Source organism: Tamandua tetradactyla, chromosome 15, assembly GCF_023851605.1.
Source record: "Tamandua tetradactyla isolate mTamTet1 chromosome 15, mTamTet1.pri, whole genome shotgun sequence".
In the NCBI taxonomy this organism is placed as follows: domain Eukaryota; kingdom Metazoa; phylum Chordata; class Mammalia; order Pilosa; family Myrmecophagidae; genus Tamandua; species Tamandua tetradactyla.
In genome coordinates this window covers 63,392,061-63,536,239 of record NC_135341.1, presented here as the reverse complement: position 1 = coordinate 63,536,239, position 144,179 = coordinate 63,392,061, and the positions used below count along the sequence as shown (strand labels likewise).

Genomic DNA, 144,179 nt, shown 5'->3' with positions numbered 1-144,179 from the left:
TGTTTAATTCTGTGCTGTATTGGTTTGGAGCTGAGTTATGTACCCCAGAAAAGACCAAGTTCTTTCAATCCATTCCTGTGTGTATAGACCTATTGTAGATGGGAACTTCTGATTAGGTTTTTTTCAATTGAGATGTGAACCACCCCATTCAAGGTTGGTCTTAATCTCCTTACTGAAGTCCTTTATAAGAGGATAAAACACATATAGAAGCCCAGAGATGAAATTCAGAGAAAAGCCCCAGAGAAGCTTAAAGAGGGCCCATAGAGCAGCTGAGAAGAAGCCACTGAAGCTAGAAGCTGAAAACAATGAAACCCAGGAGAGAAGTACCAGCAGATGCTGGCCATATGCCTTTCCATGTAGCAGAGGTGTCCCAGATGCTGGCAGCCTTTCTTCAGAGAAGGTATCATCCTGTTGATGCCTTAATTTGGATGTTTTCATGGCCTTAAAACTGTAAATTTGTAAGCTAATAAATCCTCATTGTAAAAGCCAACTCATTTCTGGTATATTGTATCTCAGCAGCTTTAGTAAACCAAAGCATATGCTTTCCCCATCAACTCATATTTCTTAAGATTTCCAGTGAGACTGGGTTAGTTTTATGAAAAAATGCTCATTCCTATTGTGAGAAAGAGGGAAAAAGAAAATTCAATTTTAGTGGTTAAACTAAAAAGAGATTTAAGCTTTTGAAAAAGAAAAAAAAGCTTTACTTTTGCTCAAAGCTACTTCTCTGGCATTCTACCAGTTTGCAGTGTCACAAAGCTTAATCTGTCTCATTTGAATAAAGCAAAATTTTTAAACCGTTTCTTTTTGACATTCAATTTCTTCCATAAAAATGGACAGTCATAACTGTTATGTGTCTACCATTACAACTATACTAGATATTTTATTTGAATCCCTCTGTTCCTTATCTCTATTTGGAGACTAAGAGGAGGAGGATGAATAGGCAAAAATATTATCATGGGCATCCTATGCCCTTGTACCCTCAAAACACAATTACCCAAACATAAAAGTCTAAATCTGAGCTTTAGGTAGGTCAGTTTTATCTCAGATCACCTCCTGCTCCTCCCATTTTCATGTGCTCTCCTTGGCAGAGGCTCCTGTAGCAGATGTAGTAAGAATGTGGAGGGCTGCCCAGACACTTATTCAAGTCCTTATGATTGTTGTGTCTGCCACCTCGAATTTCAGATTCAGAAACACAACTTCTTCAACTCATCCACAAACGATCAGGTTCTTGGGGAATAGAACAATTTGTATTGACAAAACTCATAAGCATTTAATTCATAAATCATTATGCCAATTTGTTGAATTACAATGGCTAAGAGTCTTGGCTCAGGAAACAGTTTGCTCAGTGGGGTCCTTGTTCTTTTTGTTGTCTGTTTATTCTTTCAGTAGCAATTTATTGAATGTCTGGGTCTTATAAGTTACGCTTCACAGGGTTATGGCTGGGAAACCAGAAATGTTTTGGTTGTTTGTTTGTTGTAAAGAACAGAAATCCACTCAGGATAGTTTGAACTGAAAGGAGGTATATGGAAGGATAATGGACATATTCAGAAATAGATTATAAGGCAGTATAGTCAGGCTTTGAGGTAACGAGGAAGGTATTAGGGATTTCTCTTTTCTCTCTCTCTTGCTCTTACTCTCTCAGACCTAATGGTCTCTGTGTCTACAGCTCTCTGTACCCCTTCTCTGCTCAGGCTTCCTTCCCTTGCAATCCAACATGGCTGCCAATTTGTAATGTACAAGAGCTTACAACCAGGCCTCAGTGCCCATCCCCACTCAATCTGCTCAGTCCTTAACCCCCTTAATGCAGATTCTCTTCAAAGGACTTTGGCTCAACCAAGACTATGATTATTTCTTCAGGACTAGTGCCTATGCCTGGCCCAATCACAGTGCACCTACCTGTCTTAGTTTTCCAGGGCTGCTATGACAAATCCTACACAATGCATCAGCTTAAAGAACAGGAATTTGTCGTCTTGCAGATTTAGAGGTTATTAGTTGAAAATCAAGGCCATGCTTTCTCCTGGAGCCTGCAGTATTCTGGTGCTGGCTTGCTGCAATCCTTGGGTTTCCTTGGCTTGCATCTCCACCATAGTCACATGGCTTCTCCCGCCTTCTACTTCCTCTGCCTCCTAAGGACTCCAGTCACAAGGATTGTCTCACCCTGACTGGTCTCGTCTAAATAAGATCTTTGAAGATTCTATTCACAAATAAGTCCACACTTTAATAATAGTATCTTTAAAGGCCTATTTACAAATGGGTTGGATTTGAACATGTTTTTTGAATGGTATATAATTCAAATTCTCAACAATACCTGTGTACATTTGCCTACCCCTTCTCTTGGGGATGGAAATTCAATTTCAAGGGAGAGTCTATGGGTGAGAAACAATGGGAGTCACCTAGTATATTAGTGAATATGAGGCATTCTCCTGTAGGAACGTGCTGGGTGAGGACTCCAGGACTGTGAACAAGCTAATGGGCAATGGAAAGCTAACGGGCATATCTTCTATATGCCATTGCACCAATGCAAAAGGATAAGAACAGAGTGGCAGGGCAAGGAGAAACAGACAGTACCCAGAGTTTTCTATATGCCAGGATTTACAGTTAACTGTGAAACACTGTCATTCAGAAAATTCTTTTGTTTGGTTCCTCTTTCCCTGCCCTAGGCAGAATGCTTGATAGGACCCCTGCAATGTGTACATGGTTTTGGAGAACAGGCAGGGCAATAACAGGAGTGAAAGAGGCTGAAACCCTCAGGATGGGATGCTGAGACATTCTGGAAAGGATCCTGGATACTTTGTGTAGAAGTTTGAGTAGTGAACCCAGAAAGATATGTCCAAATCTGAACCTCTAGTACCTGTGGATGCATCTTTATTTGGAAATAGGGTCTGTGCAGATGTGATTAAGGTAAGAATTCTGAGATCAGATCATCCTGGGTCTTAAATCCAATGATACTATCCTTTTATGAGATCAGAAAGGAGAAGACATAGGGATACAAGGAAGGTCATGTGAAGATGGAGGCAGAGATTGGAGCAAGGAACACCAGAGCCCATCAGAAGCCATAAGAGGCAAGGAAACATTCTTTCCTAGAGTCTTCAGAGGGAGCATGGCCCTGCTGACACCTTGCTTTTGGACAGCTGGCCTCCAGAGCTGTGAAAATATATATTTCTGTTGTTTTGAGCCACCCAGTTTGTGGTAATTTGTTATGGTAGCCTTAGCAAATGAATACTCTGTGCTTATGACAAGCATGGCTGTTTGGGGAAACTGAGTTTGAACCTGGGGGGATGAGTCAGGCACCTCAGAGAATACCTCATCTCTTTTCAGTAGCAGCTCCCAGACAATTAACATAGGGTGTGAGGCCCTGAGCACTGGGGATAAACTGGGGGTGAGGTCCCAGTCTCACTGGGGCTATAGACTCTGAGCCACACCAGAGAGGTGGGCCTTTGCCTGCCCTGTCTTGAGGTGGAAATGCTGCATCCTTGAGCTTGTGATAAGATACCTTACATTCTAATCTTGTTTTATCAAGATTTCCCCACTGTTTCCCTGTGTGCCCTTGAGCAAATTCCTCACATCCAAGGGTCTCAGTAACACCAATTATTTATGAAAAGATTGTACAAGATGGTGTCTAAAAATTCTTGTAGTTGGGACTTTCTGGTCCATAGCCCTACATGACTAGGTAAGAGAGAGTACTGAGATGGTAAGTCTGATTGTGGACTGGCTCCCTCAGTGGGATATACCAGCTTGATAGAGATCATGCCTCTTCCCACCACCTTCCTGGGATGGCTTCCTGGATCTGATCCCTCCCATCTCTTCTACTGCCTGTGACCAACTGGTTTTTTGTTGGGATGTGGCCTTTGTGTTCCCACTCACAGTCAATGACCTGTTTGTCTTAAACTTTTGGGGAGCCCCATAGAGACCTTGTTGGGTGTTCCAAACACATAACCACTTCAGGGTTCAGGCCAATTTGGGAGGCTCCAAGTGATTTATAACTTGTGGAATCAAGCTACAACAGTCCTACCTGGGATCCTTTTCTGAGAGCACAGTCTAGAGCTGCTCGCTTGAATATGATAGCCATTTGTTGCATGTGGCTATTTAAACTTTAATTTAAATTAAAGTACAAATTCAATGTCTCAGTTGTACTAGCTGCATTTCAAGTGCTCAATATTCACATGTGACTAGAACTACCATACTGGTAGAGAGATAACATGTTGGCAGTACAGAAATTTCTACTGAACAGCCCTTCTTTGGATCAGTGCTTCAGATCTTCTGGGGGATCTTATCAAAATACAGATTCTAATTCAACTGGTTCGGGTTGGAGCTTGAGATTCTGCAGTTCTAGTTAGCTTCCAGGTGAGAATGTTGTTGATTCATGTACCAAACATTGAGAGGTAAGAATCTAGGAAGTATTAATTTGGGCTACTGTGCTAGTTGTATGTTGAGGGAAATTTGGCAAAAGTGATTGTGTTCATTAAATATTTCATCTGCAGGAAGTAGAAAAGGGACTGGTCTAGTGTGGTTGGAGGAGAAGCTTCATGGAAGAGAGAAGTGAAAAACTTGGCTAAGCAGGACAGGCCCTAAACATCAGCTGAAGAAATACAGCCTTTCTCTTTCCAACTAAGGTGAGAGATGTGTTAGTGCAGGGATTGGCAACCTTTTACTGTAAAGGGATAGGTAGTAAATATTTCAGGCTTTGCGGCCCATATGGTCTGTTGCAATTATTTAACTCGGCCCTATTAGTGTGAAAGCAGCCACAGACAATAAGTAAATAAATGAATGTGGCTGTGTTCCAATAAAACCTTATATACGCAAACAGGTGGCATGTTGGATTTAGCTTCTGAGGCATAGTTTAACGATCCCTGCAATAGTTGATCACAATGAGTAAGGAGGTTTACTTAAGATATTAATTAATTTGCTTGTTAAAATATAAAATTATTAATAAATTTAATTAATATAATAAATGTAAACTATTTATGTTCAGATTCAACGTAAGGATCCCCTTACACATAAAACATCTGATTACATTTCAGTGATTCTGCAATGGAACTATGAAATGTAGAGACTGCAAGCTACCCCCAGAATATGGCCTGATTCAAAGTATAGACAATTAACTGAAAAACAAAAATCTTCTAGCTATCTCCTTCTACCATCATATTAAAGGAGAAAATAGTATCTAAATACATGTTGTAGAATTCCCTCACATTGCATGGGGGAAACAAAGGCTTATGGAGAATCACTTATCCAGTGTTCATGGCTTATGACTGGCCAATTTAGGATAAAACCAGGACTCTTATTTCCTAAATAGCACTTAAGCCCTCTCTGATATTGCATCTACAGATAGAAAATACACTATTTCAATATTGCTAGCATAGGGTGCCCATAGTCCAGGAAATGTTTATTGAACTCAGAGAAGTGATACTGAATTGTGCCTCTAAACACAACCATTCTTTTGTGTGTGTGTGTGTGTGTGATTTGTTTTTAATAAAAACCAAGCCCTAAGCAGTCTTAAATGGCACAGTGAAATATGGTTATCCATGGGTGGATCCTTTCTCCTTAGATATAAAATAGGAAATGTGTCACATGATGGCATTTTCAGTATTCTACCTTCTTACGGGTTCAAATACATCATGACTCAAGCCTTCATATTTCTCACAAAGAATTATGCTCCTTTTGACTAGAGATGTGTGGAAGAAAAAAGATGTTCAATAAATGTTTGTTTAAAGTTTAATTGTCCAACTTCCCAGAGATATGATAGGAGTGAATGTATATGAAAGTCAAAGAAAGGTGCTGAGACTCTTTCATGAAAGCATTTGCTTTTGATACTCTTCTATATCATCTCCTCCTCCTCTCTCTCTTTTAAAAAAATATTCCTGAGTTGGCTTTCCAGTGTAAATCTAGGAGAGATCAGTGGCTGGAGGTGTTTATAGGTTCATAATAACCAGGGGCTATGTCTCCTTATGCTTTCTCACAAGTAAAGTAAAGCCCAAGTGGGGTTAGTTTCTAATATGACTCTTTAGATGACAAGTCATGATCTATCACAGAAGATTTTCTTGCAGTGATGACACTTAATGACTGCAGTATGAATTCTCAGATGGCAAATAAGATTTTTCATTTGGCTACAGACTGTCTTTAGTAGTTATATTCAGAAATTTCCTCAGTGTGAATTCACTATGTTCATGGAAATTGGCCCACTGGTAAAGAGCCTCTCTACATTTCTCTCCAGTATAAATCTTTAGAAGTTCCTTGGCAGCTGAGCTGAGGCTGAAGGTTCTCTTATATTCACTGCAATGTGACTCCTCACACAAGTTAGTTAAGAAAGAGCTGTGACAAAAGTCTCTGCATTCAAAAGGGTTGACACCAGTATGAATCCTGGAATGAAAGACAAAAACAGAGTGGCAGATGAGGGTCTTGCCATGTTACTGTACTCACAGGGCTTTTCTCAAGTGTGAACCTCATTGTGCTATATGAGGTGTGACCTGCATCTGAAAGCCTTCCCACATTCAATACACTTGTAAGGTATCTTCCCAGTATGAATGAGAGAGTGTTGAATGAGGTCTGCACTCTGGTGAAAAGCTTTCCCACACTGGATGTGTTCATGGGGCTTCTCTCCAGTGTGAATCTGCTGGTGCTGCATGAGTTCTGAGCTGCATCTGAAGGCCTTCCCACACTCCTTGCAATCATAAGACTTTTCTCCAGTGTTGATGATGTAGTGCTGAATTGGGTACTCCTTATTGTTGAAGCCTTTCTCATATTCTTTGCATTCAAAGGGTTTTTCTCCAGTGTGGGTCCTATTATGCTGAATAAAAGTAGAGTGGTGGGCAAAGACCATTTTGCATTCACTGCACTCATAGGGCTTCTCACCAGTGTGAACTGGAAGGTTCTGCATGAGGTATGACCTGCGTTTGAAGGTCTTCCCACACTTGGTGCACTTGAATGGCTTCTCTATAGGATGAATAACATAGTGCCAAATGAGGGTTGAGCTTTGGCTAAAGGCCATCCCACACTCATTGTGTTCATAGGGCTTCATTCAAGTGTGAATCTGCTGATGCTGAACAAGGTTCCACTTCCATTTAAAATCTTTCCTGCATTCCTTGCATTCATAGGGGTTTTTCCCTTCATTGGTCATGGAGATTTTATCTGGTCCATGTGAGTTACAGTCAGGAAAAATATCTCCTGGAAGGACTTGCTTCTGTAATACCCTTGAGGGCAGAATATCATCTCTTCTCAAACCATCATCAAGGCTTATCTTTCCAGGATGAGTATCTTTGGGCGAGTCTGCTTCTGCCTTCAAGTGCCTTTTCCAAGAGCTCTTCCTGACCCTTGGCTCGCACCAACCTGGAGTCCCTTGAAGATTCCTGAGTTAAGCTTTCTTGGAACATGGCTCCCTTTGAGAAGACCAACTGAGAAGGCGTTGGTTCTCTGGTGTGATATTTTTCTCTATCACCTAGACCAGTGCTTGGGGAGAGGTGTCTTGTCACCATCCATAGTTCCTGGCCATGCTGCAGGAGATGGATCAAGTCTGGTTTGGGAACCAGATTCCCTGATGTAGACACAGGGAGACCAGGCAGGAGATGGATCCAGAAAACTGCAGGGCCTGTGGGGAGGAGGGCACCCGTGGCCCTCCCCACCAGCCAGGAATCAAGAAGGAGGCTGCGGCTGCCTCAGGTGGGAGAGAAGTGCAGCCTTACCCAGTAAAGTCAGAGCCTGTAGGTCTCCAGCATCACCTCCTGGTACACGGCCCGCACTCCTCCTGGGTTAAGGTGGCAGCCACATTCTTGAAGGCCACCAGCATCAGAGTCAGACCCAGCAGCGCTCCTGCGGCCAAGGCCCAGGCGGGGAAGCGGGGACAGCTGCGGGTTGAGTTGATCGCTCCACAGGGTCCTAAGCGGGGGCGTGCCCTATGCCCCGGGCTGCATGCCCCCTGCACCCTCCATGCTGCAGCAACACAACCGTTCTTACTAGAAACATTCACTGAGCATTTCATAATCACCTCGTTTTCTTAGACTTTCAAGAGAAAGATTTGGATGATAAACATTTCTCTAAAACACTGTTCAAGAGATTTCAAATTGAAGTCTTTAGTCTCTCTGGAAGAATTTGTATCATTTCTACGTGACAAATAAAGTAATTGAGATCATTTTATTTACGATGCTTATTTTTTAGAAATTAGTCATTCCGTGCAAAGTTTTGTTGCGGGAAGCACTGGCTTAAATGTTAAGAGATCTTAGGTCCAAGGAGGTTCTGTTGAGACTTCTAATGACTTAACTCTTTGAGACCTGAATTCTAGAAAACTCATTTTTCCCATCTTCCATCTCTGTCTGAAATTTTAAAGCCACTTCATTTCAAATACATTATCTTCCCAGAGACTTGCCTTTCTTCACACAGGCAGGTTGGCAGTCACTCAGCTAAGTCCTAGATAACCCTGAGCTTCAAAGCTGGTCATTTCACCAGGATCATGAAGACACTGGAGTTTGAATTAAAGGAGATGGTGGAGCCTATGACAAAATACTCAATCCCATTTGATTATCTCTTTGAAGGAAGGCCCAGTCTTGCTGGACCTTTTGATTTTTCAAGAGAAGTCAAAATCCAATTTTTACAACATGAAATCTACTGAGTTTTGGTAATTGGCAACATATAACAATAAATAAATGAAACAGAATTGTGTGGGACAAACAAAATATATCTTTGGGCCAAATTCTGTCCACAGAACAATGGTTAAATAGTGTCCCAGATGTGAAGCTGAAAGTAAGAGAAGGCCGGGGTAGGGGTAGGGTGTGGCAGTAGGGTGTACCCAGGATGGTGGGATCTTAGCCCCAGGATTCCCAGCCTTGGCATGAATCTTAGACTCCATTCAGTGCTCAAAGCAGAGATGTACAGGACATCAAGGAACTTCAGCAGCCTTGAGCAGCCTTGAGCAGTCAGGGTGTCAGTAATGCCAGATGAGAGAGAAGAGAGTTCTCCATCCGGGTACCACTAACCTGGTGTCCGCTGGATCAAGGAGGGACCCCGTCATGATGGAGGAGATAGAATGTCCCAGTGGTGATGGAAAAAAACTCAGTATCCAAATTGTTTTGACCTCATAAATAAAGTAATATTTCTTGAACCTGAGTTTGTGGGCTGATATTTGCCCTCTGTGTAAATACACAATAATTTATTATGTGAAAATTTGTGTCTACTGTCAATGGAAATGCCTTTATCTCAGTGAATGGCTTGACCTTGTGAACTAATTACCTAAAACAGAGTCTGGAGGTGATTCTTGACTCGTTATTTGTCCTAATTCATCACAATAATCAAGCACCTATTTAATTTTAAAACAGTGCTTTACTTGTTGGATTTTTTAAATTGCAAAAGTAATAAATCCTTATTGCAACAAGTCAAGTGAACCTACTAAGATATATGAAGAGAAAATTAAATTTCTTTTTTTTCTTTTTTTGGCCCTGCATGCCCCCTCCTGTACCTGAGGTAATTAATTTGACATTTTGGTATGCATACTGAAAAACATATATAGGGTCAGTTGGCTGGCTGGCCAGCTGGCAGCCTCCCTTCCTTCCTGCTTTCCTGCTTTTCTTCCTTCTTTCCTTCTCTCTCTTTCTTTCTTGAAAATAAGTTCATACTCTAAACAGTAAAAAAAAACACAAGCTGTTTCTTTATCTTTTTAAATTTATCTAGTATGTCATGGACATATTTCCAGGTGATAACATGCATATATTAGCTCCTTTTTTTTTTTAACAACTGCATAATTATCCTTAGTTTAGGATGTGCTCTAATTTATTCAACCATTCCCTTATTGATGGTAGTCTCCAGTGTTTTGCTACTAAAACAAAAATATTATCTTCTGGACATCTTTCTGTATGATGGCTTTTTATGCAAAAGTATCCAAAAAGTATACAAGTTTAAGATTTAAGTAAAGTCTCCCAAATTATTTTCAAAAATTTATAGTGATATATAGTCCTGCAAGCAATGTACAGTCTGGCCTGTTTTTCCACATTGTAACTAATGGCATATGTTATTTACCTTCTAAAATGTGTCACTCTAATGATTTAAAAATGATATCTCATCATTGTTTTTATTTCCCAAACTGGGAGAAGTGTGCGCATATTTTCATACGTTTAGTCTTTATTCGTATTTCATATCCTTTGCTCATTTTTATATTATTCTTATCATTATGTTGAAGCTTCTTAATGTATTAGGGATAATGACCATATGAGGGTCAAATAATTTTCCCAGGGTATCATTTGTTTTTAATTTTGTTTATGGCATCTTTGCTGTATGTTTTCATTTTGATGGGAGTTGGTCAACTTTTTCCTTTTGTGGTGTGTGGTTTTTTTGTGTTACTTAGGAAGACATGCCTCATCTACCTTAAATTATGTACATAATCTCCTATATTTTCTTCTTGTATTTTTATATTTAACATATTAGATTTTAAAATCCATCTGGTATTTTTATTTGCATATAGTGTGAATAAGAGGTTGATTTTTATTTCTTCCAGAAGGATAGGCTGTTGAGCCAACTGATGAACTAAAACAACCATTCTTTCCCAGTGAATTGGAACAGTGGTATTAGCATACATTAAAATTCATATAAGTTCTATTTTTTGACTCATTTTATGTTCCACTCATCATTTTATTGACCCATTTGGTAGCTTACTCCTCTTAAAAGTCTCTGGAGCAGAAACTTGTACAGACTCCCAGCTTCTAGTCTGTGGGTGAACTTTTTGATAAACACATTCTCTCTCATTTTTGTCTGGATCCTAAAGGACTCCATGTAATTTCCTGGAATAGGGGAACTCCAATGTCTTAATCACAACCCTTTACTTCCTTGTGAATTCCAATAAACATTAACATTTGATCCCAATGTTCGGAAAAGTCATCGGGACATTATTTCCCAGGAAAATGAGTAGCTGGATACCATATATTCTCTCAAAAATGATAATACCATCAGCCATTTCCTAATCTCATAAATTTCAGGTGCCATCTATGCCACAAACCCTCCGTGCTGGTTTGAAGCTGTTGTGGACCCCAGAAAAGCCATGTCCTTTAATCCTCATTTAGTATTGCTGGGTGGAATCTTTTTGATTGTTTCCATGGAGATATGATCCACCCAGTTGTGGGTGGTAACTTTTGATTGGATGGCTTCCATGGAGATATGTCTCCACCCATTCAAGGTGGGGTTGCTTACTGGAGCCCTTTAAGAGGGGACCACTTTGGAAGAAGCTACACAGCCACCAGAGCCAACAGAGCCCATGCAGCCAGAGACCTCTGGAGCAGAAGGAAAATACCCCCCAGGGAAGCCATATGAAATGAGGAGTAAAAGCTAACAGCTGTTGCCAGGTACCCTCCCAGCTGAGAGGGAAAACTGAATTTCATCAACCCTTTCTTTGAAGTTGAGGCATCTCTCCTCAATGCCTTAATTTGGACATTTTCATGGCCTTAGAACTGTAAACTTGCAACTTTAATGTTATTAACATTAGTGATGATAATATATTATCCCATAAAATGGGGGAAAAGCTTTAAATTGTTTTAGGTAAAAATAAATCTCAGCAGATTTCCTTCCCTTCTCCCTGTTACCCGTCTCTACACACTTCCTCCCTTACCCCTACCAGGTATCTAAAGTTCCTATGCAAAATTAGATTTTAAATGGGCAAATATAATATGCTCTAAAGGTCTCAATGTAGGAAGCAAGTGTTTCAAATTGCTGACCAGAATAGAAAAAAAAGTAGCCTGCCTTTCACAATCTTAAATCCCTTACCAGAGAGACCCAATTTTTTTTTTCAAGATTGTTTCAAAATGTAACAGCTTGTGAGGGAGCTGCATGGCTGCTAGCCACAATGAGTTCGCAGAGTTGGCGCATAATCCAGCCTGTGACCATTCTCAACTACTTGTCACCTAGAGACATCAGGATTTCAGAGTCATCTGTTAATGTGAATTTTCACCACCTCAGGGCTGTGTACCAACCACTTCTTCTGAAATGGTAGAACCTGAAATTTCTGGTTACCGGTACCCTTCTAAGTGATATGAAAAGTGGGTTTTAAATATACACACAGATCTTAGAAAAGACCCCACTTCAGTCACCTGTGAATCAGTGGGACTTTGTGAAATTTATTGACCACAAGGGACAAAAGAGCAAAACAGATGGTGCAATTTCATGCTTTTTCTGGAGAGTTAAAAATACCATCAATCAAGTACTTAGAAATTGGCAGTAATTGAATGTTTGTTATTCTGTAAGTTATATTAGACAGAAAGTTTTTCTACGTATAAGAGCATAGATGAACCACTTGAAATAGACATTGCTCATGATTTCTGACTGCCCAGTGCGTTGGTCAAACCCATAAAATTCATTCTCAGCTTCCCTTTTAGCTAGTATACAGTATGACCATAGTTCCACCAGACAGAGTCACCTAATATGGGACCGTGGTTTGGGAGTGAGCAACTTGAGAAAGAGTGCTACATGGACACCACTAGTGTGGCAGCAAGGCCTCCAGCCTTTGGGATGGCCACAATTACAAGGCCAAGTTTCTGTCCCAGAAGGGGCATTTATTGGGATTTGGAGGGCAACAGCAGTAGATACTCTTTTCCTCATCAGGTCAGTTTGGGTGCAGGGTTTTGGACATTGTTCCTGCTTGGATATGTTTCCATTCTTTCCAGCTATTCTGTGAGATATCCAATATTGTTTTTATAATTTTTTTTTCTACTTTATCAACCAGAGTCAGCTTCTGTTGCTTACAATTGAGAACCCCAACTAAGATAATATCTATGGCAATTAAACATGTACTTTGAAAGAAAAAAATTACTTTGGCTTTTCCTGTATGGTTAAAGCCATGGAGAAATTAAAGCTGACAGAAGAGGTCTAAGATGCCCAGATTGCCTCTGGGGGAGGCAAGTCTTTTAACTGCCAGAGTTCTTCCCTGGACCTTTGAAAGAATCCAGAGAAGCTTCAGGGTGGTGTGTCTAATGGAACTGGTCTAGAGCCCTCAAAACCTTTTCACTGGGAAGGAACAATAATACCCAAAACATCTTGTGTGCCTCATATCTGGAGTATTTATTGGCTGAAGAGAGAATTTCTTTGCAGAATGAATCCATTTCCCATTGTCTTTTATTCCAGTTTGAAACTGTTGCATACCCCAGAAAAGCCATGTTCTTTCAATCCTGATCCATGCTTGTGAGAGCAGTCATGTTCTATAATCCTGATTTAATATTGTAGGATGGAACCTTTTGATTTGGTTGTTTCCTTGGAGATGTGACACACCCAATTGTGGGTGTGATCTTTTGATTAGATGGAAATGTGACCCCACCCATTCAAGGTGGGTCTTGATTAGTTTACTGGAGTCCCCTTTAAAGTGGGACTCAGAGTCAACAGAAACACAGATGTTTGGAGATGCAGAAGCCCCAGGAAATGCCAGGAGCTGAAAGAGTTGACAGAAGCTATACAGGAACCACAGCCCAGCAGATGTCACCATGTACCTTTCCATGAGAGACTAAGGAAGCCAGAACCTGGAGAGAGCCAAGAGAAGCTAAGAGAAGAAATCCAGAGTTGCTCCAGAGAAGCTCAGAACCAGGACCAGCAGATGTGACCACATGTTCCTCATGTGGCAGAGAAAACCCAGACAGACATCAGCCTTTCTTTGGACTTAGTCTGACCACTTTTAAGGTCTTAGAACTGTAAACTTGTAACTTAATAAATCCCTTTTATAAAAGCCAATCCATTTAAGGTATTTTGCATTCCAGCAGCTTTAGCAAACTAAACACCTTTCTTTAAGCAATGCTTTCACTACCCAAAATGATTATACATTAATTATTTTTAGCATTGTTTCTTCCACATTGGATTAAAAACCCTGACTCTATATGTGAAGAAGAAGGTGTGTGGAACAGATACCTCTCATCTGATGAGATGCTTGGGGAACACTGTGGTGGGTTGGAAATTTCTTTCATGTTCTCTGTAAAAATTGTGAACTATAACACAAATAAAGAAAAGTGCATAAAACATAAGTGACCTTTTAGAGAATCACAATAAAGTGAACATAATATTACCACCACTGATAATGACAATAGAGAATATTCTTGCCAGCAATCTGAAAGCCCACGTCGATCTCTAATTTGCATTCTTTCTTCCCTCCTGGAAGAAACCATTAACATAACGTTCATTCCTTTGCTTTTTATTTATGGTTTTATCACCTCCATATGTATCTCTAAACAACATACTATTTAGTTTTCCCCGTTTTAAAACTTGATGTATATTCACTGTATGTTTACTTTTGTGTCTTTTCTTTGTCACAAGAAATTTGTCCATGCTGTTGTGTGTCATTGTAGTTCATTCATTTTCATTGTTGTATAGTATTCTATTATATGATGATATTATAGTGTATCACAGAGTGGCTTTAAGTTTAATTTCCCTTTTAATACAAGTAACATTTAGTATATTTTTTTGCTTATTGATTGATCAATAATTGACTTATTGGTAATTTGAATTTTCTCGACCACAAAGTGTGCTTTCAAGTTCTTTACCCATTTCCCTATTGGATTTTTATTGTTTTAGCCTGGGTTTCCCAAAGGCAGAGCTTGAGGCAAATGAATATGTACTAGTACTTTGTTATTGACAGTACTTAGAGGTGCAAAAACAATGTAAGAGGAAAGTGAGGTCCGGAACAAGGAGCCTTGGCAGACCAAGGCACTTGGCAACTGCACTTCACTTTTTTTGGTTAAACAACAGATGTATTATGAAGTTAAAATGACTTATTGCTAACCATTTATAGTATTTAAAGAGAAGCATACCATATTCTTGTTTAAGAGAAGTCAGTACTCTAAAGATATAAATTTCCTGGGAAAATTATCAAAATTTGAAATTTTGAGAAAACCCAATGAGGTACTTCTATTTTATTTTTTTGCTGGGTGGGGCATAATGAAGAGTTATTGGGAAAAACTAAATATGTGAAATCATGAAAAAGAATAACAATGAAGAGAGAATTGCCTTATATGATAACATGCAGCTGATGTACTAGTAGATATATTAGCGGAAGAGAAAGGGCCATTTAAAACCAATGAGGAAATAATAAACTATTCCATAAATGAGAGGAAACTGATAACCATAAAAGAAAAGGAAAAACCAAACTGATTGCAAACAAACCAATCACAAATTTAAAACCATACTTTAGTTGTTATACCAGTACCCCCAAAAAACCCAGAGGTGGAAATAAGGGATAGGCGCACTCTACTCAATACATAAACATTAGAAACTATAAAAGAAAAGATGGGGAGAGCTGGCTACAAAGATTTTCAACCCCTATACAGAAAAAACATGATAAAACAAAGTTTAAAAAGTAATTGAGGGAAATTTTAGAAAAGGCCAGAAAGTCTTACAATCAAAAAATAAAACATGATCACCGATTAAGAAAAAATAATTCACAAAAGAAGTACAAATACTGTATAGATCCACACTCTTCTAGTTTGCTAGCTGCCAGGATGCAATATACCAGAAATGGAATGGCTTTTTAAAAAGGGGAATTTAATAAGTTGCTAGTTTATAGTTCTAAGGCCGAGAAAATGTCCCAATTACAACAAGTCTATAGAAATGTCCAATCAAAGGCATCCATCCAGGGGAAGATACCTCGGTTCAAGAAGGCCAATGAAGTTCACAGTTTCTCTCTCATCTGGAAGGGCACATGGCGAACATGGCGTCATCTGCTAGCTTCTTCTCCTGCTTCCTGTTTCATGAAGCTCCCTGGGAGGCATTTTCCTTCTTCATCTCCAAAGGTCACTGGCTGGTGGATTCTGCTTCTCGTGGCTATGTCATTCTGCTCTGCTCTCACTGGATCATTCTTTTTCCAAAATGTTTCCTCTTTTATAGGAGACCCACCCAAATGGGTGGAGACATGTCATCACCTAATCCAGTTTAACAACTACTCTTGATTGGGTTACATCTCCAGGGAGATGATCTAATTACAGATTCAAACATACAGTATTGAATAGGGATTATTCTACCTTTACAAAATGGGATTTTGATTAAAACACGGCTTTTCTAGGGGACATATATTCTTTCAAACTGGCACACATACCAACAACCAAATATTTATTTTTGCATAATAGAATTGCAAAGATTTAAAACAGTGATGAAACCCAGAGAAAGAAAGGATGTGGGAAAGCTGGGATTTTCACATGATTTTGGTGTGACTGTATATTTTTAGAAGTAGACTGTAAATTATTGCATCTAAACTTTAAAAAGTACGTCTTTCAAACAGGTAATTTCACCCTAGAAATTTATCCTAAAGATATAATCATACATTAGTAAAGATGTATGGACATGGATGCTTATCAGAATGTTTTTTTTATAAAAGTGAAAAGCTAGAATACCCATTAGAGTTTGTATAATTTATAATTCATTTGTATAATAGAATTCTATTTCATCATTAAAATTGATGAGAGGATGCAGGGTTAGTTCAGTGGTAGAATTCTCGCCGGCCATGCAGGAGACCCGAGTTCGATTTCCAGCCCATGTCCTTCCCCCCACACCCCCTCAAAAAATTAACAAATGTGCTACGATAATGGACTAGTCACATGGAAAAGAATGAAATGTGACCCCCATCATACAGCATACAAAAACAATTTGATGAGAAATAGAATGAAATAAATACTGGGGCCTCTGAACTTTCAGAAATAAATGTACTCAAATAAAAAAAGTCTTACATTTCACAAAAAAGAGCTAGATCAATTTACCTCTAACTAATATATATGAGCTACAATGGAAAGTAAATTTACAGTTTTTTTACGAAGTTTGTGTCCCAGATGAGCAATATGTTTGCCACATATTTGCAAGAAAACCACCTATTTTGGTAGTCATCGATGAGGAAGGATGGCAAAGTATCAAGTGAAGTAAGTGGGTATCATAGAACCCCAAATTTTATGATCATGCTGTGGTCTTATAATGAGATGAATCTTCATACTAATTTGGGCTCAGAAACAGATGGAATGGATGGGCAGTATAGACACTGAAGACTGGGTGGGATCCTGAGAGGAGTCAAAAAAAGGAAACGATAAAAGCGATTTTAAATGTTAGCTATGTTTGTCAATGCAAGCATTCATGTTTGAGATGCCTTAGATGCTGCAGATGTGTTGATCTTCCCATGAATCTAACATTAATCAGAGTAAGTAAACATAAGTAGGAGTTTTGGGGAGACTTGCCACCTATCATTTTCTCTACAAAACCTGATTCTTAGGTTGGGAGAGGAGGATATTCTCGCCAGTGCCCTCACTGTGGGTCCCTGGCCCCAGAGGATGGATTTGCATTTTTTGGAATACTCACAGTTCACTGCCACAATGGAAACATTCCAGTTCCTTATGTTTTAGGAAGAAGGGGAAGATCTTATAGAATAGGGCAGAATTTCTCAATTTCAACACTATTGACATTTTTAGATGGATCATTGTTTTGTGTTATTGAATGCTGCCCTGTGCATTCAAGGATATTTAGCCAGCATCCTTGGCCTCTACTTTCTGTTCTACATGCCAGTAATACCCTCTTGTCCCCAGCTGTGACCACCAAAAATGTCTCCAAATATTGCCAAATGTCCCATGGGAAAATTGCCTGTGGTTGAAAACCACTGGAATAGAGAATAGATGATATCTTGTAACATGACATGACATCTCTAAGTGAAAAAAAAGCAAGTTACAAAGCAGAACATGCAGACTTTAGACCTGGCACAGGATGGAATTGAACTTTAAAACAGCAGAAATCTATGACTCTAGTGAATGCTTTGGTAACTAGTCTTATATCTTATGATCTTACTTTTATTTGAGAAAATGAATATCTACATGTATTAAGCATTTGATTATGAGAGCTTTATATTTTATTCTATGTATTTCAGTATTTTCTAATTTTTTGACATTGGATATGTCATCATTTACATTGAAAGAAAAACATTATAAGTCAATAATTGCATGCATGCATAGAAAAATATGAAAGGATATACATTATAATGTTAAAAGTTATTTCTTAATATTAAAATTTTTCTCTTTTGTTGCTTTTATTTGTATATTCTAAATTTCTTACAGTAAGCACATACTAATTTTGTAATCAGAAACAAAGTAAACAGCAGTTGTTTCAAGCATAGATCCTGATTACAGCAAACCACTAGGTGCCCATAGATACCTGGGCTCATTAAAATGTTTGCTTCTAACTTGGGTTGTTCAATCCATTATAATTCTTAGACAATGATTTAATGACCTCTTGTTAATACCCGGTTAAATAATGATAGCTTGTCTTCCAAATATTCTTTAGTCATCTTATCACATCTCTCCAATCCAGCTGAAGGACCACTTCTTACTTTGATATGAAAATGAATGCTATCCAGTGTGTCCTCAATTTTTTCTTCTGTCCTCAAATATTTCTTTGCAAGTTAACTTTTCTCTTTTCTAGCTTCCGTCATCTGTCAAGAACGATTTATGTAATTTTTGAAATTTTTTGAAAATGAATTCAAGAATTTCAGTTTTTACCTGGTGCTCTTCCTACCAAAATCAAGGAAATAATCCAGGAAATAAATAAGGAGTTGGGTACATTAAATTATGTTTAGGCATGTTCTTAATCTTAGCCCACATTCCTGTGTGGTTTTACTGTGTGTGTGTGTTTTTTTTTGCATGGGCAGGCACCAGGAATCAAACCTTGGTCTCCGGCATGGCAGGCAAGAACTCTGCCACTGAGTCACCGTTGCCCTCCCTTTCCTATGGTTTTCAACTCATTGTAAATAGGGCCTCCTAAAGATATATTTTTCATCAAGATATGGCCTACCTGAATGAAGTTTGATCTTAATCCTGAGTAGAGGAGTCTTTATAAGCAGAAGAAATTCAAACACAGAGACAGAAAGCCAAGGGAAGGAACTAGAAATAGGACTGTAAACTCACCTGACAAGTGAGACCAAGCTGCTGGGACATCCTGCAGCCAGCCTGAGCCTTTGGTGTCTGTCTCTCTTCCATTCACCCTGGATGTTACTTTTTGTTTCCCACTGGAATCAAATATAGAGAACAAGAAGAATAGTTACCAAAGCATTCACTAGAGTCATAGATTTCTGCTGTTTTAAAATTCAATTCCATCCTGTGCCAGGTCTAAAGTCTGCTAATCTAAGGGAAAAATAAAACTAGCTAATTGGACTTTTTGTAAAGCAGAAGAGAGCTTTTGAACACAAAGGTTAGGATCACGTTACTCAGCAGTCAAATATACTTGTAGAGTCACCAGTTGTCCTAGGATGTGGGACTTTCTGTGCTAGCAGACCAGGATGTCTGTTCACCCGAGTCATGATGTATTTTGTGAGGAATATTTAAATTAAATGAAGGCAGGAAATCTGCTTTAAAAATTATAACTGGTGGAAAACTGAAGGTAAAACAGGTTGAGACCTTTCATTTTACGGATGAAAAAACTGAAGCTTTGACAACTTAAGCTGTGCAGGGCTAAACCATTTCATAGTATCATAGATAGAATTAGATTCTGCCCAGAGGTCCTAACTGCCAGTCCAGATGATTCTCTTCCATACTGCATTTCCCTCTTTTCTAATGCTACAATATTAATTAAATCATGGTGTGCCTAAAGGGCTGTCTTCCCCAAATTTAATGGTACTTTTGTGGAAGGCTTGGGAGAGTTGTACATAATCCCTTATTGTCTACACATGTATGCTTTTGGTATATACATCCTGAAACTTTGGGAGGTGGAAGAGAATAGCCAGGGAAGCTCATTGTGTTACAGTTTCTGGAACTGCTGAATTCCCATTCCAATAGACTTGCCTTTCAGCCCTTATTAGTCACAGATGTGATGGCAATGAGTTGAAAAATAATGAGTGGTACTCTACCCAAGTGGTTCTCAAACTTTAGAGCATCAGTATTGCCTGGAGTGCTTGTTAAAAACTAGACAACTGGGCTCCCCATGCAAAGTTTCTGATTCAGTAGTTTTGGGGTGTGGCCCAAGTATTTACATTTCTAACAAATTCCTAGGTGATGATGATGTTGCTGGTTTGGGTACTATGTTTTGAGGACCACTGCTCTATACCAGTGCCTTATGTGTAGGTGTACGCACGCACGCACAAGCACGCGCACTCACAAATAGAGCAAAATTTTCACGTTAATGGAGAGGACAAGTTAGGCACCTATTTTAACAAATACAGCAATACTTAATAAGAAAAATTGTTAAGATTTATAAAGTAGAGAAGGAATTTTTTTCACACTTTCCCCCAGCATCTTACATCTCATCTTTGTGGGAGAAAAGGTTTTAGAATCTTTTTTTAAGATAAAAAAAAATTCTTTCAGTAGGAAGAGAACTATAGGATGGTTCTTTTAATGACATATTTGCAAATTGTCCTTTTATAGCCTTTGAGTACAGTACACCTTTAGAAAAAGCTTAGTAAGCTTACTTGTGAATCATTTACAACAGTTACAGCTTTTAACCCATCATTAATTTTCACAATAGCTGTTGTTTTATGACTGGAGTAATTAACTACACAATGTTTCACAAGCATTTTAAATAACTACTTACATCAAGAGCCTTAATATGTATAACAATAAAGCAAATTAACAGGTTTATTGGCAGTAGGAAAATTCCTTGGGTGTCAGGAGCTTAAGAACAGCAAGTTTAGTCTAATCAGACATTTAGTGCTTTGAGACTATCCTTTAGTCTTCAAAATTTAGGTACCAAGCTATGTTCTATTCAGAAACTGACCTCTATTCTTAATTGAAAACATATCTATGGTGTTATATTTTTTTTAAGAGAAGCATTGATGCTCTTCTTCTACATATCCTCAGTTCTGAGGCTTAGTTTAAAACATCTTTCTTCAAAATTGAATCTCCTATATTGCTTTTAAATCTTTGCCCAGGTACTCTTAGTTATTCTACAGGGTTTAGTTAAAATGACACCTCCTCAGGGAAGCCTTCAGTGATTACTCCATTATAGCACCATGAGTTCTTTCTTCCAGACAGGTTCTTTAGCGTTAGAAACAAAACTATTTGTTTGACATCAGTTTTGCTTTTAGAATGGAAGCTCCATGAAGAAGGGATCATGTCTGTTTGCCCCTTGGTGCCTAGAATATTGAAGATGCCTGTGGTAGGCAGCCTTCAAGATGGTCCCCACTGATCCCCACTTTCAGGCATACTCACCTTTGCTAAGCCCCTCTTTTGTTGTGCCAGGGCTGATCTGAGTGCAGTAGAATACAGGAGTGATTGTACGTCACTTCTGAGATTAGGTTATAAAAAGCTGAGGCTTCCACTTGGGCAATCCCTAGCTTTCTCTTCTCTGGGGAAGCCAGCTGTCATGTGGTGGGCAGTCCTATGGAGAGGCCCACCTGGTGAGGAATTGGATCCTCTGGCCAATGCCAATAAGAAACTGAAGTCTGCCCACAACCATGGAAGGAGCTTAGATGGGGATTTTCCAGCCCATATTGAGTTTGAAGATGATTGCTGATGAGGCTGGTAGCTTAACTGCAACCTCTTTAGAGATCCTGAATCACCACCACCACCCAGCTAAGGTTCTCCTTCATTCCTGACCCTCAGAAACTCTGTGTAGTAATAAATGTTTTTGTCTTGAGTTGCTATGGTTGGGAAAATTTATTACACAGCAATTGACACCAATACAGTGCTGAATAAATATGTGTTGATTAAATGAATGAAGGGTCTAGATGTATGGTAATTCATATGATAATAATCCATAGCAAATTATTTTAATCCTAAAGACATTATCTTGCTTGGGTTAAGCAATCTGATAACAGACATAAAACTGAAGGCTTGGAGTTGTAATGACTCACGCTGATTATTTCTTTATCTGTTAGGATGTGAACAATTTAAATAGTATTTCAGTATAGAATTTCTTGTTGGTCACTAGTCTACAGGGACCTATTAGAAAAGAGACACCACTTCTTCAAATTAAAAAAAAAGTTGCTATATTAACTTTCCCAATAATAATGACTAAAATATAAGGTATCTTGTATAAATTATAATGATCATATTATTAAACATAAGCTTCATTCTAATATACAAAACCTTAATCACAATAACCAGGCATTTAAAAGCCTTAGGATGTAATAATTATCAAGTCACTACATTACCTTTTTATCATAGAAATAAAATTTTCATGATAGTTTCAAAGTTTACTTGTTAAACAGCTGAAGAGAGAGTCACTAGATTTAGCAGCCTTACTTGTGATGTTATAGTAGAATTTATATTTATGGTTTCTAATACATTTTAAATTTGAGAATACATCCTCCATTGATATAGTTAAATATATCCATGAGAGCTATAAAGTACTTCAAAATATGCCTAGTAACTTGCTCTAAATACAGTCTATCATTATGGTGGGTTGAATTATGGACCCCAATTTAGACATATTCTTAATCTTAATCCACATTCCTGTGGATGTGACCCCATTGTAAATAGGATTTCTTGAAGATGAAATTCTAAATTAATGTGTAGCCCAACTGACTGAGATTGGGTCTTAGTCAAGATTACTGGAGGATTTATAAAGGAAAAGAAACCAGGAGCTACAGTAAGAAGAAGCCATAGGCAGGAGCCAGAGGCCAGAAGCCAGAAATCAGCTGGAACATAGAAGAGAAAGGAGAGGATATAGTTATGCGGTGGGAAAACCCAGGCACCCCAAGGATTGTGGACAAGCTGGCCAGAATGCTACTGATTCCAGGAGGAAGCAAGCTTTTTTGGCTTCTGAAGCCATGAGATAATAAATTCCTGTTGTTTAAGTCAACCCATTGTGTGGGATTTGTCATTGCAGCAGCCTGGAAAACTGAGGCAGTAATCATTATTTGCAGGTTCTGTATTTGCAAATTTACCTATGAGTTAAAAATTATCTGCAACCTCCAAATCAATACTCACTACAATTTCAAGGTCATCTACAGGCATATGCAGAGCAGGGAAAAATGTGAGTCACAAGTTCCCAACTGAAGTTGAACAACGATTCTCTGGCTCTTTGTTTCAGCCCTCGTACTGTAAACAAGTGTCCTTTTTGTGGTACACTGAGTGCCACAGTTTTTGCATTTTTGCACTTTTTCTTGGTGATTTTGTTGTTTAAAATGGCTCTCAAACATAGTGCTTATGTGCTGTCTAGGGTTCCTAATTGCAAAGAGGACGTGCTATGCCTGATGGAGAAAATACATGAGTTAGATAAGCTTTGCTCAGGTATGAATTCTGGTGCTGTTGGCTGTGAGTTCAATGTTGATGAATAAACAATACATATTAAATAAGCTGTCTCTAAGCAGAAACACATGTAAAACAAGGTCATGTCTTGATTGTTTGATGAAAATGTTGTGATCAGAGGCTCCCAGGAATCTAACCCTGTTCTTCCAGTGGTTCCAGTATTTACTAATTCAGTGTTTACAGTGACTTTATGGAAGAACTATACTGAGTAATGAGAATCAAGTTTGCATTATACTGTTCCCACTGGAATTGTATTAGATTTTAGAAAACAACTTTAAGGTTGTTTGTCTCTTATACATTCAACACCTAACTATAGAATACTAACATCTATTCTTCGTATGTTAATTAAACAATTTAAATTGCACATTGTTAAATAGTTGCAGTAGTTCACATTTGCCCTAATTTATCAAATGTCATATGTCATCTGGTACAAGGAAAAGGGCATGGCATTTTTCAGTTCGTAACTTTTCTTTGAAAGACAATATAGTCATAAAATAGACAGATTGCTAATCAGCTGTGGGGGAGAATTGATGTCTTTTCCTCCTTTATTTTTGGTAATTCTACTTGGGAGAAGTGGTCAATGTCAGGAAGTAACAATTTGTTTAGCGTATGTTATAGGTTGGGTTCCCAGGAAAGCAGACTTGGAGATACCCATTAGCATGCAAGAAATTTATTGGTGATCACTCTTGGAATCAACTCCCATGGAAGGGAAGGGAGGGAAGGGAAGGAAAGGATAGGTAGAGGATTGGGCAGAGGAAAACGTTGGGCTCAAGAAGGTCTTAGTCACAAGTATGGCAGGATCTGGAAATGGGGTGACCCTTCATAGTCGTTTGAAGTTGGGGTAAGAGGGACTGATCATTACACCCCACGTTGATCAGACATTGGGACCTCAGCTGTCCCAGGAAGGAGGTATATCCTTGGGTGTCATGGCTCTCTTCAGCAAAGACAATTCAGAAAGAAGACTGACAGCTGAGGATGGTCATCTGGAAACCCTTCAGGTAGACAGGGGAATGTCAGCGGCACATACCAGAACCCACTACATCATCAGCACTACCTTTTTTTTTTTTCTTAATAACAGTAGTTCTATTTTTCTTCAAATGATTTCATTAAGAAAATCAGTGTCAAACTGATGTATTCCAGGTGAGTAGGCCAAATTAGCCCTAAGTAAATAAATTTAAAAGGGAATATCTTCTAAAACACATTTGTCTTGCTTTCTACAATCTGTACTTCCTAAATAACATGAGTGATTTGCAAAAGAATACTTTTTTTTTTGAAATTTTAGTGATAGGATAACATAATCTTGATTTTCCCATTCTATATTTGATGGCAATTTCTAATTTATATTTTGTAAATATGTTTCAGATCAATATTTTCACTCACTGTACTCCAGGAACTCACTGAAAAGAAAACTTAGTTGCATAGTTGTTGGAAGCTATAAAAAAAAATTGAGCAACATTGAAAATAAAACTTTTGCTTTATTGTTCTCTATAAAGTTTTAAAAATGTGCAGAAAAGGAATAGACGGTGCTCTATAAACTTTATTTTTTTAGGATCTTTTGTTACAAGCTGCTGTTTTCCAGACAGATTTGTTACATTGTTGTGTCCCTGGAATCATAAATTATTCTTGTCTAAATTTGGTTCTTGAAATTAGCTAGTAACGTGTGTGTGTGTGTGTGTGTGTGCCCCCCTGTACACACATACTTGTATATGTATATACAATTATGCCATTCTTCCAGGAAAAACAAATCTTCCAAAATTTTCTCCAAAAGAAATATATGTTGGAGAAGCCATAAATCTACCAGTAGCTGTTATTATCTGTCTCACATTGCTTATGTCAAGAGTTAGGAATGATAGAAAAATAATTATTTACTTTATTTTAAAAGTTGTTATTCATGGTATATGCTATAATTTTTTATGGTTTCTCCCAACTGAAGGAAATTATCATTATCGTGTTCTTAAAGTTTTGTGGATGATCCTCCCTAGAAATTGAGTCTGTAAAAATTGAGTCAGGTTCAACAGTGACATACAAGTGTAATTTTTACTTTCCTTGTTCTTCAAGAACAGATTTAAAATCTCACTTTTGAATATTAACTATTACTGAGGGCCATTTGGATTTCTTTAACTTACTAAAACTATCTGATAAATGCTGTTGCCAATACTCGAGGCTTTTCTCATTTGTTTTTTTTTTTCTATCCCCAAAATATTCACCACATAGAATTCTTACAGGTAGATTTATTTTCCTAATTTGAAGGAATTTGTGTTTAAAAAGTTTCTGAAACCTTTTTACCTATTCTATTCCTTTAAAAAAGGAAATTTCATGCTCTAGGTGGATAACATTCAACAAGAAGGGCTGTTGCTTCATATTTGAATTACACTGCCAAGTAGCTCAGTAGAAAGAACATTGATTCCAGTGGAATCTTTGGCTTTATTTCTTGTCATTTTTGTTGAATTTGCTATTATGATTGAGATGGAGGTTAGAAAATAAACTCATATTCTCCTCTATTGGTGATGTAATAATAAATTATTAGCTCCAAAAATAGAAATTGTTAGAAATTAGCTAATATAAAATATTAGCTGTAAAATATTTTTCTTTGCTCTAAGCTATTTTATTAAAAAATCATTTAATAATAAATAATATTACTTTTCAATTTTCCTCTTTAGTACCTGATTGTGCTGATTTGAAAGGAAGTATGGCCCCTGGAAAAGCCATGTTTTTTTTTGTTTTTTTTTTCACATAGGCAGGCACCGGGAATCGAACCCAGGTCCCCTGGCATGGCAGGCAAGCATTCTTGCATGCTGAGCCACCATGGCCCACCCAAAAAGCCATGTTTTAATCACAATCCCATTTCATAAAGGTAGAATAATCTATTCAATACTGTATGTTTGAAACTGTAATCAATCATCTCCCTGGATAATGAGATTTAGTCAAGAGTGGTTGTTAAACTGGATTAGGTGATGACATGTCTCCACCCATTTGGGTGGGTCTTGATTGGTTTATTGGAGTCCTATAAAAGAGAAAACGTTTTGGAGAAAGGGAGATACAGAGAGAGCAGAGACTGCTATAGCACCATGAAGCAGAGTCCACCAGCCAGCGACCTTCGGAGATGAAGAAGGAAAATGCCTCCCATGGAGCTTCATGAAACCGGAAGCCAGGAGAGGAAGCTAGCAGATGACCCCGTGTTTGTCATGTGCCCTTCCAGCTGAGACAGAAGCCCTGACTGTGTTCGCCATGTGCCTTCTCACTTGAGAGAGAAACCCTGAACTTCATCGGCCTTCTTGAACCAAGGTATTTTCCCTGGATGGATGCCTTTGATTGGACATTTCTAAAGACTTGTAATTGGGACATTTTCTCGGCCTTAGAACTATAAACTAGCAACTTATTAAATTCCCCTTTTTAAAAGCCATTCTGTTTCTGGTATATTGCATCCTGGCAGCTAGCAAACTAGAACACTGATTATTTTTCTAATTTTTGTATCCTAATGCTTTATACAAAATTTTCTATCTTACATCAGATAAAATATTTTATCTTAGAATTTATAGTGCTTTAAGCTGCTTAATTTTAACAGTGATTAATTTTTTTACTAATGAAATTTCCATTAAAAACAGAATTACTAGAATGTAATTAGAATGATTATGCTTGTACAATGTTTATTATAGATTATTAATGCTAAATTAATTGTTATTATGCAATTTTTAATGACATAATAACATAATAAAAGTAGATTTTATTTCATTGCTCAACAACTGAATTCACTTATATGTATAAATGGCACAATATTTAATAACAATTTGAAATGTCAAATTTAGCCATTGTAGTAATAACAACACTGAAGGAAAGCAACTCTATATTTATAAAGAGCTTAAAGTGGTATATGTTATTTCAGATTGTTACATCAAAAAGTCTATTTAATTCTTAAAACTAGTTCCCTACTTTGTAAGTTTGTATGGAAAATACATTTTAACATTGTTTAAGTGTTTTATTTCAAGCAACCAGAAAGTTGAAAAATATATACTTATTTGGTTAGAAGAAAGCAGTTTACTGTCATCCATTGGGAAGTTTTCAAAATTATTATACAATAATAGCGATATTATATATTATAATAAAAACTTTTCAAAAATTATAAAGATCTATGCTATAAATGGTGCCATATTAGGTGAAGCACCTGTGCTCAGTGCACAAACTGAGCAACCAAAAGTTGCAAAGAAGATGGACTGCAAATGCATTCTTGTAAAGAATGCCCATGAAGAGATGCTTGTAGATAAACTGGATTTGTAGGATAAAATTGAAAATCCTTTGTTCTTTCTTTACATAAACTGAAATTCACCAGATTCAGGACTTAAAATGAAGTTTGACTCTGCAATAAACAGTTTAAAATGTGAATAATATTATTTCTTATACTTTTTGGATAAAATCATTTATCCTTAAGGCTTTGCAAAAACTGTCAAGCACATGGTATGCATTAATAAAAATTTATTGAGTGAATAAAGGAATCAGTGATATTTTAAATATTCCAGAATGGAGTCCCAATTACATAAGAAATTTATCTTTATGTGAAATTAGTTCACAGATCAGACATTGTATGTCTTAAATACTACAGAAGGTATGCATTAATATGATTCACATATGAATTGAACTCATATAGTTTCTCAAAATCCTCTATTTTCTTTCAAGCAATATGTATGTAACCTTGCTCAATAAAGCAAATATAAGAAAATTTTAATGCACTATTCCAAACAAGGTTGGCACTCAGTATTTCTGCTTTGGCTTGATGAATGTCTTGATGGATGATTTTCACAATTATGTTTTACATCTTTCGATACTTTAAGCATGTTATAATTTTTAAAGTATGATTTATTGTACATATAAAGCATATATGCCTATATTTGTTAGTATTAATATTACTAAAATGCCATCCAGTATAAGAAACAACTCAATATATACCAAACAGAAGTTATTAACAAACACCATGGCATCTACAGAGAAATTAGCGTTGACCTTAAAGAGATAGATTTATAAAAGAAAATAGTGAAATAATAAATTATAAAAATATTTTAACTCAGGATACTTAAAACTATCAGCTCAATAAATAATTCTAAGAATCCTTTTAATTTTTTATTACATCATAAAGTCTTTACAAACTCCAATGTGAAAGTTGACAGATAATTATATCCCTCAAACTTGGCACATAAGAGGTGTCCATTTTTATTAAATGTAATCTAAATGGCAGGTGCAAAAATACATACCGTATTTCTTCTCTTCAGAATTCACACCTTTAGTTTTGAGAGAAAGGCATTTTTAGTCACTTCTCTCCATATCCCCTCAACTTTTTTTGCCATGGGCTGCCTCGAACTTATAAAAGAGTTTAGAAATTTAAAATACCATACTAAGCATCTACCATTTTGTATCCATTTCCAAAAAATTGCCTTCAACTTTCCCTTACCAAAATCATCACTGTGGGAGCCATCGTGATACAGTCTCTGATTACCCCCTTAGGTTTCCTTGATTATGCATATCCTATCCATTGTCCTGTTTTCACCTGGAGTCCCTGTCTTTTGTTGTTGTTGATTTGTGGGGAGTTCTTTGTATTCTTTAGATTGGTCCCTTGATGTTTTTTCCAATCTTTCATTGGCTATTAACTTTATCCATAACACACTTCCTTGAACAGAAGTTGTACATTTTGATTTAATCAAATCAGTTTTTTTCTGTCCTCATGATTAATATTTTTTGTATTTTAATTCCCTTTTTTTTTTTGACCTGGGTAGGCGCTGGGAAGTGAACCTAGGTCTCTGGCATGGCAGGCGAGTACTCTGTATTTTTGTGTATTTTAATTATGAAGTTCCTCCCCCAACTCCATTTCAGGTTACAAAAATATTCCCGTACATTGTCTTCTTTTAACTTTATAGTTTTAACTTTCACGTTTAGGTTTTTAATCTATTATGACTCTATAAGATGCTGGACAGGACCCGATTTTTTCTTTATAGATGAGGCAGTTTTTTCTGCACTGTTAATGGGTTCTTTCAGCATTGGTTTGGAATTTCATCTTAGTAATAAAGTTATCTTATAGATGTAAGTTTTTCTCTGAAGTCTTTATTTTGTTCTTGAATTCATATTATGCTGTTTTTATTCTTATAATTTTGGCCTTATGAGCTTAATACCTGGTAGGGCACGTTCACTTCACTTTCTGTTTCAAAGTAAACCTGTTTGCGTGCCTTTATTCTTCTATTTACATTTTTGTTTATTAAATTCCTTGAAAAACCCAACAGAAAGTTTGATTTTGAATGCATTGGATTCATATCATTTTAAACTGATATTGTTATAATATGAAGTCATTTAATCCAATAGCAAAGGCTATGTCCCCATTTATTCAGACCACCTTCAAGTCACTTATTAGGATTTTAATATTTTCTCCTTGGAGTATTTGTATATTCTTTACTATTTCTGGATGCTGTTTAGTTTTTTTTCTCTATTGGATTGGTATCCTGTTTTTGCTTTTATTTGCTATTTATTTATGGTGTGGAGAGATTTGCCTAAAATGATCTTGTATCCATCAATCTTGACAAAATCTATCATTATTTATAATAGTTTAAAAAATTCTATTGGATGTTCTATTTATATAATCAATATTTTGTCCACACAATGATATTGTTATCTTTACCCCTTGAATTTGTAAACCATTTGATTCTTTTCATTTCCTCCCAGCATTGGTCAGGACTGAAGCAGTTCTAGTGAAAATGGGCATCCCTGTTTTGTTCTTCCGTGTAAAGAAAGTATACCATTAACTATTATATTTGCTTTGCTTTTTTTTTGTTTCTAAACTTTAACAAAGAGCTAAAAGTTTTTGGTTCTTTAATAATAAATAGGTGTTGAACTTTATCAAGTGTTGTTCCTTAATTTATAGAGATCATTTTAGTTTTCTCCTTTAATCTATTAATGTGGTAAATGACATTGATAGATATTCTATAGTTGAACCACTCTTTTATTCCTGGGATAAATCCTTCTTGATCATGATTATTTTTCAATACATTTGAATTTATTTAGCTTACATTTTATTTAGAGCTTATCTACCCACACATGCATTTCATAAGTGAAATGGACTTATATTTTTCCTGTTCCAATTTTGAGTTTTAAAATAATTTAAGATGACTTTTTAAATCATTAATCTATTCTGTCTAGGTTTTCATAGTTTTTGACATGTTAGTTTTCATAAATACCCTTTTACTGTTCAAACATTTCTATTGCATCTGTAGTTATTTCTCCTTGTTTCAATTTCTATTTTGTTATTTTCATATGTTAATTTCATATTGTTTAGTTTTGCCACACTCTTCTTAATTTTTTAAAAGAACCATCTTTTGCATTTAAAAAATCTTTTCTCTCAATTAAAAAAAAATTTACTCTCATTCCACTGATCTCTGTCTTTATCTTTATTATTCTTTCCCATCAGTTTCTTTGGATTTTCTTTGTTGCTGTTTTTCTAGTTTATTGAGTTGAATTTTTAGCTTGCGTTTTTTAACTTCTCTTGTTTCCTGGTAAATGTATTTAAAGCTATAAATAACTCTCTAAGTTTTGTTTTAGTTGTGTCAAGGAAATTTGAACATGGAGCATTTTATTGCCATTCAGTTTTAGGCATTTCATTATTCCCTTTTTACTCCAAGAGTTATTTAGCAACATATCATTTTATTTCTACATACACTGGAGTCTTTAAAAGTTGGCCTCTTATTATTAATTTCTAATTTTATTGCACCATGACCAGAGAATATAGTCAACATGATAGTGAATCTGTGGAATTTATTGAAGTTACTCGTGTAGACTAATCTACTATGAGCTTTTGTAAATATTCCACCTGTGCAAGGAGAATGTTTTCTCCTGGTTATTTTGGATTCAGAGCTCCAAATATCAAACACTGTGTATTTATTTATTGAATTATTTGTATTCTTCCTAAGTATTTTTACATTTTTTTTCTTTGATCTCCAGGTGACTGAGACTTGTAGGTGAAAATCATCAACTACAATTTTTGATAAATTATATTTTTCATTAAAATTCTGTAAATATTCTGAAACTATATTGTCAGGATGGTATATGTTGATAGTGGTTGAAATTCTTGTACCTCCTTGTACCTTACATTACTTTTTTTTGCCTTGACTTAAATATTGCCAGATATTTAGATTTCCATTCTATTTTTCTCTTAGTTCATGTTCTTCTGTTGTACCCTTTTGCATCCTTTTATTTTTATTCTTTCTGATCTTTTCTTTTCAATGTGTCTCTTGTAAATAGCATGTTGTTCGAGCTGACATCCTGGCTGACTTGGTTTGCCTCCGGTGCCTTCAAATAGCTGTGGTACGTATTCCCCCTTAGTTGTTTGTATTTTACATGGGTTTTTACAGATGTTCTCAGTGGGAGCCTGGTTGGATACTAGCCACTCTATCATCTGGAAACAGGAGAAAGACATTTTTAAGTAAAATATATCTCATCTATTTGTTTCAGCTGGATGAAATTAAGGCCATTTTTGAAGGAAATAATGTACTTTTCAAATTAGGGTCTTGGCGGCAACTAGACAGAGGGTAGATAATCTATTATTTAATAAAGAATTTCTCAAATGTAAATGAATGCAATTCACCAGTCATTCTTATGTTACATTAGGTTTTTAGCCTCAAAATCTTTTTTATTTTAAAATTTTAAAAATATTTTTATTGTACACAACAAACAAATATACAAACATTCCTGACATGCACTCTATTCAAATCTTCTTTGCTGAATAGAAATAAAAGAAACTCTTTCTGAAAATCTGTCTTTAGAAGACAACAGTAAATTAAAATTTATTGCATCCCCCACTAGGATTCACTGCACACATAAATATCAGCCCAGGGCATTAAGTACATGGCTTAAATGGTCTCCATAAAAGCAAAAATGAACTAGAGGCCTTTAAGTACATGTATTTTAGAAAGCCCCTCCTCCTTTGTTCTCAGTTGATAAATCTATACATTTAATGGTAGTTGTTCCTACACTGGTAGGTGCACCAAACTGGTAATTGGCACCCTGGTGATCCAATCATACCCAACATTCTTCGTAAATTCAATTAGGTGCTGTCAGTACTGACTGTGAAGATGGCTAAAGCCATTCTAATGGTCTATTTAGAAATCACTTTTGATGATCCTGAAACCTGGCTCTTGCTAGAGGGAGGAACCATATTTGCACTGAAGGCCACTCTGTTCTCAGCATCTGGTGCAATCCTTGGCACATTGAAGGTACCATGTATTTGTTTATTGATTGAAGGCTCTACAATGCATTGCTATTTAATAGCAATCTTCATAACCAGGATTTTTTTTTTAGTGTTAAACCAGGAATTTCAAGACTCCTTTTTACAAATCTACTATGTCACTACCATTATGACCAAGACTGATGGATTAATTCCCCTGGAAAATATATAAAGCAGAACTTCTCTGGTGAAAGTGGCTTTTCAAACTTTATCTGTAACCTAATGTGAATTGGCCTAGGGAAATCAGTGTATAATAAATGTATGAAATTGACTTAAAATATCTTCTCATAAGTTTTTTCCCTTAAAAATGTACTTAGCCCATTTAAAATAATCTTTCATAATACACAGAATTACTAGAAAAGGAATACTGAGGAAGTAAGGTAAAAATAGATAGTTTCCTCATATCTACTCCCACACTCTCTTGGGCAGACTTAATTCTCCTCTAAGATGGTGAGAGGGCAAAGAGAGGCCAATATAAGATGCAGGCTAAGTATAATCCTAGCCAATTTTCACAGAAACTAAGAATAAGACCTTGAGTTTCTCAAGATGTTGGTCTCTTCCTAGTAGTGATAATATGAGAAAAAACAGGTGCAACAAGCCTATATTTGAGATTAAATGATTTATCTGCATTAGCTACAGCAAAGATGGGGAAAAACAAAAAGTATGGCTAGTCTCTAAAAGTTTATCTGCACACAGGTCCAGTTTCACCAGTGTTATGCAAAAATCCAACCCAGCCCCTTTTAATCATGCCCTTTGTCTCCAACACAAACATCTCCCAATCTCTTTTCAAGTGTTGCCCCAACCACCTGTTGTCTGTGATTGGTTACAATTGTCTTTATTTATGTAAGGTCTTTCTCATTTTAGTATCATGATATGCACAAGGAGCTTTTATAACTGAGGTAATCGGAATTGAGGCAATTTACTGGGATAATTGGTGCATTAAAATTCAGTCTTTGCTGGGATCTCTGCTCTATTTGTTTAAATGCCATTTGTGATCTTGACTCATCTTACATTTAAAGTCATAAGTGTTAAAAAAAATCACAGAGTTCATCTGTGTTGGTTTGAAGCTGTTATGTACCCCAGAAAAGACATGTTCTTTTTTCCTGATTCAATATTGTGGGGTAGACATTTTGATTGGATTGTTTCCACAGAGATGTGACACACCCAGTTGTGGGTGTGTCCTTATGATTAGATGGAGATGTGCCTCTGTCCATTCAAGGTGAGTTTTGATTAATTTGTTGGAGTCCTTTCAAGTGGGAGACATTTTGGAGATCAATTGTTTCAGGGCCAACAGAGACACAGACATTTGGAGATGCTTAGTGTGCCAACAGAGAGAGAGAGAGATGCCAAGTCACAGACGTTGGGAGATGCAGAGGCCAGCAGACATTGTCATGTGCCTTTCTATGGGATGCTAGAACCTAGAGTTGTGTCCCAGGGGAACTAAGTGAAGACCCACAGATGCCTAGAGAGGAAACTACTGGCATCAGAAGCTGGAAGCTATGGAACTGGGAACAAGGACCAGCAGATGCCAGCCATGTGCCTTCCCGTGAGACAGATATCAGTCTTTCTTAAGTTAAGGTATTATTTCCTGGATGCCTTAGTTTGGACATTTTTATGGCCTTAGAACTGTGAACTTATAACTTAATAAATTCGCTTTATAAAAGCCAACCCATTTTTGGTATGTTGCATTCTAGCAGCATTTAACACACTGATATGTCATCTCTTTGCTATGTAACTCATTGAATAGGAAAGCATTTTTCAATAGTAGATTCTATTTTCATTAACTAAAAATGTTCACAGCCATAATGATCTTTTATAACATATTTTATCAAATCACACACACACACATATATATCACACACTAATACCAACATTGTGTAATATTGTAATATATTTCCTGAAATGATATTATTCTTTTTCTAGAATAAAATTATATAATGAAATTCTCTTCTTCTTTATATTATCTCCCATCATGATAAAAGATTCATTTTTTCCCTTTAGATTAAAATAGAAAAGGTACAGAATAAAGGCCAGTTACTAAGGTTAAAAGAATGAGTTAATATGCATATATAACTTCAGCCAGGCTTTATAAAAAATAAAATCATTTCAGTTATGTAGTTTGCACATTAGAAAGTTGTTTATTTTTTCTTTATACCTCAGATAGAAATCAACTCTGGTCCTAAGCACTTTTGATAAACGATAATATTTTAGATACTTATTTATTATAATATGAATATGACCATGTTATAGATGCTGTTTGAACAAAAAGCTTTAGTCACAATGAGATTATCATATCCAAATCTAAAGACAATGCAGAATGTTTTACTCCTTAAGTTCAAAAAATATACATTCTTGAAATTATTAGTGCCTAAAAATAATGATAATTACAGTTTACCAATTTCATTCACATGTATTATACCTCTTAGAAAAACAAGAATCAGAGAAGAGGTTATAGGAACTAAGGCTGGCTACAAGCTTGGAAGTCGGAGCACAGTTTTCAAATTAAGCAGAGAATTTCCAAAGCAATTCACCATAAAATGACGAGAGAAAAATTGATATGAGACTCTATGTAATTTAAATTCACTTTATGTTTTTTTTAAAGAATATAACTTACTAGAATGTGTGCCTAGGCAAATGAAACAACCATTATTAAGAAATTTTATTTTGCAAAGACTGTTTGAATGAGGAATTAAATCAAGAAAGCGTAGCCTGAGGTCCACATTTTGAGGGACTTGACAAATACGCTTCAGGGTTCTTGAACCTCCAGAAATTTTATGCGAAGAGGAAAACTTTCTGGGGAGAGGGTGCATAGCCTGCATGAGATTCTCAAAAGGGCCCACATAGGACCCTTTCTTCTGTTACAAAGTTACAAACTAGGGGAGAAATGATTTCATAGAGTTTCGTGTTAACAGCACTTAGAATGAAAGATGTGTGTATATTTTATCCATTAACACCTTATCCAATGATTAGAAACAATTTAAATAAGTTGATATGAGAGCAAAAGAATAAGTTGCAAACAAAAAATGGCCCTACCCTTTAAACATTTTTACCTAAATAAATTGCTGCTGTTAGATAATTCTTACTGGGCAAGTTTCTGAGATAAGATTGGTATATACAGTCAGGAAAATGATCAAACTTTTACTCAGACAGAGGTGACACAGCCTTATTTTCTTGAAGATTAATTCAATTTTAAGTCACCAAGCAAGAGAAAATCTCATTTTTGATCATGTGAATGTGAAGATTGGACTTGCAAATAAAGGTGAACTTAAAGACATTTAAAATTAAATTTTATTTATCTTGTCAAAGCACTCTCATGAGCTCTGTTGATATCATTGTACTTCAATAGCATAATTAAAAGATCTTATAAGACTCATAGTTAGGTTTCATTATTAGAAAAACTAAAGCTATCGTGCTGGTTTGCTAGGCCACCAAAAGCAGATACCACAAAATGGGTTGGCTTTTGGTAATGGGAATTTATTAGCTCACAAGCTTACAATTCTGAGGCTGTGAAAATGTCCAAATCAAGACATCATCAAGACAAAAACTTCTTCCTGAAGACTGGTTGCCAGCCATCCTGGATCCTGGACTTGTCTGTCCCGTGGCAAGGCACATGGCGCCATCTCTGGTCTCTCCCTTCTCTTCTGGTTTTGTTGCTTCTGGCTTCTTGCTTCCATGGCATCCTCTCTCTCTCTGTATTTCATTCTCTTGTAAAGGACTCCGGTAAGAGGATTGAGACCCACCCTGAATGAGGTGGGTCACATCTGAAGATCATACGAAAAGGTCCTGCGTACAATGGGGTCCACACCCACAGGAATGGATTAACTTTAAGAACATACTCTTCTGGGGGTGCTTACAACTTCAAACCAACAGCTATTGTTACTGCTGTTTAGTTTTCATTTTACTGTTTTCCTTACAGATAGTAGGCCATACGTGAAATAGATGAGTCACTTCTTGAAGTCTGTTTATAACTCCTTTCATATCCAGAAAATATGTTGCCCATCAAACCATTTTTTGCAGGAATCCTCAATCAAATTGATTTATGCCTCTTGAATAATCCTTGGCAGGGTGCAGACCAGTAAATCACATTTTATGACTTCAGGCTGGCAGAAGCTACAGAGTATTCTGAAACTTTTTATCACTTGTCCCTATTATGTTCCACTGCAAATCTATGTTAAAACAATTCCAGACTTAGGCCTTTGTGGCTAATCATTTAAAAAATGGCAAGTTCTCCTCTCCTACCACCCTATTCACCTTTCTCTGCCCACATTCACATTCAAAACTTTGCTTTTAGCCTTTACTCTGGCGGGACAGTTTGGCTGGATGTAAAATGCCTGACTTGCACATTCTTTCCATGGGTGTTTTTTATGCTGAGCCACTGCTCTTTGGCATAAATGTTGCTATAGAAAGGTTTGATGCCAGCTTAGCTTTCTTTTACTTATAAATCCATCAATTTCATTTTCTTTATTTTTAAAGTTAATAATTTTACCAGTGTGTGTCTTAGCACTGACTATTCTGGGTTCATTTATACCTGTATTGTGATATTCCTTTTCAATATATACATTTAGGTGCTTTTTTTTTTAATTTCAGTAAAGTGTCACTGAATTGCATATTTGTTCTATTACATTGTTTTTGATTTTCTTCTTCAGAGATTCTACATATGGATGCATTTTATGTCCTTTGTCTGACTTCTATAGTTATATTTTCTTCTGTTTTTTTCCCTTGTTCTGTCTTGCCCAAACATTTTTGCAGCAAGAGACAGATCTGTGGGACCACCTGGTGTGCTGTGGAAGGCCATGGCCAGCTGTTTCATGTATATATTTTGGAGGTACATGGTCCGGGAATCGAACCCAGGTCCCTCACATAGAAGGCGAGCATTCTGAACCACTGAACCACCCATGCACCCGTTTCATATATTTTTAATAGATTTAGATTGTTTTGTCACATTCTGCATTTCACCCTGAGATCTTTCAACCTCCTAAATGAGTTTTTTTTAATGTGCATACATTACAGTTCACCATGCTGTAAAGTTCTATGGGTTTTGTCAGATGCAGAGTGTCATGGCACCCACCATTAACAGTGCCATGCAGAATAATCTCACTGCCCTAAAGATCCCCACTGCTTCACGTATTTAACCCTCTCCCCTTCCTTGTGAACCCCTGGAGAACCCTGATCTTCTTATCATAACTGTAATTTTGCCTTTTTCAAAATGGCATATAATTGGAATCATATAGTATGTAGCCTTTCCAGGCTGGCTTCTTATCTAGCAATCTGAACTTAAGAAGCATCTGTATCTTTTTGTGGCCTGGACGTGCATTTCATTTTATTACTGAATTGTATTCCTTTGTGTGGATGTACTACAGTTTGTTTATTCATTGCTGTTTATGGTTACTTCCTGTTTTTGATACTAATGAGTAAAGCAGCTACAAACTTTTGTGTTAAGGCTTTGTATGGACGTCAGTTTTCAAATCAGTTGGGTAAATACCTAGGAGGACGATTTCTGGATCACATGGTAAAATTGTGTTTAACTTTATAAGAAACTGCCAAATAGTCTTCCAAAGTGGGTTTACCATTTTCCTTTTGCAAAAGCAAAGAATGAAAGATTCTGCTGCTCTCCATCCTCACTGGCAACTGATATTAACAAGTATTTTTAGACTTCAGTCATTTTAATGGGTGTGTAGTGATATCATTGTTTTAATTTAAGTTCCCTCATGGTAAATGGTGTTGAGCATCTTTTCATGTGCATATTTCTCATCTGTATTTCTTCTTTAGTGAGATGTCTATTTGAGTCATTTGTTCATTTTAAGTTGGGTTGATTGTTTTGTTCTTGTTGAGTTTTAAGAGCATTTTATGTATTTTAGACACAAGTTCTTCATATGTTTTGCAAATATTTTATGCCGGTCTGTGGCTTATCTTTTCATTCTCTTAACAGTGTCTTTCACAGAGTAGAATAAGGTCTCACCTATCTTTCCTGTGTTGGATCATGCTATTTTGTTATTATCTAAAACTCACTGCTAAACTCAAGTCACTTGGATTTTTACCCATGTTTTCTTTTAGATGTTTATAAAACATTTATAGGTCTATAACTATTTTGAATGGATTTCTGTGAAAGGTATAAAGCCTTTCACAGAAAAAAAGGTTCACTTTTTTTTTTCTCTTATAGACATCTGTATTAGTTTCCAAGGTTGCTGGAACAAGCTCCCTAAAACTGGGTAGCTTAAAACAAATAGAAATTTATTCTCTTATCATTCTGAAGCTGGAAGTCTGAAATGAAGCTGTCAGCTGTGCCATGTTCCTCCTGCAGGCTCTAGAGAAGAATCTTTCCTTGTCTCTTCTAGCTTCTGGAGATTGCCAGCGATCCTTGGTGTTTCTTGGCTTGTGGCCCCATAATTCTAATCTGTTTTCACATGACTTCTTCTTTAAGTGTCTCTTGGTGTCTCCAAGTCTTCTTATAAGGACACCAGTCATTGGATTTACTGCTCATCCTAATTCAGTATTGCCTCATCCTAACTTGATTACGTCTGCAAGAACCTTATTTCCAAGATCACATTCATAGGAATTAGGGCTAAGGACCTCAACAGATTTTTTGGAGGACACCATTCAGCTCACAACAATATCCAATTGTTGCAGCATTACTGATTTTAGCATATCCTGCTTGTTGTTTCTTGAGCTTCATGATGAGCTCTGTCATTAATTTTGGAAAATTCTCAGTCATTATTACTTCATATATTTCTTTTGCTCATTTCTGTATTTCTTCTTCTGGTATTTCAATTATACATATGTTACATCTTTTAAACTTGCCCCATAGTTCTTGACTGTTCTGTCTTGTTTTTATTTTTTAATATTTTTTTCTTTCTGCTTTTTCAGTTAGAAAGTTTCTATTGACCTCTCTTCATGCTCACTTATTTTCTCATGTGTTGAATGGACTGAAGGTACTCTTCATTTCTGTTATGTTTTTGAACTCTAGCATTTCCTTTCAACTCTTTCTTAGAGTTTCCATCTCTCTGTTTACATTATCCATCTGTTCTTGCATGTTGTCTACTCTTTCCATTAGACTTTTTAAAAATTTGTGATTTGGTTGATTTATTTAAAATTATGTTTCACATCATAGTCAGAAAACTGACCATGAACTTAGATTTTACTGAGAAAACTTTCAGTTTGTTAAGTGCATACTATATAAAAGGCTTGGTGTACAACTAGTCTAACTACCTTAAAGGTAAGAAATTCATGGAGATAATCCCCATTTAAAGTAAACAGTACAGAGTTTCCAAGTTAGAGAATTCATGACACATTGCTTTAGACTTTTAATGTGAGGTTTTATGTTAATCTGGCTAGAATTTGGCTGTGTTTTGTTTGTTTTAGCCATAAGTGCCAAAGGCTTCAAACTCCTTTAGAGTTATTTTTGTCTTTCTTGTTGTCCTTGTGTGTTCCTAAGAGCGCTTCCTCAGAATCTGCATTTTGTAGTGCTTTTAACTTAATCCACTTCTATTATACTGGTGGGCCTGTGTTCCTAAACTGGGACCGTCACAAGTGTTTCTTAGCTATTTATCTTTCTTTAGGTGAGACGATTAAGCTAGAAAGAATGGAATCTGAGTGTGCCCTTCCTCCAGGTGGAATGGAGCTTTGGGTAAGTCTTTTCTCCTGGAGAGCAGGCCTCTGTTACGGAGAATGTGCAAAGCATATTTCACAATAGCTACTCTTTGCCTTATCTTGTCAGAGTCATAAGGGGCTCTTTCTTGGCTCCTCACTTGAGAACATGGTGGGTTCATGAGGTAACTCCTTCACAGACCTAAGACGGAAGCCCCTAAGACTTGCTCACTCTCAAGGTGGTCCACCCTAGCCTCTGATAGTTCATCAAAATTACTATTTTAAGTTTTCCCATCATTCCTGGCTCTACTAGCTTCTGCTCCATGTGAACAAATTGTGGCTCTCCTCTCTAGATTCATCTGCTTCTCCTGATTTGGGGATCATGGCTTGTTCGGCAACTTCCGTTCTAATGGGTCCAAGATAAGTCATTGATTTTTAGTTTATCCAGCTTTTCTTGTCTTAAGGTTGGAGTGATAACTTGAGTTCTCTACATGTCGGAACTAAACTGGATGTCTGTTTATTTAATTTTTGTTACCAAATTTGAATTAATTGTATTATTCTGGACCAGCTATTTGCAAGAGGTCTCTGTGTATGTGGTGGGTGGGGGCAGGAAGTGGGACAGGTGAGCTTCCAAGGTCTGTCTGCTTTCTCCTTTGTTGCTGCCATGACGGACTGTTTCTTGGAAGTAGAGCTCTCCGTGTAGCCTCTTCACCTAGTTCTCAGAACCTAACTGGGTTCAGCCCTGAACTCCCCAGGCCCCTTCACTGGCTGCTGCTTCCAGGAGATACACCCCCTATCTTCTAAGGGATTCCTTTTCTATTTCAAAAGGTGAAACTTTTTTATATTTGCCTTCTCTGGACTCCACTCAGAATTTTCATTCCTTTCTCCATGGTCTCCAGCAATTGTTCCCTGTTATATTTCACTTCAGTTCAAATAGGTCTTAGAGTAGAATTCTCTCCTTCTGGGAGTGAATATTTGTTGATTTCTGTCATCTGATACCAAAAGGCCTCCTCTATACTTCCTATTTTTCTCCACTACCCTGTGGCAGCTTCCTGCACAGGATTTGCTGGTCTCAGTTTCTTTTGGCCACGCTTACACATAATTTGGAGTTTGTGGATTTCTCTCTGTCTTCTGGTTTCACCAAAGATATATTTCATGGCTTTATTTTTGTTCTCCAGTAGCTCTATCTGGTTTCTTGGAGGAGAAATAGGAAGATTCAAAACTAAGCAGCTGCCGTGTTCCCAACCTCAGCTCCAAACTTGGACATAATAAGAAATATTAAAATACAACTGAAAAGGTAACACCAGGGTCACAGTGTGGCCTGCTGCAGAGTGCAACGTAAACGATGTCCTTGGAGGAGTGGAAGTTAACAGCCTTTTTAACCCAGCACTTTCTGCTAGTCTAACATTCTTGTTGTCTAAAAGCTGTGTGTGCTTTTCTTCTGAATGTTTTATCTTCCCGATTTTAATTTTAATAATGAAACAGTGATGTAAATGCAAAGTAATTTGCACTTACTTGGAAGATGCGGCTTTGAGAACTTGATGACATAAGAAAGGAGAGAAAGGCATTAGACTGGTTTTTACTTTGTCAGGGTTTTTTCTTTTTTCCTTCATATGTGAAGGATGACTACATAAACAAAAGGTTTTAAATACTTTTCAGGGTCCCTCCATCCACCTAAACACACATCCATTCACACAGGAGAACTGTCTTATTTATGTTTATAGATGCTCCTTGGATAAAGTTTTTAGGAGAGAGATGTTTCCTATGTAGTTTATGGCTGTTACCTTCGGAGGGCATGAAAACCTTAAAAAAGGAAGAAAAGCCTTCAGTCTACATAATCACACATGGTTTTTGCATTGCCTCTAGGTAATTGCTTAGTTACTTAGTAATAACAAAATATTTTAAATACATTTGCATTTAAGCATATAATTAATTATGTCCATGTAATTGATTTAAGTTTTTAAGAAATCTGGCCACTTATTTATGAAGCTAAAAGAAATACCAAATTTTGTTCTTCTCATTAAAAACTATTTATTGAGCTTTAATAAGAATGTGTGTTGGAGAAAAAATGGAATTTATTTGATTGTCAGACATTTTATTCCAAATTTAGTGATAAAACAGTTTTCAGTACATCTCATAGAACCAGCTTCCTTTGACTAACACAGTTCTATTTTACTATTAGGCAGTAGCCCTGGGAGCAAGGTTGCCTAAGTGTGTACTGAGTCTCCTCATCCCAGGAGGACTTAGTATTCCCTTTCCAGGCCTAAGAAGTATAGCCTGGGTGGTGACATTGCAACTGGAAACAAAATGGTCAGGTCTCCAGAAGAAAGCCAGGCTAGGCTCATTGTCCTGTACCAGCCACTTGTTGAGGAAGCAGATATGACCTTCAGCGCGGCAGGGAAAGTGAGGATCTAGAAAACACTGGAAAGTTCCAGAAAGCTCTGTAGAGGCTCTTTAGGAAAGAATAAGGTGTGGGGGCAGAGACAACGGCCTAAAAAACCTGTGTGCTTTCTGGAGCCAAGCAAAAGGCCTAATGAAGCCCTTAGGAGAATGGGGGAGATTCTGAGCATAGACACAATGTTGAGGAGAAAGTAAAGTGGAAAAGATTCCCGCCCTTCCTTCAAACTAGAAAAAGATTCTCCTGGACCTGGAAAAGTGGAGACAGGAAGTAATGAAATAGAGAGTCCTTGAGCCCAACTTCCTGAACAAAAAGATTAGGGAGGAAGTGAGAGTCCAGAGAGGAAGCAGCCTCTCAGAAGCTCACTTGATTTAATGCGCTGCTGCCTTCTTAAACTCTTCAATGCTTTTATCTTTGAACTTGTGTTTCATAAGTGAAGTCTGACAGGACAATGGAGCATGTGTATGAGCAGAGGACCCATTTCGCACGTAGAGTTTGAAGTGCCCTGTTTTGAGCTCAGGATTCCAGTGAACTCAAAGTGAGTGCACGTGCTATGTCAGTGATGAAGAGGCGCACCGAGTCCATTTTTCCACTAGGAATAGAACTTGCTTCAAATGCAGAAAGAAGGCAATGAGCTCTAAGAAATGGAAAGAAGGCAACTGTAGCTCCTTTTCTTTTCAGTCCTTCTTTACTCAACAGTAAGCTGAAGGTACAGTGTGTTGGCAGAGCATATCAAGAAGTGAAATAAAAACAGTTAAGTTAGTTTTGTGTAACATTTCCACCATACTGGTAAGAATAAAATAGATACGTATTGTACAGGCTACAAAATACAAATTGTGTAACTCTGATGCTTGTGCATATGCATTTATTGCTCATATTTTTGCATTTAAAATGGGCATTGCATGATATAAAGATAAACAGTAAACTTTATGCTAATTATGAATAATTTTAATTTTTTCTCATTTAGAATGACATTAAATAGCAAATCGAAAGCACCATGACAAGTCAAGAGAGACATGGTAGAAACAAAGGACAAACTTTATATCTAGTACCTTCAGTGACACTTTTTTCTTGCTTTCCCTATAAATTATGCAGCCATCCACGAAAGTTTCAGAGTAGTTGTCATATAGATCCACCCAGATAGCAGTGGCAGTTTCTCAGCAGCCACTGCATGGGTTGATTGAAGACCAAATGGTCTCCTCTCCCAGCATCTCAGCATGTTAGGATGTTGACAAATATCTATGAATGGTGAGGGTCCTCAGTAAGACTGGATTTAAACTACTGTATTAGTTTCCTAATTGCTGCTGTAACATATTGCCACCCACTCAGTGGCTTCAAACCACACAAATTCATTATCTTACTATTCTGAAGGTCAGAAAAGTTTCTATTTGGGGTGATAGAAAAGTGGTGGTAATGGGTGGTAGTGATGTTTGTGCAACATTGTGAATGTAATTACAACTACTTAAGTGTATACTTTAAAGTGGTTAAAACTGGGAAATTTTTAGGTTGCATATATGTCACCAGAAGTTTTAAAAAATTTTTTTTAAAAATTATGTACAATACAGAGCGTAAACCCTAATGTGAAGTATGGATGATTCTTTAATAATTATAATAATGTTGATTCATTAATTGTAAGAAAGGAACTATACTAATGCAAAAAATGTTGCTAACAGGGTAAACTGTAGGAGTGAGAGGGTGATATATCGGAATTCTGTACTTTTTGCTTGATTTTTCTATAAACCTACAACTGCATTAATTAAAAAAAAAACCAAACATCTATTATCATACAATTCAGAAGTCTGAAATACACCTGCAGGACTGGATTCCTTCTGAAGCTCTAGGGAAGAATATGTTTTCTTGCCTTGTCCAGCTTCTAGAGACAACCTACATTCTTTGGCGCATGGCCCCTCTGTCCATCTTCTGCTTCCATCTTCATGCCACATCTCTAAGGACCCTTTCCATCAGGCCCATCTGGATAATCCAGCATTATCTGACTGTGTCAAGATCTTTAATCATGCCGGCAAAGGCCCTTTCACCATGTAAGGTGACATATTCGCAAGGTTCCAAGTGGGAGGTGGACATCTTTGGGGGAACATTATTCAGCCTCCAACACTCACCATTAAATACAGTGAGTCTTCAACTCAAAAATTAAGCTTAGTTATAAGAAAACGAAACTGTTATATAAATTTGTGACCTGAGACGCATAACCTCTACATGAAAATTCAAACAAGGCAAAGGAAGAAAAAAAAATCATCATTAAACTCTCTATCAATGCCAGTAGCAAAAAGAACGCTTGCATTTAACAACAAGGGATTTCCCACTCCCCCCAAACCCCTCCCTTCAGGAGTTTACTGTTGCGAAAAGCGCTGGATGTCAGTTTGGATTAGAGATGGGTGTGTGACCCAGTTTCACCCAACTTGGTGCAAGAAGGATCCTGCTGGCTGGGCTTTGAGAGGGATTTGCTTTTAATAAATAAGCAGTGAAAAGACATTGTATTTTTCCTCTTCAACTTGCTGGGTCAGGTTGAGTCCTGGGACTTCCATTTGGGGACTATAAGGTGATCCAGCCTAGATGTAAAGCTGCTCCACCAAGGATGGCACAGGGAAGGCATAGGAAGGGTCAATTAGATGCCGTTGCTGACCATGGAGAAGTCATAGAATCCCACGGAGAGTGTGTTTCATTATAGTTTAGGCCACTTGTTTTGGGGTTTCTGTTACTAGCAGCCACCACACCCTTAGTCAGGAGGAAAACCTCAAACAGGACCTTTCTGCTAACAATTTGTGGAAACCTATGTATGAACAGTTAAAAACTTTCAGTGAAGTAAATTATGACCATAGAAGTTATTTACAATAAAATCCATACCTTTCTCTTAAAGAGATTGACAGTTTGCTGACAAATAAGTTGATACCCCTGTGTGTCCAATTGCCAAATTTAGCATCTTGCGACAACAACTTGCAAGGTATTTTGTAATTATCTCTTTTAGGATTCTTTCCTTCTAAGTCATGCTCAAAAATATACTATATATTTAAAATATGTGGTTTGAAAACACCCAGACTAGAGAACAAAATTTCTAAAAGTAACCCATGATGTCAAAACTCTAAAAAAATTCGAATGCAGGAAGACAAGGTGAGAAGTGTGTGGATGAATCTTATAAAATGGAATGAAATCCCAATAGGTAAAGGGTAGATAGAGCTATAAACTTAAGGAATTGTGTCTGGTGAGATAGGAGAGAGGGCCATAGATTTCTTTGCTCACCATACTAATAAGACATCACTAGATTCTAACACTATTAGTATTTGTGGTTGTTTAAAATATTATGTTAGTTTTCAAGTAATTGTCATTAGCTTTGCACTTCACTGGGGGCCCACCCAGGAGTTGCTGGTAGAAAATCAGTTCAGATAGTTGTCAACCTCTTTCTGAACTTGAACTGCCCAAGTTGGACCCTCTCTGATCTCTTGACCTCCCTCTTTTCTATGTCTGGCAGTGTTCTTTCTTTTGGTGCAGAGTTTTTCAACCCAGGCTACACATTGCAATCACCTGGAAGCTAGCAAAGTATTGATGCCAATGCCCCAACCTCAGAATTCTTGTTAAATGGTTTTCTGTGGGGCCCCAGGCATGAGTCTTGTTTATTTGTTTCCTATAATATTTTGATATAATTTTAGACTTAGAGCAAAGTTGCAATCTACAAAAAATTCCCAGATACTCTTCTCCCAGTTCTCTCTCTCTTTCTCTCTCTTTATTTTTCTGAACCTAAGTAGTAACAAGATGACTCTTCACCCCTAAATACTTTTAATGTCTATTTCCTAAATTCAAGTACATAACCATAGAACAATTATTAAAAACCATGAAGTCAGCAATATTATTAGCTAATCTATAGCCCTTTTAGAGATTTCATCAATTGTTCCAATAATGTCCTGTATAGGAAAAGAAAATCCACAATTAGGGTGGTTGTACCTTAAAGGCTGCCTCGGTTATGCTCAGCTGAAGCTGGTCGGAGGTAGGAAAAGGGCCCAAAGGTTACAAATCCTCCTGGAAGATTCCTGGGGCCCCCGGAGGAGGCATTTGCAGGGCAGGGAGGGGCAGGCGCTGCGGGGGGTAGCCCAATCGCCACAGGGCTCGGGTGGGACTAGGGCAAGGCCTGGGCCAGTCCTGACCCTCACCGACTCCTCCCTCCCAAAGGCTAGAAAGAGGCTTAAAAAACTTGGGTTTCTTTCCCCGTTTCCCTGGGTGGAAGCAAGAGGCTTCAGACAACTGAAGCTGCTTTTCTCGCGAGTTGGCTGGAAAGAAGGCGGTTCCGCGGGTGAGCCGGGTGGTGACGGGTCCCTGCCCAGGTCCCTCACCTCATGGGGAGACGTGAGGGCAGCAGGGGCAGCGCCATGCCTGGACCAGCTAGGAGGGCGGAGGGTGCTTCCAGGGCACCCCAACCAGGAGTGTCCGTCTCCAACTCTCCCAGCAGGAGCCTCCACTATCTGTGAATAAAATCTTCTCAGTGGTGGCCCAGGAAAGCAAAGAGCTGCTGACCAGAATTGGGGTTGGGAAGTGGGGGACTGGCATCACCCAGGTGTGATTAGGGAGGGTCTACCCCACCCAAGAACTGTCTCCCCTTCCTTCCTCTCCTCCCCAGCACTCACCCACCTGGTGCTCTGCTCACAGCCCCACTGCAACTTTGTGTTTCACTCATCTTGGTCATGGAGGAGTGACAGTTAAAGAAAAAATTTGACTCCAGGAAGCAGTACTGTGTCCATAGCCATAAATCCCAGGTTTAGTATGTCTCCTTGTGGTTTGCAGATGGCCCTGGGTGCCAGGAGCAGCTGCAGGTCTCCAGCCCACTGTTACCTCCAGTCCATTCAAATGTCTGAGCATCCCAGATCTTGGCCCTGTCCTAAATAAATTTCTATGAAGCAAATGAAAACCAACGAAAGCTGGCTGAGAAAGGAGTCCCTTTCCCCATTCATCTCCCATAGTAGAAAGGGAAGAAAAAAAGGGTTTGGTGTCACGATGTCCACTACAATAAAGAACCCTGATGTGGTTCAAAGCTGCACCATGTTTGAGAATTTTAGAGCCTCTGTGAACTGGACTGGTTTATGAAAGGGTGAGGAAGGTAAAAACCCCCATATGGTAAAGGTGGTATGGGGTTCTGGCCAACCTGGGTGCTTATGTTGTGTATATGGGGCTAAGAAGGTCCTTAGCTTGCATAAAACTGCTGAATAACGTAAAAGCCCTTCAGAAAGATCTTCTGGATAATGGCTGACATATGCTTGATGTTTTGACAGTTCACTGTTTAAAAAGTTCCTGGAAGGCCAAGAGTGGGTTTCTAAAGATCACCTATCAAAGCTACACTTTAACTTGCATAGCAAAAGAGGGACTCTTGAAACTTGTTATTATTCCTTTGTTCTCCTTCAAAGCAGAGTTTGCTAGTCTCCTTGTTCTTGGCCAATGTCTGTAATCTCTGTTTTATTCCACTGAGGAGACTCCAATCCAAGTTTGCATTTAAGTTACCTCCCCAGTGACCTCTTTTCCCTTCAAAACTCATTAGGTGAACATTTCTTCTGAGTTCCTTAATGTACCATTCTCTTCATCTGTGCTTCACTATCTCACTAAAAATATTGTCATCTCTATTGGCTGGAACAGCAAGACCAAAAATCACTCATTTTGGGGGGCAAATATTCACAGATGAGTCCGAAATTGAGGTGGATTCATAATATATTGCAGAGCCTCTTGGGCCAACACAGGCTGGTTCTCATGTCAGGACTTGTCATAACCCTGTCATTGCTTCTCTGATGTCCACTTGATCTCCTTTCACCTGTTTCTGATAGAGCCAGAAATGGAAATACAGCAGGGAAAACATATCATGCTTGTATACTTTTACTGACTTCAGTAGTATTTGGTAGACAATAGAGTTATAGAAAGTTGAGGTTGGTGAGAAATGGATAAATTAATACTTAATGGGTAATTAAGTATTTCAAAAGTATTTAGTATAAGAGGACAAATATCTTTTCTTTATTTTGATTATTTATTGCTGTATAAAAAACAACTCAAAAGTTAGGGCTTTAAATTTTATTTTATCATTGTTCATCCTGAGGGTTGACTGGGGCTTAGATGGATGGAGTTTTTTGTTGGTCTTGGTTGAGGTGTCTTGGTCAACTACAGTAAGATGGTTGGGACAAGAACTTCTAAGATGACTCTACTTACTGGTCCTGGTAGGAGTAGCTGGAAGGCCAGGAAGCTAGAATGGTGGGCCTCTGTGTGCCTCTACATCTGTGGTCTTGGGGACTCTCCCTCCCATGCCTCCTCTCTACTTGATCCATCCAAACGGTAATCTGGACTTTTTGCATGGTGGTTCAGGGCTCCCCAAACTGCAAAAGTAGAAGCTACAACCCTTTGGAATCGTGTCCAGAATTGATACAGCATCACTTCTACATCATCATTTTGTTGCTGAAAATGAGTCACAAGTCAGTCCCATTCACTGTCAAAAAGGACTTTCCAGGAGGCCTGGTTAATACAGGGCCATCTTTGGAGACTGGTTGCCACTTTATTCTGGGGCCACTGATAATGTCCAAGCCAGATACCATGAACATGAGAGCTTTTGGCAACAAGTTTGAGGGAATGCTGTCTCAGAGCTTACCCTAGTGTGTGGCCAGATCTCAGCAGGTAACTATCTTGGGTTACATCTAGGGAGTCCAGATCCTACCTTGGAGTCTCATTATCTGCAAATATTTCTGTGCCCCAAAGATACTGACAGGATAGGAGGGATTATGTGAACCAGAGCAGCATGTCTAGGAGGAAAACCTATGCAAACTAACCACTGATGATGGTGTAAGGACCTTTCCTAAAACTTGGTGCACTGTAATATACCTCTGAAGCTTGACCCAACCTCTGGAGTTGGGTAGAGATGAGGGAAGGAAGCTTACAATGCCTGAGGTTGAATATTCTTACCAGAATCCTTATTTAAACAAAACAAAATTAAGGTATCTTTTGCATACTTGCTTTGTTTTTTGGCTTGAGGCTGGCTATTTTCTTTTTCTATTTTTATAAAAGGGAAACTTTAAAAAATCTTAGATTACTTGAACCTCTCACCTGGCACTCCTGTACTCCACATTTAGCAAGTTTTTCTGCATATGCTTTACTCCTACCTAATAGGTCTAATTTTAACTTAATGTATTAATTAAATAGTTCTATGAAGAAAAAAGATGAAGTATAACTAAATGTGATCTGAACAATTTACTAATAATTTCTAGATATTTATTAAGGATAGAGAACTACTGTTGATCTCAGCCACTTCAAGACAAATAAAAATTTTAAATTGATACAATCAACTAAGTTTGTATAAGACCTTTATGTTTGACACCACTTATTATTCTTTCTCTATCAATGAACATTAATTTTAAAATGAAACAGCATTTTAACTCGAATTTTAGGATCTTAATTATTTTCATTAAAAAATATCTAGTAATATTCATTATTTGGGATCTACCAAGCCACTCTGACTTTGAGGATGATTTTTTTTTGCCAGCATTAAACATTTCATCGTGTTCCTGAGTATGATTTAAGCAGCTGTAATTATTTAAACTGGTGTGTGTTGTGAAGTCACATTGTAAAAAATTAAAAAGGCCAAAGCTCTCTAATTGCAAATTCTGACTATTGGTCATCTGTTTTCAGGGCGAGATACATGGAGCCAAGCCAGGGAAGGGGAGAGGCTGCAGAAGCGCGTCTGCACGTTCCAGTTCCTCTGTCATCGCCAGTCCACACTGATGCCATTTCCGGGCAATCTGGTGCGTTTGCTTTTATTGGTAAATTAGCCTCCCGAAATAACATCTTCTGGCTTCTCAATTAGAGCTCTTAAACAATGACTGACTGCATTGTACTGGCATCTCTATGGGCAATGAAGGGGGCTCTCTTTTTTTCCCCTGGGAAAGTAAATTGTACTGGCCTGATCTCAGCAATAAACAGTATTATGAGTCTTTAAACATAGGAAGTACATAAAACATGCTTTGGATAATGGATTTTATATCTCTGAAGAGGGTTAAACAGTATATTTAAAGCTCTTAACATGCTGCTTGAATTCTGTGTCGCATTTTAGAATTTAAAAAATGACAGTAAAAAAAGAAAAATAGAAGATGATTTCTAAGGGTCGAGAGAGGCATACACAAATCAGAGAGAGAAGGAAAATTGCATTTAAATGTAAAATGTCTAAGAATTTTTACCTTTATGAAAGTGGTTAAATTACAATTCTCCTGTGCATTTATACATGATTTAATTTGTTATGTAAAAGGTATAACTAACTTAGATTTAGGAAAAACACAATTTGTAAAATAAGGACTATGGTTTAGGACTTTTAAAGTGATAATTACCTTGCAATATGAATAAAATATGTGGTTTTCTTTTAGAAAGAAAGGACTTAATTTAGTTTGCAGATTACTCCTGTAATGAGTCCATTTACAATGAATATGAATTGTTAGTCTATTTTCGTAATGAATGAATGAGGTTTTAATGAATCACATTTACTTTAACATCCGGCAGCAATATGGGACAACACGGAATTGAATTGGAATATTACTGATAGAATTACACTGAAATATTCTTTATGCAAACTTTTATGGTTTGGCAGGCAGAATTTTAAAATATCTATTATTTTTGTGTTATTCTTTAACAGTACAAAGCTCTTGTTAAGTTTGAAGCTATACACATCACAGAAAACGAATTCTTAAATATAATCCGTTCCTGTGGGTGTGAACCCATTCTAAGTAGGGTCTTTGATGCGGTTACTTCTGTTAAGGTGTGCCACAGCCCAATCAGGATGGATCTTAATCCCGTTATTGGAGTCCTTTCTAAAGGGAATGAAATTCAGGCAAAGAGAAAGCCAAAGCAGGCAATTAGAAGGTGAAATTCAGTGGAAGCTGGAAGAGAATGGAGAGGCCAGGAGAGGCTGTCGTGTGCATTGCCATGTAACAGAGGAATTAGACCAGAGACACCCAGCAGTTTCTCCCCAAAAACCAAATGCTTTCTCCCAAAAAACTAAAAGCCATAGTTTTGGGGGGAAGAGCATCACTTTGATGATGACTTAATTTTCTTGGCCTCAAAACCATTACCAAATACATTTTCATCATTTAAGTCAAAACTTTGCATGGTATTTGTTTGAGAAGCCTGGGAAACTAAAATCGTATCCTTCATCAAATTGTTCGGAAGATTGGCTAATCATCACATAAAAATGATTTAATGTCCAATGAAAAAAGCAAACACATTTGGTAGTATCACAAATGAAAAGAAAAAGATACATATCTTTGATCACAGAGTGGGATCAACAATGTATCTGTGGGGAATAGCAATAATTTGGGATCACACTGCTTTTATATGTTACAAAGCATGATTCATCCATCCATTCAACAAGTATTTATTGTCTTTGCTATGCACCAACTCCTATACTAGGTGCTTCGCCTACTGGAAGTGCTTATGAATTGCATTTGAGGTAGTAGCACCTAGTTTTGTAAGGTAATCCTTAGGTCATTGCCCTATTTAGGGAGGTTAGGTATGTTAGCAAGATGCCTAGGGAAGATTAAATTTGCGCATGTTCTATTCATCTCTACAGAGAGGTGTCAGAAAGTTTTCTTTATCAGAGGAGAGCGCATTTCACATTTGAGGGATTAAGGATAATTTTTTATTTCATTCTCCTAGCCTCTCCAACCCCAGTTGTACCTCTCCCCCAGACGTATAGGACATTTGGAAAAGGCAGGGATGAGAGATTTATTGTCTTTAAATGTAGCATAAAGGTGCAGTTCTCCATTTATGAATCTAAGAGGTAACTTTATGGACAAAAGAGAGAGAAAGAGAGAGAGAGAGAGAGAGGGAAGGGAGGGTTGTTTGGTCTTCAGAGACTTTAAGTTTCAGTAGCCTTAGACCTCATCCTATGGAGATAGTGTATTTGCTCAAGGGAGCAGGGCTGCACCAGGCCTCGGGCAAGGGCAGCCTCATCATAACCCCCCAATTCTTAACCATCGGTCATTTTGCCCTCTAGGGGACACTTGGCAATGTCTGGAGACATTTTGATTGTCATGACTTATTTGGGGTGTTACTGGCTTCTAGAGCTTAGAAGTTGGGGGTGCTGCGTTTTCAGCATATACACAGGGCTCTGTTGGAATCCTGTCTCCTTTGCTCACAACCCCCAGGACACGGTTCAGTAACTGACACATAGGAGGTCCTAAATAAATACTTGTTGAATGAAGGACCAAATGAATGGATGAAAGCTTCTAGATCAATGGTATGCAAAAGGGATTATTTATAAAATTAATTAACAAACCTGAAAAGGCAGCATGATGACCTGCTGTCATTAGTATTTATGGGACATTTTATTCATCTTCACCTCCTATTAAGACATGAATAGATAGAACAATGTGAGAAAATTTTGGAAAATATTTCATTCAATTACTATAATAGAAACAAAAATATGAAAGGCTTATTTCATTACTTGGGAAAATACTGGTTCTCAAATACAAAAATAAATTTTTATTTCCTGGCTATTACCTTGGGTATAGCGTATGAATTTACCAAGTTCTTTAAGTATGGCACTAATTTAGATTGGACAGTATTATGGTGAAATGATCTGATATTTTTTGAGTCACACGAAAAATATTATCAAAAGAACATTTTGAGTGGACATCAGTGCCTTAGTTTTGATATTAATTCATAGGTGGTATTTGAATTCCTATCTGAAGCATTTCATAGGTTTAGTATTGAACTATATATGCATTTTGTTAGTTGTTCTACATAGATGGGCACTGTTCGTTTTTAATTAGATTGGTAAGAACACAGTGTGAAAAGAGTGTGGCTTTGAACTACAATGAGGGCTGCCATACTGCAACATTTTCCAATCTACACATGAAGATAATGCATCTAATACTTTGTTGTTTCCAGGGATAATTTAATCAAATTATTTAGCACAGTTTCTGGAGGTAAGTATCCGTATTGGACCATTTTATTCATTTAAGAAAAAAAAAGAGCATTTGGTAACTTATCTCTTTAATGTGATAATTTGTTCTTTTTAATTATCATTAAAATTATACATTTAAATAGGTTATGAAATTAAACTATATTACAAAGTTTACTGCTAAGTGGTGTCTTTTTAAAATTTTACATTCTGGTCTTTTCTGGAATATAGAAATATTATTGATTTTTATATATTGACATGATATCCAGCAGCTTTGTGTAAGTCTCTTACTAATGTTAATAATTTCCTGTAAGTACTTTTGGATCTGTGTACACATTCACAATATCAGCAAATAATGTCAGTTTTATTTCTTCTTCAGTCTTTTATATTTTATTGCTTCATGGCTTTGGTTAGGACCTGCAGTGCAATGTTGAATAGAAATAGTAAGTGTCATGTTTCCCATTTCAAAGAGAAAGTACTCTATGTTTCAACATTAAGTATGATGTTAGCTACAGAATTTTGGGAGGAAGGAGGGAGAGGAGGAATAGCTTTCCTTTATCATATTAAAGGATCCATATATTCTTAGATTGTCAAACATATTTTCCATGAATGGATGTTCAATTTTTGTCAAAAGTCTTTTCAGCATCTATTGAAATAAATATATTTCTCTTTTCGTCTGTTAATGTAGTAAATTACGTGGTTAATTTTCTGTTGTTAAATTAATCTCATATTCCTGTATTAAACTCAATTTGGTTATGATATTTTATCTTTTTTTACATACATTGCCGAACTGTTTGTTAATATTGAGTCTGGAGTTTTGCGTTTATGGTCGTGGATGAAATTGGCCTGCAATTTTCCTTTCCTATTCCGTCTGTATTGTTTTTTCGTATCAGGGTTTTACTAACATCATAAAATAGTTTGGTGAACATTATTCCCTTTTTTTTCTCTTCTCTGAGAGGGTTTTGTGAGATGGATATTATTCCTTCAAGGTTTGGTAACATTTTTTGGTATAGATAGGGTCCTGATGTGTTTTTAAATTTTTGTTGTTTTTTAATTTTTGTCTTGGGGTGGGTGGGTGGGAGGGATTTATTTTGAATAGATCCCTTTTATATGGTTATAGAATCAGTCAAGATTTCTCTTTCCTCTAAGTTTTTTTTTTTTTTTTTTTTTTTTTTTTTTTTTAAAGGAAAGACAGAGAGAAGGAAGGAAGGATAGAAGGAAGGAAGGAAGGAAGAAAGGGAAACATCTTTAAACATTTTCTTGTTTTATTGTATTCTGTTTCTCCGTTTTTGTTACATGGGCTGGGGCCGGGAATCGAACCGAGGTCCTCCGGCATAGCAGGCAAGCACTTTGCCCGCTGAGCCACCGCAGCCCGCCCCCTCTAAGTTTTTGAGAACATTTAATACTTTTAGGGATTTGTCCATTTCATCCAATTGTTCAATTTTTTCAGCATAGAAGTTGTTCTTAGTATCACTTTATCTTTTGACTTCTTTTTCTATTTCTGAAAAGTAAGTTTTTGGGATTTTAATTGGTATTGCATTGAATCTATAGATCAATTTAGGTAGAATTGACATCTTAACTATATTTAGTGTTCTAATCCATGAACATGGTATGCCCCTCCATTTTATTTAGGTCTTCTGTGATTTCTTTTAGCAATTTCTTCGTATAGCTCTTTTGTATTGTTAGTTAAATTTATTCCTAAATATTTTATTCTTTTGATTGCAATTATAAATGGAATTCGTTTCTTGATTTCCCCCTCAGATTGTTCATTACTAGTGTATAGAAACACTACAGATTTTTGAGTGTTGATCTTGTAACCCGCCACTTTGCTCTACTCATTTATTAGCTCTAGTAGTTTTGCTGTGGATTTTTCAGTGTTTTCAACATACAGTCTCATATCATCTGCAAACAGTGAGAGTTTTGTTGAGGTATTTTCATCTATATTCATTAGAGAGATTGGTTTGTAATTTTCTTTTCTTGTAGTATCTTTGTCTGGCTTTGGTATGAGGGTGATGTTGGCTTCATAGAATGAGTTAGGAAGCTGTCCCTCCTCTTCAATTTTTTTGAAGAGTTTGAGCAGGATTGATACTAATTCTTTCTTAAATGTTTGGTAGAATTCATATGTGAAGCCATCTGATCTTGGACTTTTCTTTTTTGGTAGCTTCTTAATGACTACATCAATTTCTTTACTTGTGATTTGTTTGTTGAGGTCATCTATTTCTTCTCAAGTCAATGTTGGTTGTTAATGCCTTTCTAGGAAGTTGTCCATTTCATCTACATTGTTTGGTTTATCAGCATAAAGCTGTTCATAGTATCTTCTCATTACCTTCTTTATTCCTGCGGGATCAATTGTTATTTCTCCTCTTCCATTTCTGATTTTATTTATTTGCATCCTCTCTCTTCTTCTTTTTGTCAACCTCACTAAGTGTCCATCAATCTTATAGATTTTCTCAAAGAACCAACTTCTGGTTTTGTTGATTTTCTTGATTGGTTTCATGTTCTCAATTTCATTTATTTCTGCTCTAATCTTGTTATTTCTTTCCTTTTGCTTACTTTGGAGTTAGTTTGCTGTTCTTTCTCTAGTTCTTCCAAGTGAACAGATTCCTCGATTTTTGCTCTTTCTTCTTTTTTGATATAGACATTTAGGGCAATAAATTTCCCTCTTAGCCTTGTCTTTGCTGCATCCCATACATTTTGATATGTTGTGTTTTCATTTTCATTTGCCTTGAGATATTTACTGATTTCTCTTGTAACTTCTTCATTGACCCATTGGTTGTTTAAGAGTGTGTTGTTGAGCCTCCATGTATTTGTGGATTTTCTGGCCCTCTGCTTATTATTGATTTCCAACTTCATTCCTTTATGATATGAGAAAGTGTTTTGTATGATTTCAAACTTTTAAATTTATTGAGACTTGCTTTGTGGCCCAGCATATGGTCTATCCTTGAGAATGACCCATGAGAACTTGAGGAAAAAGAGTATCCTGCTGTTGTGGGGTATAATGTTCTATAAATGTCTGTTAAGTCTAGTTCGTTTATTGTATTATTCAAATTCTCTGTTTCTTTATTGATCCTCTGTCTAGATGTTCTGTCCATTGATGAGAGAGGGGAATTGAAGTCTTCTATTATGGTAGATGTGTCTATATCTCTTTTCAGTGTTTTCAGTGTTTGTCTCATGTACTTTGGAGCACACTGGCTCGGTGCATACATATTTATGATTGTTATTTCTTCTTGTTGAATTGTTCCTTTTATTAATACATAGTGTCCTTTTTTGTCTCTTTTGTTTTGCATTTGAAGTCTAACTGTTGGATATTAGTATAGCTACTCCTGCTCTTTTTATGATTGTTGTTTGCATGAAATATCTTTTCCCAACCTTTCCCTTTCAACTTATGTTTATCCTTGGATCTAAAATGTGTCTCTTGTAGACAGCATATAGATGGGTCCTGTTTTTAATCCTTTCTACCAGTCTATGTATTTTTTTTTTATGTCTTTTGATTGGGGAGTTTGATCCATTAACATTTAGTGTTATTACTGTAAGGGCAGTATTTCCATCATTTTGCATTTTGGATTTTATATGTCATATCTAATTTTTCTTCTTTTTACCTTTACTGATAGTCTTCATTTCTCCACTCTTCTCCACACCTCTCTCTCCTGTCTTTTCCTATCTGTCTCTCGTATTTCTTACAGAGCTTGTCTCTTGGTCACAAATTTTCTCAGTGATTTTTTGTCTGAAAATGTTTTAATTTTCCCCTCAATTTTTGAAGGACAGTTTTGCTGGATATAGAATTCTTGGTTGGCAATTTTTCTCTTTGAGTATCTTAAATCTATCACACCACTGCTCACTTCCATGGTTTCTGCTGAGAAATTTATGCATAGTCTTATTGGGCTTCCCTTGTATGTGATGGATTGCTTTTCTTTCTTGCTTCCAAAATTCTCTTTCTCTCTGACATCTGACATTCTGATTAGTAAGTGTCTTGGGCTATGTCTATTTGGATCTATTCTGTTTGGGGTTTGCTGCACTTCTTGGTTCTGTAATTTTAAGTCTTTCATAAGAGTTGGGAAATTTTCAGTGATAATTTCCTCCATTAGTTTTTCTTCTCCTTTTTGCTTCTCTTCTTCTGGGACACCCACAACACATATATTCGTGCACTTCATGTTGTCATTCAATTCCGTGAGTCCCTGCTAATATTTTTCCATTCTTTTCCCTATATTTTCTTTTGCTTGTTGGATTGCAAATATTCCATCCTCTAGTATGCTAATCCTATTGTCTGCCTCTTGAAATCTATGTAGGTTTCCATTGTTTTTTTTCATCTCTTCTACTGTGCCTTTCATTCCCATAAATTCTGTGATTTGTTTTTTCAGACCTTCAATTTCTTCTTTTTGTTCATCCCTTGCCTTCTTTATATTGTCCCTCAATTCATTGATTTGATTTTTGAGGAGGTTTTCCATTTCTGTTCGAACATTCTGAATTAATTGTTTAAACTCCTGTATCTCATTTGAATTGTTGGTTTGTTCCTTTGATTGGGGCATATCTTCAGTTTTCCTAGTATGATTTGCTATTTTTTGTTGGCATCTAGGCATTTAATTTCCTTAATTAGTTTATTCTAGAGATTGTTTTTGCTTTTTTTACCTAGGATTTTCTTGCTGGATGACTTTGTTGTCTATCTGTTCTTTGACATTCAGTTCAGCTTATTCTAGACCTCTAGCTTAGGTTTTTTTTTAACAGATCAGAAATTTTCAATTCTTGTTTTCTTGTTTCTTGCCCTACCTGTATGGTGCCTTTGTTTTTGTTTTTTTACCCTTAGGAGGGTCTACTTAGGTATTATAGACCCCAGTCAGATTTTCCCAGACCAAACTGGCCTCTCTCAGGAAGAAAGAGTCACCTGCATCAGTTTTGCCTGAGAGTGAGCAGGAGGTTGAAAGACTTTCCTATGACGCCTCTAGACTGTGTTTTTACTATCCTGCCCAGTATTTGGTGATTGTCTGCCTGAAGGTCCCACCAGTATAAGGTAATGCGGTACCTTTAACTTCAGCAGGCTCTCCCTGCTGGGGGTGTGGTGGAGACAGAGAAGAATTTGTAGGTCAGTTTTCCAGACCTTGGGGTCTGAATTCCTTGAGGGAGGGATTCTACCTGAATTGGGTCCCACCCCTCTCCTAGGGAAGGCACAGCCTCCAGATAAGCTCTCAGACAAGCTTAATGCCACCCTTGCCTGGGGCAGTTGGAGCCTGAGAAGCCTTGCAGTTATATCCAAAGAGCTGTCAAGCCATAGAAACTCAGCCACAAAAAAAGAAAAGAAAAAACCCTCCTTTTCAGAGCAGGACCCTTGTTCCTCAGATTTGCCAATCAAGAGCTTAAGTTGGTGCATTGCTCTGTGTATCTCCAGGTCCTATGTGCCCCCTTGTTTCCTTCAGGGCCGAGACCTTTCAAGTATTTTGTACTGTCTGATCCAAAAAAACCTCTAATTTTTTTTTTTGTTTGTTTTTTGTTTTTCTTTTTCCGTCAGCCCTGCCCCCTCCGCACCAGGGCAAAACCAGCAATCTCAGCTTTTATTCGAGGTTCAGCTGAGCTGGGGGCCTATTTTTAGTAATTAGAATTTGTTAATTAATTCCACAGCTTGGTTACTCAGTCCCTTGCTGTGGTAAAATCTCTTTCCTTTCCCCTCTGGGAACCAGTCTGTGGGGGAGGGGCACCAGCCTCCATGGCTTGGGGGACTCATGGTTCTGGGTGGGCTCGCAGCTGGTCCAGCTTGTACAGGCTGATGTGCGCTTTGTGTCTGGTCACTGACGTGGCCCCAGCAGTTGTTCTGTACTGTTCCTGGCTATTTACTAGCTGCTCTAGAGGACAAACCAAGTCCCAAACCTCTCTAAGGCACCATCTTGGCTCCGGTTTTCCTCTCTTTTGAGTTCTTTAAGGATCTGTAATTATGCCCTTTTCCTTAATTATATTGATCATTACTAATATTGGTCATTACTGATATTGGTTTTCTCCTATTTTTGATTAATCATGACCTAAGTGTATGAATTTCAGTACTCTTTCAAAGAGCAAACATTTGGATTTGTTGATTTTCTTTGTTCTATGTTTGTTTTCTATTTTGTTACTTACTGCTTTTATTATTTATTGTTTTATTTTCCCTCCATTCTTTTCCAAACTTTTTGAAATGACTATATGCCCAGTTAATGAATGTTCAGCCTATTTTCTTTTCCTCTGGACCTCAGCTTAGAGCAGTGGTTCTCAACTGGGGACAGTTTTGTCACCCTCTATCCCCAAAGGATATTTGGCCATCTGTCGACATTGTTGGTTTTCACAACTGGGTTAGTGTACTACGGGAATTTATGGCATAGAATCCAGGGATGCTGCCAAACATCCAACAGTGCATAAGACACATCCATCCCAAGTGAAGAATTATGCAGCCCCAAGTTTCAAGTGCCAAGGTTGAGAAACCCCGCTTTGGAATATTCTCTACTTTTTGAATTGTAATATTTTGTTAAATTTCAGTTAAAATACTTTCTAATTTCCATTTACACTACTTCTTTGACCATGTATGAGGTATAAAATTTAAGCTTTATTTTATAGCCATATGGAAATTTTGTTCTTCTCTTGTTTGATTAATTCAAGCTTTTAATTTCATGCTTAAATACATTATGATCAGAGAACATTCTGTGTGCTTTTAGCCCTTTGAAATTTCTTGAAACTATTTTTGTGACCCAGTAAATTATTAATTTGTTTGTAAATGTTCCTGTTTGAAAATAAATTGTTCCTGCAGCTGTTGGGTGAAATTTTATGTATAAATTAAATCAATTTGTATTTGTGATTATATCACCAATATTTTTGGTGGGTGTTCAAAAATTATCGAGAAAAGTGTTTTAAAATCTCCCACTATGACTGTAGAGTTGTTTAATTTCTCATTGTAGTTCTCTTAATTTTTGCGTTACATATTTTGAAGTTGAGTTCACGTGAATAAAAAAATGAAGAATTCTTATACCTTCCTGGTGAATAACCATTATGAAGAACTCTTTTGATCTTGGATAGTGTTCTTTTTTTTTGCATGAAAGTTTTCTTGGTCTGATATTATTGAAGCTACACAATCTTTCTTTTGTTTAGTGTTTATGTGATCTATCTTTTGCCATTCTTTTACCTTTAACCTTTGTGAATCCTTAGTTTTAGGATGGGCACATATACACACACTTAACATTTAAATCCAGTTTGATAGCTTTATCTGTCTTCCATTTACATTTAATGTAATTATTGATGTATTTGGATTTACTTCTACCATCTTACTATCTGCTTTCTATTGTCTCCCCTATTCTATGTTCTTTTATTTTCTTCTAATACTTACCCTGGGAAATACAACCTGCATCCTTTCCTAATATTTGATATTAATTTTTCCTTTTAGCTTCTCCAAAAAGTGAAAAAACCTTGTAATACTTTAATTCCGTTTTCCCTTCACCTGACTTATATGCTATTATATTTATTTTGATTTTTCCCATATTTTATATACAATAAGCTTTTTTATTATTTTTATACAGTAAAATGAATTTAACTTCTGCCAATGTATTTACCATTTGATTTGTTTTTCATTCTTTCCTGTGTTTCCCATCTTTAATTTGCAATCAGTTTTCATTCTGCCTGTTTTTCATTTTTTGCATTTTTGTCTACATTCTATTTCTATTTTTCCTTTCCCTTCTATTTCATTTTTTATTCGTCTGCTGACAGTAAATTCTCTTCCTTTTGTATTTGTCTGAATTAAAAAAACAATCTCTTGAAGTTGAAGGATATTTTTGCCATGTTTAAAATTTTTGGTTGTCATTTTTTTATTGTGGGTGCCACATTACAGATATCACCTTCCTGTTTTCTGGTTTTTGTTGTTGCTGTCAATCAAACCCAGGATGGGTTTGCCTCAGGATGATTTTTAAGATTTTCTCTTTGTATTTGAGTTTTATGGAGTTTTGATATGGTATGTCTTCGTGCAGATATTTTTCTCTCAGTTTGTTCTGCTTGTGATTTATTGGTAATCTTGAATTAGTCTATTGGTGTATTATATCAGTTTGGAAAGTTATCAGCCATTATCTCTTCCAGTATTTCTTCTTCCCCATTTGTCTCCTTCTTGGGCCCTAATTAAATGTTATACCTTTTCATTTTTAGTTCTTTGTTTCTCACCTTCTCTTCTATACTTCTCATAACCTGGGCTTCCTGAAAGTCATTCAGAATCATTTTCTTTTTGCCTACCCTCTTGTTCACTAAATTTCTCTTCATCTGTATCTAATCTCTTTACATATATCCATTTAGTTAGCTTCTTACTTAATTGCATTATGGTCAGAGACAAGGTATATTTGAATCTAATATTTTGAAATGTGTTAAAGCTTTTTTTAAGGATCACTGTCAGTTGTTGCAAGTATTTCATGCATGCTTGAAAAAATGTGTATTCTCTAATTATTGAGTGCTTTTTACAACCACAAACACTTTTCCTCTAACATTACAAAAGTTCTGATTGCATGATTCAGATTTATATCCTCAATAATTGCTTTTCTTATTGATCTATCAATTATAGAGAGCTTTGTGCTATGAATATCCCAGTATGACGGTGCATTTGTCAATTTCTTCTAATTTTGTCAATTAAAATAACTATTTGAGACAAGCATAAGTTTATTGGGTGAATAAAAATTTAGAATAATTTTCTAGCTCCCAAGAGATTTGAACTTTTATAATTTGTCCTGAACCATTTTTTTTGGTGAGTAATTGTGTATTATTATTTGCCTCATAGTTTTCCTACCCTTTTTACTTTGAACCTTTCATGACCTTATATGCTACATATGTCTATCAAAATCAAAGAGCTGAATTTTAATTTTAATCCAGTCTGATGATCTTTGTTATTTATTTGGCTTTTTTCTCATTATTCTGCTTTAATTACTCACTAATGAAGCTATTTCAATTAATAGCCACCCCCCCCACTTGTGCTGAGGGCTTTTGGGGGCATTTAATTGGCTTTTAAATCAACTTACATTGATTGGGAATACACATATATTTGTATATTTTTCTACCATCCAATTTTGTATTTTTGATTAGTTTTGATTTTTGTTTTATTTTCTCCATTTCTTCATTTTTCGGAGGGAAACTTTTTTCCTGTTTTTTAATTCTACTTTTGACCTCTTACTATTTTGGAAATAATACTCTTTTTAGCTATTCCTCAGAGTTTACCCTTTATGTTAATGTGCATGCTTAAGTAAATCTTTGACTAATCAATATATTTTCTTCCTGTTGAAGAATACAAGGAAAGAACTCTATTGTTTATTTTTGAGCTGGAAGGTTTCAGGGCATTTTACAGTTTCGAATTCATGGATCAGTCTTAAACAGAATTTAAATTGCTGATATTCATGAGGTAGTTTTTCATCAGTGTCTTAATTATACTGACATATTGAGTTTGATGTTTTCATCTTCAATGTAATATATCATGTCATAACATGGAGCGTAAATCTTTCTTCAGTATATTTATATCTTATTCCTTTTCATCAATTGGATTATAAAACAGTTTAAGATTCTATTTACTATTTCTATTCAAACTTAATTTCTCTCTCTTAATGAAATTTTACTTTTGGTATGATGTAAATAAAAAGTCACAATTTACTTCTTGATATCAATAAAATCTCTTGATTTGCTGAACATCTTCATTGCTTTTGTTTCAAATTCCTTTTTTTTTTTATCTAAATTCTCTTTGGTTCTTTAAGATATTACAGATGGCAAAATATGTCAAAGTGGAAGCCTATAATTAATGTCCTGTTTTATTAAAGTATTCCAAAGTGCCCTTCCAAAGTACACTAAAAATGTTACATTCTCAACTCATCTCTTACGCAGATCCCAAAAGAGGCTGAGGCTACTCAAATACCACCTAATTCCAAGGGTGACATAGACACGTTGGAATGAAAAGAGACAGTGGTCTGAAATAACTGCAGTTTAAATATCATACTTTTACAATATTGATAAAAACATATTACCCTGGTGAGCATAATGTGAGGAACCTTTAGGGCCTTGGAAGAGACCCTTCTCAGTGAGGAGCCTTTAGGGAACTATAACTAAGGCTTCATTAGTTTCCCAGGAAATCTACTTTTCCAGCCAAGTCCTCATCAATTGTAAGTTAGAATTCCTGCTGCATGTGTAATACCCAAAACCTCAAGTGCAAAATGTAATTTAAGTGGTAATGCTTCCAGACATTACACCCCTAGAGGTGGGGGTGAACTTTTGCCACACTTGACAACAATCTTAAAATTTTCCATGTTATCAATAATAACAAGTTGTGAAGCAGAAAGAAATTTTTCTTAAGTATTGATAAAAAAGTATTTTTTGATCAAGTATGCTGGAAGAAAGACTAAATTATCTATCTTCTCAAGAGAAACTGATATGTGAAAGAAAACTTTTGTCATATCAAGAGGTGATCAAAGAATATGCAGCCAAAAATATGGGAAAATATTAAGTGGTGTTTTAGGCAATTACTTAATAAAACATATGTCTTTTTTCTGGATTTTATAATGTTAGTGATATTGGTGAACTTCTAGAAGTTTATATTCCTTTTGTTAAAGGAGTCTCCCTAAAAAATTGCTGAGAGGCTTAAGATCAGGGCAGAATTATTTTTCTGTCCACCCAGGGCCAAGGTGAGACAAGCAATCTTCCTTGTTGTTTTACTCCCATCAAAGTGAGCCCTTTGGGGGACTTGGCATGTGCTCCTGTCTCCTGTATCAGCTTCACAAGCAGAGTCCCAACATCACCAGGATCCTACAGAACCCCAAAATGGAGCAAGGTACCTATTTATACCCTAGGCTTGCCAATTTCATTTTTATCTTTAGTTTTTGTTGATTCTTTCTTGAAGCAACCCAATACATTTAAAAAGAATTATATTAATACTTTTTCCAGCATTTTAGTGTCTTTTTAGTTTATTTATTTTATGTTTTTTAGTTTCTTTTTATAAAGGGACCTTTAAGTATTTAAGCTAACATCCTTCCAAATGCCTACAAGTCTAATGTTCAAAATTATATATTTACCTAAATTGTCAGGAATGTTTTCTCTTGATACATCAAAAACTCTTTCTTCATAAGGTTATTATAACTATAGCATACACTTTACATTTTCCTTCCTTTTAAGACAATATTGAGTATCACTTAAAATTTATTTAATGACTTTTACATATTAGTGAGCACTAACCATTGTAATGTACCCAAATTATGGCCTCCTATTGGTTCTCTGCTAGAGGCACCCACTACAGGTAAATGGGTCAGGCCCTTGATCTAATTTCAGATATGAGTCAGTAAAAAATATTAAAGATGACAAATAATAATGCTACTCATGTGCACATTGAAAAAGTCTTTAGCAAGCTTTTTACCTCTGGCCAGCTCTTTTGGAAGCAGACCCAGGCCTGGGAAGCTGCCCAACCAGCTCCCCTCCCCAACCCCACTCCAGGGCTGTGGTTGAGGCTGCTGCAGAGATTGTGGCATTTGGGATCACACATACACACAGAAACACACACAGAATAAGAGGGTGGATGACAAAGGTGACCCAATCCAAGTGAGAAGGATTGAAATGCCATCTTTCCCTCTTAGAGACAAGGTGCAGAAGCAGTAGACTCTTCTTACTGGTTTATAGGTTGGGATAGTCATTTACATTGTGGTTAATACTCTAATCAAGAATGAAATATTTTCTTTCCAGAGGGTTTCTTCAGAAAAATCTGGCTAGAAAAATCACTGTTCCTACATACTCCTTTCATTTTAATAGCATCTGTATCATTCAAAACATCAGCTCTGCTTTTACTTCATCCTTGACCCAATGGACTACAGGCACCTGCTAGCCAGTTTGCATCCACTCGTTTACTTACTCACCTTTTTGTCCACGAATTGTGAAGAGTGTGAAGAGTTAGTGATGCTGATAATTGATGATGATGATGAATATGCCCGGCAGTGGGGATACAGAAAAACAGACAAATTTAAAAGACCTGTGGGAGGCACATATAGGGATTGTGTTAGTAATTAAATCATATTTATATTTTGAGCTTTTATGAATAGGGATTGCATTTTATTTTGTAAATGATAATAGCAAGATTATAAGATAAACAATAAACTGTAACAATTTAAGTTTATATAATGAATAATAATATTTATGAAGAGAATTTGCAACTAGGAGCAGAGGGTCTGAGGCTTCTTTCTTTATGAAATTTGAAAAACTGGTAGTAACAGGCAGTTTTTAAGGTTAATCTACATAGGGTACAAATAATTATCAGTACAAAAAAAGAACAAATTAAGAGTGTAAACCTTCACTGAGAGCACACCATTGCTAAAATGATATTCATATAAAATGCAGTTTTCCCAACAATTTTACATGTATCTAAATCATGTTTGTTGTATTTTTGATGTGCCCCAAATGGCAGATTGAGTTAGGCTGCCCAGCAGAATTTAAAATCTATAAACGGCCTTCTCTTTAGCAATGCTTGTGGCTAATCTCTCAGAGTTGATTTAATGACAGGCAGGAAACATATTAATTTTGCTGAAAGCCTATTTAGTCGGATGCCCTTGGAAAAAGCAAATAGATGAATTGAGAAATTAGTTTCATTAGCCAATATTAAAATTCTGCTTTATCGTTGAAATATTTCCTCAGCTGTTCAAGTTGATTTCACTAATGGAGAGACTGGCTAGAAAAACATGTAGGAAAACACAGTGTACTCATATAATTCAGTAATTTCCCCTAAAGCTCCTTGGAGAAATGCGTATCTGGAAAGATGGGATTTTTATTTAACATTCTCAGAAAAGCATCATATAACTTAGAAAATGGGTTAATCAGTGAATTCTTTGCCTAATGTGCATTTCCTAAAACTGGGCAGCATTGGCATTCTAAAAAAAATATTTCTTTTAGAAACCAGTAAAATTTGTTTCACAAAGAAATTTAGGTTCCAGAAGGATTAGAACAATGTTCAGGTAATAGGAAGAAATTCATGTTGTCTACCAAAAAGACACGCAGTATTGAATGACACCAGATGTTTCACTGGTAAACGTAGAATTACACGTAAACATAGAATTAAATTCTCCAGCTTTGATGTCATTTCTGGGGCAAAAAGCATTAACGAAATCTTTCTGACATTATCAGCTTCAGTTAACCTTCCTTGCAAATGGGAGGTCACACGTCTTCGGTATGTGATTTAATCAGGCTTACAGTTGTGCAGACTCTGCAAGGCTGGCCTGTGGGCTTTCTCCATAGGTAAGAGGAACCTCTAAGATTTGCAGTATTGTGATTAGCTATTGTCCTGAGCTGTGAAGTGCAGTGGTGGATAGAGATTGAGGGGCTGGAAGTCCTTTGGAGTACATTCTATGGTGGGATGGAAGTATGGACAAAGAAGGGCCATTTTAGCTCATGTCACAGTTTTGTTTCCAGCCTCTGCCTGGCTTTCTATGGTTTGTTTAGCAAATATACATGAAATAGCCCATTAGTTGTGGGCAACAATACAGTGTCTGTGTACCTTTCAAGTAACTGGTTTTGAAATGAAAATTTCATCAATCTAGTAATTTTGACAATGAATCCAAATCCATTTTTTCTCTATATTTCCTTAATCAATTGCATGTTTTCATTAATGACTTTTTTCTCTCTGAATTCAAGTGATTTCTTCAAATGTCCAGTCTGTGTACACTCAGGAGATATACACATTTGAGTATGCTCTGTAATTAATTTTTTTATCATCACAGTTGACTTTTTTGTGTGTGTGTGTGAAACATAACATATATACACAAAAGCAATAAATTTCAGAGCACAGCACAACAATTAGTTGTAGAACAGATTTCAGAGTTTGGCATGGGTTATAATTCTGTAATTTTAGGTTTTTACTACTAGCTGCTTAAAGATACTGGAGACTAAAAGATAATTTAATGATTCAGCAATCATATTCATTTGTTAAATCCTATCTTCTCTGTATAATTCCACCATCCCATTTGATCTTTCTGCCCTTCTCTTTAGAAGTTTTTGGGCTATGGCCATTCTAACTTTTTCATGTTGGAAGGGGCTGTCAGTAATATGGGGTAGGGAGATGGAACTATCTGATGTTGTGGAGAGGCTGGGCCCTCTAGGTTTCAGGACTTATCTGGTCCAGGGACCCAACTGGAGGTTGTAAGTTTCTGGAAAGTTACTCTAGCGCATGGAACTTTTGTAGAATCTTCTGTTTTGCTCTAGGTGTTCTTTGGGATTGGCTGGAATGGTTTTGGTTGGGGTTTGGCAAGTTATGATAGGTAGCAATATCTAACTGAAACTTGCATAAGAGCAACCTCCAGAGTAGCCTCTCAACTCTATTTGAACTCTCTCTGCCACTGATACTTTATTAGTTACTCTTCTTTCCTCCCTTTTGGTCAGGATGGAATTGCTGATCGCACAGTGCCAGGGTTGGACTCATCCCTGGGAGTCCTCTCCCATGCCGCCAGGAAGACTTTCACCCCTGGATGTCATGTTCCACATAGGGGGGAGGGCAGTGATTTCACTTGCAGAGTTGGTCTTAGAGAGAGTGAGGACACATATGAGCAACAAAAGAGGTCCTCCAGAAGTAAAGCTTAGGTGTATCTATAGGTAAGCTAAGCTTCTCTGCTACCTACATAAGCTTCACAAGAGTAAGCCTCGAGATCAAGTGTTTGGCCTATTGCCAAACCCTTTTTTTTTTTTTATCGATACTACTAAAGTTATGAAAGCAATGTTATCTTAAATTTGGGCAAAGGAATCCTATTAAAAATAATATGGTCACATACCTAAAGAGGGACCTCAAGGCTGTTTATTCCCTTATTTGTTCTCAGCAGCTCTTTGTCACACCTCCTTACCACATACATTACCACATACATTATAGAGTTTCTTCATTCTTCTTAAGGTGCTAACTCACTCAACACCCATCTTGTCCACTGAGAGTTGCTAACAACTATAGGTTATAGTATATGATTCCTTTTATTTCATGCCCTCCTGCTATACAGTTTTCTATATGCAAACCCTTACTTACTTTTTTCTGGGCTCCAGGGATAAAGAGTACCTTCTCTTCAAACTTATTTGTGTATCATTGCCCTTTTGCTATGGAATTGGATAAAAGCCTTATACATAATTTCTATCAAATATAGTGAGCTGATAAACAGCTCCAGGCATAAATCTTCTCCAAATAAATCAAAACTGACTGATCTCCCATTGGACAGTGCTGGAGACATCCAGAATTATTTTAACCCTCATTTTTCTGTGTCACATTTCTGAATTATATAGCCCTTATTTGTGTCATGTTTTTGCATAACACATTATATTTCCCATGTTTACAACTTACGTTTCATTTGCTGTTTGTAATTTAGATGTTTCTTGAGGACATGGAAGATAGCAGATATATTTTAATCTCACTTAATATTGGCTTTCTTAAGGTTTAGCACTAGAACCTCTCCTCTTCTGACCTTACACCTCCTCCATAGGCCATCTCTTTCACATTCACCAAACTCATTATGAACTATAAACAGATTGCCCATAAACTTTTATATCTAATCCAAAACTCTCTTCTGAATGGTTCCTTACTTATAAACCTAATGGTTTACTTGACACAGGTTTGGTAACCCATAAGTGATTGTTAAATTAATAAATGAACTAATCAGTAATGTGTTTCTAAAACCCAGTGTCATAAAACACAGGAAGTGAAACAACATATCATTTTAAGCATATCCCATGTGTGCAAAAACTCTGAGACCTAGTTTACCATCCAGCTCATCTTTTGTCTAAAGTCATACAATTCTAACTTTATCTTATTTCTATCTTGAGGTTTGTTACTTCCGCAGACACAAGAATGTTTTGGCCAAATGTTGCCTCTAGGCTTTGGCTGCAATTTTTATGTGCTCTATTATATACTACTGATCCCTTTCTAACATAGAAATTGATTCATTGTGAATTTAGATTTGCTTTTTCCCTGCAGTGCTTCTTCCAGCACCATTGTCCATGGAATTCCTGATTTCTGTATGCCTTCATGTTATGTCATTCTGTATCAGATAAGGTATTAACTTTATAACAAAAGCTCATAGGATTCACTGGTCTGATCATATACTCTATTTCCCACATATAAAATGGTAGAATTTTATACACCACCTTAATAGAATGGTGGAATGGTTTGATGGAAATGCAGTTGTGGTACCAGCTTGGAGATAGCACGTTACAAGATGTGGGTGCTGTCTTCTAAGATGTGTATGCACTCTGAGTGAGTGACCAATAAGAATGTAGTTTTTTCATGGCCAACATGTGGACTCAAGAACCCAGGGGTAAAAGTGAAGAATTTGTCCAACACTATTTTTCCTAATGAGACAATCAGAAAAAAAAAAAAAAATTCTCTACCAAGGACTCCAGGAGTTGCTGGTTTAGATGTTTCATCCTAGAAATGAAGGCTTCTACACTAAAATGCCTTCACTGAATTATGAACTGAGACTGCCACTTGGCCATTTGGGGCTCCTGTTGCTTTTGAGTGAACAGGTCAAAGTGGTTTTGATAATTGATACTGCTATCAATGCTAGGAGCAATAAGGAGCAAGCAGTGAACATAGTACTCAGGAATTCCCTATAGCGCTCAGAATCTTAGAACTGCAAGTTTGGGCCATTTCACCAGGAAAAGAACCCTGATCAGTTCAAGTAATAACTTGAAATGGGGCCAGCAGAGAGAAGACATAAATATCAACTAGGGCCAAGTGACCAGTTGTAAAATTGAGGACTCTAACTCATAGTTTCCACCCATACTTACTTCCTTGCAATGTTTTGTATATATTTACTCATGCTAACTTTTTAATTTATGTATTAATTAGCTTAATTATCTTTCCTTGACTTCATTTTCCTTTATGCTATTGTGTTATGTAAGTATGTTGGAAATGGTTAACTATCCAGTTGAGTCCTATGGTAAATTGAGTTATGAATCCATGAAAAAACATGTTCTTAATCTTAATCCCATTCCTGTAGATGTGAACCCATTACAAATAAGAACGCTTTAAGAAGCTATTTTTAGTTCAGGTGTTATTTTTAGTCCAACTGAATCAGGATTGATTTTCATCTTAACGGAGGCCTTAAAAAGAGAAGACCAGGAGCAGAAGCCTATGAGAACCTGGAGGAGAAAGGAGAGGACATGTGATGGGAAAACCAAGGAACCCAAGGACTGCCAGCTGCCAGAATACTGAAGACCCTGAGAGGAAGTAAGCTTTCCAGCCTCCAAAACTGTGAGTCAATAAAGTCTCTTTGTTTAAGCCAACCTGCTGCGTGGTGTTTGTCTTATCAGCCGCAGAAACCTAGACAAATCCTCAGGAGAATATAGAGATAGGACTATGCCAGACAGACCGGCAGAATGATTTTCACCCAGAGATCTTAAACTTAGGTGTGGATGTGGGAAGTAATGAGATTTTAAGTTCTTTCCCTTTAGGGGAAAGTGCATATTTAGAAATAGGAAAGATAAATGCATTACGCTGACTGGAAACAATTACAATCGCACTCACTTGTCCTGAATTTGAAGCCGGCAGTGGAGATTCGAACAGTAAAGAAGAAACTCTGCAACTAGAGCAGCATCTAATGTTTTGAGGCCACTACAGCATACAGTTTTAGCGGAAGTGGAAGCTGTTTCCCCTCTGTACAGGAGTTTTTGCCATGATTTGGCATGACTAATGCCTGGCTTCCCTTGCTCTCTGCTGTTTTCTGGCTTTCATTGCAATTCTGGAAGCTACCTAATATGCTTTCAATAAATTATTTCTGTGCTTATATTTCTCCATACTTACTTTCTGTTTCTTCCAGCTAAGAAGCTTGAGTTATGTACTGTGGACACCCACAAGGAGCACATTAAACCTCCTTCTCAGAGAGTTGAGCACCCTCAACCCTCAAGCGTGTGGATGTAGCTGTGTTTCCACAGGACTCCCAGGACCCAACTCCCTCGAAAGCCTCCAGAAAGGCCTTCTCGGTTGCACAAAAGAAGCATCTATACACAAATGTTTGTCTTCAGTAGTTTGAGAAGTGAGGTTAGTCCTGCGGTTGCCCTGACTACATGATTCAGAGACACTGTCTCAATTTTCTGAGTCATAGGAAAACCTCAGGTGGGCTGCGGAGGCCTAGGAAACGTTTGTGGTATTTTCACCCTGATGTTGCAATAGGAATATGATCTATAAATCCTGCCTGCTAGCCTCAAAATAGCAAAAAAAGCATTGGCATAAATCTTTCAAAAAACAAAGGACTGGGCCAAAGAGGGGGCAAATAGAAGGAAGCGGGATCCAAAAATATGTGCTTGTTATTTCATTCACAAAGGTAAAAATGATTGATGGGTGGGAAGTTTTTTGATATCCTAGAATGGAAATCAACAAGAAGTAGATTATATAAAAAAGGAGGAAGAGGCAAGTATCCAAATTATTAAAAAACATGGATGAAACCTTTCTGAGATGCTTGCGAGATTCGTCACAGGGCTTGACAATTTGAATTGTCTAGTTCACTGGAAAAGAATTATATAGAGCATGTTTATCTAATTTTTGTATGTAAAATACATAAGAATTCAAAATTCTCGTGTATAGGGAAGAACTATTGAACATGTAACCATAAAAGAAAATCAGACAGTAGAAATGAAAAAATGGGGAGTGTTTAGGATCTTAGAAAGGTGAATGAAATATTTTAGATAGAATTGGACCTGAAGAGTACAGAAGTTCAAGCACTGAAAGGGAAATTCTATGAGAAGGCTGGAAAGAAAAAGCCAGCATTAATATAAAGATATATTGTGAAGCACTATAGGAAGATAATTTCACCAAATCAAGACCTTTTTTGGTTGATGAAATGCAGAAAGTATTTATATGAAAAGTGAAAATAAGGGCACTTTATTACAGATGAGCATAATATTTTTATGCTTATTTGTAGTATTAGCTTATAATAGTTTATAATATAGTTTATAGTTTCAAGGATTAAGCTGTGGTGTGGTTGCATAAGCAATGGCTTTAAGTTAGCCAGGCTTGCATTTGAATTCTAGTTCTCTCATGGTGTTTCCTTATATGTCATTTAATCCTTCTGAGACATTTCCTTAATATAAAAATAGGAATAATAAGGTTATGGTAGGATGAGAGGTAAATCACCTTGATCTCTGACTGGAACATAGTAAGAACTAAAAGAAATAAAGTCCACAAATATAATTGTTATTATTGTTGTAGTAAGGTTAAAGTTAAAAGCTCAGAAAAAGAAACCCTTAAATTCTTTATGTTACTCCAGCCATGTCAGTAAGTTCAGAAACATCTTTTTACTGCATAGACGTTTTCTCTGACTCTCACAATCTGAGATGTCTTTGAAAAGAGGTCTAGGCTTCTTCTCTTTTCTGACACACCCGAGTCTTCAATATCTCTTACTTAGCCAAGAAAACAGACATCTGGTTAGAGAAAATAGACTGATTTCCTGTCCAGATATTGTTTTAGGTAAAAAAAAAAAAGAAAAGAAAAGAAAAGAAAGAAAACGGAACATTAGAGTATATTAAATTTATCGGAAGTCTGAATCCCACTTTGTGAACACGTGTAAACCAGAAGATTTCTCTGCTTTCAGTGGCCTGGGCCGGTGTTGGAGGTAAAGCTCAGCTGCGAGCAGCCAGCAGAGGGCAGCAAAGTGCCAGGCAGTTGGTCCCGCAGGGCGGACTCCGATTTACAGAAGGGCGCGGGAGGCCTCTGGCAGGTACGTTTCCCGCTGGGTCCAGGTCAGTAGTTCCCAATTTTTGCTGCACATTAGGACCACCTGGGAGCATTAACGCTCCAGATGTCCCGGTGGCCATTCATACCAATTAAATCGGAACGTCTGGGAGTGGGAGTTGAGCATTAGTAAATTTCGTTAACGAGCCCCAGGTGTCCCAGGGTGCCACCAAGTTTGGGAGTCACCGCTCTAGGAGGAACCAGCAGAGAAAGAAGTAGAGGTTATGCTGGAGAGGATGTTGGGACACATGCACCAGTCTATTAGAAGCCACAATGGTCAAGTTTGGAATTTGGGGAAGGTCTCGAACCCAGATGAGAAAAGGACAGCTAGGCAGTTGATAACTCAGATGACAGCCACGGCGCTATGGAGCAGTAGGAAAGGCTCTGGATTGTGACCGTCATTGCTGTCAATTTTTTGTGTGTGCGCGCTGCCTCCTCAGCATCCATTTTACTCTGGCTAAGCCACTTGGCCCCTTTAGCGAACAACTTCCCAGCTCTGGGACGTAAACTCCCGCCGAGTCCAAACTCCAGGCTGTGGCCGCCGCCCACGCCGCCTGCGCCCCGTCCACGTCCTTCATCCCAAACCCACAGCTGGTCCCCATGATGAGCTAACCCTGCGCACTCAGACCCCCAGTTCGTTTCCCTTTTCACGTGTTTGCTTTAAACTAACCAGTCTTGACGCCTGTGGGAAATCAATTAACCTCTTCCCTGGTACACTAAAGGCACAAGGCCATGTGTCACTCTCTCTCTCTGCCTGTGTGCTCCCAGTCTGCTGGCTGGACCACCTGAGTTGATCACACTTCCTCACATAGTACCTACATAGTACCTATGCTGGTTTGAAACTATGATGTACCCCAGAAAAACCATGTATAAATCCCGATCAAATCTTATGGGGACAGCTGTTTCTTTTAATCGTGATTCAGTAGAGTAGGATGGAAACTTTTGATGAACTTGCCTCCACAGAGATGTGACACACGCAGTTGTCAGTGTGGTCTTTTGATTAGATGGAGATGTGACTCCACCCAATCCAGGTGGTTCTTGATTAGTTTACTAGAGTCCTTTAAAAGGGAAACATTTTGAAGAAATCTCAGATACAGATGCTTGGAGAGTAGTTGCTTCAGAACTGACAGAGACATGGATGTTTAGAGATGCTTGGAGTGCCAACAGAGAGAGCGGAAGCCTAGACCCAGGCAGAGCTCAGCAGATGTCAGCATGTGCCTTCCCATGAGATGCTAAGCAAGCCAGAACACAGACCTCTGTCCTGGAGGAGCTAAAGGAAGGGCCACAGACACTTACAGGGAAACCACGGGCATCAGAGACTGGAAGCAATGGAACCAGGAACAAAGACCAGTAGATGCCAGCCATTTGCCTTCCCAGATCACCCTTCCTTGAGCCAAGTCTCTGGATGCCTTAGTTAAGACATATTTATGGCCTTAGAACTGTAAACTTGAAAGTTATCCTTTTTAAAAGTCAGTTCCTTTCTGGTATATTGCTTTCCAGCAGCATTAGCAAACTAATGCTCATAGTATCCCTTTCTCTCCGGGACGTGTGAGAAACAAACAACTTTTTCTCATGCATTATGGCCTTAGTTTTCCATGGGGTTGCACCTGACCTCCATCCAGAGTCAAATTTAAAATCCAACTTTACTAATTTGGAACACTGACCATATTGGAAGGGATTGGTAATACTTTGAAGGTTGCTCAACAAACGCCTCGGACTTATTGAAGGAACTGATAAGTGAGATGATATTGAATAGCACTATTTGATGAGATTTTGCAAAGATTTATTTGATAATAATATGCAAGAAAAGGGAGGGGATTACCTACAGTAAAGATGAAAGCAGGAGATAATGAGCAAGAAAAATATCTACCAAGGAGCCCCATCCCAAAAACCAAGTGTTCTAGTTTGCTAGCTGCCGGAATGCAACACGCCAGAAATGGATTGGCTTTTAATAAAAGGGGATTATTTTGTTAGTTCTTCAGAGGAAAGGCAGCTAACTTTCCACTGAGGCTCTTTCTTACGTGGAAGGCACAGGATGGTCTCTGCTGGTCTTCTCTCCAGGCTCCTGGGTTCCAACATCTTTCCCCAGGGTGACTTCTTTCTGCATCTCCAAAGGCCTGGGCTGAGCTGCAAGTGCTGACATGAGGAATGCCGAGCTGCTTAGGCTATACTTCCTTGCGCTCTCTCATTTAAGCACCAGCCAATTAAGTCAAACATCACTCATTGCAGCAGACACACCTCCTAGCCGACTGCAGATGTAATTAGCAACAGATGAGGTTCAGGTACCGTTGGCTTATGTCCGCAGCAACAAGACTAGGTATGCTCACCTGGCCAAGTTGACAACTGAATCTAACTAACACACAAAGACAAGCCTCCCTCCACTAATTGAGCATAGGTACAACCGTAGGGATGGAGGACTCTTAGGAGGGAGGGGGGGTTTCTGCAGAAGGAACAAACAAGTGCTTCTGAGCCCTAAAGCTCAGAAACAATGATACCTAGATAATTAAAAAAAAATTTTTTTTTTTGTGGCTGGAGAATTAAAAGATTATGGAAAGAGGAGAAATTTTTACTTCCTCACCACACCTTAAGCTAGTAGGAAACTGGGAGTATTGACTATTAGGGTTTAATATAAATATGAGAATTTTAACATGTATATGGAGAAAAACAATTTTGACAATTGTGCTTGTTCTAAGTGTGACTGCCACTTGAGTAGGTAGTGGAAGGTGAAGGAGTTAAACTATGCATTCAAATTTCTAGAAACACAGGAACATCTTACACTGATTCTAGAAGAAAGTTATTAACAGATCAATTACAAGTAAAGAGATTGAATCAGTCATCAAAAACCACTGAATGAAGAAAAGCACAGGATGAGATAACTTCATAGGTGAATTCTACCAAATGTTCCAAGAAGAATTAATACCAATCCTGATCAAACTCTTCCAAAAAATTGAAGAGGAGGAAACACTACCTTGCTCATTTTATGAGGCCGACATCACTCTAATACCAAATCCAGATAAAGATAAAACAAGATAAAAAAATTACAGACCTATTTCTCTTATTAATATAGATGCAAATATCCTCAACACAGTACTAACAAACTGAATCCAACAGCACATTAAAAGAATTGTGCACCACGATCAAGTGGGTTTTTACCAGGTATGCAAGAGTGGCTCGACATGAGAAAATTAATTAATAAAAGGAAGGAAAAAATCCACATGATCATCTCGATTGATGCAGAAAAGACATTTGACAGAATCCAGCGTTCTTGATAAAAACGCTTTGAAAGATAGGGATAGAAAGCAACTTCCTCAACATGATAAAGGACATATGAAAATCCCACAGCTAACATCATAATGGTGAAAGACTGAAAGCTTTCCCTCTAAGATCTAGAACAAGACAAGGATGTCCACTGTCACTGTTGTTATTCAACATTGTGCTGGAAGTTTTTACCAGAACAGTTAGGCAATGAAAAGAAATAAAAGGCATCCAAATTGGAAAGGGAGACATAAAACTTTCATTATTTGCAGTTGACATGATCTTATATGTAGAAAACTCCAAACATTTTATAACAAAGCTACTAGAAATAAATGAAAGGACATTCTATACTCCTATATTGGAAGACTGAATATTGTTAAGATGTCAATTCTACCCAAACTGCTTTACAGAATCAATGCAATCTCAATAAAATTTCCAACATCCTACTTTGCAAAAATGGAAAAGCCATTTATCAAATTTATTTGGAAGGTTGAGGGGCCCCAAATAGCCTAAAACTATATTGGAAAAGAAGAGAGACATTGGAGGATTCATATGTCCTGACTTTAAAGATGACTACAAGGTTACAGTGGTCAAAACTTCTACTGGCACAAGTACACATGGTACTGGTATCAAAGTAACATTCATATATATATATATGTATATATATGTATACATATTTGTATAGATGTCAATGGAATCAAATTGAGAGTTCAGAAATAGACCTTAACATCTATGTTCAATTGATTTTTGTTTCATTTTTTTATTTTTTATTTTTTTAATTGATTTTTGACAATGCAGCCAAGTCCACTCAGTTGGGAAAGAATAATCTCTTCAACAAATGGTGCTGGGAAAACTGGATATCCATCTACAAAAGAATGAAGGAGGACCTCTATCTTATACCATATAGTAAAATTAACTAGAAAAGTGGATTAAAAACCTAAATATAAAAACCAGAAGTATAAAACTCCTAGAAGTAAATATAGAAAAGTATCTTCAGGATCCTTTTTTAGGCAATGGTTTCTTAGACTTTATACCCAAAGCCCAAACAGCAAAAGAAAAGAAATGTATAAATGGGACCTCATCAAAATTAAAAACTTTTGTGCATTAATGATAGAACTTTATCATGAAAGAGAAAAGATAACCTATTCAATGGAAGAAAATATTTGGAAACTACATATCTTATACAGATATAATATCTAGAATATATAAATAAATCATACAGTTCAACAATAAAAAGACAAACTTGTTCTAGTCTGTAAACCATCAGAATGCAATATATCAAAATGGAATGGTTTTGAAAAGGAGAATTTATTAAGTTGCAGGTTTACAGTTCTAAGGCCATGAAAATAAATTAAGGCAAGGCTAATAAAATGTCCAAATTAAGGTATTCAGGGAAAGATAACTTGGTTCAAGAAGGCTGGCGATGTTCAGGGTTTCTCTCTCAGCTGGAAAGACATATGTTGACAGCTGCTAGCTTTCTATCCTCATTTATTAAGGCTTCCCTGGGGGCCTTTTCCATCTGTTCCAAAGGTCTCTGGCTCTTTGGGCTCTGTTGGTTTTGTAGGCTCTAAAGCTTTTTCCAAAATAGTTCCCTCTTAAAGGGCTCCAGTAAGCAACCCCATATGGAATGGGTGGAGACACATCTCCATGGAAATTATCTAATTAAAAGTTACCACCCGCAATTGAGTGGGTCCTATCCCCATGAAATAATCAGAATGATCCTACCCAGCAATATTGAATGAGAATTCAAAGACATGGCTTTTCTGGGGTACATAATATCTTCAAACCTGCATACAACCCAATTTAAAAAATGGGGGAAAGAATGGACATTTTTCCGAAGAGGCTATACAGATGGCTAAAAATCACATGAAAGGTATGCCACTTCAGTAGCTCTTAGGGAAATGCAAATCAAAACCACAATGGGATACCATTTTATACTCACTAGGATGACAACACAGAAAATTACGAGTGTTGAAGAGTATCTGGAGAAGTAGGAACACTCATTCACTGTTGGTGGCAGTGCAAAATGGTGAAGCTACTGAGGAGGACAATTTGGCAGTTCCTCAGAAAGCAAAGAATAGAATTACCACATGACCTGAAAATCCCTCTCTAGGTATATGCTGAAAGAAGTGAAAGCAGGGACTCAAGCAGCTATCTGCATAGCAGCGTTCATAGAGGCGTTATTCACAATTGCCAAAAGATGGAAGCAACTTGTGTCCATCGATGAATGAATGGATAAATAAAATGTGGTTATACATAATGGAATATTATTTAGCACTAAAAAGAAATTAAATCCTGGATCGTGCGACAACATGGATGAACCTTGAAGACATCATGTTGAATGAAAGAAGCCAGGCACGTAAGGACAAATATTGTATGATTTCACTGATATGAAATAATTAGAATTAACAAACTCATAGAATTAGACTCTAGAATAAAGGTTATCATGGGCTGGGTTGGGGCGAGGGAATGGAAAATTAATGCTTGTATGGAATTTATATTTAGGTTGATTGTAAAGTTGTGGAAATGGATAGTGGCGGTGGTTGTAGCATAACATTGTGAGTGCAGTTAACAACACTGCATTATAAATGTGAGTGTGGTTAAAAGGCAAAGTTTTAGATCATATATATGTACTAGAAAAAAAATTAAAGGATAAAATATAGGATTATACAACATAGTGAGCCCTAATATAAACGATGGACTATAGTTAATAGAATTATAAAATTGTCCTTTCATGAATTATCACAAATGTATCATGCTAATTCAAGGTGTTAATAATAGGATAGTATATTGGAAAAAATGTACCCTAATGTAAACTATGAACTATAGTTAATAGTATAATTATAATATTCTTTTATCAGTTGTAGCAAAGTTACCATATTAATGGAAAGTATTAATAATGGGGGGAGTAATATGGGAATGCTGTATTTTTACATGATTTCTCTGTAAACCTGCAGTTGTTCTAATAAAAAAATGGAAAAGAGTTTTTAAAAATACCCACAAGGTTTTTTTGTTTGTTTGTCTTTTAAAGAACATTAGAAGAAAAATTTTCTTGTGCTGTTGACTCAGACAACATTGGGGCATGTGCAAGGCCTGTTGTTCTAGTTTTTCAACGAATGATCAATTTTGAAATCTGATAGTAGAATAGACATGTTTCTTTGAAGCAGTGATTCTCAAAATTAAGCGTGCATCAGAAGGCTTGTTGAAACACAGGGCCCCCAAAATTTGTAAGGTCAGTGGGGCTTGAGAATTTGCTTTTTTTACAAATTCCCAAGTGATGCTGATACTCCTGGTCTGGGGACCTTAGTTGGAGGACTACTGCTTTAAGGGAAAATATTTTCTTCATTCCCCGAGGAAGATTCCTGATTGTAGAGGGACATACTTACGTCTCTCTGAATAGCTGTCTGCTTAGCTCCGTGATTTCAAGGTTGACTGTACATTGAAATCACCTGGGGAACATTAACACCTCTGATGCCTACATCCCTGCCCCCAGAGAGTCTGCTGTAGATGATGGCCTGGCTTCGGGATATTTAAAGGTGAAGGTGACTCAAATATACAAGCCAGTATTGAGACCAGACTACCAGGGAGGACCCTCACATCCTGGTTCCAGTTGGTCTTTTCTTATGTCTCTCAATAGCCTCAGAAGTTATGCAGTTGAGGTGATGAATAATTCCAGCAGATGTTTGTTGAGTGCTTTTTATGGGTCAGCACATTTTGAAGCACTTCCTGCCTATCATCTCACTTAAATTTCACAGCAGAGGATGTATTCTTTTCCACGGGTCCTGCTGGCACAGTGTCTAAAGGCCTATGACTGCAAAAATACTATGAAAATGGTTGAATTTGGCAAAGATATTTTGGCTCCAAAAATGCAAAGGAAAACCGCAAAACTGAAATTAATCATAATTATTTTGCAAATAAAATGATAAAATCCCTTAAATATTTAATCAGCAATTGCCTATATTTAGTAGGGAATGTAAGTGCTTTTAAAAATATATTTACTCTTATGTAAAACTCCCAAAGTGCTTGTTGTCTATGAATGTCTTAAAATGGCCATACTTGCAACAATTAAACTTATCCATTTTGTAGATAAGAAATTTGAGTGAAGAATAAAGAAGGGATTCGAATCAAGGGACTAACTTTGTGAGTCACTGTAATGTAATGTAATGTAATGTAATATCAGCCCTATACACATGCACAATCCCTTTTGAAAAAATTCTCCCCGGGAAATTATAAAGGAACTACAATTAGTGTCTGTTTTAAACCTTTCCAGAGAACCTTCGTATCACTTAGCTATTTGGCTGGTAACTCAACAGAGCAGAGCCACTGTGTGCAGCTGCTCAGGGGGTTCACTGCACAGGTACAGGCAGCTCTGCTCACACAGACGGTATGGAAATGGCACCCTGGAATTGTGCAAAGTGACCTCCCCCCACCCCCCCATCAGGATCACCAACTCACATTTTTTGTTTAGTGGCACAGACCTTGTTAAAGCCTGTCTAAAAGAAGAAAAGATTAGAAAATTATTCAGAGTTCATTTAAAAATTAAACACTCTCAAATATTATACAGTATTTTACCCCTTCGATTTAAAAAAATGAAATGGGAAACTGCAGCCCCGAGGGTTCAGGTTGTGACTTACCCGAATCCTATTTCCATTTGATGGAGCAAACAGGACCAGAAAATAGATCCTGGAGGCCCCTAGAACTAGATTGTATGATGACTTGGCATTTTCTACAAGGCAAATTTCAGTTAAGAGATGTGCTGTGGTTCCACTACAGAGTTTTTGGCTAAATATCTTGAAATCTTGAGTTAATGTTAGAGACTGTGTATGCTCTCACAACAGTTGGTTAAAGAGGGAAAATTAAGCTGATGACTTAAGACACAAATATTTATTTTAAAAAATGCTCCCCTTTAGTACAGAAGCTGATAATATCTTTGGTTTGGAATTCTTTCTTTTTCCTCTCCTGCCATCTGGTGGTGCCTCTGAGAAACATTCAGCAGTATTTAATCCCATAGTCATTTCTACAGAAATTTGCTTGGTTTTCAAGGTCATTACTGCTCAGTTTGTCAAGTCACATTCTTAGGAAATTTCGCATTTTTTTATTTGATGTTCAAGACAGAGAATTGCTTATGATTCTTTTTATTTCTCAGAACACTTCATTCTGCTAAATATTTTGCTTCTAAAATTTGAGGTAATTATGTGATATTGCTTAATAATGTGACTGCGAATATATGCAAATCTATTCTCTGAGTAGAAAGAAGATCAGGACATACAATTTTATTAAATTGGATAGTCATTTAAGCATACAAATCGCTAGTTCCTGTAGTATGATGTCTTGGAAGGAAAAAATATTATTAAAAATTTTTCCTTTGGTGCTCGCTTCGGCAGCACATGTACTAAAACTGGAACGATACAGAGAAGATTAGCATGGCCTCTGCACAAGGATGACATGCAAATTCATGAAGCATTCCATATTTAAAAAAAAAAGTAGAAGAAAATTTTCCTTTGAAATAAATACTTGACTGCAGCTATTGCTACGGATTGTATAGTAGCATTTGATAGTTGCTAGAATGACACTCGGAGTTAATGAAAATTAAGTCTGGTTCACTCACATGTTACAGATTGTTATCTGTTAGATCCATCTCTGGAATGACCCTTTACTTTCCTGCCCTTTCACTAGCAGGTCAGTGGCAAAGGTTGGCCCACTCCTTCAGTTACCTACTTCTCTGTAACTTGTAGATTTCGGGCCTCTGCGTTAGGATTCCTGAAAAGGAATCATTTCTCTTTCTTCTTAAACCCCAGCCTTGCAAATATGCTTCCCCTGGAACTCAGGTGAAGTCTTCCAAGCTGTGGAGAAAAACGCCACCAGATAAAAAAATCAAACGCATAATAATAAGTCATTTAAAAATAGGCTGAAAGAGACTCCAAATCATCATAGCCACGTCTTCAAGTCAAACCAACAATTAAAAATGAAGAACAGGAAAATGAAATGCGTATTTCGAAATAGTTTACTTAATATTTTGATTTACTGACAGTCAATATGTAATTAATTTGTAATGTTTTCAACACAAGAAGGCAACCAGCACACAAAAGAAGACTGAAGATTTGTTGATTAATTTCTGAATGCTTGAAAATTAGTTTGAAAGGTCTTCATTGAAAAATATTTTAAAATTTAATTATTGGTCAAAAAAGCTTGAAGATTATTAGGCTGCTGAAAGAAGATTAGACATGATTTGTTGGTCAAAGGGTACAACAAATACTAAATTCTTAAAGATTATTAGTTTCAATTTATATGTACCATTTTTACCCACTCTGAATTTCCAGCGCGTTTTCCCAGTCTCGTAAACACTGTATTTGTGGATGAAATTTAAAAAAATGAAATGTTCTAAAGTCTTTCGTGAAACTGGATTAATTAATTGGTACCGGTGTACTCCTGTGAGCTAATGTACAATGTATTTTTGTAATGCCTTATTACAAAGCGTCTAGATGTTTATACAAAAGATGTTTTCTCAGCCCAACAGCCAGGTTACTGTTCTTCTCATCCTCCTTGTAATATAGTTTGTAGAACTGGAAAATACCTAAGTAATCATCCTCTCTATGACTGGAAACTGGGGGACAGAAAAGGGTCTTGGCTTGTCCAAGGTCAGAGCTGGGGACAGAGATGCAGTGAAGCCTCTGTTTGTGGCCTGCCAGCCCAGAGCACTGCACTGTACAATTTTAAAGGAATTCCAGGCATAAGCAACATAGAAGTTTCCACATCTACGTTAACATGAAGCCAGCCCTCTAGAATAGAACCTCTAAAATTGGTCCATTTTCTCACGAAGCTCCTCGGATGTGTGCATTCTCAAACTGGGTCAAGGCGGCACTGGCAGGTCATGAAGATGTCGGAACCCTGCTCAACACGAATTCCCCACAAGGATTGCTTCTAGAGTTTCACACTTTCAGTGTCTTTGTCTTTGTACTGCTAGATCCACCAGAAATTCCCAGACTCCATCTGATTCACTCCCAAGGTGTTGCAGGCTCTGGAATGACGCAGCAAAGGTGCTCATGCTGGAGACACAGGTTGAAAAAACTGCGTGCAGCTTGCTGGGTCACAGGGACACAGTCACCTGGCAAATCGCCGAGGAGAACATTAGCAAGGGGCTGGGGACAGAAGCCGACTGGACCCTGACCCCCACAAAGGCTGGTGGCACTGTGGACAATGGAGGATGGTGTATTATTTTCATGCTTTCAAGTTTTCTTTTTAAAATTGCTTTTTCATTCTTGCGGCCAGAACAATTTCAAGTTGTGACTTTTCCATTTCTTGACCGTGGGCTGAGGTCGTGGTCAGTGTGACCCCGGAATCCTTCTTCCACCAGAGCTTACCATGCTCTTGGCTTCCACAATTATTTTTTATCTCATGTTCAGAAATTGTGTTTCAAAAAGTAAAAGATCAGATCACTTGCCCATTTTCTGATCAGTTTATTGTTTCTCAGCACATATAACTTCGTCTTTTACATGTGAACTCAATGTACTTGAAAGTGCAAAGTAATCCTTTAGAAGATGCACACGGCCCAGTCAAATGCATTTGCTCATAAAAACTTCTGGCTCTTCCATAAGCACTGAACCAGAAATAGGTATATTATCTGTGGATGTCACTAACAGCACTCCTAGGAAACCCCCTCTAGCTATTCAAGGTTAGGCCTAGGTACAATAGAGCTTTTTCTAGAGCAGTTTTATTTGAATCTGAATACACAAAGACTTTCTGCAACTGTCCTTTATGGGCCTACATGTCACATAATGTTGACAAACCAGCATTTTATTGACACATAAAAGCCTTTCTAGTCTAACAAGGTAGGCAATAGCTATCTATTTTTTCTCTTAATATGAATATGAATCTTATGATTTCAAGTTCAGGCGTTTTAAAACTTTAGAGTGGGGCGTGTTTGTACTTTCTATAAAATGAACCTTTTTTGATTCTGCATTTCTTGCAGGATTGCATTAACCAACCTCCTCACCTTCCCCACCCCAGCTATATTTTATTTTTTATCAGAGTCATCTCCTGGTTATGAATGATTTTTTTTTTCCTTGGGCTTGGAAATTCAGTTGCTTCATGGGCTAACGACACTGAGATTGCCTGCTGGGAAGAGTAAGTACCGTGGTTGACAGCTCAGCTGAGTCCCGGCCAGCATGCACTGCTCGCCTCCAGTGACCGTCTTTGATGTCCAGTTTGGTGGAGCCATTAGATGACTGTGATTCCAGCCGATAGGATGGCCGATGATGGGAACCCCCTGTGGGGACTGCCCGGTTCAGCATTTCAGCCAGAGAGATCTCAGGAAGGCCATCAGGCAGAACTTTAGTTAAAGAGTGGGTAAAGCATCCAGAGAGGGTTGATGTTACTGTTAGGAATAGTTCCTCTTATAAACCCATCACGGTGCCTCACCAGGCAGAGTTCTCACTGGCAGGAGACCCGGGTTTGATTCCTGGTGCCTGCCCATGCAAATAAAAAAAAAAATGTAAAAAAAAATATATATATATATATATATCCATCACAATCTCACCCGTAACCCTTATGTTTCTACCCCTCAAGGCAAAATCAGTGGCCCTTTCTCTTCTCACTTCTAGGTAATCTCTATCAAAGGGCCCGTTGTCATTTTGTGTCTTTGACTTTTCTCTGAGGCCCTCCTCTCACTTCATTATTACATGAACATGAGAGTGAGATTTACCCCTTCCCACCCCGTGCATCGTTAGAACAGACTCTGTTTTTCTTTCCCTATTTCTCTTCCACTTGCCTCTCACTTCCTGAGTTGGAATCCACCCTACTTCTCCTTACTGTTCAATGATGTTTCTTTTTCTCCAATTTTTTCACCTAATTTATTTCTCTTTTCTCTAAACACCTATTGATTCCTCCTTAATACTGTGTCATAATTTATTGTGGCCATTTTATTGAGAACACATTAATGGTATTTGTGGAGAAAGGATGAGAACTTACAAGCTGGAGAAAGTATTGTTAAGAGAATTTCGCATATGTGAAATAGAAAAGCACTATACCATGCTTAAATATAATACAATGGATGCAGCTAAATGAAGTAGGGCACCAGGGGTGATTAACCTCCTCCAATAAAGGGGGCTTCATTGGGCAATCCGTAGTTTCCTGAAAGTCTTCCCTTTGCTCCTCAGATGTCTTGTTTTCACTTCGGTTTGAAATCTCAGTTTAAAGTCACTCTTGTCTAAAGTCAGGCTTTCCTCATGATTTTCCTTCTCAGCACTGGTTTCAATTTTTAAGTATTCTATAATTCCCTAATTACTGTTTTATAGTTACTGCTGTTTGCTTTTAGGTAAGGCTCTCACTCCCACTAAGATGTAAGTGCCTTTAGGGCCGGATATCTGCTGTGTTCCTTTCACTGGACCAAGCATAGTTCCAGTAGATGCTCAATAAAAACTTGCAGCTGATTGCTGGTAATGTAGTGTCAACACCGTCACAATGTCATTCTCTGAGCTGAAGTAAAGGTACATGCTATTGCTGTAGAAGTTGAGTCTATGATGTGGGAACTGGACCACTAGAATTGTTCATTGGTATTATTCAGATAAACAGGGATGAAACTGGCCATAGGCAAGTTTATCCGTGAGACAAAGCTTGGTTGTGGTGATTTCCCTTGTCATATTTCTTTTTCTTCATTTCTAGATCCACCAGGAATATTTGAATTTTACTAAGGACAACTCTGAAAGTCTCAGAAAAACCTTTAAGGCCCCAAGGAATTCATTGATTTTGCATGTTGCACTTAGGGTGCCATGACAGGCTTGGAGTGGCAAGGAGTCAGGAGGAGGTTCTTTTCAGTGGTAACAGTTTCTAGCATCCTTGAAATTGTACCACATTGGAAACTAACGCCTCTTGCTAATTCAAATGATCATATTCAGCAAGTGCTTTTGGTTTCAAAGGGAGGGAGAGTGATGAGTGGACTATGTGAGTGTGTCTGCCACCATTTTTTTTGACATTTGGAAGACTCTCCATTTTATAGTTAGAGGAATCAGTACTATCTCAATGGATTCCAGCAAGGTAGAGCTATGGAGCAGAGGGAACAAGAGAATAGACTGACCTACAATGAATCAGTCAGGCTGAGGTTGAATCTCCTCCTGCCACCTATCAAATCAGTGATCTCCTTTAACAATTATAAGGTTCACTCTTTCACCTGTTATTTAAAGGTGATAATCATGAAGTTTCAAATAAATTACATATGGGAAATGCTACCATATAGTAGGAAGTCAACATATGCCAATCTCCTGATGAATAATCCAGGGAATCCTGAAATCCCAAGATTCTGTGATTATTATAATCACAGATTATAATATTTATAATATATAATAATTATATAATAATTACAATATAAATATGAGCATTTGCCTCAATTTTTTACCCAGAACTTATTTTCCCACAATTAGTAAACTGCAGATAGTTTAATATACAAGAATATATTAAATCTTATTTTATTTTATTAACTTTAAACTTCTTTTTGAGGTATAGATTATTTGCAATAAATGTTTATACCTTGATGGATTTTTCAAATGTTTATATCTGTGTTACCACTACCCATTTCAAAATACAGGACATTTTCAGCACTGCAGAAAGCTCCCTCATACTTCCTCTCTTTTGGCACTCCCCTCAAAAGTCACCACTTGTCTATCCCATATCCTCACTGTGATAGTTAGATTCAGGTGTCAACTTGGCCATGTAGTGATGTCCGGTTGGTCTGTTGCTGTGGACTTAAATCATCAGCATTTGAAATTCATCTGTGGATGATTACATTTGCAGTCGGCTAAGGGAAGTGCCTTCCACAGTGAGTGATGTTTAATTTAATTAGCTGGGGGCTTAAAAGAGAGAGGCTCAAAGAGAGATCAGCATACCTCATCTCAGCACTTGGAGCTCAGACCCAGATGCTTGGAGATGCAGAAAGGAATCAGCCTAGGGAAAGCCATCTGAACCCATAAGCCAGGAGAGAATCTCAGCAGATGACCACTGTGTGCCTTCCCATGTGACAGAGAAAAGCCAGCTACCTTTCCTCTGAAGAACTATAAATTTGTAACTAAATAAATCCCCTTATTGATTAGGTGGTTTTCATGGAGATGTGTCTCCACCCATTCAAGTTGCTTACTGGAGTCCGTTTAGAAAAAGCTTTTGATCCCACACAGCCGGAGACCTTTGGAGATGAAAGAAAATGTCCCCCAGGGAAGCTGTTTGAAACAAGAAGCCAAAGACCCCAGCAGATACCAGCTACTTGCCTTCCCAGCTGACTGGTGTTCTGGATCCATCAGCCTGTTTTGAACCAAGGTATCTTTCTCTCGATCCCTTAGTTTGGACATGTCTATAGCCTTAGAACTGTAAGTTTGCAACTTAATAAATTCCTTTTTTAAAAGCTGGTCCATTTCTGGTATATTGTATTCCAGCAGCTTTAGCAAACTAATACACTCCCAAAACTACTTGTTCACTTTTTCCCCTTAAACTCTACATGTATTCACTGTTCTTCATAACTTTTCTGAATAGTCTGATTCTGCTTGTTGTATCCGTGGTCCGCCTCTCTTCACTTCTGCTTTTTGGAAGGCCTGGTCATCATACTTAATTACATAGTCTTAAGTCTGAATCCGGTTTATAGTGCTATCAGATAAATAGGGGTGCTTCAGATTTTAGCAATCAAGCCTAAAAGAGCACAGTGGATTGAAATTTCACAAGTTTAACAGCAAGGGTTCACTTATCCCAAGGGTACAAATAATTCGTTTATTTCTGCATTGCTGATTTCATCATTCCATTTGGTTTCTTCAGGACAGCAGAGTGTTGAATGTCCCTCACAGGTTGCTGTGTATTTTTGCTTTCATTACTATAGACAAAGCGGAGGAAGTGAGAAACCCTAAACCACAGGAGAAATAAATTTAGCTGCCCTATAATATGGCTAGCATGACTCTTTTATTATATTAAAGATCTGGCAGAAATCTGACTCTACTTCATTCTGTGTGTGTATTGGATTATCAGGGCCAGGTGTCATTAAACCTTCAAATTATGTGATTAATTGCTCTTGTTTTATTTCCTTGCTAAGCAAGAATTTTCTGATTATAGATTGGCATCTCATGAGTTTTATCTTGACAGATATATACTTCATTGCAAATTAATTAATTGGTATGAAGATTGTATATAGCAGTCTTTATGAGCCTTGCTGAGGTGAGTTGTATCCTTGATCAGATCAACTTGGGTGCACTGGAATTTCTGAATTTGCCAGGCAGGTGTGCAGTTAACTTTCTCCAGAGAGTATCCTGTTGAGTATGCTGTGCTGCACTGCCCAGATCCTATCATCAGGACTGAAGGATTTATTCACCCAGATATTGGGAAGTTTTCTATCAGCTTTCTGCTAGAACAAGTGATTTTGCCCAAGGTCGTGCCTCTTCCCAGGGTAGTCCATATTTGATGACTCATCAGCAGAGAAATAAAAGTCTGGTTCTCTTGCCCTAACTGGGGATAACTCTGAAGGACCATCCAACTCCAGAACTTCTCATGGGGCTAGCTTAGGCCTTCATTGAGACTACATCACAGCTCAACTTCTCATTCTACCCAATTCTGCTTCTTTCCTTTCCACAGCTGTGGATTTCAAATATTCCAAGTATTTTTATGTCCCTTTTTGGCACCCACAAGCTATGACAGAGCTGGATCCCACTGCTGCCTACCATGAGAGTGGGGTATGGGTGCCAGTAACCACCTCATGGAGAGAGCAAATTATTGGTATTTGCCATAATTTATCGGCCTCATCTTCCCACTCTTCCATGAATGCTGGATTAAAGTGTTCTCCGGGCTCCAGAGTTTCAAAATGGTTCAGAGAGTTCCTGCCGATTTAATAGTTGTTTGGTAGAGGGACTGATCCTTGGAGCTTCCTACTCTACCATTGCCCCACAATCCTCTCTTGGCCATTATCTTCAATTAAATTGTTTTCTAGCCCATTCTCTCCTTTTGGGACTCCAACTATAAGGGACTACATATTTAGTTTATGGTCTTGAAATTTACTTTAAATATCTATTTCTTATGGAATTATTAAAAATGTTAAAATATATCCTATGCAATTCAATTGTTTCTTTTCAGTAGTTAATGTTCTTAAGCTTTGTAAACTGAGTGACTATAATATATATCTTTATGCATATTTTTAATTCTTCTAAAGTAGATTTCCTGTCTTCCTCACAAACAATTCTTTAGGCCTTTGGACATTTTCCATGCTATATAAGATTTTGAGTTCTCTTGGGAATCTTCATGTGTGGGCAGATATATTACCAGAAGCCATTACTGGCAGATTAAACAGGTGTGACATGAAACCAGTAGTGGATTTAGATAAGAGTTTTGTTGTGTAAATCATTCATGCAACCAGGTGAGAGCTAAGCCAGAGGAAATTCAACCGTCTTTTTGTTTAGGAAGTTGAAACATTTGATATTTCGTCTCCTCTTCATAAAAATAAAAAATAAAACGTAATTTTACCATTACTGGTCAAGGCTAAATACATCAGCAGCATGCTCTGACTGCAGTGCTCTTAGATTTATGGTAGTATCATTGCACAAAGTGACCACAGAGAGAATCAGAATTTTTGGAACTGTAAAGCATTCTTTATCAACCTACTGATTCAGTATCAAACTATTTAGACAAATGTGGACCTAACTCACTTCTTCTTTTTTTCCTCTTTTAGGAAATTCCATTCATCAATCTTCTTTAGGATGTCTGCCTCTGGGTTTAACAGCTTATCTCAGCTGGCTACATTTTACATAAAAACCAAATCTATTTTGCTCCAAAGAAGACAAATGTCAGCTTTTGATGATCTGTGGAAAGATTTATAGGTATGCAGTTTGGTTTTATTTTTATATAAGCAGTAGCTTGAGAGAAAACTTAAATTGTTACAAAATCAGTAAGAAATACAATTTTATATTGGTAATATTAATAGTTTGGCGCTTAAGAGTAATCAGTATATTTTAGTTTCCTGGGATGCTCAAACAAACATCGTACAATAGTCAACTACAACAACGGGAATTTATTAGCTCACAGTTTTGAGGCTCAGAGAAATTCCAAATCAAGGCATTATCGAGGTGATGCTTTTCTCCCAAAGACTGGCATTCTGGGGCTGGCTGCCAGAGATCCTTGGCCCTGGGGTCCTCTGTTATAGCTCCCTTTTCTTCCAGGTTCCATTGGCCTTCAACTTCTTGCCTCCTGTAGGCTTCCTCTCTCTCTATCTGAAGTTCATTCTGCTTATAGAGGACTCCAATCATAGGATTAGGACCATCCTGATTGCAGTGGGCCGCTCTCAACTGAATTAACCTCATCAAATCCTACTTCAATGGGTCCACACTCACAGAAATGATTTAAATTTAAGACATTTTTTTCTGGGGAACATGCAACTCCAAACCACCACACAGTACTGTAAGGTATGATATGGAATGTGACTTCCCCTCCACAATCAATCAGGCACCACTTTCTTTTTGATCATGGTCCCTCCTAAGACCGAGACAGAGATTAGCCACATTGGGAAGGAAAGGGGGAGAAATTCAGCTGAGGATTTCACCCCTACAGCATCAGGGCTATGATAATGGAGGAATTAGATAAAGAAGGAAAGGATCAAATAGTTGGAACTGCATCTCTGATCTATTTCTTGTTCCTTTTTAACATTTGGGGTAGAGAATGGATTGGGTAGTTATAGTCAGCTAAGAAACAGGCAAAACCGTACTATTTTTTAATATTTAGTAGTTTGGGTGCAAGTTTTCCATCATATAATTTATACCTATTGTTTCTTAACTATTACAAACTATTGATTACTTTAGTTGATTTGCATATTAGAATGGTAAACCAATTTTGAAATATGGGGGATAACTTTGCCTAAAGTCCTTCTTGAGCACACTTAGACTCATTTTGTACTAAACATGATTTCAGATCTTTTGAAACATCTTTCAACCCTTGTGCTGAAATTTGAGAATTGATTGTGTTTCTTTGACTCTGTTCTCCCTAAAACCCAGAGAACCATTAACTAACCATCACCTTCTGACAAGGAAACCACTAAGGGGATAGCAATACAGTTGGAGAGATAGATATATGGTAAAAGACTGATTCAATGCATCACATACAAGCATCCTACTTTGGGAGTACTATTTTATCCAACTTGACCCTAAATACCTCCAAGGCAAGAAAAGGTTCTTGGACCTTTGCATCCTACCTGTTGTAAAACAGTTTTTTCATCCTCAACACTTTTGTATTTTGGGCTAAATAATTTGTTGTTGGGTGGGGGTTCCATCCTGTAGGATGTTTAGCAGCCTCCCTGGCCTCTACTCTCTAGATTCTATAGAACCCACCCCCAGTTGTGACAACCCAAAATGTCTCTCAATATTGCTAAATGTTCCCTGGGGGCAAAATTGCTCTCAATTGTAAACCACTATCTCAGTGTCTCAGCACTTTTGCGTAATATCCATATAGCAGGGCATAAAAATACTTAAGCATTCAAAAAGCAAGCAAAGGTATAATTCTTTTGAATAAGGCTCCCATGAAATAAATGATATACCATTAAAAGAGAACTGAGTAAAGACATCTTTTACTTGCCCATTCCCACAGGTATCTCTTTCAGTTTGGCAAACACTTTTGCTGCTCCTCCAAAAGCTCTGTACCATTCACTCAGAAGGTTCAGACCTCCAATTCAATCTAATCTTTTCCTATTAGGGCCAGAAACTATGGCCAGATGAACGTTGCCAGGTTAGTAACATTCCCAAAGCTCTTTTAAGTTCTAACAAACTTGTTCAGCCCTTTCAGAGAGTGTTAAGTAATGTGTGGCAGTCACAAGAGAACTTTGTAACACTGTCTTCAGCATAAGGGGGTGCGTAATGGATAGAGTGAACCTACTGTACCAGCAATTGTTCTTAGTATTTGAAGAGGCTTGCATTCATTTATCATTACCTAAGGGCATTAATATAGTTTAAATAAAACTTCTCATATATGATTGGGAGCAGAAGTTTGTAAGCTCCAGATTTCCATTTTTTTGACTGCTTTTTTCCTACTCTATGGACCTGGCAAAAGCAATCCTCCATTACCAATGAGTCAAAAGATCTTTTCAGATCCCTGTTTAACCCTGTGATTCGCATCAGTGAGGCAATGTCTGATAAGTGGTGTAAAATATTGTCTACCACTGAGGTATTTGTGTCAGGCTAAAACCAAAGGATGGAGAAGGAAATTTAGGCCATCTTATATATGAGGGAGCTATGGGCTTGCAAGCATGAACATAGAATAAGGTGTCCAGGAGAAAATAGGGGATTTTAAAAATACATGCAGAATGAAGGAGGGCAGATAGAAAGTGCTAACTAGCCTATCATGGACATATTAGCTCTGCATGTAAACACATTTCTATTGAGTAGGTCCTTAAAGCAGCCACTGCAATTAGGATGTGCCTGAACATTAAAGAAAGGGAAAAATAGACTTAAAAGCACTCAGTGAAGGATCTTGCAGATTGAATCAGCAGAGGCAGTATTCAGCAAACAAGGTCAAAATATGAAGTGCTACTAAAATTTCCAGACATTTCAAGGAACAGTGGTCTCTTGGGTCCCAGCAACTCAGGTATTCCTTCTGGTTGCCTTTGAGTCAGAATGCACTTACAGTACGTATACATGCTAATAATGGCTAATGTATTGAGCCCTTAACAGGAGCCAGGAAATTATTTAATCTTTGTAACAATACTCTGAGGTAAGTGCTTTTATTATCTTTATGTTACAGATGAGGAAGTGGAGGTTTAGTAAGGTTAAGTAGCTTGCCCAAGGTCACAGAGCTAGTAGGTTGTAGTGCCAGAATTTGCACTGGTTTGACAGACTCCCATGTTTAAGCATTTATCCACCCTAAACCCTAGTGCTTTGTCAGAAGTGAATTAGCTGCTTCCAGGGTCAAGTGAGGGTTCAAACCAGTTGGGCCCGCCTCTGTGGAATCTGTTTTCCTACTTCCCACGGCACCTTCCACCTGGATTTCTCATGAAATTGATTCTAAAGGTTTGGAAACCCTTGAACTTGATGGCTCCTAAAGTCATGCCAGCTGTCTTGTTGAAGGCAGGGTGTGGTAGGAGTTTCATTGGGGTATAATTCAGATAGAAGTTGTAAATACAACAAGCCTGAGGTAGTTCTGGCCCATAGTAGACACTCAATAACTGGTAGAGAGTCCTTAACAATTCTCAGTAAAATATCTCCAGGATCAGCCCATCTGAAAGGGAATCTGACTGTAGTAGAAGCAGCTCAAGCTGCTGATCAGAAGGTATGGAGAATTCCAGACTTTGCCTGTTTTTTCCTCTGCATTTGTGGTCTCTAACAACCGATTCATTTTCCATTACTGGGTGCCTTTATAATATATGAGGTGACTGGATAAGGATATAATCTCTAAAAACTTCCAAGAAATCCCTGATTCTGTGAAGTCTGAAGAAGGATGAGAAGTCACTGAGAGGGGAACTGTGTTATCTATTCATGGCTTACAGTCAATGAGAGGTGTCTGTAACATGTTGCATTTGTTTATAAGGAAACACACCCGATTCCCTTTCCCATCTCCATTTTATTCAACTTGCATGTGGAACTGGGTAGATCTGAAGATTAAGAGTCTTCTAAACAGGCTGCATGACTTGACAATATATCATGGATTAAATTGGCTTTTCATTTTTTTGTGTGTGTGTGGTTTTATTCCATGTTGGTGGCAGTGTTGTAAATTGGTGGTCAGAATGTAGCATTTGTAACCATAATAAATGAAATTCTGATTCTTGATCCTGCCATTACTGTGACCTCAGAGACTGTCCCTGTGTACCAGCTGCTACCTCTTTAAAGTCAGAAAATTAACAACTGCAACCTGAGGATATTAATTGAATGTGATATTGCATGTGGCACTAGTTAGGATTTTTCAGTTAAAAATGGCAGAAGCTGAGCTCAAACTAGAGGGAAAAAAAGGGGGGATAGATTTTATTTGGTCTTATAAATTTTGCCAAGGTCAGTCTCACTTTAAGAGTAAATAGATTAGGTGCTCAAAGGATTTCACCAGAATCTTTGTAGTCCCATCTTTCAGCTCAGCTTTTCTCTGCATTGACTTAATTCCCGGAAAATCTTCTCATGATGTGATAAAGATGGGCACCAGAAGCTCTAGGATTAGTCAACCCAGAGAAAAGAGGGAGCTGCTTTGCCAGTCAACCCAGCTAAACTCTCATATGGATCTCTTTTTGTCCTATCTTGGATTCCACTTTCATTCCTGAACCAGTCACTCTGGTTAGGAGGAGGGGGCTTGATAATTGGCTTTGCATGCCAGGAAACTTAGAAAATTTGGCTTGTAGGCACCCTAAGAGGATGTTGGATTTATGCTATGTGACAATTTTTTCTCAGGCAGAACTTTAAAGTACCTTTGCTGAAAAACCATTTGAACTATTTCAGAGTTATGATGGTTTACTTCACTACTTTATGAGAGAATAATTTTATTAGTTAGGACGGGGCAAAATAATCACTCAGAATCTTGGTACAGATGCTTAAAATACCAGGTGTTGATCATATGCCTGTCTAAGGAACCTGGAATGGTGTTGGGAGCATGCCCCCACAAAAAGCATGTTCAGGCCCCAACCCCTGGTCCTGTGGGTGTGAACATATTTGCAGCTAGGACCTTTGAAGATGTTTTTGGTTAAGGTGTGTCCAGACTGAGTGAGGGTGGGCCTTAATATAATGTGGCTGAAGTCCTTATCAGCAAAGGAAATTGGATACAGAAAGAGCAGTCATGGAGAGCAGCCAGAAGCTAGAAATTGACTGAATCCATAAGAGAAAGGAGAGGACACCACCATGTGTCTTACCAAGTGATGGAAAAGCCAAGAAACCTCCAAATGTTGCTGGCCAACCTGAAGACACTAATTCTGGAAGGATGTAAGCCTTCTACTCTCTGGAATATAAGCCAAAATTTCCTGTTGTTAAAATGGCACATTGTATTTTATTTTATTATTTTTTTTAGCAGTTTTAGCAGCTAGGAAACTAATACAAGTGGTATCTGTCCTATTCAAAGGACTGGGGTTGTGGGAAATGTGATATCCCCAAAGGAATACCAGGGTGCATTTACCAGAAGAAGGGGAAAGTGGATGCCAGGCAGTCAAAGACACCTTATACTCAAATGCATAGTATACCACCCAGCACACAGAGCATATCAATTATATATATATATAAAACATTCAACAAATACTTTTTAGTACCTATGGCATATTAGACACCACTTTAGGTATAGAGATGTAACAGTTTCCTCTAGTAACTTATAGTTTAGTGGCAGGATGGGGTTGGGTGGGGAGAGTAGCATGAGAGATACATTTAGGTTTAGGGGAAACTAATAGGGGAAAAGAAGTTGCTATGGAAACTACAGGCAGGGCAGCAATGCCAGTCTTGAGAAGGGAAGTGACTTCCCAGAGGCAGCCACATTTAAACTAAGATCTCAGAGGAATAGTAATAGGTAAAAAAGGGGGTATTCCTTTAGGTCTGTGTCTACAGGCTGCCCTGAGCCTGAATTTGTCATCTCATAGAAGCTTAGCAAAGATTAGGCATCTTCAACCCAATTTTGAGTATGTATTCATGATGACTTCAGAAAATAGAAAGTGGGCAGCTGGCTGAAGCATTTTCTTGGAACTTCAAGAATCTACTCCCAGAAGCATAAGAGAATACCCTGGGTATGAGTAGTCATTTGGGGGGCACCATGTAAAAACACATTTTTAAGAAAAAGACCACCATCGTAACTCAACATCCACAGTACGATATTTTGGATGTTAAGTAAGGTAGGATTTAAATAAGTAAACAAATTAAGGCTTATTCCCAAAGAAGAAGGAAGAAAACATGAGTTTCCTGAAGAGCTGGTTTAACCAAGGCTCTTATCCATCTGGATGTGTCCCAGTTTGGACGATTATACAACTAGGTGCTAGTTCAAACAGCAGGCTTTTAACAGAGGAAGTGTAGGCAGAGTTGGGGTGGGGACATGAAGACTGTAGAAAATTCCTGAGTCTAAGCTAGAGCAGGTGGGCAGTCAGGGAGGGGGTAGAAAATGTCAGGGACCTTGGCAAATATAAATATGAACATTAGATTGGCCACGAGCCCTCAAGCTGTTATGCCACAGCATTTCATGCTTCAGAAAATCCTTGTTTCCCAAATTTTACTACAAATTATATAATCTAATCCCAAGTAATTTAAGAAAATCAGATTTGTTAGAAGGAAATTTCTAATTTAGAGATTGAGGAAGGAAATGAAAACCCAGCACTCAAAAAGAGAAAGGGTCCAAGGCAGTTCTGGGAATAAGTAACTCTCAAAGTGTGGTCCCTAGATTGGTAACATCAGTGTCTATAGGGAATGTGTTAGAATTGCAAATTCTCAGTTTCCACATCAAATCTGCTGAATAAGAAACACTGAAGTTGGGGCCCAGCAATCTGTCTTATAACAAGCCCTCCAGGTAGTTCTGATACACGTTCAAGTTTGAGAACTACTCTCTGTAATCTTAGAACCAGCACATCCTCAGATACCTCTCTAGTGTACAGCTGTAAAGAACACTTCTATCCCTGGGTGTCTCCATCCGAGAAGTGAATCCTAGAAAATGGAATATGGTTAGCTACTTCTGGTCATGTGCCTATCCCTGTGCCCAGTGGTAGAATTTGGTGATGTGATTGACAACCTCCTCTCCCCACCATCAGAACTACATGGAACGAGGAAAGGGAGTTCTCAGAGGCAAGGTGAGGAGTGATGTTTTAAACAAGGAAAAGAATTCAGACTAATCAGTTGATGTACATTTTGGGGGGGGGAGGGTAGGAGGGCAGTGAAGTAGGAGGTGGAATTAGTCTTTTACAAAAGTCAGTCTTTGGCATTGAACAGAATGGATTATAAAACCAAGAACTCTACAGAAAACAGGGATTTAGTATTTCTTTTTTTCTCACTCTAAGTATTCCATGTGCTTAAAAATGTTTAATTCAAATTGTTTGATGTCAATGAGTCAAGTTTTCCAAGCATTTTTTCCAAATTGAGAAAATAAAATGGCAGAGGGAGCTGCAAACCAGATATGGAGCTTCTTAAATGTGTTCTCTTCACCAGGGATGTCCGCGCCCCCAGAAGTGAGTACCATAGAACCTCAGAGTGGTAGAGCTGGGAAGAAAACTAGAAACCATTTTAGAGATGAAAAGTTGATACCCAGGAAGTTTGAGAGTCTTGTTCAAAGTCACAGAACCAATTTCAGTCTTTATGGGATGGTATATGATTTGGTTAGATGTGAATTTAGTGTTTACTATCCAATATGTGGCTATACTAAGAGAAAACTAGTCATCCATTCACAATAGACCTTCTTTCTGGCTTTGGACAGTCTCAGTCTGGCCTGGGCTCTTTTCTTTCCCTCCAGTCTCATTCATTTATCCAGCCGGCCAACCATCTATCCATTTTTTTTTTTTTTTTTTTTTTTTTTTTTTTTTTTTAAGGAAAGACAGAGAGAAGGAAGGAAGGATAGAAGGAAAGAAGGAAGGAAGAAAGGGAAACATTTTTAAACATTTTCTTGTTTTTATTGTATTCTGTTTCTCCATTTTTGTTACATGGGCTGGGGCCGGGAATCGAACCGAGGTCCTCCGGCATAGCAGGCAAGCACTTTGCCCGCTGAGCCACCGCGGCCCGCCACCATCTATCCATTTAATATTCAATTAATGCTTCTTTAAAGGATCTAATCATACAAAAATGAATACAACATACACCTTGCTCTTTGACTTAGATCCAGACCTAGGACCTAGGCTTTCTGAATTCTAGTTTAGTGAACCCACTTTTTACATAGCAATGCAACTAATAGATTACTGGCTGTGAGGATATTCTGGGAACATGGGCCGAAGCTTGAGTTTGTCCTTTACCTGCACTTTAGCCCCTTACAGTTTGTTTCCATTTTTGTTGTGCCTAATATACAAATTAGAATTTTCTGAGGTTTGAATTACTGGAAAGAAAAAAATATATAAAGATAGAACCTAAAAATGAAACTACCAAGGAAAATTCTGCAGTGTTGCCCTAGAATGAAAGCCACTGTGGCAGAAAGAATTGTGGTAGAATGGTAGAAATGGAAGTAATCTACTCTAGAAATACTACTTACTGCTTTTGTTTTCTGTAATAAATACCTTGTCTAGCATTACATCTGAAAACCACAACTCTGAGTGCCACTGTCGATTTTGAAAGATGGCAAACACTGGAATTCTGGCAGAAGCAATGACATTGTCTTTGATTATGGTGAAGAGGTTTGATGCAGCTCTGGTCTAGAATCTTAGATTTTTAACTCTTCCACTTCCACTCATAAATTCTTCCTCCTGATCTGATCCACCAAACATACAGTCTATGGAGGAAAAAGGGACCGCTATACCTTTTGTCTTTTCCTTGAAAATATCAAATAGTTCATAATTCCCACTTCAGGAACTTTGCGTGCATTGCTTCCTCTGCCTGGCTGATACGTCTTACATGGCCTGCTCGTTCTTAGCTCAAAGGTCACCTACTCCGATAGGCTTCTCTGAACAGTGTCCTTAAAGTGGCCCTTAAGTAACCAGGATAGTTTGTGAAAATAGAAGCAAAGTATGTCATCCCTGACTGTATGCCTATCTCCTGAAAATTGTGATTTAGCCCCTACCATCAAGAGATAAAATCTATTTTCCTTTCACGTGACTCTGAGTTGGTTTTGTAGATTTAATCTGTCCAATAAGATAAAACCAAAGTGATATGAGAACAAGCCTGGCCTGCTGGAGGATGATGGGCCACTTAGGGGAGAGCCCAGTTGTCCAGCCAGGGTCAGCTGATCCCCACACGTGTGAGAGACTTGAACCAAGATCAGTAGAGTCATCAACCCAATATGCATATGAATGAGCTTGGCTGAGTTCAAAACTACCTAACTGATCTGGAGTAATATAAAGGTTGTTGTTTTAAGTCCCTGAATTTGGGACTAATTTGTTACAGAGGAATAAGTGATGGATGTAGTCACTATTGTTGTACCCTGTTTTATTTTCTTTATTATTCTTATCACTCTCTGAAATTATCTAGTATGTTTGTCTTTATTTGTTAGATTCTCCCCACTGTCATGAAAGCTCTGTGTTGACACTCAGTACTCCAACACCTAAACTAGTACAGAGTAGTTGCTTAATAAATACTTGTTCACTGGGTGAATAAAAGGGAAGTAACATTCAAGTATTCCTATAGGTGGGTGCTTTATCTCTTTCTTCTCTTTTAATCTCCCCAAGAGTCCTGTGAAGCTAGGATTATTTCTCTTAGTTTTCAAGTGAAAAGCCCAAAAGTTAAGTAACATGTACAAAGTCCAATGGGTATAAAAAGCCAGGATTTACTATATGTAAATATGATGTCTGTGGACTGATCAAACTATTTGTTGGCATAGAAAAAAATACATTACTTAAGGACACTGCATCATGTTTTTGGTTGTTATTACTTTTGGTAATATATAAATGTAGCATTTTATTTCTAAACATCATCTTTCATAGTATGTATGATTTTTGAAAGAGACGCCATCTGCAACACTAAAGGTATTTTCACTTTTATGATGTGTTTCCTTTGCGAATAATATAATTTATACTAACTTTGAATTAAAATCTGTGTCCAAGCGGTAAATAGTATAAAATATCATGCTTATAGAAAAAATATTCTTCAGAACACTAGAACTTCAGGGGTATAGGTTCATAGAAAAGTGTCTTCTTGAGCAAAATGAATGCCTTTGCAAACTTTCATATGATTTTCACATCCAAATAAATCTGACTTTGCTACATAATTTTCATTTTAAGTCAGGGTTTCCTATTTAAAAACACAGCCAGTCCTTTCTCAGTTTGTCTAGGGGGAAATAGGGAGCAAAGACAAGTATCAAATACAGTAAACATTTTTTTTTTTTTTTACCATATGGTGATTTTAAATAAGTATTTATTCTGAAGAATGGGTAGTATTTAAATCCATTCCTATTTTTCCTCTAACTGCTGTTCTTTGCCTAGGAGGGGAGAGTTAAACTTGGCTTGCTTATATTTACCCTTGAGTCCTGGCAATTGACTGCATTATTTGCCATTTGTGGCTTTGATGACACAGTCTGCTGCCCCAGGAAGCCTGGTCCAAAGAAGAGAGTTAGGGTTGAAGTCAGTTAATGTAAGGCTTGTGTCTCTCTTATTCAATAAATCATTAGCATAGGGGTTTTCTCTGAGTAAATAGCTATTCCTTTGGCTTCCTCTCTCTTGAAGTTCAAAAACTGTTTTCCAGAGTGGACAAACATGGAGCAGAGAAATATTTTTTTCTAAAACAAAGACGAGAAAAATGAATGTATTCACATGTATCAGCTTAAAGCACGCCCTTTTCATGTCAATGGAATGTAGGGTGGAATGGCTAAAAGTAGATTGATGCCAAGTCTCCTTTAATCCAGAAAAGATAGGGCAAACTAAATATATTAAACTAAAGAACTAAGGAAAGATGGAGAGAAATGCACTATGTATTCCTGTGAAATCAAATCAAGTACTTCATTATTGCAACGATGGTTTGCAGAGAAAACAAATACAGACGAGTTTGCCACACATGCCTCAGTGAGACTGAAAACATTTATAACCGGGAACCAGACAAACAGAGCAATTGGAACTGTGGAAACATTCCTGTTCCCAAACAGACTTTGTACAATTACAAGCTCAGAGAACACCCATGGAGCTCTCAGACTGGGTATCAAAAAAGGCCAGACTGCTAAAGTCAAAGCAAGCAACAATAAGAAATGGAAAACCCAGCCGGGCTAAGCTTACCCTTCTCAGTGGGCACCAGCATGACATTGCTTGAAGAAAATAGCATGAAACCTGACAAGTGGAGAGCCCCGAATAAAAGCTGTGTTTTAACAAAATGCTGGGAAAGACATCATTTTTATTTCTTAAAGAAAATCTCATATTTGCAGTGTTACTAATGGATGTATTATGTCAAAATGATCCCTTAATCAACACAGAAATAGATACTGTACTCATGCATATATTAAGGTGCTCTTTAAAGCACTGTGATTTCTTGGAAGGTTAATGCTTATGGACATGGCTTGACTAGAAAGCTCAGCTGTTCGAGACTATTGCAAGTCCTACTGCAGAACTTCTCAAACTTTAATGTACATAATACATTCACCTTGGAATCTTGTTAAAATGTAGGTTTGGGTTCAGAAGGTCTGGGACAGGACCTGAGATTTCTAACCAGCCATCCAGGTGCTGCTGGTGCTGCCGGTCCCCACACCACAGAGTCCTGGAAAACATCAAATCAATATAAGGGGAGACAGGAAAGGGCAGATTTGGAGCTAATTAGATTAAGTATTCAGTACATAGTAGGATAAGATGATGGACTTAGTAAACATTTGTGTGTGCCTATGATGATGTGAGACAGACAAGATTTGCACTTAGTTTTATAAGGCTAATTTTTTTTTTTTCCGTTGAGCATAGAAGTTGCAACTGAAGCAGATTTTAAGAATGCATTGGTATCTTTGTGTTGAAGAAGCTCTGAAGACGTCAACCAGAAGGTTGGCCACTTCACCCCAGCTTAGAGCTGCTTCCATGCTGCTCAGTCTCCCTCTTTACGTTCTGGACCAGTGCAGCTCACTTCCTCTGACCATGGTGTATTAGTTTCTGTGGGTATTGTAAGTGATTACCACAAATTTGGTGGCTTAAAATAGTAGAAATATATTTTCTCAGTTCTAGAGGCTAGAATTCCAAAATGCTGGACTGAAATCAGTGTTTCGGCAAAACAGTCTAGGGAAGAATCTGTTCTCTGTCTCTTGCAGCCTCTGTATTCCTTGGCTTGTGGCCACATCACTTCACTCTTTAAGGCCAGCACCTTCAAATCTCTCTTTGCTCTGTCTTCACATTGCCTTTTCCTCTGTATGTGTGTCTGTGGGGAATCTTTCTCTGCCTCTCTCTTACAAGAACATGTGTGATTGCAATTAGTGCCCAGCCAGAGGTATAATCTACCCAGCTCAAAACCTTAACTTAATCACATCTGCAAAGATCCTTTTCCCAAATGTGGTAATAGTTATAGGTTCCAGGGATTAGAACCTGCTAACGTTGGTGATTATTCAGCCTACCACACACAGCCAACTAATACACAAAGTACGCGCTGTGGTCAAAGGATTTGCTGGCATGGCAGTTCAGGATGAAGAGCAGCAGTCCCAGGACAGCTGTCAGCCAGGTACGGAGACAGTCATTCTCATAGCGTTGGGTAGTGGTGCAGGTAAATTGCTCAGATGCACAGGAAAACTTGCTCCATTTCATCATCTGCAGTAGAATTTAGGTTGTTAGACGTCTATACGGCTTGCCTCTTGAATCTCTGCTAAGGAGCACTGTACTATCTTTCAAACCAAAACCTTTTCCTGTAAGGCAAGAACAATTTTCTCTCTTTATTGAAAACTTTCCTCTGAAATAATTGTAAATTCACAAAAAGTTACAAAGGAATGTATATGGAGGTCCTGTGCAAGCTTCATCCAACCTAAATGCAGAACAATATTAAAAACGGAATTGGTGTTGATATAAACCACAGCGCTTATTCAGAAGACCCATGTATATTTAACTGTTTAGATAATAACAAATGACCTTTTATTTTTTTTATATTTATTTTAGAAGTAAATGGGGCAGAGGCCATTATTACTGCCTCTTTCAGCACACAAAGCCAAATGTAAAATACAGGCTATGGTTTAGACGTATAGAAAAACTATCACCAGGAGATGGCACCTTAAATGTATGTTATGAAACTCATGAACCAGGAAACCAGTGCAGTCACTTCTCATTTCAGCTCCCTAGCATTTCATTTGCTACAATGTAGCTAGTAATGAAATGAATTTCAAGACATGAATCCAACATTATATTCCACTTAGAGTATATAGTTGTTTACATGTGTGGTTAGAATCTTTTACGTGACAGGATTTTGATTTTCATAGTGGAGCTTCCTGAATTGTAATGGATTGTAAAACATTTTTAGGGAAGGTTATTATTTTCTGTGAAAGAGATATTATACTTTGCATGCTCAGGTCTATGTACTTTTCTTTGTTTCACATTTTCCACTTCTGATGTCATCAGCCCAAGGATAGGAGGAAGCATTTAGGAAAAAGATCAAAGTGAGGCACCTGTGAACTACTACCAATGTAAAAAATAAAAAAAGAAATAGAGGGGTATATAGGAAGAAACTTGGCTATTGTAAACTATCGACTATAGTTAACAATAAAATTTTAATGTTCTTACATCAACTGTTAACAAATTTACTACGCCAATACTGTGGGTCAACAAGAAGGGGTAATAAGGGATATGGGGGTATTTGGGTTTTATTTTTTATTCTTATTTCTGTTCTGGAGTAATGAAAATGTTCTAAAATTGATCATGGGGATGTATGCACAACAATGTGATGATACTATGAGCCAGTGATTGTGTACTTTAGTGGTTTTTGTGGTGTGTGAATATATCTCAATAAAATTGAAAAGAACTGAGACAACTAAGTGGGCAAGGGCTTTGGATGCAGCACACTCTCCATTAGGGGTGAAAAATGGAGAGGGGGTTTCTTTTGAGAGCCCATGGCGATAGCAACTGACCAAATCCAAACCTTTCCATCCGTTCTCTTAATATACAGAACAACAAGAAAAAATAAGATCATGCAAATCCCATGCTTGTGGTAAAACTAATTTGGATTTACCGTGAGTAGAAAAATTATTAAAATAATTTTTTTTCCACAGAAACTTTCTCTTGAGCTTCCACCACAAGCCTTTGCAAAAGAACCAGGTCAGAGTGAGGTGAAGGTGAAAGAGATGGAACAACTGTATAGAAGAAAAAAAGGAGATTGGGTTAAAACACCTCTAGGAAAAATAGGAATGACACTAAATGCCGTAATTCTGGAAAAGAGTACTGGTAGACCACCAGTGTAGTGACCACAGGAAAAGGACTCAGACTCCCTCTGGAGACTGGGTGGAGAAGGGAAAATGAAGAGGGCAGAGGGGCAGGGAGAGGAATTAAGATCCTGTGAAGCAAAAGAACACTGACAAAAGATAATAGTAATAATAACAACAGGGCACACAATTCTTTCCCCCACTGTCCCCTGCAAGGGGGGAAACCATCTAGAAGGGAGCTCTTGAATACCTCAGAGTAATGCTGTATGGCACCACACTGGAGCCTGATGCAAAAGGGAAAATCAGTCATAATGATCCAAAATGTAAAATTTTGATCATCACAGATGTTTGTATTAATTTTGAGTTTTAGAAACATCACATTAAAATATTATTTATCTTGATTACTCAGTTTTTTGACACCCCCTTGAAACTGTGTGCCACCCTCTCCTCAGCCTAGTCCTGGCCCTTCCTCAGAAGTCTCCTAAGCAGAGTCAAGGGATTTGGAGTTATCATTAAGAACTACCCCTGGGATTTGTACCTTTCAAGGCTTTTCTCTGTCAATGCTGGCAAAGCAACTCCAGGACACCTGTGAGAGTAGATGCTGGCTATTGGATATGACAGCACGCCAAAGGGTTGGGGTAGGTGCCTAAAAATGTGAAAATAGATCCATGGAGATCTGGAGGCAGCATCCATATTATCTGTTATAGAAATCATGTTCTAGTAATGATCTTTCAGTAGCCCCTCAGCTCAGCCCCAGTACCAATCCTGCTGCCAGATCCTCAAAAGTACTTTTGGCTCACTGATGTGTTCTTCCAATAATGGTGATATAGATGCACTGTCAATGCACTCACTTGCCACCCCTACCCCTCCATGACATGAAGGAATGGCCCTTCAAGATGGTTGGTCAGGGTAGGGTTGACAGAGGTGAGTGAGAACCAACACCTTGGAACATATCAAGCCTTTATGTACTCTTTCATGAAGACTTCATTAGAAAAACTTGGCCTAAATAAGTTATAGATTCTTCTCTCCTATCTTCATAGAGTGTACCTTTTAATTACAAGGGATCAGTGAGGGTCATGAGGTTGAATTAGCACAAATAAAGGGCCAGTGTTAGAAAACACATTCAAAGTAAATAATGAACTGGAGATAGATAAAAGGCATAATCTGTACATTTGAAAATGACATATGCATTTTCTACACAAACTCTCTGTAGCTCTTCTCCATAGGACAGGAGCTGTGTGTCAGCAGTTATTACTCCACCCTATTATCAATCACAGATTTGGGGAAGAACATATTTAGACATTTTTCCTTGAAGGAAATGTTATATGGCATGCATTCAGAAATATACAAAATTATACGTATAATACTCAATAAGTTTTCACAAAAATTCTGCCACTAAGCCACCATTGCCCACCCTAGTCTTCATATTTTTAATTCAATGCAACATCTGCCATGCCAGACCCTTTGCAAAAGTAGCATTTCTCAATTTTTTCTGAGTGTAAGACTTCTTATAGTGCTTTTGAAAAAATAGTACAACTGGATCAGATCCTCTAAAGAGGATCCTGGGAATAATTGTATTCTTATGATCAGGCAAAATTTGAAAATAGTATAAAACAAATAATTGAGATCTTGCGTTTCCTTGGTGTGTTTTGCTGTGCTCAATCAAATTACTTGTGTGGAGTCATGATTTCCGAGGCTTCCTTAAAAAAAAAAGAATACTTGGACACCTAATAAATTAAATAAATATGTATGTGTGTATACATATATATATATAGTAAGTTATTCTTACATTGTTATTCAGTTTCTTATTATTGGTCATTCATCTAAAGTTTTCATTTATTTAACAGTATTTATTGAGTGCCCACAAAGAAAAATATTTTTTAAATTGTACATAATATGACTCCTGCCTGGAAGAGTTTTACATTTGACACTCACACAAATAACTAAATCATAAAAGTATGATGATATTGTATAAACAGAGTACTATAGGACTATAAATAAGGGGGAAATAATTTCTGAACACTTTTTGCCTTTTCTGCTTCAAATTGCACCATTCATCTAAATGCAGCATAGCAGCAACTGCTAGAGTGCACAGAGACCCATGTTCACTCTTACTGTTTATTAAAAATGTAAATTTAAACAATGAGGTTAACATTTTATACCAGTCAAACTAGGAAACAAGAAAAAAAATAACATCTAATGTTGATCTGTCAATTTCCCACTTAATTTAAAGCTACTTTAAGACAGGAAAGAGAACTGTTTGCCCCTTGGTGTTTCTCCAACTTCTAGGACAGTGCCTGGCTCATAGAAGCTGATCAATAAATGTTTAATGAATGAAGGATGAAAAGATATAGCAAAACTTAACTACGATATGAATGACAAACTAAATTTATATGACCCACGTGGGTAGACAGCTTGACAAGATAACTCAAGAACCATAAAAATGTTTGTACCCTTTGACCCTGTAATTCCACCTTTGAGGAAAGAATCTAAAAGGAAAAAAATCACCATTTAGCATGTAGTGTTTTTTTGTCACTATGCAGATATCATTGATATCCATAAAAGTCAGTATAACATGGAATTTAACAATTGGATGAATAGAACTCTGGAGTCAGAAAGAACTTAAATCAAATCTTGCCTGACACTTTCCTAACCGTGTAAAATGAGGTCTCAGAATCCTAATCTGTAAAATGGGGTTGACAATATTCATTTCTGTATAAGACTATTGAGGGGATTAAGTGAGATAAATGTTGGAAAAGCTCATTGAATAGAGCCTGGCACATGGAAAGCATTTAGTAAATAGGAGAAGCTCTCGGTTAGCGCAATCCAAGCCTTTGTTCAATTAGAAAAAGCCACTCACTGCTTTCTCCAGATGCTTCTGTCATCTGTTACAATACTAGCATAATAAAAGTACAAATCTATGGTGACTAAAGTGTCTGTGATGACCTCTAGACTTGTAGTGCATTCAACCTGCACAACCACATGTGGCAACTTTCACTGTAAGCTGCTGTCATCGTCATTATCATCATCATTATTAATGTTTTATTTCTTATAATATTCCTAAAACCTACCAGTTGCTTAAGATATCACCATTCATAATTTCCTTTGGAATAACTTGGAAATATTTATAATATAGTGTGATAGAAAAATAGAAGCCAATATTATACTTAAGCTAAGTTACAAGTATATATATATATATAAAAATGTGATTTGGAAATAATTGTTGGGATGAAAAGATGGTATTATAGGCAGTTGCTTCTACTTCTAAGGAGTGTATACTAATTCTTGTTATAATATTTATATAATAAATGTGCATATTTAAATATTTATATCCATAAAAAATGAAGGAAGTTTCAGAAAAAATTCATGAAGAAATTATGGGATTTGGGAGAAAGACTTTACAGTCTGGGAAACATGAAGATCTGATGGATAGAAAATGGAATTTAAAGGGAGTGGAGATGGATGTATAGAATAGGGGGGTGTTAAAGATGATTCTTTTTTAAATACCTGCTTTTTAAAAAAATGTTCAAGTAATTATATGGGATAGAATCTTTTCCTTAAATTTTCTTATCCTTTACACTTTGAACATATCTACTCAGCTATCAGTCAATCATCAATTTTAATAAAATTCTAGGAAGGCTAGGGAGTTGTATGTACTGCATATGAGTTTAAGGAGACAGAAATAGTTCATTTTCAGAAGTGCTATATCTCTTCTCCCTGATGGGATGGTTTCTTCTCTACTCTTTGAGTTGCTTCTGCCTGCCATCATGGCATGCTTCCTTTTGACAATAAAAAGTAGACCATCTCTTTGTACATTCTTCCAATCAAGCCATAGTTACTATTTGATTAATACAACGTCAAATTCTAACTCTCCCCCTGCTCTCCCTTTTCCACAACATAATAGCATTTTCTGTGTTTCAAGAAAGAAGCATTTTAGCTTGGTTTACAAACATCTTGAGATCAGCTTATAACATTTAATGTTTCCCATCATTAGAGAAAGATGAATTTGGTTGTCCTGGAATGACTCAGTTGTGTTTCTAAATTCATAAACTCATTTTCAAACAGATACTGGAAGGCTAGAAGGGCCATGTTTTAAGAGTAGGGCTATTGGTTTTACCAATGTTTGCCTGGAAGTACTGTGGAAACAGGAACCAAGTACCCCTTATGGTCAGGTCTTGGCTTGAAGCTCTTTGTAAAATATATCGCCTGAATGAAATTGTTCAGATGAAAACAATAATGGCAATGTACACCTAGCTGGCCTTGTACCCATTAATGATTAAATAAGCAAGATTGTGCCATTTGTAGACTCTGGACTCCACAGAGGACTTAAACATATTCTGTATCCATTCCCCCCACCCTTGATGTTGGCATCTGATCCCCATTTTAATGGTGAGGACAATGAAACTCAGAGGTTCAATACCCTACCCAGGGCCGTGGTGTTAGTAAGAGGCAGAAGCTGGGCTGGAGCCCTCGTGCACTGATTCCAATGGACCTGCCATTCTAGTCATGCTGTTGGTCAGATTCTAAGCAACTGGGTGTTACCAGACATTGATCAACTATATTTTGATCCATTTGTTTAAAAACTCTAGCCATGACTGAAATTTGCCTTCTTTTCCAACAAGCGTTTCTATCTCCCTTCCTTTCTAGAGAATGCAAATTAATCTCTTCTAATTTTGCTGAAGCAGCAGCCAGACTAAAACAATAATACTCTGAGGAATGAACTTCCTTTATTTGTCTTAATGAGGAGTTAATTTTGAGACTTAATTATCAGAAACGCCATCCCTTTGCACTTGTGGTAACCTACGCAGAGTGCAGAACACAATTACTTGGTGTAATTTTATTCCATGCTTGTGTGAATGCAGAATTTGATGCCTGAGGGAAAGAGCTCAGGACAGAAGTTTAGGCATTAATGGTTGATCTCGGGATTTGAGAAACTTTTCTTTCCGATGCGTTTCTATATCCAGGGATTGATCCCCAACTCCTAGTCATCTTGTCTATAAGACTATAATTCTTCTAGACTTGAAGACATATCTAAGTCTTTTACTTGCATGGCTCTTCAAAGATTCTCATAGAACATATGGTTTCATATTCCTTCCTGAAAGACATTAAATTTAAACTTGGACATTTTTCTCCAAATGAGGATCTACAGACAATTTTATGGTATAGTAGAACATGGATTCTGGAGTCAGACTGCCTGGTTTCCAATTCCAGCTTCACCCCTTAGTATTGTGTAATTTAAGGCAACTCACATAATTTCTTCTGTGACTCAGTCACCTCATCTATATAATAGAGATAACAACAACTACCTTGTTGAGATTGAAAAGAGAATAGACCCTGAAAGCATCAGAAACAACGAATATTGACTACTATGCATTTAAAATATACTGCAATTTCTATAAACTTGGTCGGAAATTTCTTCCTATTGTTGATGAATTGAAGGCCTCAGGAAGTGGAAATATTCCTGATCTCTCTTTAGTGAATCCTTTTTCATAACTTACCCATGGATTTATATCTTAGTGTTTGTGATAAGCATAAAGATATTTCAATTTAAAATCAAATTATAGTCACAAAAATGACTAACAAAATAAGTCTGGTTACTTAATTCATTCTAATAATCATATTAATTTCTTCTTGCCCAGTGTACCCAATGCATATTTGTAGAGTCATTGGTTCCCAGAGTAAAAAACTTCATTACAAAGGCCAGATCAGGTATATTGCCATGGTGCTTTTCTTGCCCATTTTAAGAAATGGAGCTTTTCCCTCCCTCTTCTGAAAACCAACTCTACACTTCTTTTTTTTTTTTCATGGGTAGGCACCAGGAATAGAACCCGGGTCTCCAGCATGGCAGGTGAGAACTCTGCCAATGAGCCACCGTGACCCACCCTACACTTATTTTACTATCACTCTTTTGGCACTTACATGTTTCATTAGATATTTAGGCTCAACATATGTATATTTTATTCTTCACTAGATTTTAATCTCTTTTAAGGTTTGGACTCTTTTGCAACCCTCATATCAGCTGATACTTCCCTATGCCTCTAACTCCTGGGTCTTTAAGTATTATCTCTATATCATGCCCTATCACTGCAGGTGCAATGGGTATCTCATGGGTTTCAGAAATATTTACAAACTGTTTGGAGAGTGTTGATTGTCAGTGGTCACACTGCAGAGAATACATACACTACCCTTACCTATCTCCTTTATCTTGATGCCTTCTGCTCTATCCTTAACAGATTACCCATCCTGAGTTTTAAATTATTTTCTCTTTAGTATTTTGGGTCTTTTCCACACTCCTTAGATGTCTGCAGGGGCAGTCAAACCCCAATAAAGAATTTAAATGGAAAGTATTTTCTCCAATTTATCACTGCTTTGAATTTCCCAGAGAAATAACAAACAGTAATGTGGATGCCGTAAGTGCTCCATAAATATTTGTTGACTGACTGGAGATGCAAAATATCTGATTGTGTTAGAAGCAGTTTTGCTAATTGGGAGCTGATAGTGAGGGATTCTTAGAAAATCTGGGAAGGGGCTCTCTGGGGCATGGAATTCTATTCTCTCTATCAGGATCATACAATAAAAGACTCTGTTCTTTTAATAATGGAGACATTTTAAGATAAAGGTCTCTTCTCAAAGTGGCCACTCCCATTTCTTTAGCTAATAAACTCAATTAGAACTGATAGTCACTGGAAAACATATTACTCTAAAGTCAAGACTTGCTAAATAGTTGAAGGATTTTCTTTCTCAACTCGCGTGCTTTGAGTGCGTGAAAATGTCAGGGGTAATAAAGGAATCATAAACCTTCAATCACATGTAAACTGTCTGACTGTGCAGCATTAGAGGCAAAGAAAAAGGCCAGGTATCACTCCCTCTGTGTAGCATTTTTATCCCATGACAGGGCAAAAAGTTGAAGGATTCTAGAACCCCAATGGCAAAGAGAGCCCTTGTTCTTCATTAGAACACCTGAGCTGAGATAAGATAACTACCAGCTGATTTTTAGAGAAGAGAGCTTTGAAAAGGAGGCTAGAACCCTGCAAAACAGGCCTGGAGAAGAAATATTGTCTCTTCTTAACCCAGGAAGTTAGGAGATAAACGTAGTACAGATAACTGGAGAGAGAGGAGAGGAACCCCACCAGAGCAAGACCTGCAGTCTCAAGTCTGGGCATGAACTGAGCCTCAGATATTGTAAGCCCAATGAACAGTACATATAGAGGCTTCAGGTTGGTGCTTCAATAATAGTTTTTATAGGGTGACATATACAGCCACATCAGAAAAGTTTGAGGATGGAAGAGGCCAGTATTAACCGAAGTGTGACTGCAAGATAATGTTAGGTGATAAGCAGCTCCTCTATGCAATGTTTTATAAACGTGTTTATATTTTAATATAGAAAACACATGATTAGTACATCTAACCCATGATTTCACGGATAGGTGGCAACCCATTTACATGAATGGCAAGAACTATAGATAGTATGTTCATGCATGTCCGTAATTACATCAAGACTTTGGTAAAATTTCAAGAGTTTGGTGAAACTTTTACCAAAACTATCTGTGCCATCAACTTGAACTTAAATTTTTATGAAGCGTCAACAGATTTCTGATGCAGGTGATTGGTGAATCGCAAGTTTGAGAATATTTCTTGAGATTATTCAACTCACACAAAAGTTGAAGATGAAAACAGATTTTGATATCTCTTATCTAACAAAATATTCTCTGTTGACCCCACAAATATAACAGATGTTGCTATTCTTTAGGGCAGGATCAATCATTTTTTTTAAAAAGTCAGCTATTCAAATTATTCTCCTGACTAAAAGGAATTTATCTTGGTTTTCAAAAAGTGTATATAAGAATGTGGAGGTAAAGGCATTCAAATGGAAAAACGTTTCCATGCTAAACAATATACTTCATTAGTTCTCCTAAGTTCAAAGCTATCATATATATCTTAGCTTATAAAACTGGTTAAGAGTAAAACAAATAAAAGGAACTTTGATATTTATTTGAATCCCTCAGAAAAGCTTTTCTGAATCTTCTACTTCAAAGAAACTCAATTTTAGATTATTGATTCTCAGACTTAGGCTTGACAAAAGATGCACCAGTGTTCAATCTGTATTTATCTAAATGGTTTAGAATATCTAACATAAACCCTTCACTGAAATTCATAAAATGCTATTCAGTAAGGCAAATGATTAACCAAAATGGATCTTAATGAAACCCTTAAATTTGAAATGTTTGGTGTTATTTCTGAAAGCTATGCTATAGGATTAAGCAAACTAAGTTTTTCTTTTTCTTTTTCCTCTTTATCACTAATAATGGAAAATGCCTGTTTCAGGGAAAATCTTGACCATTCTCCTTGCCATAAATGAATTAATAGATTCTATTTATAAGACAGTCAATGAAAGGTTTTAGGACACCAAGAGACAGTCATCAGAAAGAAGTATTTTTCTGCAGCACCCCACCTCCCATCTTAGTAGGAGTATATGCAATTTTATCCAATGATCAAACTTTGTAGACACAAGGTAGGCATCTCTTCTTCCCCTTCTGGTGAAAAGATCCATCAGCTTTCACTGTGATTGACACTGATGCCATCCAATTGCAAGCTTACCTTTTCATCTGGAAAAACTATGGACTCCTGTTATGTTCTAGTTCATTGATTATCAACCAGGAGCAATTTTGTTCCTCAGGTGGCACTTGGCAATGTCTAGAGACATTGTGTGACAGCTGGAGAATACTACTGGCATCTAGTGGGTAGAGTCCACGGATGCTGCTAAATATCCTACAGGGCACTTGACAACCCCAACAAACAGTAATCCAGTGCAACATGTTAGAGTGCTGAGGTTGAGAAACCGTGCTGTAGAATGAATAATCCCAAACAGCAAGGGACAGAAATTTCAGTGCCCATGGAGTAAGATATAACATAAAGACTATGACATGATTTCATTCTTTCTTTATAATATGAAATAATCTGAATAGAAGAGCCCATGCCCTCCAGTAACATGTGCTCTGTCTGTTCTCAGATGAAAGAAGTATTATTATATGGCAAGTGACCAAAGGTCTCATCTGAAAGTCTGGATATCTCCTCAGACAAATACATCCCAGCCAATATGGTAATGTCCATCTGGGTTATTATTTGATCAGGAGAATTATAAATTTGGCTTTCCATTTCTTATGGACTTACTTGGCCTCTATATTTATTCAAATACTTTGGCAATATGATTGACAATTTTTCCTTACTTCTTCCAATTAATTCTAGAAAAGATTTCTTAAGATTTGTGTTCCAGTTCCGATTCTCTGAGTCACTAGATTAGATATCTTGAGAGCAAGACACTTCTAGTGTCAGTTTTCCTCATTTTTACAGTTCAGGGGTTAGGTTAAATAATTGTCATGCTTCCTACAATTTCCTTGAGTCTAAGAAACTCTGAATATTGAGCCTAAAATTGATTTGAAGGCATGGCCTTGAAGACACGTTAATCTCTCTTTGAAAGAACAGGCTAAGAAAGGCACGTCTTTGGAGGGGGACAAGTAAGTATTGAATAATAGGACAGGTGGAGAAATTCTAAAACTCTTCAGCTCTCTCAGAATTAGAACTTTATGATACCCACCTTGATTATGTTTCTGAGGTGTTATAAATCTTCAAAAATTAGAATGAATGTATTCAAATAGCAATGAATCTTTTGAATCCACATAGAAATGACTTTAGTTTGCCCTTTTTAAATAAGCTAGGTGTGACTTCTCTCTAGCATTAGCAAAAGTAATAAAGTATTGACTGAGGCACTCAAAGCATTAAGAAAACATACATGTTATAACTAAATCAAGACCAAAACCTAGATCATTACTGTGATAAGGACCTTGAAGACAAAAACCATATCCTATTAGTTTTGTATCTTAGCACCATGCCTGGAGCATGATAGGTGCTCAAGAAATGCTCATTGAACAATTTCAGCAATGGAATATTGATTGCAATTGGTAAAGAATAAGAATAAGGGGTATAAAATATATAATATAAATAATATATAATATAAAAATAATAACATAAAATAAAATTATATGTTATTATACTCTATTGTATTATTAATTTTTATTTACAAATACTTTAAACCCACCAAGCAGAACGTCCCCCTTCAGAGAGATATATTTTGACAGGTAAATGATTGCCTAACTGCCTTTTCTGCTGTCTGATTCAAGTATGTTTTGAGGATTCATGGCTTGCCCAGCTTTGATGTAGATAGTTTATATTTATCTCTTTGCAACAGCTAAGATTGTAACTTAGTGCTCATCTCTACTTTACAGATGATGAAACCAACTTTATACCCATCATCAGCTGCTGCTTTCCATATCCTATATCTTTATGACTAAAATTCTGAATCAAAGGATCACTTTTCTAAATACAGGGCTGTATTTAGAAAAGAAATCTATCATTTATTCACAGTAAGTAAACAAATAGCTCCGCATTGATCTTTCTACCTGGACATTTCCTTTAGAAAAATCTTGGAGGACTCCCATGTACAAATCTATTCCTAAGAAAGGCTTTGGGAATTATAAATTCCCACTTTCCATTCATCCATCCCCAGCATATTTGGGTGCCCTGGAATGCCCCTTTGGTTCTGAACCCTTCACTGATATTTATCTGCGGTTTAAAAGTTGCTGCCCAGGAAGGTGGAAGGAGAGCTTCCCTCAGGTTAAGGCTGAACCTTCTCTCCTTTCTCTAATACTTTCTTAAGAAATGCCAGTCACACTTCAATTGGGTGGCTTGAGGCTAATGGCCAATGTTGCACCCCTTGTTCCAGAAGACCTGTTTCCCCAGGCCCTGCCATACAATCTGCTTACCTGTTATGCTCTGCTCCTCCCCAGTGCCTCAGGAATGCCCACTTGTTTGTTTTCTCACCTCTACCTGCCAATCAGCAGTGTGAAGAAAGGATGTCAGAAAAGGTCCCTGCTAAAACCATTTTGCTGTCAGCCACACACAAACACATTCCTTCTTAAGGAAATGGCCTGCAGCTTTGCTTTTGCACCCACAGCGGTGAGAAAAGAAATCCAAAGCTAATAGCTTTAGGTTTGTGTCAAAGGCATTATTTAAATTCATTAGACATGGTGTGAAAATGCAATGGCTTTTACACATGCTGGGGCAGTTTGCTCACTTAGCACTTCAGTGCTATCTTGTTAAGTGTTGTTAATCTGGGTGCTTACATAGTATTTGATTATTAAAAAAATATAATTATGCCTAATTTTTTAGTTCATGCAAGGACAGACTTTGGTTTTGCATATTTATAAGGCTCTGTGGGTGCTTTTAAAAAACGAGCCAGTAGATAATGAGTCTAATAAAAACTAGTTTATTGAATCCAAATTAAAACTCACTTCACTGAGGAATGGTATCTATGTTATTTGGTATGTAAAATTAATTTCTAAGCAGGCCAAAGAAGGATTCACAAAAGCCCAAAATGAAGTACCAAACTGATTCTTTTCATTTAACAGCAATGACTAAATTAAATAATATTTTAATTTAAAATAAATTTATTGAGAGCCAACTAACTGCCAGGCAGTTTGGTAGATCTCGTAAATAGTGGGAAACAAAGTATGCCAGGTCCCAATTATCATGGACGTGTTATTACTTAGTAAGTGTGTGTGTGTGTGTGTGTGTGTGTGTGTGAGAGAGAGAGAGAGAGAGAGAGAGAGAAAACAAGTGACTGCTCCCCAAACTAATAAATGTATGTAAGTGAATACTTTCAAAGGAGAAGAATAAGGAGCATTGTATTAGAGAAAATGAAGGATGATGTTTTCATTTCTGTGAGCCTCCAGCGGTATGCCAGACGCTGGGATAGAGGAGTCATTCAAGATTTTGCCATCACACATTCAGTCTATTCAGAGAGACAGATAGATGAACTAATGAGTGACAATTCCGTGCAGTTGGTTTTGTGCTGACCGTTGCGAAATAGATCTACTGGGGACCCTAAGTAGCCTAACTTTGTTTGGAAGAACCAGAGAAGACCTCTTGGAGGAGGTGATATGTCATCCTGAATGAGCCTTATTACTACATTAACAATTACAGAGCACTAAGCACTTTCCCTAAGGTACAAATGACATTTCTACACTAGCTGTGAAAGAGAATGAAGATGGGTCCTGAATGAGGGCAGAGAACTGGGGAAAGAATGAAAAGATGTCTAAATATAGAAGTGAAAACTTTTTAGTTCATTGCTTATCAGGGTTGGTATGGTGGAACATTTCTGTGACTTTTCAGGAGAAAAAGGTAATTATGTTAGAAAAGCCATTTACCTAAGGTGTAAATCAAGGGGGGGGAATCTCTCTCCCTCCAGCTACCGTTAGTGCACTTAGAGACTGCTGATTTATGTACTATAACTCATTCTGTCTTTGCACATGCCCTCCATTTTTCTTTTTACTTCAGCTACACCTGCCTTCTCCTCACTTCACTTTGGTACTTTCACTTGATCTTTGGGTCTTCCCTTTAACACCCCTTCCTCAGAGTAGTCCTTTTTGATTCTTCAAGATTGAGTTAGCATCAACCTCAAACAAGGGCTCCCACAGCATCCTCTATGTAATTCCCTCTCATAATTTTTTTTCCGCTACATTATGTTACTATTATCTATTTATTTGTCTCTAAAAGTACACTTGATGGGATCTTTTGAGAGAATGTGTTTAACTGAATCTTATTCTCCCAGACCCTATTGAAGAGCCTAGCACCCAGAAGATGCTCAGTAAATATTTCACAAGATGAAGGATAAATGAATGGGTAAAGAAAGAAATCATCAGTAGGATTATGGCCTTCTGAGAAGGCTCACAATATTTAGTCTAACTAGCCTCTCAAAGATCACACAAAGTTTGAAGGTAGAATCTTCAAAGGAATGGCACCAGGATTACCACAAACCTAGTTTCAGGGTATTGATATCTACTTCTGTGCAACAAAGAATTCCATAATTCAGTGGCTTAGAATAATCTCCATTCATTATCTCTCCCAGTTTCTGTGAGTGAAGCATTAGGAGTTGCTTGTCAAGTGGTTCTAGCTCAGGTTTCTGAACTTGAACTTGCAGTCGGATGTGAACTGAGGCTGCTGTCATCTGAAGGCTTGACTGTGGAAAAAGGATACTTTCCAAGATGGCTCATACATGTGGCTGGCAAGTTGATACTGGTAAGTTGGCTTCTCTTCATTTAGGTCTCTTCTTAGGGCTGGTTGAGTGTCATGACCACAAGGCAATGGGCTTCCCTCAGAGTGAGCAGTATGAAAGACCAAAATGGAAACTGCAATGCCTTTAAAACCTAACTTGGAAGTCACATATTTTGCTATATTTTATTGGGTAAATAGGCCAGCTGTGCTTCTGTTTGGGAGGGGACAACACAGGGTATTAATGCAAGGATATGAGGACCATTGGAAACCATTCTGGAGGCCCATTACCACACCAGGCCCTGTGAATCCTCCCTTCTTTGAGAGAAGTATCAGAGTCCTGCCCTGGAGGGGTGTTTGGCAGGGGCATGAAGTGGAGGATAAACTCATGGGGAACTACACATGAACTGCATGTGAGTTGTTGACAGGCACAGTCTTTGACTTATCTTCAGCCTTTCACCTATGATCCCCCATGGCCTTTGGTAATGTAAATAAATTCCTACAACATCCCTCTTCAGTGGGTGTTCTTTTCCTTATTACAGATGATGAGTTAGGGTGAAAACACAGTCAGGGGAATTGCCCTAAGGTGCACCATATGTCACTGTCAGAATAGGGAATACAACTTAAAGTATCTGAATTGTGAGCTTATGGATAGACTGGACCACCTCCGGAGCATAATGGGCTGTGGCGTGTGCTAACTTCTCTGAATTTCCTTTTTGCTCTTCCTAACCTCTGCTCAATTCATTCCCTTACCATCACACACACACACACACACAGCACACACAAATTCATTCACGCACACACACGCACACACCCCACAACCTTTTCCTATATCTTCTGAAAACCCAAACAGACCCTACATGACAGCCTTTCTCTTATACCAACAGGGGTCCCCTGGGAGGTGCTTTTTAGAGTAAGAGCTGAGGCTCCTGCGTTCAAAATGAGAAAGCTATAATTTTCATATTGTATCTCCTTGCCTATTGTAAATCAGTCATTTTAAGGATGCTTCCCATTCTTGTTTTCCTTCAGGCAGCTCTTATTCCTCTCCAGAAAAAGAAAAGATTTGCTTTATGGCTAACTGCAGGACTGAAATGACATATAAAATAGCAACAGCAGGGAACAAATGTGTCCCTAAAGTGACAATATGGTGGCTTTGTGTGTGTTTTAAGGCTTTGGAGTGAGAGGTAATTTTTCTTTTCTGGCTTCTATTTGAATAGTTGCTGAAAATTTAGAAAACAATATTAGGTGTGTTCAGTAATGGGGCACCTGAGTTCTAATATTATCAGTGGTACAGATACATATATATTTAATACATTCCAAGATTACTCTGGCCAGCTGCTCTGATGATGTTTTGCAGGGCAAGGCTATCAAGCTTATAACAAAGATTGATTATTGGGTGTGGGTTTTTTTTTGTTTGTTTATTATGTAATACTTTTTCCACCAAAAACCTTGGTGTGCTATATCACTAATTGAAAAAACACAGAATGAAAGCCTATTTCATTCCCATTTTTCTTTCCTTTCTTTCCTTTCAATGTAAGAAATAGCCATTCTGACTGCCAAGCCTATTTTCTTTTCTTTTTTTTTTACTCATTTCTGTTTTTCAAATAGGACAATTCAAACATTCCTTTTGAAACAAAGAGCCCAAAAGCCAAAGTAATGTATTTCTCCAAACTCCCTACAGTATCCATAAATCCAAAGGACTGACAGCCCGGGTAAAGTTCTCGCTGAGAGAAAGAGCAAATTGGATCAACAGTGTTGTTCATTATCCTCCATATTAGAAAACAATGCTGCTGACTAGGAGAAGGTTATTTCCTTGAGGGAAGACCCCTGTGTGACCTGCCTTCCTCACCACCCTGCCTGCTTGTGGTCTCTCTCAGCTGTGGCTTGCAAGTGTCATTTTAAACCAGGGTAGGACTGTCTGTTCTTTTTCTTCTCTTCTGTGCCCCTTCTGCCCACTCCATTTCATACTGGTAAATCAGGGTCTTCTCCTGTCCCCTTGGACATTCAACAAATGTAAGATTATGGAGTGACATAATCCCTGAAGGTCACTGTCCTACAGTAGTGGTTGCTGGAAACTGAGAGATGGCGCCACAAACCCCAACCATGAGGTGGCATTTCCTACAGTGTCCTGCACCATGACTTGGTGAAAGGGGCAACTACCTGTTTTGTTTCACATTCTTCATCTGCTACAGTCTGGGCAGCCTCAGACAGACTTCTCTGCTTAGGCTTCTCCTCTGGAAGGTTAGGTGCTAATTGCTTCCATTTCTAAAGCTTTTGTGGCTGGAGGATTCTAGGTCTATGAATGGCGTTTTCAGGTTGTGCTTGAGGAGTGGAGCTTCTTGGCATGGGTGATACCCCATGTACACAATGGAAGTGAGATTGGAGGAGAGTTTAGTTTAAAACAGCTTTACCACTGGCCTCTGTGATGGCTTAAGGGGATGATTAATCATATGCTTTCTACTTACAGATTCTAAACTATTTGAGAAATGGAAGTGGGAGCTAGGGATCAAAATGTCAACCTAATGATTGGCAAGGTTGGACCGGAAAACCTGGCTTGGGCCTGAGGCTCGAATGGGCTTCCTTCTACTTCCCTCCCTCATTGCACCCTCTTCAAGTTAATATCTTATTCTTATATGTTCTAAGCACTTGCCATATAGTAAAATTCATTTAAGCTCTGGCAGCAAGGCTTTGAGATAGGAACTATTATGGTCTTCATTTTGCAGGTGAGAAAACTGAGGCACAGATAGTTGAGTCATGTGCCCAGGGTCGTACATATCTTCACTGGTAAAACGGGTTCTCAGCCAGGCAGCCTGGTTTGAGGCAGCCTACAGATGCAACCACAAGTCTCAAGAAGGCAAAGCAGCTGGTGGAGTGGAGGCTTCCGTTCCCTGCAGAGCAGGTAAGGGTTGCTGAGGAGATTGGTGAGTGTGTGCAGGTCTGAATCATGAATCAGTGCAGGTGCCTTGATGACCTAGTCATCTAATCATGATTCTCCTAATCATGCCAATTAATGCATCACGCCTTCTCCTTTGGGGAGACATCAGTGAGGCAGTGGAAGAGTTCTTCCAAGAAGGCAGATTTTTAATTTATGGGTCAAGGCAGAAATATGGAAAGAGGAGAAGAAAATAGTTCATGCTCCCATAACAATATTCCTTCTTCAGAATGGTGAGAAAAGCCAACGTCACAATCCACCCTTGAGGCCAAGAGGTAAGGGTCTGATTGTCTTCGGGGAAAGTCCTGCCCCAACCTGGTGGTAAGCAGGAAAGGCTACATGATTTGCAGGACCCAGTGCGAAACAACAATGTGGGGCCTCTTGTTTAGATACTAAGAATTTCAAAATGGTAACAGGAGTGCATTAAAGAAAGTATGGACCTTTCTGAGAGCAGGGCCCTGTGATACTGCATAGGTTGAACAGCCATCAAATCAGCCTGGTGGGAAGTCTAGAATTCTAGAGTCTCAGACATGCTGAAGATTTCTTCTGGTGCCCAAACCAGCAAGGTCATTATACCAGTTTGATTAAATTGAAGCAGTAGCATGGTTTAGAGCTGTACATTAGAATCACCTCGGCAGCTTTGATGAACTCGTATTCCTATATGGACCACACCTTACACCAATTAAATCAGGATCTCTTTGAGTATGGCCCAGGGAATTGGTGCTTTTTACAAGTTCCCTAGAAGGTTCCAGTGTGCAGTGGGGTGAGAAATGTTGGTTATTTAATTCCCAATAAGTTCAGTGGCCTTGGACCGAAATCTTGGTGATGGTTTTTTTAGAATTCTCCTTTTGGGGATCCTCAAGAGTGAGGTGCTGCATGGACAGCACCTACTCCTGGGTGCAGCAGATAACATAAATGAGCCAAGAGTGGCAGGAATAGAGAATACTGATCCTCAGCACTTGTGTTTGGAGACAGCAAGGAGTGAGAGTGACTGCTGCAAACCAGACAGCTCAGATGATACCTAAAGGGGGTGACAGACCCTCAGGCCTCGACCAATTATTGCCCTCAGGACAGTGGCTCTTGGTGGCCAAATATTGATATTCTTCAATGGAAATTGGAGATCCAGATTGTTAAATGAAGTCTCTCAATATTTAAATGTGCCAACAAATTCAAATAAACAAGATGAAAGCAAAAAACACAGGGTCGTCTGTTTCTGGCCCACCAAAATAGTACTGGTCGCTCACAGGCTACCAGTTGGTAGCTAAATTAAATAGTCACAGAATTGGATGCCTATGCATTTGCCTTAGTTTGCCTGTGCTGGTATGACAAATACCAGATAATGGGTGAGCTTAGACCACAAGAATTTATTGGCTCACAGTTTAGAGGCTAGAACTCCAAAATCAAGATGCCGGCAAGGGCAGGCTCTCTCGCGGAGTTGTGGGTGTTCTGGTGACAGCAGTCCTCTGTCGCCCTGAGATTGCCCTCCTCTGGCTTCTTCTGACTTCTGGCGTCTCAGTGTGTTCAAATTTCCTCTCTTAATATGGCCTCCGGTCATGCAGATCAACACCGCTCTGGTTCAGTTTGGCAATCCTTTTACTAATAATGACCTTTCACAAAAGTCCTATGTATAAATGGGTTCAAACCCACAGGAACACAGATTACGATCTGAGCATGACTTTTGTGGGGGATGTGATTCAATTCTAACGGCATCAGACTGGGAAACACCTTTGTTTCACAGCTAAAGAAACTGAAGTTCAGAGAAGGGAAAGTTACCCAATTAGCCACACCATGAGCTGTAATAAGACCAGATGTGGGACACTGAGCTTCAAACATTTTTTCCCTTTATTTGAGAAGTTGTGGTTTTACAGAACAGTCATGCGTTGTGTGGAACATTTGTTACAATTGATAACACATTTTTATAATTGTACTATTAATTAAAGTCATGGTTTAACTTAACTTAAAAGGTTCACTGTGCAGTGTAGTTTCCTGGATTTGTTTTTAAAATCTTTATTCTGTTACCATATATAATCACATTTACCCTTTATATCATATTCAGATATATTTTCAGTGCTGTTAATTGCATTCACAAGGTTGTGCTACCATCACCACCATCCATTATTAAAACACTTCCATTATTCCATATTGGAACCCTGTACATTTTAAGCCTTAACTTTCTTACTCTGTCCCCTGGTAACCTATATTCTAGATTCTGACTCTATGAGTTTGCTTATATTCATTGTTTCAAATCAGTGATATCATGCAATATTTGTCATTTTGTATCTGGTTTATTTCACTCAACAGGATATCATCAAGGTCCATCCACATTGTCACATATATCAGGACTTCATTCCTTTTAATGGCTAAATAATATTCCATTGTATTTATGTACCATATTTTATTGATTGATTAATCAGTTGGTGGACAGATGGGTTGCTTCCATCTCTTTGGCAATTGTGAATAATGCTGGTATGAACATCAGTGTGCAAATATCTGTTCAAGACCCTGCTTTCAATTCTTTTGGGTATATACTTAGTAGTGGGATTGTTGGGTCATATGGTAGTTCTGTACTTAACTTTCTGAGAAACTGCCAAACTGTCTTCACAGTGACTGCACAATTTTACATTACCACCAGCAATGAATGAGTGATGCTACTTGTCTTTATCCTCCTCAACACTTGTTATTTTCCAGCTTTTTAACAGCAGCCATTCTAATGGGTGTGAAATGTTATCTCATGGTCTTGATTTGCAGTTCCCTCATGGCTGTTGATGTGGAGCATCTTTTCATGTGCTTTCTGGCCATTTGCAAGTTTAATTTGGAAAGATGTCTGTTCAAGTCTTTGGTCCATCTTTTAATTGGGTTATTGGTCTTTTTGTTATAAAGTTAAAGGATTTATTTATATATACTGGATATTAATCCTTTATTGGATATGTGGTTTCCAAAATTTTCTCCCATTGTGTAGGCTGTCATTTTACTTTTATGAAAAAGTCTTTTGAGGCATGATTTTTTTTTTTTTAATTTTGATGAGGTCTTCTTTATCTGATTTTTCTTTTGTTGTCTGGGCTTTGGGTGTAAAGCCTAAGAAAGCCTAACAGAAGATCCTGAAGATGCTTCCCTGTATTTTCTTCTAGGAGTTTGATAGTTCTAGTTCTTCTATTTAGATCTTTGACCCATTTCAAGGTGACTTTTGTATTTTGTGTGAGATAGGAGTCCTACTTTATTTTTTTTGGGGGGGGGGATGCATGCCCTGGTAATCGAATCCAGGTCTCCCACATGGAAGGTGGGCATTCTACCACTGAACCATCCATGCACCCTCCTCCTTTTTTCTTTTCTTCTTTTTCTTTTTCTTTTTGCAAATTGAGATCCCAGTTTCCCAGCACCATTTGTTGAAGAGACTATTCTTTCCTAATAGAGCAGTCCTTGCCACTTCCTCAAAAATCAGTCAGCCATAAATGTGAAGGTTGATTTCTAAGCTCTCAGTTCTATTCTATTGGTCTATATGCTTGTCCTTCTGCCAATGCCATGCTGTTCTGATTAATGTGGCTTTGTAATATGTTTTAAGTTCAGGAAATGTGAGTCTCCTACTACATTCTTCTTTTACAAGATGGCTTTAACTATTTTGGGCCCCTTACCCTTCCATATAAATTTGATGATTGACTTTTCCATTTCTGCAAAGATAGTTGTTAGAAATCTGATTGGGATTGCTTTGACTCTATAAATTGTTTTGAGTAGTATTGACATCTAAAAGATATTTAATCTTCCCATCCATGAACATGGAATGTCCTTCCATTTATTTAGGTCATCTTTTATTTCTTTGAGCAATGTTTTGTAGTTTTTTGTGTACAAGTCCTTTATATCCTTGGTTAGATTTATTCCTAGATATTTGATTCTTTTCGTTGCTATTGTGAATGGAATTTTCTCTTGATTTCTTCTTCTGATTGTTCATTGCTTGTGTATAGAAACACCACTGCTTTTTGGGGTATTGATCTTGTACCCCCCAACCTTGCTGAATTGATTTGTTAGCTGAACTTCTAATTTGACTCTTCTAATAAATTGTATCTTATTGGAGTAAGAAAAGTAGACAGATACAGAATTCAGTGATACCTTGCAGAACATTTGAGACTAACAGAGCTAGCTAGAAGTTCATCTCACATTAAATTCATTGTCTTCTGATGATTTAAATGACTAGACATGGTTTGAATTAATACGTATCTCATATTCTTGTGGGTATTATTTGCTGCTATATCCCTAGCATATAGAATATGTGCCTGGGCTCATGGTTGATGCTCAACACATACGTGTTGAATGAATAAATGCGTGAATGTCACAGAGACGCAAACTCTTAATGCTTTTTTTTTTTAAACCCAGGACTTCCCCAGTGATAAGTACATTATTAGATCACATTTTAAGCTGTTTTGTTAAATTCACTAAGAAAACAAATATATGGTGTTCTTCCTAAGTAGAAAATAATCACTCATTATTTTAGAAATGCTGCACTCATTTACAAGCTGCCAATAAACTCCCATTTCTTTTGGTTTTTGTCTTGAAAATTTTCACAATGTCAAGCAGCATGGCAACACAAAGGCTACCTGGCAGAGACTAGGTATTCTGATTTCCACTCCTGCCTCTGATCCTAAGAACCAGGGTAGCAACCAGATACCATAAGATGTGTGGTGTCATGTCTTTTTGTCCTGTCCCAGTACTCACTTTCTTTACATGCTCAGGGCTTTTACATGTGCATACACAAAACAGATTAATTCTCAGATCAAGTTAGTGAAGGCACACATTTTTCTTATGTTTTATTTACATGCCCAGGTACAGATAATAAAAAAAAAAAATTTGTAGTGCTAATTACAGTTTCTCAAAAAGTTTCACATTTAAGATAGGAATGAAACCTCATCACAGCTCTGGGAGGAAAGTACTCCAGTGTATAAAATTATTCTAGTTTCTCAGACAAGGATGCTTAGGCTCGCAAGTGTTCTTGATTTACCAAGGGTCACAATGCTGAAGATTTCTGGCATCCAGGCTGTGGCTTTCAGAATTTCTGCAAACATCAGGTTGTTTATGTAATAGGAATCTTATATACTCCATATCTTGATAAGGTTATAGATTCCTGGAAAAAGTTATCTAAGGACGGGAAGACCAGCTCGCATGGATTTTCAAAAACGGAGGGGTGATATCACATACCAGGCATGGCTTGCGTTCAGAGGAAGGGCCTTCCTTGTCTGCTGAGGTCATCCTCCCTCCTGTGGTTCTTTGATTCTCTGAAATAACTGTGATTTCAGAAGGGAAACATTAAAGCATGAGAAACCGGTTTTAAGGACTTCTTGTGGAATGAAGTGAGTGTTAGGGAAATCCAGGCTTGTTCAATCCAGGGCTAATATGAAAGGAATTTATGAATAAGGAATACTATAACAAACAAATAATTAAAAAATAACAAACGTCTGCTGTCTTACCCTGGACTGGTTAGCCACCAGGATTCTTTGGACTATTTTTACAAGCTCAGAAACAGTCAAATATTGACTTACAAAAATAGCAATCTCATAGTTTTTCCCTAAAATATTTAGCATGTTATGAATTTCATTACAAAGAACTTATGTATCCTTTTGATCCTCTCTCTCTCTCTGCGTGTGTATATAAATAATGAAAAGGATTTATGCATCTTCAAGTACCAGTGATGGATTAAGAAGAGGATCCATGAAGCAATAGATAGGTGGGGGTGAGGGACCAGCAATCTTTTTCCTGTAGGTAAGTTCCTGGGAAAAGGAAGCCCTTTTCACATTAATTTTACTCTATGCTGCAACCGCTTACCTGATCAAATAAACACACTGACTGCTGGGGGTCCACTCTACTGAGACAATCCGTGAGGCCTGAGCAGTGTTCATAGTATGTAGAGCTCATAAAATGCCAGCGCAATACTTTGTTGCATATATCTCATTTATTCCTTACAAAAGCCTCACGAAGAGGTTAGTATCCCCATTTTGCAGAAGAAACTGGCTCAGACAGGTTTAGTAACTTGCCCAAGGTCACACAGCTCATAAGTAGAAGGGTGGTGTCTGTTGGAACCCAGAGGCTTGCCCTACGCTATTGCACTATATGAACTTCAAAGGCAACACTTACTCAATAAACACTACATTCTGGACCCAACACTGCATTAGGTCTTGGAACAAGGCTATTATATTGATTTTGGCCATTTGGTGTTGGTTTTTCATTAGTGAATGTCCCTTAGGCTGTATATATCCTGCTATAATCTTTTTTCCAATGATGTTACACAGTAGGCAAACCTTGGGGTTTTCAATGCAAACCAGGGAGACAGAAGCAAGGCTTATAGAGAAATGAAGAATTTTAGAGAAGGTCCGAGTTTTGCATTTTTTTCTGGAGTCACTTTGAGAGTGATACTTCTCCTGGGATGAGAGCTTTGAGGAGGTTCCCTCAGTATCCTCCTAGCCAGATGGTTTGGAGGGGTAGGATGGAGAGGGTTTATTTGTGAGGATTCATGTGCAGGCCCGAGACCTAGAGCTCGTCCAGAGTTGGATGTGGATTAGGCAATTAGCAGGGCTTCTAACTAATTGAACCATTCAATTCCCAGTGAAGTCTGATGTCAGTGTCACTTTTGGATTTATAACTGTCATGTGACTGGTTGCCTTATTTATTTATTTGTTGACTGGTTGCCTTTTGATGATAATGATGAGTTAACATTAGATCCACAGCTCATAGTAACCAGCACTTACTGACTAACCAAACTATTCTAGTCCTTTTACTTATGTCTCTCCATACCCTTGCCTAAAGAGAGATATCATTAACCCTCTTCTTAATTTGAAAAAAATGGAATCAGAAAGGTTGAAGGAAATTAAGTCATTTGCTCGTTGTCACCCAGGGGATAAGGTACACCCCCAACTCATTCCTATTTAACTCTCAGGCCTATACCATTTGCCCTGCTGGGCTTCTCTTAACGGCAGGGTGGGTAGAACCAATGAAATATAACACACCATTTGCTCTCAAGATGTTAAAAATTTAAAAGGAAAAGTGATGTATAGCTGAGTGGTCAAGTGCTGGCACTGGAGTGTGACTTATTAACTAGTGAATTTGGCCAGGTACTTAACTTCCCTAAATCCTGGTTTCTTATCTGTGAAATTGACATAATAAAATTACCTACTGCTACCTCAGGAGTAGTGAGTTCTGAATGAGAAATGCTTCCAAGGACTCTCTATTGCCTAAGAATAAAGGCCAGAAGCCTCAGGAGGATAAGACGTGTCTCCACTGGCCTTAGCACTGCATGGTCTGGCTGCACTAATCCCTAAATGATTTCTGTTCCTTCTTGCCTTGGAACTTCTGTATGAAGGATCTTATCTGCCTGCAAAACTCTTTCCCCTTCCCCCATCCTTCATCTGGTTAAGTCATTCTTGGCCTTCCACTTTCAACATAGATTGTTTTGTTTTGTTTTGTTTTCAGGAAGGTCCTCCTTTTCTGATACCTAGGTTACATAATTTTTCTTTCTATGCTCTACATCTCCATATAATTTTTCCTCATAGCCCTAATTATAGTTTGTATACATTTGTATATATTTGTATATATTAATGTCTTTCTCCCAATTAGACTATAACTTGTAAGGGCAGGGCCTCTCTTTGTTTTTCTCATGTCTGCATCCTTAACTTTTACCACAATGCCAAGTATATAGCAGTGTTAGATATGTGTTTGTTGAGTGAGTGAATGAATGAGTGAATGATAGAAAGCATTCAATAAATGTAATATATTATTAATATTAGTATATGATAAATGTAAGATATTATTAATACTATTACACGAAGTGCCAAAAATCAATTAAGATTTAAAAAACACTAGTTGACAGAATAAGTGATGACATAGAACAAAAATGTTTCAGTTATTTATTGCCACAGTAATGCTGAATAACAACCATAAAACCCAGTGGTGTAAACCATATACATTTATTAAAATCTGCAGGTCAGTTGAGTGGTTTTTTTTTAGGCCCTCTGCACACACTCATTGGCACTTACTGACTAATCAGTGGCACTTACTGACTAACTAATGGCTTTGCTGATATTGGCTGGGCTCTCACACATGTAGGAGGATCTGCTTGGCTGTCAGCTGCTCTGAGTTGCCTTGGCTAGGACAGCTGGGGCAACTCAGCTCTGCTCCATGAGTTCATCCTCTAGCATGATGGCCTGGGCATTTTCTCATGGAGTTTCCCGAAAACATCACCACACTGACTTTAGGGAAGGGCTAATGCAAGAGAGGAATAGGAAATCAGGTTGGAAACAGTGGCTTAGAAAGGTAAATGAAATGGATTTGCCTCTTCTCTTTCTGAATGCCGGAGCCACCTTTGAGGGGCCCTAGGGGCAAACAAGGATATACAAACCCTCACTATGCTCTCTTCACTTTGACCATGATTGGAAGGTAGCTTGAGGTAGATTATGGAAGACCCAGACTTATACCAATAGGGTGCCAGGGCCTTTTGTTCGACCAAATTTCCGACACTTCTGTTCTAGTTTGTAAAAACTGCTGGAATGCAATGTGCCGGAAAAGGGGAATTTATTAAGTTGCAAGTTTATAGTTCTAAGACCATGAAAATGTCCGAATTAAGAAAATTCTATAAAAATGTCCAAATTGAGGCATCCAGGGAAAGATTCCTTGGTTCAAGAAGGCTAATGCTGTTCAGGGTTTCTCTCTTAACTGGAAAGGTACATGGTAACATCTGCTAGGTGTCTCTCCAGGCTTCTTCCATGGCTACCCTGGGGCTCTGTCCATTCTGTTGGCTCTGTCCATTTTGGTGGCTCTAATGCTTTTTCTAAAATAGTTCCCTCTTAAAGGGCTCCAGTAAGCAATGCCACCTTGAATGGATGGAGATACATCTCCATGGAAACCATCTAATCAAAAGTTGCTACCCACATTTGGAGGTTTATATCTCTATAGAAACAATAAAAAAGATCCCACCCAATATTGAATGAGGATTTAAGGACATGGCTTTTCAGGGGTACATAATAACTTCAAACCACACAACTTCCAAGCCATACTTAATGTTCTAGCAAAACAGATGGGGTTCCTTCACTTATATTTGTATTTTAGGTCTGTTTTCAAGCTGCCACTAGTTGTAAGCTACTACTAATAAACGTCAGAATAAATACAAGGTTGACTTCTGATATCCCAAGGAGGTGAAGGCTTATCCTCTGACACCTAGAAATCTTGAACCTGGCTACATAGAGTGTGACCCAAGGACTAGCATTGTGAGCTTTCCCTGGGGTTATGTCAGAAATGCAGACTCTCAAGTGCCACCTCAGATCTGCCAAAACAGCATTTTGATAAGATTCCCAGGTGATTCATGCACATGTTAAATAATACACAGGTATATATTATTGTTCTAGTTTGTTAGCTGCTGGAATGCAACACACCAGAGACGGATTGGCTTTTAATAAAAGGGGATTTATTTTGTTGGTTCTTCAGAGGAAAGGCAACTAACTTTCCACTGAGGTTCTTTCCTACGTGGAAGGCACAAGATGGACTCTGCTGGTCTTCTCTCCAGGCCCCTGGGTTCCAACAACTTTCCCCAGGGTGACTTCTTTCTGCATCTCCAAAGGCCTGGGCTGAGCTGCAAGTGCTGAGATGAGGAATGCCGAGCTGCTTAGGCTGTGCTACATTGCGTTCTCTCATTTAAGCACCAGCCAATTAAGTAAAACGTCACTCATTGCAGCAGACACGCCTCCTAGCTGACTGCAGATGTAATTGGCAACAGATGAGGTTCACGTACCGTTCATTGGCTTATGTCCGCAGCAACAAGATTAGGTATGCTCACCTGGCCAAGTTGACAACTGAATCTAACTAGCACAATTATTTAAGAAGCACTTTCTTTATCTCTTGTTTTTATAAATCCAGAATAATATTACATGGGCCAACACACAGGGAGATGTGGTTTGTGTGGAATCAGTGAAGAAGTGGTTGGTTAAGAAACATCATCCTCTGCTCTAAAATTATGTATGCAATATATGCAAAAAGGATCCCCAGAGTAGCTTGTTCATTTATCCTTTGCCAACCAAGGGTGAATGTTCACTTTCTTTCAATACATATATACATACATAGATGCAGATAGATTATTACAATGTGGGTATATATGTGTATATATGTAAAAATATATATAAAATGTGTATTCTTATATGTATATATACACATATATTCTAGTATGATATTTAAATTTAATATAAAGTGCACAATGATATATTATTATAAACTTAAGCTATAAATATATAAATAATACATGTATATATAAGAGAGTTCAGCCCATCAGGAGCCTTCTTCAGAGGAAAAGGTGAAGTAGAGGACTTTTCTGGTAGGATTTTCCCCCTGGGAAGCAACCCCCTTTGAATGAACTGGGGGTCACTGATGTAGAGAACAGAAACAGCCTGTGACACAGTTGGAGACATGACGGATACTTGGGTTTTAATGAAAACAGCGAGGGTCAAATCGTCAGACTTGTGCCAATGGACAGAGGCCTCTTGGAGCCTAGAGTTGAGTTTAGCTATTTGTGTTGCCTTTGAGAGATGATAACCATTTTAATAGCTTGTGGGTGATTCACTTTGAGGCCTCCTCTATCCATCCTTCTCTCTATCTTTGCTTTCTTTTCCTTCCTTCCTTCTTCCTTCATTGCTTTTCTTTCTCTCTCTCTTCAAACGATCATTCCTTACACAGTGGTTACAGTTTCTGTTCTATTTATTGCTCAGAATGTGTGTATTATTTGCCCCTCTCCTCTCTGCACAAATAGTTTGTTCCCCCACAGCAGTCCATAATGAAATCTCATGCTCTGGGAACATTTCCACCATAGCTTTGGATTTATTTTACTAAGGCAAGGTGAAAAAGCATCAATCCTTGTGTACCAGTTAATGGCTCAAAGCTGGTTAATGTGGGGATAAGTGGTAAACAGAACAATCTGCTGTATTTCTCTTCATAACTTTCTTTTCATATCAAAGTGTTTGAGTTTGTCTTCCAAAAATTATAACATGAATTATAAAATATCAGACATCAGAGAACTCCGATTTTCAAATAAGAACGCCGAAGCTCCAAAAAAGTGGGTGGTTAAAAATGAATAAAGGATTTTTGTAATTCACATGTATGTCTCAATTTCATTCCAGGGAACTAGGCTCAGCCAACAGTTTCCTGTTTTCGCATCTCTGGCTGGGATTGGTCAGTTCCAGTGGCAGTAATGGTAAGCATAACTAGTCTTTTGTTTCAGATCCAACTTGGGTGGTGGCTGGGGCCAGTTACTTTTTTTGTTTCCACATCAAGTGCTGGCTAATTCACTGAGCAAATATGCAAACACCTACATTCAATAGCTGAAGTTTTCAATCCTTGGAGAAGCAAGCTGTCAGAGAAGCCCACATTATGTCAGAGAAATACTTCCATTAAATGAAGATATTCTAGGCTCAGTGATGAAAAATCTAGTTGCTACAAAAAAAGAACATTAATTAAATTAATTAATTAATTTAAAAATACCTGTTTAAGCTTGCTGTACTTCCTTTTTGAATTATTTATTTTAAACTGTGAACATCATTCCTAAATCGGACTTTGCTAAGGTCTCTAAAAATGCAGTGAGGTTTCACTTAGAAAGTAGTTAAAATATACTTCATAATTGAGGCTTTAGGGACTATGAATCCATTAATTAAAGATTTATTTTCTATCAACTATGCGGAGAAATATTCTTTATGAAATAAAGTTTACATTTATTTTTTAACTTATGGAAATGCAGTTACCAAAATAGCATCAACCAACAAAGGTGTAATTCTTCAATTATTGGATTAAGCCAAGCATTTCTGATTTATGAATAAGGAGGAGAGACCCCTCAAAATTCAAAATAAAATTTCCATAAGATCTAAGTTCATCTCTCTCAGAGATCCCATAATACCCAAATATTGTGATCAGATTGCATCTTGATTGCACTATTGCTATTCTTTAGTGTGCATTTGATTCATTATAATTCACATAGTGGTTGGATGAACAAGGGTTTACTGAATCACCAAATGGTTTATTAGGTAAGCTGTTGTGACTATTGAAATGTGTTCATTCAGTGAAATAATCCACCCTAGGAAAACCTGTACCATTTGTGGAAAAGAAAACATTCCTTAGGTAAAAAGCCCCAGTAGCTTCATTCTATCTAGTTCATATTTTTCTAAACCTGATTTTGCTCTTCTGTATTCATCCGTTTTTCACTTCGTGGAACAGATGTGATTTGCTTGGCTCCTCTCTATAACCTTCTTTTTATTCATTATCACTCCTCGTGAGCAGCAATACCTTTCATTACCCAACCCAGTCCACGGAACCATTATGCACTTAGTTTGTCACTGCCTTGTGGCTTCTTCATCCTTGTCCGGGGAACATAGTGCTGGATGAGTTCTTAATACCCAGAATAGAGTTGCAATGGCAATAGCTAGGAACCTGGAGCTGGAAGTACTTCCCTCTCTTAGCTTCCCTGGCACACTCTAGTTGTTGGTTCAGTCTGCTGTTTTTCTCTGCCCTCTTTGAAGACAGTCTTTCAAATTACCATCTAATGGGCAATGCTGAATTTCTTTCTCATGACTGACCTGTCTGGATAATCTCCTATTGCCTCTAGCTGGGTCTTCACCCAACATCTATTCTGCCCTAATTAGAGAGGAAGGTGCTTTTCACTTTGCTCATTTGACTACAGCTAATAGCTTCTTTTCAGGACATTTTGTGGTTCATGCTAGAAAAGGCCATGGGTTAGAAAACTGCAAATATCCCTTAGAGTTCTGTTATTAAATGGCAAACACATGTTCATTGTTAATTATACCAGACTAAATTTTATCCGTTAAAAACCAATGCAAGGTCTCCATTGACATAGCTGTTGTATCAACAGAATTTCGATATCGGCATTTAACCTGTGATTGAAATCAATGTAGATGGTTGCTTAGTTTCTTAAATTAATAGCACATTGATCTGGTAAATTACTGAAATTGTAACTTTATGATGTTTTTAGAGAATGAGTGTGTGACTGTGAAGGGAGAATTAATGGAAAATATACTACTGTGAAAATCATCAAAATGAATACCTTTTTATTTTGAGCTAATACAAGACTATAAAAAATTATAAGACAGACAATATCATAGGTTCATGCAGATAGATAAATAAGACTTTGAGATATTAAATGTTTAGGGTCATATAGTTTATATCAGTTGCAGAGCTGGAACAAGACCATTTGAGGCATTTGACAAATGGAGTATAAGTAAATTTCAAATTTGATTAACTTGCTAATAATTCTTTGCTCTTTTAGAGACCTCAATCCACGTGTCTAGCCTTAACAAAGATAAACTCTGCAGTATATACTGGATGAGTGTGAAATTCAAAAGTACCTATGCTAAAACCAGAAACACAGGTGAATGCCCCAAATTCATTATTTGCCAAGGTCATCACAGGATATTTCTGTGCAAGACAGAGGCAGAATTTTTGATCTCTTGTCTTGAAGACCAATCCTTTGGTATAAATCATTGCATATTTTAAGGAGTTACTTGAAGCATTGCTCTGATTCATTTTCAGAAACATAAATTAGTAACCCATATTCCTGCACAGTAAAACAGAATGATTTATTGTGCACACATCTCTCTCCCACCTGTTTACATAAAAAATAATCCATACATTAAGGTTTACCTGTCATCTACCCATTAGTGAATCATCACAGCATTAGGAAGCTTTCAATACCCCGTCTTTCTAATGTTGTTAGACAACCTTGACCTTCAATTTCTTGCAATGTGAATAATATTGCATCATATCTACACAGAACAGTGTAATCATCTTTTCTATTTGCAGCACTAAGACAGTCAACAGTATTTGATACAATCAGCATGTGTCTTGATACGGAAGGCACATGGTGACAAGCCTAACTGAATGTAGTTATTCGGTTGTCATGAAATGCACCTTATGGTGATAAACTTCCACCATAAAATTGGAAGACTATCACATAAACATGTTTCACGAAGAAATACACTAGCAGAATTCACTGCTGGATTATTGTTGGAAAACAGTGTTCTATTTATTGTGCTGCGATTTTTACAGTATGTGCCAGTGTTTGGATGCTCATTACGTTTTGCAGTGAAGTAATTACCGAGTGGCAATTTCTTTATTCTGGACACACAATTCTATCTAATTAGTGAACAATAAATTGAAGAGGTTAGATTAGGAAAATTTGAATGGACACAGCAGGACAGGCTGTCTCTTGGTTTATAAAAGCATTGAGTTGTTTAAATTTAGGCTCACAAGCTAGATGCACATTTTTCAACTTCGTTCTGAATTATTCTTTTCCTATCCACTTGCTCTTATCTCAGTCTTGCCTCTTTCTCCTTTTCTCCCTTCCTGCTTTCTCCCTTCTGCCCTTCTCTTTTTAATAACATTGCAGTATTTATTAATAAAATATTAATGGTGTCAGTGAGACATCTGAGATACATTATTAGGGCTAGGGATATAATCTCAAATATCATACTTAACATAGCCCTCAAACTGAGGATTAAAAACTATTTAGACGCTTTTTTCCTAAAACTTCATTATGACCCCAGGGAATGCAATTCTATTTCAATGCCTATTCTCCAGCTATGAAAGAAAGAAGGAGCAGTTTGGGGGTTCTGTGAACTAGGAAATCAGCCTCATTGGTTTTACTGAGGACGGGTAAAACAGTTCCAGCTCTGCAACTGATATAAACTATATGACCCTAAACATTTACCTATCTGCATGAACCTATGATATTGTCTGTCTTATAATTTTTTATAGTCTTGTATTTTCCTTCAAACAGATCTAGGAGCTGTCTTTATTAACTGTCACAACATTATCACATATCCGTATGTTTTTGTATATTCATGCTTTTAGCAATAGCCACAACCACTCCCAAATTTCATATGTAATAATGATAGAGAACACTTTTTAAAGAAAAATGTAAAAAAAACAAAATAAAACAGGAAAACATAGTCAGATCCAAGTCAAGATAAGTATTTCTATCTGGTAATAGTATGATTTGGTGAGCAGGCTGAATCAGCACTCCTCGGCAGGTCAAGGTGTTTGGGAGTCCTTACCCTCTGGGGTAACAGATGAGCTCCAGGCAGAGTACTCGGTCAAAAGCTAGGTTTAAGACCTGGAGAGCTGGAGAGGGGCTCTTACCCCTGTTGAAGAGTGGAGTGAAAGTTACGTCTAATAGTCTTCTGAGCCCAGGCACTGTCTGAACTGAGTTCTGGGAGAAGCTGTAGAAATCAGATCCAGCCTTTCTACTGGTATTTGGCCTTGCTGCCTGCTGGTTGTGTGTCTGGTCTACAGAACTCCCAGTAGTCCCTCAGGGTGGTACCCTAAGCTTCTGACATAAGGTCTGGTTCCTTGGGTCTGAGGAGGATGGGCTGGAGGGCTCCGGAACTGCTAGACAGGAAGCAGAAAAGGCTAGAACAGAAGGGAGGGGTGAGGAGAAAAAGGACAAAAATTCACTTGCTCAAGATAAGCCAATAATTAAACATTCCAAAACTTTTAGAAAATTAATTTAAGAAAGACAAGCAATATATTTTTAAAGGAGATACATTTACTGCAAATGGAATGAAAATAACAAAACATTCTGAAACTATGTCTCTTTATGTTCTTCAAATAGATGAAAGAGGGCATATTATCTAGTAATTAAGCATAGGCAGTATTCTTAATAGTAATTAACAGGCAGAAATAAAACAAGAAAAAAGCAGATATTACAAAGAAATATTTAGAAATCATAAAAAAGTTGCTTTGAACTCAAACATGATAGATAAATGCTAGAATGGACAAAATGGAAGAAATAATGCAGAGGGAGACTGCTCAAGATTTCACTTGGAATTCTGTATCTAAAAACACAGAAAAGAAAAAATAAGAAAGAGTAGTTAAGTCTCTAATATATTACTAATAAGTATTCAAGGAGAATGTAAAAATAATATAAATAAGTATTTGAATGGATAATGACTGTGAATTTTCCAAAATCGATAAAAAAGTATAAATCTAGAGATTCAAGCAGCATAATAAAAATCCCAAGCAAGATAAATAAAATTAGACCCACAGCTAAAACACGGTGCTGAACCTGCAGAGCACAAAGCCAACAGAGGTCTTAAACACTGGCAATTAGGAGAAAATGTTTTTGGTATAAAATTCATACCTTTGAATGAATAACGGAATTCTCAACAACAAATATCATAGACAGAAGATAAAGAAATAGTACTTCCAAGTGCTGGGAGAAAGCATCCATCATCTTAGAAGTTTATTTACGTACACAAAAATAAGTAAGTAATCAGGTAAAATAAAAACACCCCCCCATGCAAAACTGATACATAATATCTAGAGGAGTTTTCCACTCACCCATCCTTGCTGAAAAATTTACTTAAGCAAAAGGTAAAAGGAACCCAGAGGAAGGAATGGACTATAAGGAACAAAGATGACCACAGATATTGGTAAAATATGACAAATTTAATTAACTATTGATTTTTATTTAAAAAAATATTTAGATTTATATTTTAAGCAAAAGTGGTATTAATAATTCCAGAGAGTTGTATGCTGGAGCCAGCTTGTACAAAGCCCAAAAAGCTGGTAGAGCGCTCAACTCTTTGTCACATTGGTAGCTTAAAGTCAGCCATGTGGGAAATTCACACCATGGAAATTGGCAAATACCACAAACCAGATCCTTTTCTTTTTCCTCAGAGAACTAGTTGTTAAACCTCTATCAGAACACCACTGGCTCTAGAGAAAAATAACAAGCATGTGTATATATCTATATATTTGTAAGAAACTATTCCATAGGGAATTAAAGAGAATTAATTACTTTCCTTTCCTTTTTTTTTTAGAGGAGAATAAACGTATTGAATGATTTAGACTTAGAGAACCTTGTAGTGAATTACATATGTTAAAAATTTAAGGATGACCATTATTATTTCTAATAGTCAAACAGTCAATAACTTCCAAACCCAAAGGGGAAAGAGAACAAAAAGTAAACTTTATTAATTATTAAAAAAGAAGTATAGAAATAATTTCAAAGGGTATTTCAGTGATAGAATTTGCCTGCCATTTGGGAGACCTGGGTTCGATTCACGGTTCATGCACTTCCCCAAAAAACAAACAAACAAGCGAAACAAACAAAAAGCCAACCAAACGAAAATTTAACAAATGGTGCTGCAGTAACAGGATACTCCTGTGGAAAAATAATGAAATGTGGCCCACCATACAGCATACAAAAAAATAATAATAATAATTTCAAAAGCAACATAAAATATAAGATTGACATATGCTGTCTAAATATCAAAATCAGAAGCAAATTAAAACCTACATGAAGAGAGTAAATATCAGATTGGGTAGAAAACAGTTCAGAGATATATTGTAGAAAAGAGACACCCCTGAGACAAATATGCCCACAAAGACTGAAGATAGGACTTCCTTTCATTATTATTTGCCTTTTATATATTTTTCCATTCTCCTATCTTCAGTCTTTGTGGGCATATTTGTCTTAGAATGGAAAAAATATATAAAAGGCAAATAATAATGAAAGGAACACTGGCACAACAATACTTACTAACAGCAACACTAAAATAGATTTTAAGGCAAAACAGTTTCTAGGGACACAAAGGGACACTAAGTCACCATAGAAAGAATAATCTACTGAGTATGTATTATAATCATGAATGTATAAGAATCTAATATCACAGCCTTAAAGCATATAAAACACCAACAGGGTTATATGGGGAAAATGAAAAACTTACAATCATTGTAGGAAATTTTAACACTTGTGTGTTGGAAACAGGATAGAAAAAATTAGCAACGGTATAGAAATTTTGTCCAACAAATTGTAGAGATTTAAAAACTCTCGAGAGTTCTTTTAAAGGAGGAACCTCTCCTCAGCTTTAGACTTTGTTGCTAGAGGTAAATATGGGTCCAGTGTTGTTAGAGTGTCAGATCTTTGAAGAGTAATTTAAAGTCAGGATTTTTAGATTCGCTCTAAAGATAAGATGTTATTTGGAAGTGTGACAATTTAAGACTCCACATCTTAATGGCGCAGTGCAAGCTGCCCAGTCCAGTTCTTCAGGCAGGTGAGTATCTGAGCGATGTTCTGTCTGCCTTCCCCAAAATGCTGTGAACTTCGTGAGGTCAGGACCTATACCTCTTTCTCCATGGCTGTGTTGCCACTGGTGTTTGAGGATTCAATGAAAAAAGCCTTCAGTGTACTATTGAATACAGGAATTAATGATTTATGCATGCAAAATCATCTCATTGTATGTTTGTTCATATGCATATGGTAGAAGTTTCTGGTAGTGCAGGAGAGCACAAGTGATAAAGTATGCTGTCTCTCTCCCATGCAAATCCCAGCTCTTCCTAGTAACAAGAAGTGAATCTCATACTTTTCTGCTTCTCCAGTAGGTAGCTTGGTTGGTACAGGATGATGAATGAGTAAATGAACAAATGGAGGACTATGTTTGTTACTTTTCTTTATAATAAGCATGAGTCTACTGACAAACATTCATTGAGTCTTTACCATGTGCCAGGCACTGTGCTTGCTTTTTGGTATTTATTTTATTATTAACTCCCACAAGAACTACAATTATGCCCATTTTACAGATGAGGAAATTTAGTATTAGAATATGAAAGGGGCTAAATAAAAAAAACAACTCTTTGAAGCTCCCACAACTTGTAAGGATTGAATCCTTTTTTCTTCCTTAATAAAATTCTCATTTATTTCATGAAGACTTCTCAAGTTAATGAGAAGAAAAATGCTGACTTCAGTAAACATGAAATACATAAGCCTCTCTTTGCAAGCTTAATTACTTACCTGCATTTTTTGGTAAGACTTATTTACTCAAAATTCAGCAAATATTTATTGAATATGAACTGTCAGCCTAACATTTTGCTAGGCACTGGCAATATAGGATATAGCAGTGAACAAGACAGAAAAGTCCCTGCCTTCTTTAAGGAGTTCATGTCCTAGTAGGAGACACAGACAATATGAAACAAAAAAGCACATACAAATTAATTTTAATATTTGTAATAGGAGTGCTGTTAGGGTTCTCCGGGGAAACATAAGTAATAGGACATAGCAGCCTACATATATATATTTTCACACTCATATATATGTAAATAATGCAGATTTATAATATAAAATATGATATTAAATATTTATATAATATTTATATAAATAATTTTATAATTAAAATTATATAAATAATTTTATAATTAAAATTATATAAATAATTTTATAATTTATTTTAGGAATTAACTAACCCAGTCATGGGGATAGGCAAGTCTGACTTCCATAGGGAAGTTGGGAAACTCAGGAGAAGCTGGGTGGCTGAAGCAGACATAGAAATTCTTTCTACTCACTGAAATCATCAGTTCTCCTTTTAAGGCTTTCAACTAATTGGATGAGACTCCTCTCATTGCTGATGGCAATCTGTTTTGTTGATTGTAGATATAATCAGCCATACATGCAATCAACTGAGGAATGATTTACATCCAGGAAATATCCTTACAATAACGATCAGGTCAGTGCAGGCTTGACTAACAATTGGACACCATAACTAGCTAAACTGACACATGAACTTCACCATCACAGGAGCTATAAATAAAAATAAACCTGAGTTAAAGGGAAAAGCATGATGGAGGTGCTTTTTCAGTTAGGATAATCAAGGAAGTCTTTTCTGGGAATAAATGATTCTTGGGAATATCAGGACAAAGAGAGTTCCAGAAAGTGAACATCAATTTTAAAAGCCTTGAGAGGAAGCTTATTGGGTTAAGAACCAGCATGCTGTAGGTAAATGAGTAATAGGGAATGGAAGAAGATGAAGTCAGAGAGGTGGATGCTGGCCAGGTACTATATGAATTTTAGGCTAGAGAAAGGATTTAGAATTTATTTCAGGGTGATGGGAAACCACTGTATGGTTGAAAGCAGGAAAGTAGCATTACCTGATACACATGTTTAAATGGTCAGTCTGCTTTGTGGAGATATGGGGTATGGGGCTAGCATGGGATTCTTTGTGTTGTTTGAGCTTGTTTATAAAAGCCTATTTTTTCTTTACCTATTAGGTTTGGGAAAGACTGGAAGTCAGAACGCAAATACTAAGTCTTAGACAAATTCTTTAAGCTATCTAAACGTCAATTTTTCTCTTATATAAAATAAAGATAATAATATCTGTCCAGCCTTCTTTACCATATTGTTGGGAGAATTAAATGAGATAATGTAAATTGAAATGGCTGTATACTATACATAAGAAGTTATCATTAGTAGTGCCAATGATTACAATAGCATAGAGGAAAAAATCTCACACTACAGGGGAACATTTTGTGTTTGCTATGCACCACATTTAGCTGAATAGATTGAACTCTGTGCATTTAATGATCACTCCAGCTGCTGACATTTGGTAGTAAGTACCTCCTTATCATATGGGAGTGAACAGTACTTCTGGTATTATGTTACCTCACAAATGAGCTGTTTGTCTGTTGGCATACTCCAAATAATCTGAATACTTCAGGAAAGAAAAACAACGCCTATCTCTAAACTCTGAAAATTCACAGAAATATTCATCTGGTCATCTAGGTTTTTGTGTTTTATTTTGTTTTGTTTTGTTTTAACCTGTGGCCAACTGCTATTTTAACTGCCATCTATTATGAACTCATTTGGTATTAGAAGAGCAAAAACAGAGACTCCGGTAGATGACTCTGTGTTATGTCTGCTGTCTGACCACCTCTAGATCAGATAGCTGAGAAGCTGTTTCATGCCAGAAACTTGGAATATGGGTCTGACTAGACTAAGGTGGCAAGGTGGTATACCAGAGTAAGCCCAGAATTTGGAACCAGACAGGACAAACTTGAAATCCAAGAAAGATTTGAGGTTAAATCCAAAATCAATGTTATTGAACTTTGTGACCCTTGGACAAAATTTAGAAACTTTTTGGGTATCAATTTGCACATGTGTAAAATGGAAAAACTGCCTGCTTACATTTTGGTCTGAGGCTTAAATAAAATTAGTATACAAATCACCTGGAATATAGTAAATATTCAATAAGTGATAGCTACTGCTATTATCTCTTGGTGGCAAAGCTATTTCTCATAGTAGTGGGTTGATACGGGGATAGCAGGACACTGAGTTAGAAGAATTTGGTTGTTGTTCAGTTCTAGAGTCATAGGAACAAGGACTGCTAGCATGCTCCTAATTGTCTCTCTCATCAGCCTGTTTGGATGTACTTATCTAATCTTGAAATGCCCGTCCTTAGAGTCCCTTTCAAAGGTTTGGCAGTTAAGACTATGGATTACTTTAAAAAAATACTGTCGAAGTGAACACACCTTTTTTTTTTTAAAGTAGACCTCTGCCATTAACTTACATATATGAATTCACTTTCATAATGGCAAGTTGGGGATACAGAGTGCAATCTTTTGAAGACACCATCTTGTGCCTTGAAAAACCCCGGAATATGGCAATTGAAGTATCTATAAGAGAGCAACTCTTATCAATGGTTCTTCTACCTGTTAGGGTGAAAAACACTGAGATCATCATTGGAGATCTATATGCTTTGCCCCTCTAAACTTTCACTCCAAATTTCATGTACAATTTCATGTTGTCCATAATCTTTCTCGTGTTTAATCCATGGACCTCATATTAAGAACCCTCAACTCCCCCTGTTTTCTGATTGGAAGAGGAAACTGAGTCCAGATACTCAGGTTCGATGTATAATGGCAGACTGGACCTCTATGAAGGAGACTTTGAGGGAGTGCTCTTGGGATCACACCTGTGTAAGGGAGAGGAGGGAAGCAGGAGTGGGCAAGGGGGAAAGCTAAATGCATTCTTAATAAAGGCCTCAGCTGAGCCCATTGGAACTCTAGAGCTAAAAATAGCCTTTCAGAATTGTCCCAAGATCCTACAGTGACAAGTCATTGGATTTGGATCCCTGGCCAAAGCAGCACTTTTCAGCTGGGGCAATCCTTGAAAGGGCTGACAGCTGACACTATCTTCTGGAAGCACTCCCACCTAGGGGTATGGGACCTTCAATCCTGAAGGTGAAATCCAAATGACACATCATGGCATCCACCATATGAAGTGACTTGCCTAAAGTGAGAAATTATTTGGTAAAGCAGGAGGAGCATGGGCCCAGGCTCTGAACTCCTAGTTCAGTGCTTTTTCTGTTCCCACTTTACCTCTTTGTCTTCTAGTACATTTCATTTTACAGTCAAAATTTCAAAGCCCTTTTACCATTCTCCTTTGGAGCGACTTCACTCTAACATACCAGGAAGGAGCATTTCCTTGAATATTGTCTAAGCCTATTGTGTAGGTTTTTAAATGTCCTATGTCTCTTGTACAAATCAGATAACACCTGCTATTGTAAAAACAGTGAACCCAATATTAAATCCCATTACTCAGCTCAGGAGCCTAACAATCACAGTAAAGGCTTAAAGAGAGGCAATGAAAGAGGATTGAGTCTTAACAAAAGCGTACAGAGTAATAGGTTTAATTTCCCAAATTCTCAACTACCCCCTCAGTTCTACACATTTTTTTTTATAATGCAATTTAGCTATAATTACAGGGTAGCCTTACAGTGTATTGACTAAGAACTAACTAGTATGTTCAAGCCTTTAATGCATTTGATTTGTGAATTGCAACTTTTGGAGGTTTACTTTTTATATGCAATTGGCCGAAGTTAAACCATCTTTAAATACTACCATTGAAGATAAAATATTTTGCTGCTATGAAAAGTCCCACAAATTTCTGATAGTTGCCATAATGCCAAATGAGTGCTTCTCCCTCCCTCTTTAATCCAAAGTAGTCCGTTCTCAGGAAGAGCCATGCTGTCTCAGTGGGTTGGGGATTGGACCAGGCCATGTTCCTGTTCCTTTTATCAGCATTTGGTCCACTTTCCTAATCTGATTTTCCCTGGGAACCTGAAATAGGGTTCTTTCACTTTAAAATCAGAGATATTAGTAATCATCTCTGTACAATAGAAGGCTGCGATCTCATAAATATTCAGAAGGATACATTTGCTATTAAGTGCATTATGAGGGTTCATTAATATGTGGCTCTCTTCCTCTTCTCAGCAACCTTATAGTTGGATGGGACTTTGTGATTATTTCTGGCCCATAAGATGCTAGAAACATTGCATCTAATTTCCAGGAGGAGTCAGTAAAAATCCCACATATCTTCTTCTCACCTTTTCCCTGTTCTAGCAGTGGTGAAGGAGGTCTAGTTTGGGGATAATGAAACCTCCCCCTGCACCCCATCCACCAAAAAAAAAAAAAAAATTAATAATAATAATAATAATAACAAAGGAAGCCACCTTGATCCTTTAGTCAATCTTTGGAGAATAGATTTCCTGGAGAGCCATCCAGGAAAGACTATATAGTGAACTTTGAATTAGTGAAACATAAACTTTATGTTGTAAAGCCAGGGAGTTTTTTGTTTTTTTTTTATGAAACATAACCACATGCAAACACAAACATTCTTACCATATGATCACTCCATTCTTGTTGTATAATCAATAACTCACAATATCATCACATAGTTGTATATTCATCATCATGATCATTTCTTAAAAAGTTTGCATCAATTCAGAAAAAGAAATCTAAAATAAACAGAAAAAAATTCATACATACCATACCCTTACCCCTCCTTTTCATTGATCACTAGCATTTCAATCTACTAAATTTATTGTAACATTTGTTCTCCCTATTATTTATTTGTAATCCATATGTTTTACTTGTCTGTTGATAAAGTAGATAAAAGGAGCATCAGACACAAGGTTTTCACAATCACACAGGCACATTGTGTGTATATCATTATACAATCATCTTCAAGAAACATGGCTATTGGAGCACAGCTCTGCATTTTCAGGCAGTTCCTCCAGCCTCTTCATTACACCTTAACTGAACAGGTGATATCTATTTAATACATAAGAATAATCTCCAGGATAACTTCTGGACTCTGTTTGGAATCTCTCAGCCACTGACACTGTATTTTGTCTCATTTCACTCTTCCCCCTTTTGGTCAAGAAGGTTTTCTCAACCC

The 144,179-nt window shown here is 37.5% G+C and overlaps 1 long non-coding RNA gene, 2 other non-coding genes and 1 pseudogene across 3 annotated transcripts; 2 read left to right on the top strand and 2 right to left on the bottom strand.

Annotated features, from left to right (window-relative positions):
- Positions 1–6,430: 6,430 nt before the first annotated feature.
- On the bottom strand, positions 6,431–9,001 carry LOC143656842 (zinc finger protein 264-like; annotated as a pseudogene).
- Positions 9,002–31,409: 22,408 nt separating this feature from the next.
- On the top strand, positions 31,410–133,234 carry LOC143658017 (uncharacterized). Its single transcript, XR_013163072.1, has 8 exons — positions 31,410–31,484; positions 50,045–50,157; positions 89,933–90,080; positions 114,393–114,530; positions 117,074–117,243; positions 118,246–118,400; positions 119,940–120,115; positions 131,284–133,234. It is a non-coding gene; the product is annotated as an uncharacterized LOC143658017 (long non-coding RNA).
- Positions 37,230–37,302, bottom strand: TRNAR-UCU (transfer RNA arginine (anticodon UCU)). The gene has a single exon. It is a non-coding gene; the product is annotated as a tRNA-Arg (tRNA).
- On the top strand, positions 81,617–81,723 carry LOC143658207 (U6 spliceosomal RNA). The gene has a single exon (XR_013163208.1). It is a non-coding gene; the product is annotated as a U6 spliceosomal RNA (small nuclear RNA).
- Positions 133,235–144,179: the final 10,945 nt, after the last annotated feature.